The following is a 129,662-nucleotide window of genomic DNA, read 5'->3' as shown; positions in this document are numbered from 1 at the left end:
TTTATTTTTATTTATTATTATTTTTTTAATAAGTTGAAGCAATTGTATTTTAAGCAGTTTGAGTTATTTTTGTGGTACAATAAAAGAATAATAATTGAATTATTTTTATTATAAAATAATTTGGGGTGTTTAGCACAAGGTAAAGTACAACAATACTCCCTGAAGTTTGCCAAAAAGAACACACATATGAAACTTAACCTATTTTGGGACAAAGACACTCCCTCAAGTTTGATACAGTTACCAAAGACACCCAATGGTAATGAATTGACATTTTTGCCCTTTTACTTTTATATTGACCAATTTGAATATTGAAATGACCTTTCTAACCTCAGACTCAGACCCATACCCATATCTGTCCTTCTCTCCTCTCTGTTCTCTCTTCCTCCTCTTGCCGCCCCAACACCAACACACACACATAATATGAGCAATCCACACACACATATATACACACACATAAACTGCGGGTTCAAGTTCACATATTTGCATTTCATGATCCAACAAGTCCACCCCTAAATCCATATAGTGTGTTTTCTTTGCAACGATCCTGCAAGTAGTCTACCAGAAACCAAAAATATATTAAAATCACTAACAATCTAAATTAAAGGCACATAAATAGCTTCTTGATCTCATCTGCACTCCACATCATAATCAAGCCATTGCACATAATTTATTAATCCTAAACCTTCGTTTAGTTGTTGAGAGAGAAAACGAAGTAAAGAAAATATTTTTTCTTTTTTCTTTTTTTTTTTTAAAAAAAAATCTAGTACAGAAACGCAATGAAAGTGCTAAACCAGATTAAAAGTGGAATCAAGCTCAGATCAATAAAAATAATAAAAGTCCAACGACGTAAAAATTTCTATTCGTGATTCAGAGATCTGACAATGCGCTCATAAATCAATCTATATCCATACATATATTTATATATATATATATATGCGTGTGTGTGTTGACATGTATATATGTTGATCCTTCTACTATATATATATATATACATATATGTATATATATATATATACATATATGTATATACAGATACATATTGTTAATAAAAAGATTCTGTGTATCTTATTATAACCGTTGTATACTGATTCTTACCGTGATTCTTACTGTGATTATATCTTAATCACAATTGTATAGCTGTTGCACAATAGCCTATAAATAGGCTCCTTTGTACATGATCCAAACATAATTCAACATACATCAATTATGTATTTCTCTCATATTGCATCTTTGTCTCTCTGACTCTGTTAATCAACATGGTATCAGAACTAGAGAGACAAAGATGATAATGCTATGGAGTACAACGAAACAAATTTTCTAAAATTTCTTCGCCGACATGGCATGATCTCTCACTCTTCTTATCCTGGCACATCCCAACAAAATGGGTGGGCTGAACATAAACATAGGCATATCTTAGACACTGTTCGTTCCCTCTTAATATCCAATTCATGTCCTGAGCATTTTTTGGGGGAAGCAGCTCTCACTGCCATATACACCATCAACCGTGTTCCCATGCCTATTATTGAAAATCAATCTCCCTATGAACGCTTATATGGGATCTTTCCTGCTTATAATCTTTTCAAAGTTTTTGGATGTACTTGTTTTGTCTTACTTCAGCCTCATGAACGTATCAAATTAGAGCCTCGGGCTCGTTTATGTTGTTTTCTAGGTTATGGAATTAAACACAAAGGATACCGATGTTAGGATCCCATTTCTAGATGTCTTCATGTCTCTCGTCATGTCATTTTTTGGGAACACAAAATGTTCTATTCTCTCTCCAAATTCCATCTATCTCCATCTTTTACTCCCTTATTCTTTACTGATTCTTTAGTTGAACTCTTCCCAGACGACATAGATACAATATCTTCATCTAAGCTTCTAAACACTATCTCATCTACTCCAGAAACAACGTCTTCATCCTGCTTCATTTGATGGTCCTGCTATTGAATCTTCTTCATTAGATACCATTACTACTGCTCAACCTCCTCGCAAATCTGATCGGGTAAGAAAACCTCCTAGTCATTTACGTAATTTTCAGTGTCTCTACTATCATGTCTCATCATAAGCCTCAATCTTATCGTGAGGCTAGCTCTAACCTCTTTTGGCAGCAAGCTATGATAGAAGAACTTCAGGCTCTCACAGAAGCTCATACTTGGGATATGGTTGTTCTTCCCTCTAACAAAATTGTTGTTGGCTGTAAATGGGTTTACAAAATCAAAACTCATTTTGATGGTTCAGTAGAATGACATAAAGCTTGTCTAGTTGCAAAAGGCTTCACCCAATAATATGGCGTTGACTATAAGGAAACATTTGCCCCTGTTGCTCGACTTACTTCTATCTGTAACCTATTGGCTGTTGCAGCAGCTCGTAAATGGGAATTATTTCTATGCCTTTCTCAATGGTGATCTCACTGAAGAAGTATATATGAAACCTCCTCCAAGATATGACCATTCTCTACATCAAGTCTGTAAACTCCATCGAGCACTGTATGGTCTTAAACAAGCTCCAAGAGCTTGGTTTGCAAGATTTAATTCTACAATTGGAGATTTTGGATTTACCTTAAGCTCATATGATTCTAGCCTTTTTATCCGCAAGACTGACTCTGGTATTACTTTTATCTTATTTTATGTTTGTTGATGCGTAAATCCTCACGACTCAGAACGACGGCGTTTACCTGCAAAACAAAGGGACGTCACTTCGAATGGCACCGGTGGGGTGCCAGCCAAGGACCCTCTGACGATCAAGTTAGTTTTTGTAATCGTATCACATAATAACTATGTATCTTTTATTTAGGAGTTTTTTCTCATCCCTTTATTACCCGGTAGGATTTCCTTCTTATAATCGCTCTCCCTCGGTTTATTTGCAGGATCAGAGGAAATCTGTATATGCAAGATTGTAAGAGATCTATTTGTTGCCATATTTGTAGGGATATGGTTTAACCCTTTTGACTTCCTTGTGCTAGGATTATCCTTACCCTGTTGAACCACGTCGTCTTTTATTATCCTGGATAAGAAATATCATCATTCTTATCCAGTGAAATCATTATATTTGATAACGAAATATTATCGCTCAAAATTAAAAGGGGTCTGGTCAACATTTAGTTGCCTTTTATCGTTAGGTCAAGGTAGGTCTATTTTTCCCTATCAGTTGTCCCTCATTCCCAAGCTTGCTTGTCTAGCTTTGGGAATGTAATATATATATATATATATATATATATATATATATATATATATATATATATATATTTCTTTTTGCCCTGGAACAGTACCCCGCGAGTATTATTCCTGCGGGTACTGTTCATGTGAACAGTAGAAGATTATTTTATTTTATTTATTTATTTATTTTTGCCCTGGAACAGTACCGCGCGGGTACTGTTCATATAAACAGAAGAAGACTTTTTTTTTTTTTTTTTTCTTGCCCTGGAACAGTACCCTGCGGGTATTGTTCATATGAACAATAGAGTCTTTTTTTTTTTTCTTTTGCCCTAGGAACAATACCCTGCGGGTATTATTCCCACGGGTACTGTTCATGTGAACAGTAGAAGAATTTTTTATTTTTCCTGGGAACTCTTCCCTCGAGTACTATTTTTAGTACCTTTGAGCAATCTCCTCGCGAGTAATATTTTTAGTACTTTTGGGTACTCTGCCCCTGGGTACTATTTTTGATACCCTTAGGTACTTTGCCCCTGGGTTTTTTTTTTTGGTACCCGTGGGTACTCTTCCTTTGGTAAGGGAATAAATCGGTTAGGTCGTCACTCCTTTAATAAGGGAATTAAATTTTACGAGCTTTACTCAGCTCATCCCCTTTAGTAAGGAATTTTTATTTACTATCCCTTATAGTACGGGGATATTAATTACGGGATTCATTCAGCCCTGATCCTTGTAGTGCAGGACATTTATTTACTATCCCTTATAGTACGGGGATATTGATTGCGGGATTCATTCAACCCGAGTTCTTTTAGTACAGGACATTTCTTTACTATCCCTTATAGTACGGGGATATTGATTACGGGATTCATTCAGCCCGTCCCTTTAGCAAGAGAATAAATTTTATGAGTTTCACTCAGCTCGTCCCTTTAGTAAGGGAATTAGGTTTTACGAGCTTAACTCAGCTCGTCCCTTTAGTACGAGCTTAACTCAGCTCGTCCCTTTAGTAAGGGAATTAATTACCACATAGGTATAACACGTGAGAGGGAGGATCATTTTTTGACCTGACCTTTGTAGGTTAAGTCTTGATCTCTGATGACCATACTTTCGTCAGTTAGGCCCTGGTCTTGGTCTCTGATGACCAGACTTGGGGTGACCGGGCACTGATTTTGAATAACCGAGCCTTTGTAGACTTTGGGTAATCAATTCTTAATCTTGGTTGACTAGGCCTTGGTTTTGGATAACCAAGCCTTGATTTATGATAACCAAGGGTTGTACCTTTCTCGGTGTGTAGAGACTTACCTGGTAATGGTTTCGGAAGATCGAGCACCGGTCTTAGATGACTAGTGCCCCCGAGGGGTCGCTAAAGGAAAAAGACTGAAAACCCGACTAGCTCGATACACCAAGGTATGTTAATTTTCTAAACCTTGTCATCATATGTAGATCAACTATTGATATCGTGTGATCCACTATTCTATCCCCGATGCTGGGATCTTGGGTGATGACCCATTCTATGGACGTTTATACAACAGAGGGGGTGTCTGGTGCTGCAACAATTTACAGTTGTCTAAAAATATTAAATTGTGTTAGAAAGAATTATTGAAAATTAACCTGCAATGGATTGTCAATCCAAAATTCTGCATAATCTGAAGTCGACAGGCAATTCCTGCAAGGGAAGAGAGGTGACGACTGTCGTCTGGTAGGTGGAGGCTTAGTGTCCAGCAACTAGCTTGATGTTTGGTGGATAGGGGCGTGGTATCCAACGGCTGACAGATGACGATCTGGTGGCCAGTACCAGATGATGGTCTGGTGGCCAGTACCTCGTTGGGTCCAATGATCGCCCTTAACTTAGGAACCTCCTTGGGAATACAGACCTCATGGGATTTTGAGGGACATTGAACTTCTTGGACCTGAAGGCCTCGATACATTCTTGGGTGTAGAAGGCCACCCTGATTGCACGAACGGACGGAGTAATGAGACTCCGTTGCTAGAGACATCCTTAGTAGTAAAGGCTTTACTAGTAGGTAGAGACCCCCTTGTTGGTGATGATCTTCTTGATGGGTAGAGACCTACCCATTTATGTAGGTACAGAAGGACCAGGTCTTAGTCTTCAACGGTCAGGCCTTGGTAATTGGCTGCTGTCCGATACGAGATGGAGTCTGGTCTTACACGACCAAACCTCAGTAGTGAGGGGACCAAGCATCGCTAGATGGAAAACACCATATTAGACGGCCTGGGTCGACGTGCCAAATTTTGATTATTGTCATCATACACTGGGTGGCATCACGCAACCCACTGTTTTGCCCCCAGTATGATGGACGGGTAATCAGGATGTAGAGTCCCGTCCTTATTTAAGAACATGGAAACTCGTTGTCAACTGAAGACTTTGGGATAATTTCCATGATCGGAAACTTTCGTCTTGTCGTCCAAGCCAAGTCGCGTCAGGATAATTATTTCTTCAGAGAACTAATCGTTCCCACAGACTGCGCCAGCTGTTGATGCGTAAATCCTCACGACTCGGAACGACGGTGTTTACCTGTAAAACAGAGAGACGTCACTTCGAATGGCACCGGTGGGGTGCCAACCAAGGACCCTCCGATGATCAAGTTAGTACTTGTAATCGTATTACATAATAACTATGTATCTTTTGTTTATGAGGTTTTTCTCATCCTTTTATTGCCCGGTAGGATTTCCTTCTTATAGTCGCTCTCCCTCAGTTTATTTGCGGGATCAGAGGAAATTCGCCTGTGCAAAATCATAAAAGATCTGTTCGTTGCCATATTTGTAGGGATATGATTTAACCCTTTTGACTTCCTTGTGCTAGGATTATCCTTACCCTATTGAATCACGTCGTCTTTCATTATCCTGGATAAGAAATATCATCATTCTTATCCAGTGAAATCGTTATATTTGATAACGAAATATTATCGCTCAAAATTAGAAGAGGTCTGGTCAACATTTAGTTGCCTTTTATCGTTAGGTCAAGGTAGGTCTATTTTTCCATATCAATGTTGATGACATGATAATCACTGGCAATGATCTTGCAAGGTATCTCTGCACTCAAAAAATTTCTCAGTCATCAGTTTGAAATGAAAGATCTTGGGCACCTCCACTATTTCCTGGGCTTGGAGATTCTTTCTGATTCGGATGGCTATTATCTCTCCCAAGTGAAGTATTCTTCTGACATTCTTGCTTGTGCTGATATCACTAATTGCAAGACAGCTCTTACTCCACTTGAGACTAATGTTAAGCTCACTCCTCTAGATGGTACACTCCTCAGTGATGCCACATTGTATCGACAATTGGTTTGCAGTCTGGTATATCTCACTGTTACTCGACCTGACATCTCTTATGATGTGCATCTTGTCAGTTACTTCATTTCTGCTCCTCGATCTACTCATTATACTGCTGTACTACGCATTCTTCGATACATTAAAGGGACTATGTTTCATAGCCTTCACTTTTCTACTCATTCTTTACTTGAGCTGCGTGCCTACTCTGATGCTGATTGGGCAGGTGATCTAACTGACCGGCGTTCTATTACTGGCTTCTGCTTCTTTCTTGGTAACTCTCTTATTTCTTGGCGTAGTAAAAAGCAATCTGTCGTTTCCAGGTCTAGTACAGAAGCTGAATACCGTGCCCTTGCTGATTTCATACAAGAACTTATTTGGCTTCGATGGCTCCTAATAGATATGGGTGTTTCTCATTCTAGTGGCACTATTCTCTATTGTGATAATCAGAGTGCTATTTACATTACTCATAATGATGTCTTTTATGAACGTACTAAACACATTGAAATTGATTGTCATATTGTGCGTCAACAAGTTACTCGGGGAACCATACGCCTTCATTCTGTAACTTCCGCTGATCAAACTGCTGACATCTTTACCAAAGCTCATCTGCCAGGTAGATTTTGGGAATTAGTTTCTAAACTCAAATTGGTTTTTGTTTTACCACCTTGAGTTTGAGGGGGATGTTAATATAAAGATTCTGTTTATCTTATTATAACCGTTGTATACTGATTCTTGTCGTGATTCTTAACGTGATTATATCTTAATCACAATTGTATAGCTGTTGCACAATAGCCTATAAATAGGCTCTTTGTATATGCTCCAAACATAATTCAATATACATCAATTATGCATCTTTCTCATATTGCATCTTTGTCTCTCCAACTCTGTTAATCAACACATATAAATATACACACACAGGGCGGCGACGAGCGGCAGCAACGACAGCGAGTCGCCTCTCCTCCACCGTCGGCGTCATCGACTCCTCCCGTCCCGACGGAACCCTAATAGAATTGAGTGATACTGCGACGGCGGCGGGTACGTTCAAGGTTAATTTTTCTGCAAAGATTGCTACCAGTGAGGTGATGAATTTGGGTATGGAAGATATCGGGTTTTCTGGATTTGTTTTGATCTGGGTTTTGCAAAGGAGGGTAATTTTTGGTAGCTGTAGGTGATAGATGGCTTGTAGTGAGAATTTTTTTTTTTTTTTTTTTGGTCTCTGCAAGGAAGGCTTCGGTGGCGACTGTTATTCTTGAGTTAGATGGGGTGCTCAGATCAGGAGGGTAATTTGGTTATTAATTATTTTGATATTTTATAATTAAAATTAATAAAATAGTGAAGGTAATGTTGACTTTTTACATATTTTAAGACCCTACTGTTAGTGTACTTTACCCTAGTTATACATGGGTATCTCCGTGGGATCTATAATTTAGGAACCTATAATCTAATTCACAAATTTATTACAATAATTAACACTCAAAAACCGACATAATTACAAATGCATACCACTAATAGTTGCACTCAACTTCCCAACATGCAGACCAGGTTGCTTCATCACCTCACCTTTACAACGGCGGTGGAGCACCGGAGAAAAACCATTTCCGAGAATTGTGGTCGCTGGCGTCCGTTTGTACGAGCCGAACCATTTGGCCATCATGTAGCCGTTTCTCCTCCATGGTGGCACGTGCATGTCTCTCTGCGTCAAGGACTCTCTCATGGCTGCACACATCAGCCTCACCACACGTTTAAGCTCCTCTTCTTTGCAAACAAGAACTCGAGGGATGGCCTCCAGTAGTGATTCGTAGTGATTGGTTGGCCGAGCAATTGTGAATTCGGAAATGGTTGATAACTCGACAATGTAGCGATCTCCTGTAGCACTTCCATTGATGATGTCTATGTATTCATATTCGCCGGCGGGGTGCAGAGAGGTTTTCTCCCACCTAGACTTGCAGAGACCTGAAATTAGGGTTTTGGGATATGTTAACGTTTGTGTTCCATTAAGTCAATTATATATATATATATATATATATATGTTTTAAGATAATTTGGGAACAATTTATTTTTTATTTTTTGAATTATTGACAACTGTTTCAAAGTTCAAACCAAACAGATTCTTAATTAGTAAGAATTTTTAAGAATTATTTTCTCAAAACTCTTAAAAAATAGTTCTGTTATTAAAGAAATGTCTTTTACAATTTTTTTAAAATAATTTTTTAATTTTTGAGTTATAAATAACTGTTTTGGAGTGTCAAACTATGCGAAGTCTAAGCTACCCACCGAGTTTCTTTTCGTTTCACAATTAGTTGGCCTTCAGCAATGAGTCCTTCGTTGTTGTAAAAAAAAAAAAAACATTTGACTTTTTATTTAAGGGTGAATATAAAATCATAAAAAAAAAAAAAAAAAAAAAAAAATTTGATAGGTACCATGTACTAAGTTACTAACTACTACTTAATTTGATGAGTCTAATTTCAATCCACCGTCGTCTTTGTGATAAGATCATGAGTTTAAATGACATCATTAAATTCTTTTGACAATGCATTCATATCATTACTAGTCTACATGCATACACATAGATATATATATAATCTTATTTTAGATTTATGAAATATAATTTTTCATAGAATATTTATCTACATGGAGTACATAATTTATACCTGCATCCAGACCTCTTTGGCGCAACAAGCTCATAACTCGACGCTTAAATCCCTCCGACGAACCACTCCCCACGCTCCGCCACGCAATCTCCGTCTCCGTCCGAATCCTCTGCTGGACACAGCCATCTCCGTCCCCTGCGCCGCCACCGCTGATCAAACCCATCAATATTTCCTTGGTCTCCGAATTGCTCTTCCACTCGGAACCACCTCTCTCTTCCTCTAATGTCTTCTTCTCCATCCTCTCCACCTCTTCAACCCTCTCGTCTCTCTCTCTCTCCAAGAACGAGTCCACTAGCTCGGAGAGGTCCGCCGACAAGCTCTCCGCCGCCGAGTGCTCGCTTCCGCTGTTCTCGCACAGCCGAACGCGAGCCACGCCGTCGAAAACGCCCCATATTCCCTTTAATCTCACCGGAAACACCTTGGCCATCCTTGATAGGAAAATTCAAACTAGCAGAGTTTCTCTCTATGTATGTTCTCTCTCTATATATATAAAAATTTATATTACGGAGTATAATTTATAGAATTATAGGTGTAATTTTATCTGATGGTTTTGGCTCAATCAGTGTGCTGAACAAATTGATGGTTGTCTAATATGCAGACAAGCGTGAGTAAAGGATTGGCCACGCGTCATTTCCTCCTTTTATTTATTATAAAAATATAAAATACAAAACAAAACAGAGAAGACGACAAACTGAGGCCGATATGATGCTGTCACGACTTGAGTCCGGGACCCGAGTGGGCCCACCGCTTGATTCCATCGGAACTGTAGAAATGCATTTGTCGTGTCACTGATTAGATAAAATCATAAAAGGATAAGGATAGAATTGTTAAAATGCGTCCCTTCAATTAGGTTTTTTTTTTTTTTTTTAATCAGAAAATTTTAATTTAATACTACCTCCGTCCCACATTGAAGTCCATATTTAGAAATTGAAGTTTTTAAGGCGACATGTAATTAATGTATTGTCCGCTTTTAAAATTACTAAATTATCCTTTTTAATTTAAATATATATAGTTACAAAGTTTGAAATTTTTTTAACAAGATAAAAGATAATAATGGAAATATAATGAAAAGATATTTTGACTTTTCAAAAAGGACAACTAATTTGGGATATATAAAAAGAGAAAAATAGACTACTAATTAGGGACGAAAGGAGTAGTAATTTTTAAATTTGGTACACAAAGCTGTAAGACAAATTTTGAATACATAAAATAAATTACTCTCATAAATTATACATATATATAATTTAAGCGCACATTTTTTGAGTCCATAATTCATTCTTAGATATGTTTTATTAACTAGAGTTTTAGCTAAATTGCTGTGCGAACGAAACAATGCAAGTTTAAATTCGATTTCTAGACTAGTTTAGTAAACGAGTAGATTCTGAAGAGTGTTGAGCTAGACTCATGTAAGTTTGTACAGACTTGTACATGTTCGTGAATGTAAGCTCATATAGACTCGTATATGTTCGTGAATGTAAGCTTATATAGACTCGAGCAGATTCATGAACATATTCATAAATATAAAATTGTATATAATTCATGAATGCAAGTTTATAAACATGTTAATGAATGTAGGCTTTCTTAAGCTCGTATACAATTATGAGCTAGCCAATTAAAACGATCGTGAATAGGTTCACGGGGGCAATTGCCCCCCACTGAATATATAGAAGGTCTGTCCCTGATCGTGAACACAAGTTTAAATTGACTTTGAATAAATTTTATTATTAAATGAGCCAAGTCAAAGTTGAGCTCGTTCGTTAAGTAACCTTGAACTTGATTTATAGGCTAAACAAGCCGATCATAAACACCATTGAGCTTAACTCGTGTGAGATCATGAACATATGTTTGTGTAGACTTATATATGTTCATGAACGTAAACTCATATAAGGAATATATAAGTTCATGAATATGTTGATAAACACAAACTTTTAAGTTCATGAATGTATAAACATGTTAATGTTCACATGCTCATGTAATTGTATACATTTATGAACAATCCAAAATTGACACGTTGTGATTTTTGCTTTTAAACTAGTTAAACCCTAGTCAAGCCACGACTTGACTTCTTAAACTCTTTTCGATCTTGAGTTAAGTTTACAAATGAACTAGTGGAACCCGAATAAATTCAAGCTTGACTCATTTTATTTTAAGTCCTATAATAAATTGAGTTTGAATAAGTCATATGCATAAAATAAATATTTAAGTCGATAATATTTTATGATTTATTTTTCTATTTTTTAAAATTTTCAAATGCTTGCTTTACAATGACGTGGATGGAAACGGAGAGAAGACCCATGCAGTGCACTTGCTGGCACGTGACGGTCAAGCTCCCCTTTGTCTTTTGTCTAGTAGAGCCGGAATCTTCCGATGGTCAACACTGACATTTTTTTTTTTTTTTTTTTTTTTTTTTCTCTCTCTCTCTCGAAATTTTAAGCAACTGACATTAATCAGAAAATAATTACAAAGATGGATTATTTAGCCAAATACAACCCCAAAAGAAAAACAAGTCTAAAAGCGCCCAAACATGAGGAAAAAACTAATAATCATAATTAATGGCTAATTAGTTAGTCCATTTCTTTCTCCTTTTTTTTCTTTTTTTAATCCAACAATTTTTATTTTTATTTTTCTTCAACACGAGACACCATGCATACGACATAATGTTTGTCATTTGCAAATTAATCGAGTTATGATTTTTAGTAATGAAATACTCCGTAAGAAAAAGTAAAGTAGAGAAACTCAAATAAATTTCAAAAGTTGTATTTGATTTTCTGACCAAACAATAAGATAAATTAAAATAACTAAATATTCTTTGTTGTACAATTGATACATAATCAAAGCTACAAATCCGCAATACTCTTTATTGAAAGGGACCACCAACTCCAAGGTCATTCTGTAATTTTTATTACTTCTCTAGTTGAGTTCATTAAATTATTGTCCTCGGGATGGTCATAAAAAAGAACTCTAAAAAATTATTACATGTCAACAAAAAGCTTAATAAAACTTGCATCACTTGGACAACTCGAATTTGAGTTTCATTACTCTTGGATTAGTATCTTGTGTTGTATACTAAATTTTGGAATATGTGGTGATATAATTATCGGATTTGAATCCCATTATTGAGAGATATAACTATCTTGGCGTGTATGCTAAATTTTGGTTTTTGAGATTTTGAGATGCATTTATAGGAGTTCTTGGTCTATACAGAACCAATCTGGCATATAAAAACCCATATTATCAAATTATTTAAAATTAAGAACAATGATACTCCTGATAAGAGAGGACAGATCATTGTTTGAGAAGGTTGAGAGTTTTTTCTTGTTAAGATAGAAATAAATAAATTAATAAAATAACTAGTGTCCAAACTCCAAATCAGAGTCTCCATTCCCTTTGGGGAGTGTTAAATTCAATGATAACCACATCAATTAGTAAGAAAAATTGTGTATTCATCTATTCGATTGGAAAAAAAGTAAATAATAAAAAAAATCTAGAAACATCTTTTCCTTGTGTGGTCCCCTGTGCTTAAAAATCTTAATTAGCTAGTATTATATGAGATGATTTTTAGTGCAACTAATCCTATGAACCAACAAGAGTTTCAAAAGCAACAAATTCCTGAGCAAAGTCCACCACCAACAAATTAGGATCGAGTCTACAGAGGTTAAAGCTAAATAGATCGCTCTCCTCTCCTGAGAAGAGTTATTAGAAGAGAGATAATTCAAGTTGAGGAAAAGGGAAGTTGATAGAATTAGATCTTAAACTGAGTGACCATCAAAAGTTGTTGCCAACTACAATGATGATTCATCGAAAACCGAAGTTTCCCCTTTCGATGCAAAGGGTTTAGAAAGCTCCATCTCCTTGCGGAGTAATAGAATCTTGAGGTGAGGGTGAATTAGGGTTTTTTCTCATTACAAGTACAAATTACATTTTAAAGGAGGAGAAAGGAAGTACGACATATGAGTACATTCACGCACCATGTCACATATAAGGCAAATAAATTGTGGATCTAAATCTAGATGACAGTAATTGACATACCAAGAACCCCCCCAAATATATATATATATCTTTAGCAAAACAAAGGGGACACAATGTTTTCCCAAGCTACAAGAGACTACTATAACATTGCAAATTAAGTGGTCTTCTAAAGGTGATGCCTTTGCACTTGCCAAATTGGCTGGCAAATCTGCTACCTTGCTGTTCCTTATTCCCAGGATGCACCCTAGAGAGAGAGAGAGAGAAGAGAGAGAGGGTATAATGTTGGTGTAGCTAGGAGCCTAGGTCCAACATCTCCAATTATGGCCACGTGAAAATGGTGGCCAATCAACCAGGGCCTTTGATGAATAATGTAATGTAACATTTCAAAGAAAAAGCCTTGGATTAATTCAGACCAACAACTTTATACTAACCAACTGGTCCTGTAGTGTGCAGCACATGCCACCCTATTAAGTATTGTACTTAGACAACAACCCTTGCTAATCTCTATTTAGATGGATGATTATGACCATCCATCTAGTTACCATTTACTAAATTTCTACACTATCCAATCAATACTGTCCACAAGAATGACAAAATTGGATGATTTCAGGGTATTTAACATAGTTGAGTGATTGTTGGCATCATATGTCCAATTCCATCATTATGTGGGCATCAACCAACCAAATTCATCTATACATTCAAGTCATTGTCCATATAGGACCAGCTTATTGATCAAACTCACCCATTTGAAATTTGATGATGGTTGTGACTTGTGATCAGATGTAACCATCACTTGGTTTAGGGATTCCAGAATTGGTTGAGCAGCAAATTAAGGTGAGTGATAAGATTTCTGCTCATTCGCACTTTTGTACATTCACAATAATGGTCTGCTGCCCATGTCAACTAGGTTTGGATTAGGCACCACTATGTTCCCCAAATGGTCCCTTCAAAAAAATTGAAGTGAACCAAAGTGTAGCAGAGCCTGTTAGGGGAAGGACAAAAGCAGTAACTTCAAAGGAATAGACCATAGCCCCAATAGCAAGCAAACTTTATCAACACAGTCTGGTGCAAGCCATGTGCAAAAAGTGATAAAAACTATGTACATCTCTACACTCTAATCCTTCCTTTCTATCTACTCTTCACTTTACAGTTTTTATTTTTGATTTAAAGGGTCCATATCCAGCTCTAAAGCTCTGCAAATCCTCCAGATCTTATGCTTAATTCTATCTAACATGTGTTTCTTCTAATTAAAAACTACATTAATCTACTCTTTTAGCTTTATATAGTATAAAGCGAGTTGAGCTTATTTTACTGATCACTACAGTTGAGTGAAGTAAATCACTGTCAGTTCTGCACTTTTCTGCAAATCTCTTGTTTATAGAGGAAGCATCGCAACTTCTAAATGGTTTTCAATATAATCAGAGCCAACCCAATTGAAAATTCTGCTTTGATTTTGCTCGGTTGATCAGATGGGCATCACTGGTGAGCTGGTTAGGAATGTTTTCTCCAAAAGCAGGTCTATCGGAACTCATGAGAGCATTGTGAGTCGGTTTTATTGTACTCATCAAATTTTAATGTTTGCTTCTGTTCCTTGTTCTCACTTCACATGCTCAATTAATTCTTCCCATACTTTGATCTCCGTACATTTTTTTGTAACCTGTTTTAATCAGGTGAGAAGCAGTTCAGTGGAGAAAAGAAGATGGAGCTCGGTGAGGTTGTACTTGTGTGGGGATGAATTCAATTCAGTTCTTGCAGAGGAGGATTCAGCTTCTGTTAGGAGCTCAGAGCCAACCATCACACAACCGACGCCAGAGAGCTCCGAGACTAGTATTAGACAATCTATGACAACCGTTCAAGAACCTACTACACTAGAGAGCTCTGAATCCAGTGTCACACAACCTGTACTAGAGGACTTGACTGATAAAGGATATGTCCAAAACGAAGAGACAAAGGGAAAATTGCGAGGCGAAAAACACAACTCAACTGCTGAACTGTTTCGCGAAGAAGATGCAGCAACTGTCATCCAGTCAGCATTTAGAGACTTTCTGGTCAATTTCTATCTGCTAGAAATAAATCTTTTTTAATAATAAATTAAACATCTTTGAGGAAATACTAGTTTGTTTAAGTTTAAGCACATAATTTCATATGGGTGATATACATGTATCAAATCTATGTTTGGAATTTATCCAACACAAGTGTCAATGTGTGTTACAATTTATATGTAGAATTTACACCTTACAGCTATTTGAGTGCTTGAATTTCAGGCGAGACGTCGAAAAAAAGGCCATGGACTCAAATTGATGGATGCCGGGCAGGAGCTTGTTGTGGGAACATGGAGTCCAAGTTGGGAGTCAGTGGGTACATCCATTGAAGTTCAAACTGGAAATTCAGTGGAAGTCTTCTCAATTGCAGAGGAAAGCATGACCCTACACCATCGAGTGCAACAGAAAGCTAGAACTGAAGTTTTGAAGCTCAAGGTAAAAAAAATGGGAGAGAAGTTTTGGTGATTTAGTTGTTGGATGTTCATGATGATGCCCAACAAACTGAATCACATCATAAGATGAGTTTAAGCTCTTGCCCTGACAAAATTCAAGACCTCAAACCGTAACTCATAATTCAACAATGTAGGATGAGAGTAGACCACACATAGAAAATCTAATATCCTTACATAGCTATAAAGACTAAAATTTAGGAGTACAAGGACTCTCCCATAATTGAATTGAACCTATGGTTCTGCCGGATGCTAACAAATTGTGTTATTTTCATGTGGAGATGCAAGTGAGCGGATATATACCACATATAGTTAAATAGCTCGAACTTCAATAACGTCCATCCTTGATTTTTATGTGAAACCTTGGGTAATCATTTATTTAATCAATTTAACTTGGAGACCAAATGGACACAATTAACAATCAGTTAGCAGCACCTAAAATTTTGTACCAAAAAAGTAGAAATAGGAACATTTTGAACTATAGTTATTCAATTCATATTTATATGTCTGAACACATGATCATTGCAGGAAGATTGGGATGATAGCACAGTGAGCAGCAATATCTCAAAAATGAGGATTCAGAACAGACTGGAAGCAACAACCAGGCGTGAGAGAGCACTCGCTTATGCTTTCTCGCAACAGGTACAACAGATTGAAATTTTCTCATCTAAAATGAGATGAGGGAAGTAGAAACCGATACTAAAATTCTTGTGCTTTATTCGATTGGTTTATAGCTAAGGGTGTGTTCAAAGAAGAAACAAACCACATCCAGTGGCAGAGAACCTAACATGGGTTGGAGCTGGCTAGAACGGTGGATGGCTACCCGCTTCCCAGAGAGTTCCTCCATTGAAAACCATACTGGCAAGAAGCTTGAGCCAATCAATGGCAAGTTCAGCAACCAAAGATCAGTGGTGAGGAAGAGATTTCTTGATGAGGCAGGGGAAGAAAAGGAGAGCTGTGGATCTAATGAGGTATCTGTCCAATTTGACAGCATTTCGGTATCTACACCAAAACAGAAATATGACACTAAGCCTGCTAGGAATAGGCTTAAGACAACAAGAGCTGTGTCGAGACGGAAAACTGCACCAAGCTACCACTACCCAAAACAGCATTCCAAGGTATAACTTCTTCAATACTTCAAGCACTCTCTATTATTAACTAAAGCTTTTACAGAAGACGGTAATCAACATGGTATCAGAGTAGGGTAGAACACGTGTTGGACTAAAAACAAGTGGGTTACACCCTCTCTAACAGTTTGAATTTATAGAGTAGAAACACTTCAATCATGATGATTTAGGCTCTTGTTCACCCAATTTGACAACTTCATGTGTCATAATGTTGTGTAGTTGATTTGGTAAAAGCAAGAGACATGTTCTCTTTTACCTTATTGGTGTTCAACTTATATTTGAAAAAAAAAAAAAAAAAAAAATGTGTACTAAATTAAGCAACTAAGAACTTGGATGAACATTGAATCAACCAAACTAGGCAAATCTGGTTTTGGAATACTTCACCTAGTCACCAAATGCAGCACTGCTACTTCTTTTATATGTAATTCAGTCTATTTTGACCACATTTTCCATTTTGGTGTAGGCAAGCAAGAAAGATTGTCCAAGGGAGGATGAAAAAGACATAAAACAAAAACAAAATGAGTCAGGAGGTAAGAAAGAGATCCAAGTGTAGAGGCTCGACATCTCAAATCATCTCCTAGCATGGCACCGTGATCAGCAACAATTCTGGATTGGGTTTTTTAAAATTCTATTTATTTTCTAAGAGTGTAGTGTCTTCCAAATATGTCATTGAATTCTACTTGTACATGTTATGAGTTATGACTCAAAGTTGTTATCTCAGTTAATAAACTTCTACATCCTCAATTAGAATCATTAAACAAATATGCCAAATTGCTAGGTTACTTGTTCATTAGCTCAACTTTCATTGTGAAATACCAAAAATATCACGAAAATTCTTTGATAAAAAATATATTGACCTAAAGTAGAGTTGTGTTAGAGATATATTTTTAATGTTCTGCAAATTAAGAATGCAATAAAGAAACACGATTAAAAAATAGTAAACTATCTCTGCACAAAGAATACAAAAATTTACAGAAAGCCTACGGTGAAGTTCTTAGAAGATTTTGTTATTGGTATTTGCAAAATTGAAAATTATAAGTTTCAATTCCTTCCTATTAAAACTAGATGCATGACTGAGAGCAATGACTCTGTAATGTTCATGATATATATATATATATATATATATGTGTGTGTATTAATGGTAAAAGATATTTTTATAAAGGCCATGGGACCTACTAAATTCTTTTAACCTTATATAATGACCACAAGTCATCTCTTCCTCGCGCAATACACTAGGGCCTTCCCATTTTCTTATTTTCTTTTTCATTTCTCTACATTTTAAGCCTAGATCAACACCGTATCCTTGTGAATTTGATTTTGCCGCCTAAAGCAAAGTTGACGAGCGCGTCGAGGCCGACATTTTGATCAGAGTAAAGTGTCTTTTGGCCACCATTTGGGATTTCCAATTTTGGGCTATTTTGGGGCTTTTCATCTATTTTGAGGTCGGGGTGTTTTAATTCACGAATTTTTTGATTCTTTGTGAATTTTTCGTCTCTAAAGTTGGTTATAAACATGCTTATTAGTTTTAGTTAATTGAATGTGATAGTTGTGTTTATGATGATAAATGATGTGGTGTGTTAATTGAGCCTATGGACTTGATTAATTTAGTTGTGATGAAAAGCATGCTCAATATAAATATGTTGTATGTTAAATGTTTACCAATTGCTATATAAATTTGAGATGTATTAGTTGTGGAAATAATGTTTAGAATTTTTTTTAAAACATGGATATGATTTTGATTGAATATGTAAAATTTAATTGTTGGGTTAGTATGTGAAAGCATGAAGCATTCATGCATCCATTGGGAAGGAAAAGGGAAAAAGTGTTTTTTTTTTCTAAAAAAAAAAAAAAATGAAATCGTTTTTGGAAAAAAAAAAAATGAAATTGTTTTTGGAAAAAGTTTTTGAAAAGTGTTTGTGAAAACCCGGAAGCCTAGGAAGCGCCTAGTGGTCCGTGGTGTTAGTGTGGTCTAGAGAGGGGATTAGGGAGAGACCCTAGTGTGGTTGAGCTAACTAGGCTGGATGTAACGCCTTGGCGGTGCTTTATGGTCATAGATGGTTAGCCAATCTTCTTTTTTGTGACGCCTTGGAGGTGCCTTGGGTCAGATTACACTAATGGTTTGACAGTTGAAACGGTATGGTTTCAGAAACGGAGAGTGACATTGCATGGCATGGCATATCATTGGCATATGTGGTGCATTTGGTAGTTGGTTAAGATATGTATATTTGTCGATGATACAGTGATTTTACTTGACTCCTAAGATATGATCCCATTCTTTTGTTTTCTATTCTCTATGTGGATTCACCGGGTCATAAGAAGTGTGTCTTAAACATTTCCTACTGAGCGTTTAGTTCACCCCATTATTTTTAACATTTTTCAGGACACAGAAAACAAGTGGCGGATGACGATCCACCACAATTTTAGACGAGCTTGGAGATCTATTTTATTTTGCTATTTTTTTTTTGTATTAGAACTTTAATATTTTGTAAATGTAATCTTAACTATTTTGTGAAATTTTAGTTTAATTGGTACAATGTTGTAAGTTATGGACTTTTAAATTTTAGCTACATTTTATGGACTGTAACTTGATGTAACTAAAGTGTATTCCTTGTTTGGATGAGATGGAGGAAGGGGAATTTTTATATGTATGTAATCATTTTGGGAATGTGATATAATATTTATATTGTGCGTTGGGACGGGATAAATTAGTTTTAAGGTCCAGTGAGGCCATTATATTTTTGATATATTTCAACAGGTTGTAGGGGGACTTTTTCTGTGGAGGTCATGACGAAATTTTTATATATTTTATTATTATTAGTATTTTGGTATCTTTTGGGTCGTTATAGAGTCAATTTATTTATTTATTTTTTCCAAACTCTTACAAAAAAAACATATTTTTCAAGTCAAAACTTAATTGCAACGCGATCTAAACTGAAACAAAATTCAAACAACAATATTACATTTGAACAACATTTACTTTAAATTAACTTCAAATGGTTGGCCTAATTGAAAAAGACTTGAACCCCAGTGTCTCATGAAGTATCAGATCTTAAGATCGATTCCTTCTAGGCACAATCAACTCTTTAAAGGCTACGTTCGTGGATATAATTCGAGCCTTACCCAATTCGTGCGGAAGAAATGCCTTAAAAAAAAACTCTGGACGGCCCGATTACCCAAAAATAAAATAAAACATTTGCTTTCAATCATGACAGAAATTCAGCCAGTATGATGTGTGCGTGTCTATTAAAGTGATTGCTTTCTTAAAAGATTTGATTCTTTCACTGTTGCACCATTTTGAACCTCCAAAGAAACATGAATAACAGCATAGAGTAGCTTTGATGGCCTAACGCAAAACATTATTAAGCATATTAATGGAAAGGCATGCCAAAGAGAGATTCCTTTTAAGTAAAAATGTACTGTAATCATAGAGTCAAACAAATGTGAATTTAGATCCCTTATTGTGATACAATCATGGACGTGGATAGTTTGCAAGCTACCTGTGGTGCATTTATAGAGATAAAAGTGGACATAGATAATTCTTTTGATCCTTTCATGACCAATAGTAATTTGCTAACCCCACTTCCAAATTAATAAATACCACACTATCAACTTACTTTTTTTTTTTAAGGCACGTCCAGGGGACAGATCTAGGAATTTATATGAGGAGAAATTATATAAAGAGATTTTTTCATAATTTCAGTAGGGGTAATTTCAAAATTTTATAAGTATAAATACAAAAAAAATATAAATTTAAGAATATAAAATACAATAATAAAAAAATTCAGTGGGAGCGGATGCCCCCACTGAACCCTTAACAGATCCGTCCCTGCACACCCACATACCTCATTTCAATTTTCTTAAACTAAACTTTTAGTTATAATCATAGTTAATAAAAACGCAAATAACATTTGTATTTTTGGATTAAATCATACGATAAACGGTTTAATAATTTTTACTATATGTTCATAAATTATTATATATATATTTTTTAAAAAGTTTTCCTTACCTTTTTATCATCCTATTAGAATACATAATAAATTTTTAGTGTTGAAATTGTAGTTTCATAATATATCTCATGATTACAAGTACTACCACCATTTGAGATAATTTATTTAGGATATTTATTAAATGTTGTAATGAATTGAATTTGATTATGTTATTATGCATACTTTATTAAAACTGGATGTTAATATTTGAGATATAAAATAGAAGATCTATTTTTTCAGGAAATGAAAGATAGGATGCATAAACAAATAAATTTTACATTGTTGATTTGAAACTTTGAACAACATGAAACTTACTATAAAAGATAATGTATTATTTTATGTTCATAAAACATAATCAAAATTTCATTCCTTTAAACTTGAAATTAGTATAACGTGACAGCATGTGCAACTGAATCTGGTTGGAAAGTCAGGTTATTATGGAAAGTAATTTTCTTTTACAATTTTTCTTTTTTATTTAACCAAAATTTTTAATTATTTAGAAAATTTTTAATTCCTTTCTTTTCTTACTACTTTCATCTAAAGGAAGTACAAAAGATTATATATATACAATTTATACTAGTGTAGTGTATAAAAAGGAAACTTGAACAATTTGTCTCGTACTAATACCTGGTGAGGGTATTTGTAAACTTAATAGCAGGAAACTTGCAAGGTAACACTTCCTAATAGATAACAATAATATAGATATATAAAGCAAATACCACTTAAAACACATGTCATTACAAATTAAACTAGAAATATTAGTATTTTAGAATACAAAAAGATTCGAAAATTATCATTAAATCATATATATAAATATATGTAATGGTGATCAATTATTATTATTATTATTTTTGTTGGTAAATTAATTTTTTATTTTTAAATCTCATTCTCAAAAAGAGTCTAATTTCAAATATGGCCTTTCCAATTCCTATATTTATTGTCACAGCACCATATTATAATTGGAAAATAATGTGTCAGTTTGACATCGACTATGAAAAAGAAACATTGCCCAGTTCATTAACACACCTCCCATCTAGAGAATCTCTTGTAACGTTTCATGTTTTTAACACCTACGGGTATATCATATTTCTATGTCCGTATATGTATATATGCAACAAAAACAAACAAAAACTGGTTTTGTGGCCTATGATTCACCACTCTATTAAATATAATATTAAAAAACGTTTTGTTACCCCCAAACAAATCTCAATTTCTGAATTAAGCAATTTGATACAAACCCAATCTCATCAAGGTTTAGCCGCAACCCTTTAAAACAAAAATCTTTTCCATCTAAACAGTACCTGGCCATATACTCTCGCACCTATTACCCAGACAATCATCACCATCATCACATACTTTGTGTTCAAATCCTAGTACATCTAGGCTCTCTCTATAGCCCAAGTCTTTCTTGATTTGGATTTGCCATTGTTTTTATATATTGAAGCTTCGTCATCCATCTGGGTCTGAGAGCCAATCGGTATGAGGAAGAGAGAGAGAGAAAACCCTTGTGGAATTTGTGGGCACTACCACAAGTACGAAGAAGGAGAGGTTTGTGGTATCTGCGGACACCGGATGTCCGTCGTGTCTGAGAAATCCTCGATTCAGGTTAGCGCTTTCCCATCGGAGATCTTGCCGGAGTTTTTATATCTCGGAAGCTATGACAATGCGTCGCGGTCGGAACTTCTCAAAACCCAGGGGATTTCTCGTGTTCTCAATGTAAGTTTTTGTCTTTCTTGGTTTATGTTTATTCAATCAATCGATCAATAGCATACTAATTTTATTTATTCGTTTTACTATGTATTCCATCTATGATATCTGTAATTGTTATGATATCTTGATGACTGTGTTAGTTTACATGAAAATCTTATGAAATTATAGGGGTTACTTGATTGGCTTGAGGTTTTGGACTTCTGTCTTGGACATTGAGATTTATGATTTGCTATTTGGATCTTTTTAGTATCTGTTCCATAGTTTTAGTTGGTATGAATTATGTGGGTTTTGGTTTATTGAATTTGAGGCTTGGGATAGAAACCAATTTGTTCATCGTACAAATTTTATGGCCAATGAACAAAGAGTATGTTAATGTCTCTTAACCTTTATAGACATTTAACTGTAGATTGTGCCAGTATCTAGAATGTAAAATTTTGAGAATAGGACCAGGCTATGCGAGTGGTGATGAATGATGAGGTTTGTGAAATTTCTTGAAACAAAGTTTGTTGACCTATCCCAAAGCAATTCCTCTTATTTAAAAAACAGGGTTCGATTGTCCTGTTGTTCATCTTCTATCTCTTAACCTCTCTCTCCCTCACTCACTTTGTCTTTCATTCATGGCTCTCGTTCCTCTCTCTCTCTCTCTCTTCCAGCCGTTGCTCTCTCACCCCCTCTATTTCTTCATATACTTAAATCTCTAGCTCTCTTATCTCAATGCATAGATCTCACTTCGAATAAATACACAAATATATCCCTTCTTTAAAAAAAAAAAAAAAAAAAATGAAGTATAATTTGATACTAGAAAATATGCTCAATTATAATAAAATTAAATGGAATGAAGTTAACAAAGGGGGAATTCCATATATTTAGAAGTAGGGAACCCTTCTAACTATCAAAGTGAAACTTCTCTTATTCTTCCTTTATGCTGTGTAGAGAATTCGGGTGTCCAATTTGAGTATGTAACACGTGTGCATTGAGTGGAATAGGAGAGTCCATGTAACACAGTTTACATTAGAGAACTTCTTATCAAGACTAAACGACTGCAGATTTCTTTGGAGAGATCTAATGTAATGTGCCTTTGGATAGGTTAGATTTGTAAGTAAAGGACTGCAGGTTCTTCTGGATACAAGTAATGATTAATCTAATGTATCTATGGAGAATACAGATAGAATTTAGTGCGTGCAAAGCACTTCGGAGTGTAAATAATAGCTCAATAGGTGAAGAAATTTGAACTTATGACTAAAAAACATTGAGCACATGATTGGAGTGTTGAATCGGGTACAAATCAAAAGGCCTGTATTGAATAGAATGTACTGTGAGTTGTACGTAGCAGAATATTTAGAAAGTTTTGTATTTTGAGAAATAGATCTTGTGTCTTTCCAACTTTACTTATTTTAGCAATTAATTACATGCAGATAAAATAAAACAAAGTAAAAAGTTAGAGATGACACCAGGATTTTTAGCGAGGAAACCCCAGTTGATAAAATACGTCAACTGTTTGCGCGGGAAAAACCTCGTGGACTGTGCAGTCCAAAGTAAACCGATTCACTATGTTTGAAACAAAGTACACTGAAGTTTAACTCTGACTCACACCCTATCGTTCTACCAAACAGCAATAGCTAACAGTCCTCTGGCTTTGCGACGTCTCATCCAACAGCAACTTGACCTCAGACTTATGCTTGATCTTTGTAGAAGCGTAGCAGGTAGATCAAACAACACTCCTCGAATGCTTTGACCTTTTCAAAGTGTGATCGCTTTTACTTTTGTTCGTCAATATCTAAATTCGATGTAGAAATAGATATGCTTTTCTCTGATCAATGTAGATGCAACTGTATGATCACTGTCAGGATTTAGACAACACAACTCTAAACTCACTATGTGGTTATGTGTGTGTTCTAGAAAGATGACAAAGAAATCTCTTGGATTTTCTGCAAAAATAATCTTCCTAATGCTTTTATGAATAATGAAGTTGTAATGCTAAAGCCATTCATAAACCTAGATGTGTAGCGGGGTTTATATAGAGTTTTCAAAGTCCTATTCCTTCTAAAAATAAAGGAAATTTCGTGCATAGGACTTTTGGTAAACTTCTAAACCAAATAGGAAGTTCAAAACTGATTAGGACAAAGTTTTCTAAATTTGAAACAGCAGTGGTACCGGTAGAAGGTGGTTGAACTGGTTCCCATTGGGCAGTATTGAATTTTCGAATCTCAACTTCTTGAACCGGTTCGCAACTATGGTACCGGTTCGCAACTTTGGTACTGGTTCCCAGATGACAGAATCCAATTTGAACTTGGATTTTCTATATTTGGTTACTTTGGAAAATATACCTTGTAGGTATTTGTGTCCTAAGTGGGAAATGACTTCCTAAAAGTTGTTCTTTCCTTTTTCGATGATCAACAGTATTCTTCCTCTGAACAATTTTCCAAATTCCGCAGTCGTCATCGATTCGGATATGGTAATTGAAATTACAACTTGGACTTGTTTTGCTATCGAAATTTGCCAATTTACAAAAATATATCTCACATGTACTACTGGCCAAACTGTGGAACTATGGTTGGGTAGCTTAAACGTAAGCTAAGGAACTATTAAGCATTGGTAAAGAGGAAGGTTGTATATTTGGACTTCCTCTTTGTATGAAGCATTCACCTTTTGTGGTTTGAGTTTGGCTGTAATTTTGGCGGTTGTTGGATGAAGCACCCTTTATGTCCAGTCTCGATAACCTCTTTGGACATGCGACAAAATGGGCTGGCAGTTATCTCCATCTATTGGATCATATTTTTTGGTAAGTGGCATGATCCTAGCCACTTGCTCCACTTCGTGCCACTTCCATAAATTCAAGGCTGTTTATAACTGGTCAACAACCATCTTTGATCTGATTCCTATAAGATTGAATTTATGTATTGTCCATTAGAAATTCCAAACTTCTATCTTAGGCTCAAGTCTTAACCCCTTTTATCTTATCAGAAATTATCTAAGTGGGGAATCCTTGGTATTTACCATATGTAGTTCTCCTACAATCTCACATGGGAGTTCCCCAACCATTTTGGTCAGCTTTCTCTGTGCAAATTTCAAATAATTTGTGTGGGGATGAGAGAAGCCTTCAAATTTCAATCGTTAGGAATGTGATGTGGTTTTTCTTCAGATGGAGATTTTGATGGCGAAGTATATGCTTGTTGTCTATAAAAAATAGATCCCTTTTAGATAATGGTCATGCCATTTTGGAAAGATTTAGATGACATATGGAGATACAACAGCGAAGTAGGGGGTTTTCTGTTCAGCTGAATAGTATTGAATGAGTGAACTTAACTCATATGTTGTTTTGGAAGATGTCAATATATCATCACTTATCAAAAAACAAAAGATGTCAATATATCATGCAGGCTTAAGGAGTAATTGTGAGGTTTCTATTAGATGGTGTGGGGCCATTGTTTTCTCGCTTATGTATCCTTTGAATGTTTGGTTTAATCTTGAGATTGGGTGACTTGGGTGTAGATAGTATGATAGAGGCTATGGTCGTTTGGTGTCTATTTCTAGAACTTGTTAATTTAGGAATGGGAACCTCTTGGTGTCAACGGATGAGAACATAAAGTTTAGAATAGAAAATTGCAAAATTGGGTGTTGTTTTGGTGTGCTCATATAGTTACTCTCACCCAGTGGGGGGAGAAAGACCAATCTCTTTGGAAGATCAAGAATTTAATCATTTTAGATTAGGATTTAGAAGCTGATTATCACTAATGAATGTTTGGGCAAAGTCCTGTTGGGGTACATGGTTTGCTATACATCCCAGTCCATTGTTGGCTTTATTGATTTATCTTTGCTTTTTCTTTTTCACATTACATTGGATTATTGTTGTCCAGAATCTTGTACCTAAGTTGACCTCATTTAGCCTTGATATTATAGTATAACTAAAGGGTTTCCTTAGGCAGGTGATTGTTTATGATTTTAAAGAATTGTTATGAATTATTATTACCATTTCTTTCATACTATAAGTCACAGAGTACTGTCTGGTTATGCAAATTCAAGATTTGTGTAATTTGGTATAGTTGGTGTAGTTTATGATTGTTATTTTGCATGAGCAGTGATATTTATAAATGACCTTTTCATGGAAGCAAAAATTAGGAAAGAAACATCTCTAGAAAAGAAAGATAATATATGTTAATCATGATGATCTTAATCATGCCTTAATCCTATATGAATGGGTCTGCCACATGAATGAAGAGAGAAAAGAAAGGATTTGATTCTAAAGCGTTTCCAATTCCATCAATCCAAACGAAGCCTTAGTATTTATTTATTTATTTTTGTAACGCGTTTCTCCAAGTTTCTAATTTTATTATTAAATTTTCATTTAGAAGTGTCCAATAGCACTACGTCATCGGCAAAAAACATGCACAATGGAATGTCCTCCTTGCAAATCTTTTGTGTTCTCATTTAGAATTATTGTGATTAAATATGGACTAACTGCCGATCCTGTGTACAATCCTACTTTTATAGAAAAATCTCTAGTCTCACCGCATGTGGTGTGACTCCTAGTTTTGATAGTTAGATACATATCATGAATAATTATTTTTTCAGGAATTTGTTTTCTTTGTAAAGCCCACCAAATTATATCTCTCAGCACCCTATCGTATGCTTTTTCTAGATCTATAAAAATCATATGTCGATCATTTTGCTTACTTCTTCATTGCCCAATCTAGGAATGCCCGCTTGAATAGAAGTAAGCAAATAAATCCAAGATATATATTTTTTACCAATTGACAGATAAATTCAATATTATATTTTCTATGAACCTCTTTATCAATTTTTTAGTGCTTGTTACTTTAGTGGCTTCCATAAGGTTCTGCTAGATTTCTTTAGTAATTGATTGACTAACTTGTTATTGTTGTTATCGTGTTCATTGCTCCCTCTCTCTCTAGTTTCTGTTGAATATATACTGTCATCAACTTTATGTAGCTTGTAATTGGTCTTCAATCTTACTATATTACTTTTCTGTAATGTGAAACAATGACTTAATTGGTCCAGATTAGTGAAAATCTAACATATTCTTGGATTTGTCTATTTTGTATGTTTGCAGACAGTTCCTTCCTGTCAAAATCTCTACAAGAACTCTTTCACTTATCATTGCCTCCAAGATGACAAAACTTTACAGTTTGATGATGGTATCCAATTTATAGGTTTGTTTATTTGCTTTCTATTTATGAAGTTCATTTGTTAGCTTATGTGCTTCTTCTGAGCTAGTCCACTTGTTCATACTTTTACAATTATTCATATCATTTATACTAGTCAAGGTTATGGTTGTATACTGTTTTTGTGCTTATAGGATTATTATAATTTATAAAGCTGTTCTATAATTATTGTATGGTGATTTTTGATCCATATATGTTTTTAGTTTTAAAATGTACCCTGAGATGACTTTTGGAGCAAAATGCAATTCTATTGCTCATGTTTCCTGAAGGATACAATTCATTAGTGACAAAATCACATGGAAGGTCTCAAAATATTACTCTTGAAGTAAGTTTAGATCTTGCTTGAAAATTTGAAAATAAAATATAGAGGCGTTAGATTTCTTATCTTATTCCTTCTCAGTTAATATATAGTTATAATAGTAAGTAATTAGAATTGTTAAAGGAAGAAGATAATTGTTGTGGTTCATCTGGCTAATACAGTATGAATTTGTTTTTCAAAGTTTACCTCGTTATCTTTTCATATATGGGTTTTAGATTAGGGTTTTCCGAGAGTAATTAGGTCGGAAGTAAGATTGTGTGAGTGAACCTTGGCATCAAGAAAGATGAATTGAATACTAATATTATTTTATCAAGTTCTTAGAATTGTTAAAGGAACAAGAGAATAGTCATGGTTCCATTTGGCTGTGATTCATCATGAAATCTTTTTCAGGGTCTTACCTTTACTTTTTCTATATGGGTTTTCATTTTGGAGTTTATGAGAGTAATTAGGCTTTGAGGAAAGATTTAATTGCACCGTGGCATCAGCAAGAGTGACAAATTGAAGACTTGCTGTTGTTATATCAAAAAACTTCTTAATTGTTTGTCGAACTCCTGTGCTGACTGCTGAGAAGTTTTCTTTTCATCACTGATATATCACTTCTGAATGCTTTTATAATCACAATTTAAAAATATATATATGCAAAAGCTGGTGGCTTGAGTATATGCCTTTTTAAACACATCCTTAAAAGTTAGGACCATGGGTAAGATACTAATTTTGCTGCTTGAGAAATTAAGATTGGCCAATTAAGTAGGCTTCATTCAACTAACAATCTGTGATGTATAAAAATTATTGACATGCAGAAACATAGAGTTGGATTGTTCAACTAATAAAATGCAACAATATTTATTTGGAGAAATATATTAAAAATAATTGTTAATATCATAGAATGAAAATAGTATAATTTTTCTATAAAAAAACTAAGTAGGCAAGAGTCAGTTACAAGGCCATTGACAATCGAATCTGCAAACTTTGATATGTGCCTCTACCTTATAGATTAATTTTAAAATCTACATTGGCATGGATCTTATAAGTTGTAACAGAAAATTTATGCTTGTAAATAAGAATTTAAAATTGAAAAGTTTTATAAGTGGGAATGATTGCATTTCCATGATAAGAGGGTGAAGGCCGTTAACTAGTGTTAGTCTGTTAGTCTTGCCTACATGGGATGCTTGAGGAAGAGGGGTGGGGGGTGTGGAACTGGGGATATTTTGCACAAAATTTGAACCCATGTCCTCATCATGCTAGACTGAATTTTCATTGTTGCACCAAACAATGACCTCTAAAAGGATGGAAGGAACATTTTATGAATGAAAATGTATATTGTGAGGAGGCTTGATCAAACACAACTTCCATTGCTATTTTTTCTTCTTCTTTTTCTTTGTTCTGCTTTTCATTTACTTTTGCAATGGTACAAGCTCTGGTTATCACGTGTGAGGGCATCCAGCCATCCGCTTTGTGTTAATGATGTCAAAGGCAAGGTCAATACTTCGTTTATCCCTCCCTTTATTTGTAAAATAAATAAGTAAATACATGAGTATCAACAAATTACTTTAATTTTTGTCATCTGTAAAGACTCAGTTGGTCTAAAGAAATTAGACCAAGTATATGGGATTTTACCCCAGTGACCTATTGGTCTTGTACATTCTATGCTTAGTTTTGCCAAGGAGCCTTGGCCATTGTTGACATTAGTTTTGGTTTCATTTGTACATTCATTTGTCTTATGAAATGCATCTTTCAAGATTTAGGATAGAGTTTCAGTTAAGAACTTTCTCACCTCATTTATTTCTTCTTTTAGGAAGATCGTCTCCAGGTAACTTTCTAATTGAAACCAAAACTACTAAAGTTATATTATAGATCTTGTTTGTGCCTTGTTTTCAACTGCATAGTAACCTGAATGTCATGTTGCATTGGTTTACAAAATAAATCCCTGAATTTCTAAACATAGCTGCTTCTCTTGAAGGAAAGAGAAGCAATAGTAGAAAATTCAGGCTTGAAATCCTCTTCATCTTCCATATTCATCCCCATCTATTGAAAAAGTAAATGAATAGAAGAGAAGGAAAACACTGCAGAACAATGTCAACAAAATTTGAATTTTCTTTTTGTTAATTTGAAAATATCCCACGACAACCAACATTTAAATAATGTTAATCCCATCACATTTTGTAGCTATAAGTGGCCTATCTCATACATTGAGTACACTTCTTTTATTTATACGAATTCAACTCTATGTTAACTTGTCCGCTATATTGCCACATAACTTGCCATAAGATCCTTTGTTACTGGATGAAATTATACGGAAACTACTGGATCAGTCTATAGATGGACTATATCAATTGTATACGGAAACTTGTTTGCTCTATCAATTGACAATAGGTTAATGTAAGTTGATTTCAGTTTGCTCACAATAGGTTAATGTAAGTTGAGTTCAATTTCCTTACTGAGCACAGTTTAATGCAACACATGTTTGATTTGCAGAGCAATGTGAAAGGGACAAGGCCCGTGTTCTGGTGCATTGCATGTTAGGGAAAAACAAGTGAGTTCTGTTACACACTGAAATTACTGTTTTCTATACTTGGGTGAAAAGCAGAGGGATGTAGTACATGCATACATATGTGAATGCTTTCACACAACTCTATCAAGCCATCATAAGATACTCAAATATGGTATTATGGGATCACAAAATTATCTAATTAAAATAGTGAAATATTTTTGAAGAGCTTGATTTCACCATCTTTGCTTGCGGAGGCAAACAATTGGTTATAGAAAATGAATATTACTTCTAGATTTTTTTGTGAAGATTGCGAATTACTATGCAATCCCTTGTTTGTGAGAATTATTTTAATTACTTGAGGTCTTGTTCATGGGGATTATAGCTATGTTGTGTTGACAGATCGCCAGCTGTTGTGATAGCTTATCTGATGAAGAGCAAAGGTTGGAGACTTGCACAGAGTTACCAGTGGGTAAAAGAGAGGAGACCATCTGTTGAATTAACACAAGGTCTGTATATATGCTGTGTAATTCATTATTTTGATATTTTGATTGATGAAACCTCATTTGTTTGATAATATATAGATGACAAAGGTTTGAAAGTTACAGTGTTTGGGTTTCATTGGATAGAGAAAGAGGCCAGAGGAATGGAATGTTTTGGGGGGGGGGGGGGGGGGGGTGGTGGGGACTATAGTGGAGGTGAGGCAGTATTGTTGTTAAAAGTTGGTGGTTTTGGTGATTGTGGAGGTGGGTGGTAAAGGTGATCGGAATAAAGTTCTTTATTATCATTCTTAGATTGATAAAGTTCTTTCCATTGATGGCTTGTTGATTTCTAAAGTATATTATTAATTGAAAGTAATTTAAGCATTCAATTTCTCAGCTAGGTGTATATTTGACAAGAATCTGGATGATAAAAGATCCTGGACAATTTTATATCTATTCTTATTCTGGCACCCTTTTTTCTGGGGAAATAAGGAGAAATTGAATAACCCAATCAAATCGTCTTTATTTTGTAGAGATTGCATGTACTAATTGATTCTTGGTCTTGGTTCTCTTACTTCTGTATTTTGTGTGTAAGATGGAAAGTGGTTATACATCAAATCTGGCAATTGAATTAATAGCAAGCACAAACATCCTCCATCTCTGACATTCGGGCTTTTGTTTTATGAACTGTAGATGTCTACCAGCAGTTACAGGAGTATGAACAGAAGATCTTTGCCATGCCAGTCTTGCAGTCTACAGGTGTGCCATCTTTCAGCTTTGGCTTCCCAAAGCCTAACGATTCAGTTCCCATCCCTGCTTTTAACAGTATTGGTGCTACATCCATATTTGCCCGACCAACTTTGGACATGGGACATGAGTTTACTTTTGGAGCTGGGCAGAGTCAGAACAATAATACTTCTGAAGACCCTTTTGGGGCAAAACCATCAAATCCAAGTGGTAATGATATTTCCATGGATGGTTCTTGATTGCTTTACATCTTATTATTCCTTTGCGACATCATCAATCGTGGATCAGAAGTCAAATAGGTTCTAACATGGACAAGTTTTAATCTGAGTTTGGATGTAAAGTGAGAAGAAATGCTCAGACGTTTTTTTTTTGGTTTATGAGGTTTGATGTATCAATACACTATGGTGTTCGTGCCTTGAAACAGATGTTATTTAAGTGGAAGAATCTCATTGCTTAATACCATACAAGATTAATAAAGAAGTTTGTGGTTAATGTTTTCCTGAACTTTGGTACTTTTATAGGAATTGCAAGGATCTCATTGTTTGAAAACACTATTCAATTTATTTATTTATTTATTTATTCCCCCCCTGCATGTTTTTGTTTCGTTCCGTCATTCTTCAGTGTGCCGTGACAAAACATGGGAGGACTCAGCCAAATCTGAGTGAGGAGGGATCCTCCTATGGAGCGAGTAACATATTGAGTGAGACAGCATTAGAATTTTCTTTTTTTTTTTCTTTTTGTTTTTATAATCCAGAACTCCACCCTTCGGACCTTACCCTAAGGCACTAAACTGGGGATACTGCAGCTCAGCCCCATAGCCACAATACCGGATGAGTCGAAGTTCTAACAGGGGGCAATGAAGGCTCGAACCCGGACGAGTGAGTACCCAAGGCCAACACCTTACCATCACTGCTAGGCCCCGGGGGCAACTTGGGTTTTCTTTGATTTGTTCACACAGATCACAATTGTGTCAATTTCAGTGTTTTCTCTTCTGTTTATGTTGTTTCTGTGGAAGAATAATGAAACATCTTTTATTTTTCTCAAAGTATACACTTGGAATATTTAGTGGGAATGTTTTGTATATATATTGTGTGTGTGTGTATATATAGGCATTAATGATATCTGGTACACATGTGGTCCTGAAGAAAACCTAGACCGTGTTGATGGAAGGAAGGAAGGAGTTGCAGATGTATAGATGAGTACAAGATTCCTTGTAACAACTCTCCTCCTTTGGGGCTGCATGTCTGTGTCTTCAACTGGAAACCATTTATGTTTAGTCAATGACCAGTGGGTCCTACTTCTCCTCCAGAACCGGCTTGACCAACTGCAACTGTTTTCTTATGGTCTCTGTCTTCCTTGTTGAGGAATCATGTCGGAATTTTAATTGTTGTCATGTGGAGACGTCTTCCTCCTGCACTGCAAAACGTCCTGTTTTCTCGTTTACAATAAGTATTAACCAAAAGACAACAATACACAAACTTTATAATATACGATTGTATATGTATTAAAAAAATGTATAAGATCATAATGATTGGTTAGGGATAAACCAAAAGATCATTGGTTAAGTATTGTGATGACCACAAGTTAGGTCATTAATTGTTATCCCCATCTGACCACAATTTGCCAGGACAACCAAAAGATCATTGTTATGAATTTTCCACTTTATTATATATATATCTATATATATATATAGCACGAAAATAGATAACCATGTATGTGATAGGGTAAATCAAGATGAACAATTGAAAAATATTAATAGTCCCAAATTGTGGTGAGATGGGTTAGGTATTATGGTTCATGCAGGGTAAGGGGCACAAGGAGCGGTGGTGTTTCCAAATTCCAACCACATAAGGTGCATGCTTGACGTGTTTGGAGCACCTTGGCAATCAATTACTAACAACTACTACTTAATTAGAGCTTTGATGTGAATATCATCATTGTCAATTATATATATATATATATATATATATATATGGCAGGCAATGGTATTGTTATACTTAATCTCCTATAAAAATTTATCTTTTCGTAAAGTCAACTCCCGATCTAATGCTTTTGTAAGTAAAAAAATTAAATTAATTTACTGAATAACAATAGAAAACTTTCAATTAAAAATAGCGTTTATTCTAAAAATAAATCTAATAATATGTGGAGAGATATTTAAGTCTAATGGATTGAAAGGTACATTTCAGACAAAATAATTAATTAATAAGGAGTAAGTTGCAGCATATGAGTAGGACATGATTAATACATATCGATCTTAATTTCTTCACCTAGTTTTGTATCTAATTAAGATCATCCTTTTGTTTTAATCATGTGATGTGTCCTTCTCTTCTCTCTTTTTTGTTTTGACATATATTGTTGTGTTGTGTTCAACCTCCACCCAATTTAGAGGTGACATTCATCCATCCCATATACACATTAATGCTGCCTAAGTGCCTATATATCCACAGCTATGACTCGGACCTCAAACCTCTTAATTCATTCCAAAGCATCACAATTTATAAATTAGCTATATATACTTATATATAAAAACATTACATGATCTATTATTATTATTATTATTATATATTTTTTTTTTCACTTTGCTCTATTTTGTAATGTTCCTTGATCAATACGTTTAATTGAACTAATATCTACATTTTTGCTCTGTTTGTTTCGACGTAAAATATTTTCTTTGAAAAATATATATATATTTTTAGGTAAATTATTATTATTATTATTTTATTATTTTTTGGTATTTGGCAAATATTTAGGTCGAGGTTGAGGTCGAGGTTGATGTTGAGGTTGAGATCGAGTCTATCAAGTGGGGCATGTAAAATAATTTGTCGAAAATTGATGAATAAGATATTTTTGTTAGGTTTTAATATTTTTTTTCTTCGTAAATATTTTACAATAATCAAACAGTAGAAAACACAAAAAAAAAATTCAAAAAAAATTTTAACCTCAAACAAACGAAGCCTTGATCTTAGCCAAAAAAAAATAATAATTAATTTCCTGATTAAAAAAAAAAAAAAAAACAGTTTAATTAATCCAATACTTCTTAGTCTCTAGCACAACTTAGCTTAAATTTTTATTTTTATTTGTATTTCTTATCTATTTCTATGTCCTGAAGAAATTGAAGTTAAAACCATTTATTTCTCAATTGTGGTTGCTGTACCATCCTTCCATGTGCCAAAAAGTATGGCTTTGATTGTACTTAATTTCTAGTTTTTACTCACTTTAACGAATGCGTAAAGACAAATTTTGTGATGTAGATATATAATTTTATTTTATAAGGGAAGTAGAACATTTATTTTCTAGCTTTTATTAAAAGGTATATCTGTTGCAATATGTATATGTAATATTAAATATCGCATCCGTATTCAGTCATATAAATCAATTAAAAAAAAAAAAACAAAAGAAAAAAAAAAGAAGAAGCATATAGCGGATGACCAAACAAGGATTGACATATATGCACTCCAATCCCTAATATTATATAAGTAGATAATTTCCTATATTCTCTGGTAATGTCGGAAGGGGAGATTGGATCAAGACCGTTGATGTGGTTGACATCTGTCAACCGCGCAATTATATTTCCGTAAGTCTACGGCATAGACAGTATCTTCACGTATCTACATCCGATCAATAAGGTCCAAATTAATTGCTGACCATGATATATATATATATATATATATATCATGAATGGTCACTTTGAGTACGTATTAAATTATTAGTTTTATTATAGGCTTGAATAAACAAATAGTGTTCACCAAATCAAGGATATATGTATATATGAGTATATGCATAGCTTTGTTAAAATGATGTACTGTTGCGGGGGAAGACAAAGAGAAGAGGCACAAGGTGTGAAACAGTTTAGGGGTATTAATGGCCCACTTTTAGAAAAATTAAAAGCCCCTTTGAAAACAACATTAACGGGAAATGCTCGTCATCATCTTCTTGGGAACACCCTTCTTCTTCCCCTCTCTCTCTCTCTCTCTCTCTCTCTAGAACGTACCTTTTTAATATTTCTTCTAGCTCCTTAATTACAACCATCTCGTTTTTATTCATCTCTTTCTTCTTCTTCTTCTTCTTCTTTCATTATTGGTTAGAAAAACAATGAAGAAGAAAAAGAAATATGAGCTGGTTTGCATGATATTATATATACTACTTGTTGTTAGAACCTGTTTTGGCTCACGAAGTTTTGTTGATTGAAATCATGATATGATGAGATCATTCATATTCCATTCTGGGAATTAATATTATTCCTTCGACGAGTTGGTGTGGAAGCTGTTAATCGATGGTGAAGAATTCATCGGACAGACAAAAGGGTTTTAGTGGCGTACATGGTAAAGCCAGGCATTGTTCGATCTCTCTCTCTCTCTATCTTATTTTAATTTCTTGTTTAATTAATTATCATGTCATTTTAAATCTCTCTCTCTCTCTGGACTTGGTTCTGTATATGGGGTTTGCAAACAGTGAGTGATAAATAGTTGCAAGCAATATTTGTAAAACTGATCTTTAAGAACTATGAAGCAGATTCGTTGAAATGAAATAAGATCTGGCTGTTTTTTAATTCCTCTGCTCTCTTCTTATTCCATCTTCTCTCTTCTTCAATTAATTTTGTCTGCCTATATGCATGTGTATATATATATATATTCACAAATTTGAGCATTATTCATATTAATATTAATTACAATCTTAAACTGCTTACTAGTTTCTCAACAAATTGTACATGTTAAAACGAAAAAGGTGCTAGAAAACAACAATATATATATATATATATATATATATATATATATGTATATATATAATTAATTAACTAGGGATATAAAAGCTAGAGGAGAAAAGAAAAAAATAAAAGGATTCTTATTGAACGTACAATATGGATAATTGATTTTTTTTTTTTAATTACTAAATGTGTTATTAAGAAATTAGAAATTATTTGCAAGCTTGATGTGGTTGTCCCAAAAAAAAAAAATGGTTGGTGTAATGGCTTTTCAGCTGCAGATTTAAAACATATTTGGTCCATGTCTTAAGCGGAGTCACTTTCATGGGTTTAATACCCTTACCCACTATTATTTCATTAATTAAACGTTTCTATATGGGTGTGTAATGTGGATGGAATCAAACAGTTTGTGTATTATTAACAAATTAATTAAACATTCCTGGTTTAATTACATGATTTGTATTAATTATTTTGGTGCTACCCTTAAGAGGAAGGTAAAGGGTGCCTGCATCTGCATCTAACCCATATATGATATTGACCTCTAAATTGTGATGCCCTAACTGCAACAATGCCTCTCTTCTGACACATTCTATAATCAATAATTCTTTATTCTTTACAGTAGGATGGACAATATATCCATATAAGATGTGACTGATTTAACTATCTCATATGTTACGAAGAGGATAACAGATATATATAATAGACTCTAAATGAAATAAGGAAATGGTAGAAAGCTGAATCATTAGCATTACTATTACAATGTTGCTCATCAACTAAAAAAATTTTAAAATAAGGATATTCTACTAAAAATTTGTAGAATTTTTTTGCTAAGAATTAGTAGATATCACTAGTTTGCTCCGATTATATAATTTTGGTAGTACGGATTGAAATTTATGGTAAAAGACATTCTTATACTAATTTATTCAATTTTTTACACTTAATTATTTTGAAACAATACTTAGGCCTAGGGAAGATTTACAACATACTCAGTGATGTGAACTAATAATAAATAAACACGTTTTATTTCAATTATAAAATCATAAATGAGTATGTAATACCATTTTTGATTTGGTAATTAAAGATCGCATATCAATTTATTATTGATCCACATTAACAGTGAGTATGTTATAGATACTCACTAGTGATGACTTTTATTTTATGCGCGTTTATTTTTTGTGCATTATATATGAATACACATATATCTGTTTTTTGTGCATTATATATGAATACACATATATCTGTACGTACAACGTATATTACTTGTAGTTGGTGATGATTTATATATGTTATATTGGGCAATTGTTTTCAGCTTTTATTTGTGGTAATAATGGACTTAAATTATATTATTGTGATGGGAATGGAAAGCAGGTGATCGAAAAATGAGATTTGTTAATGAGGAGGTTTAATTAGGCAAATAGTATATGAAATCAGGCGCTCGTAACAAAGCACGTGTAATGAATACATATAATAGAGAAGAAATAATAAAATAATGAGGTGAAGCCTAAGACATCATGCACTTATATAAATACGTAGAATATAAAAACCAAATAGTCATACCATGCCAAACTGGCAAACTGGTATCTATTTCTCCCCTTTGACTTTGGATGTTTCGCAGAGACCAGACCCGACCCGGTGTTGGGGGAGACAGAAGGGTTTAGTGGAGATGGATCAGTAGTTATTCAGGTTGTCATTGGTAGATGTTAAACATGGGGGACGTTTCAAAATTATACGGCTTGCATTTCGCCCGAGGTTTTGAGTTGTTGACTTTCACACAGTCTTTCTCACACACTTTGATCTGGATCGTCTCCTCTACAAGGAGAGGTCCAATATTTTTTTTATGCATACACAATATTTTATATAAATACAATACAACTACATAAATAATGCAATATATTGAAAATGCCACACCAATATTACATCCAAAAAATTGTATGTTTATTGAAAGAAAAATAGTATTGTAAAGTGTATATAGTACTGCTTCTTGAGTGTAATATATTAAAACAACACTGTTTTGATGTATTTGAAAGTATTTGAATTCTCCTCATACATGATAGTATGTATTTGAAAGTACTTGAATTCTCTTCGTACATGAGAGTATTCGGATCGCTTTAACTACGTCTTAACCTTTCAATAACGAATTTTAATTTAATTAGTCATTGTAAATTAATTTATAATCTAAGTGTGTGGTTCAAGGAATTGGAATGTACGTTTAAAAGTCCAATTGGTATGTACATGAAAGTATTATCCTTTCATTTATAAAGGAAAGGTGAGGGTTCTTTGGGGGGACGGGGGTGTGTGTGTTTTCTTGAATATTTACAAGACTAAGTTGAAATTTGATTACTGAATCACATTAATTGTCGTATGATAACAATTTTAATAAATAAATTGGACAACAAGAAAAGGAATCCAACTAAACTAAGGAACAAATATGAGATTGTAAGAGCTGAAACGTTTCAGTTTGCCTCAAGAAATCACATAACAATTAATTGTTGGAGGGATGTACATAGAAGCACATAACTACGTATATATTCACGCAAACTTACATGTAATGCAGGTCAAGTGTACATCATGCATGTAACTCGCATATGGTAGAATGTGAAGGAGAAGGAAAAAAGAAAAAAGTAAGGGCTACTTTTTTCCCTTTTTTTTCTTTATATAAGCCCTTATATATATATATATATATATATATATATATATATATATATAGATCCAGCGGATGCAGATAACATATGGAATTACAGGCCAGACTCGTAATTGATAAATAAATGTTTTCTGCTTTGATTAGATTAATATGGTCTCATTATTCTGTTTCATTTTACACCTATTCCCATTGAATATTCCATTAAAGCTTGGGGTTCATTTGGTTGATGAAATTAAAAAGTAATAGAAAAAAGCTATTTCATATTTATAAGAATAAATTTTTGATAAATAATATTCAATTAATAAATAAAGGATAATGTTTAGCTACTCACCTACTCACTCATTGTGTGTTCCAATAATAATTTACCACATTAACTTTAATAAAAAAATAACCCACGTCCTCTTGTATTTTCTCGGATCAACCATTGAATAAACGTAGATTATTTTTTTATTAAAACGGATGTAGTAAATTGTTTTTAAAACACACAAGGGATGAGTAAGATAAAACTACCCACCAGTGAGTAGCTAAACATTACCCTTAAATAAATATCAAAGGGAAAGCATGCTATCCGAGACCGAGTTGCTCTCGTGGTGCAAAGCACAAATATCTAAAAGATTAAGGTACAGCTGGGAAAAGAGCCCAAGGCCCAAATAACCGAACTGAACAAACCCAAAGGGAAACAGCCCTACAAGCCCAAACATCCACATAAAACAACTACGGATGAATCCACAGATCCAACAATCACAAACAAATAAAACTGAAAGTTTCATTAGCATAGCTAGCTCCAACTGAAAGAACTCTTCCTAAATTTTAAGTTACAACAAACTAAATATAACCAAAACAAATTATATATATATAGATGAAGGTTTAAGTAATGAACTACCAACTATTTCAAACAGAATTAGTAATTTTGCATCTTAAAAGCAAGACTTATTGATTATTATTCTTTTTAAATCAATAATATATATTAATTTTCGGTAATAAGTTTCAACAATATCCTGAACTCATATTGAACCGCTCCGGAAGAAATTAGATTATATATATATATATAATTAAGCTTGTGGGCGGTTGAACAAGTCTGATTGGTCAAGTGAGGGAAGTTTCAAACGTGCTTGCGTGACTAACTAATACTATTGTAATATGTGATCACATGTGCCTATTCTTATATAGTCAAACAAAATCACAAGGTTGTTGGGGTCGTGGACACATGATTCCAAGGAAAAAAGATCAATTTGCGTGTATTATACATTTATATATATATATATATGGGAGTTTGGTCATATAGATATTAGTCCCATGCTACCCCACTAGAATATATATATATATATTTTTATACATAAATTTTTAAAAATTGACATAATGAACCCTAAAATTAATAAAATGGCTCCTCTACCCCCTGAATCCACTAAAATTTATTTTATTTTATGCATATAATTTCTAAATATTTATAAAGTACCTTCATAAAATTTATAAATTATTTCCATAAAATTATCTATTTCTAAAAATATCTATAATTCTTTATTCATTTTCCTTCTCATTTTTTAAATTTCTTTTTATCATCTTCAAAACTTTTGCATTCTCTTTCATTTTTTTCCTTTTATTTCATTTTCTTCTTAAAAAATTCCTTTTTCTTCTTAAAAATTTCTTTTTCTTGCACTAATGCATAATTTATGTGCAATAACCTTCTTTTTTCTTTTTTTTCTTCTTATTCATTTTTTATTCACTTACTCTAATACACTTTTATTACATTATTATATTTTTGGCCTGCTTGAAAAAAAAAATATTTTATTAACACCCCCCCCCCCCCCCCCCCCAACCCAAAAAAATCTGAAGCCCCTGTTTATGCATATACATACAGTCATGTATGAAGAGAAGACAGTTTATCTGTCAACATATATGCGCGCATTTTCCTTTTGAAGGTATTTGTATTAGCCTATTAGGAATTTAGGATAGTAATTGTGGTTACCACCCATAATTTATCCAACTCAAAAAAATTCACTAAATTACGTGCATGATGACAAAGAAAGGGCATTATGATAGTTTATACGAAAAGGAATGTATATTAATTGTCCACTATAATCATATTCATACATATATATATATATATATGTATTGAAAAAATAATACAACATGCAGTAATCATCTAATCTTAATTGTGAAGTTTGTTTGTCCTTCAATTAATCACTGTGATAAAAGCAAATGGGTAGCTTTGCCATCACATATTATGCATGACCGTATAGACAATCACCTCTAAGGCTCTGATCTAAATATATAGCAAGTGTGTGTGTGTATATAACATTGTACAATTAAGTGCAGCTAGTGTCATTGCTTTACATCTACGGTTTTGTACAACGTTGGAACATGGTTAGGTTGGACCATTCGTTGATTTTACAAGTTGGTGGACCACGTGAATTCCATCAATGCGTCGAACATGGGCCTCTCTTCTCTAGCAAGCCGCCCTGATTCCACATATATATATAATTCATTAACCAATTCATATAACTATATTACTAATTCGTGCATAACTGCGTATAATGATTTAAATGGTATTCTTATCGTCCCAAAATAAATATTTACATTTTTATTTTTATTCGTTTTAAAATAAGTGTTGATAGGAAAAAATATAAACCTACTCTATCATCGATAAGATTGATTAGATTTCATTATCAAGAATAATAAAATCAAATTTGACGTGATTCAACAAGTAAGAATAATCCTACTATAACTGGAGGGGTCAAAAGGATTAAATCATACCCCGACAAATCTGGTAATAAATCTCCTATGATTTCGCACAAGCGGAAGATAAGGTCAACCATTGACATCAGCGAAACAATTTTGATTCCAATCAACAGCCATAAATAGGGCATCAAGCCATTAAAGAAGATATGACGTAAAAACTATTATGAATCCATGCCTTCTTTTTAGACCTCCGTGACTAATTTGATAGTCAGAGAGCTCTTGGCAGACACCACACCGGTGCCGTCAAGGTTCATCGATCTTCTCCTCTCTTCCTTGCAGGAAAACGGTATCGTATCGGACTGCGCGAATTTCAGCCTCAACAGTTGGCGCCGTCTGTGGGAAACACGATTCCCTTGAATCAATTAATTACTCGTTGGGTATATACATTTGCAGTCCGGTATGGTTACCGAAGGAACACCGTCGCGGGGATCTGGTCAAAGGGTAGAATCGGGTGAAAACCTGGACGTCCCAAACGACCAGGCACGGTTTACAGCGTTGGAACTACAGGTTCAAACTCTGAGTCAGGGTATGAACCAGTTAATCCAGCAAAATGCAACGCTCTTGCAACACCTTGTTCCACCGGCTCAATAAAAATTTCCAGGACAAGATCTCTCAAGTCCAAACGGAAGTAATGAAAATCTTGAAGAAAGGGATAATCATTCCCCCTAAAATGAGACTGAAGTGGAACAAAGCCAGGTGGGAACCCGACATAGAGAGGTGGTTCACCCATCTCTCCTACGAAGTTCCCGACCTCCTAAAAGCATAGCCTTCTGTCTTAAGGAAAAGACAAAGAAAGTTACCCATCTCGACTTGCAGATCAAGGATCTCAAGGGGAAAATGGAAGATGTAATGCAAGCTATGAAAGGGAAAGGTCCTGCCGCCGTAGATGACCTGGTACAAAGGACCAACTTGCCTTTCAGCCCCGCCGTTATGAAATGTCCACTACCTAGCAAGTTCAGGATGCCCTCGTTCGAAAGCTTCGATGGGACCAAAGATCCCCTCGATCACCTGGAAACTTTTCAAGCTCTTATGCATTTACACGCTGTGCCAGATGAAATCATGTGCCGAGCTTTTCCTACTACATTTAAGGGATCAGCGAGAGTTTGGTTCAACAAGTTGAAGCCAGGAACCATCAACACCTTCGAAGAATTGAGTAAGCAGCTTGTGAGCCACTTCATTGCAGGTCAGAGGCATAGGAGGCCGGCTACCTACCTGTTTACCGTGGAGCAACAAAAGGAAGAGTCGATTCGGGAATACATCACCCGATTCAACGCAGAGATGTTGCAGGTAGAAGAGGCGGACGACAAGGTAGCTTTGACCGCTTTCATAGGAGGACTCCAAACCTCCAGATTCTTGTTCTCCTTATCAAAAGAACCTCCCACCAGCATGATAGAGTTGCTGGTCAGAGCGCAAAAACACATCAACGCTGAAGACACCATGAGTGCACGGAAGGAAGGAGAGGACAAGAAGAGGCCAGCCTCTCTCGCCAGGGATGAAAGTAATACCAAATATAAAAAATCGTTCTTCAGCCAGAGTGACAGCACATATCATGAGAATGACTCAGATGAGTATACCGACTAGAAATTGTCTCGCGGCTGGAATTAGCCTTATCAAGTCATTCATAATAAAGACTGGGGGCATCTTAGTTAATCATTTTAAATGGAGGGTAGCTCCATCACGTGTTATTTAGTTTTTAATAATGATGGTCTTTAATAAAATTCCTTTTAGTTTATACGTGCAGTATCCCCGTACTATAAGGGATAGTAAATGAGTGTCCTGTATTACAAGGACCCCGGCTGAATGAATCCCGTAATCCGTATCCCCGTACTATAAGGGAATAGTAAATGAGCGTCCTGTATTACAAGGACCCGGGCTGAATGAATCCCGTCATCCATATCCCTGGACTATAGGGGATAAGTATCTTGTATTATCAGGACTCGGGTTAAATGAATCCCGGAATCCATATCCCTGTAATATAAGGGATAATAAATGAATGTCCTGTACTACAAGGACCTGGGTTGGATGAATCCCATAATTAATATCCCCTTACAATAAGGGATAGTAAATAAAAATCCTTTATTAAAGAGGTGAGCTAAGTAAAACTCGTAAAGTTCAATTCCCTTACTAAAGGGACGAGCTGAGTAAAACTCATAAAATTCAATTCCCTTATTAAAGAGTAAAACTCGTATAATTTATTCCCTTATAAAAGGAAGAGTACTGTTTTCTCGGGTGCAACCAAAAAAAAAAAAATTATTATTATTACTATTCATGCACAGTACCCGCGGGTACTGTTCCCTCGGGTGAAAAAAAAAAAAAAAAAAAAAAAAATCAGGAATAGTACCCTCGGGTGAGGAAAAAAGAAAACCCTGAGTTACTATTCACATGAATAGTGCCCGTGGGAATAGTACCTGCGGGTACTGTTCACAAGGGTATTTAAAAAAAAATCCCTGAGTTACTATTTACGTGAATAGTACCCGTGGGAATAGTACCCGCGGTACTGTTCACCGGGGTTGGAAAAAAAAAAGAAGGTATTATTATTATTTATTACATTCCTAAAGTTAGACGTGCAAGCTTGGGAATGGGGAGTAATTGATAAGGAAAAATATAAACCTACTCTACCCTCGATAAGATTGATTAGATTTCATTATCAAGAATAATGAAATCAAATTTGACGTGGTTCAACAAGTGAGAATAATCTTACTATAACTGGAGGGGTCAAAAGGATTAAATCATATCCCGACAAATCTGGTAATAAATCTCCTATGATTTCGCACAAGCGGAAGATAAGGTCAACCATCGACATCAGCGGAATGATTTTGATTTCAATCGACAGCTATAAATAGGGCATCAAGCCATTAAAGAAGGTACGACGTAAAAACTATTATGAATCCCTGCCTTCTTTTTAGACCTCCGTGACTAATTTGATTGTCGGAGAGCTCTTGGCAGGCACCACACCGGTGCCGTCAAGGTTCATCGATCCTCTCCTTTCTTCCTTGCAGGAAAACGGTATCGTATCGGACTGCGCGAATTTCAGCCTCAACAAGTGTTATATTTAAAAGTCAATATATTATTTTTTGTAATATCAATTTAACGAGTTTTATTGAACGAACCAATAAAAAGTTAGATCATTACATCACCGTGCACCCACTAAGAATAAATTAATAATTCATTCACTATTAATAATATAATAAAAAAAAATAATAGTAAAAATTAATCTTTTAAAAAGTTAAATGTTTTAAAAAAGGATTACACTTATTTTGGTCAGAATAATATATAGTTATGAAAATTAATAAATTCTTTCAATTTCTTTACTAGCCGGATGAGTCTCACCCCATGAAATCACCTTTTTATATCAAGTGACTTCCCTATATCATCAAATTAACAAAAGGGAGTTGATATTCGCCCTCCTCGTTTGTCCTCATGCGCTCCACTTTTAAGTTTTAGTAATTAAAGTTACAAATTTACCCTTCATCTCCAAAATGAATTTTCTTTTTACTCTTTGGCGAACTCACCAATTTCCCATCGTCCTCCCCACACCACCTGAATGCAAAATCTAACCCACGATTCACAGCAACCATTATAGCCTATGTGTTACTGTAGATATATTTGATTGTATGTGTTGATATTGAGATGAAACCATGTATTAAACTCATTTGGTCGTTTAGACTCTGGGTATATAAAATATCTTATTATTAAAATTGTATCAGTTGGAAGGAGGGGTCATAACCCTTTCCTTTCTAGTACTATCTCCCTCACTCAAATTTCATTCTTATTCTTTCTCAATCAAAATTATAAAACTATCAAATCCACACTGGTTTTATGTGGCACCTCACCAAACACGAACACAAATCAATGGCCCGAGAAAAAGACAGATGAGAAAGAAACAGACCACTGCAACATCGATAACTAATAACACACCTGAGACCATAAAACCGGTGGCCGAAATATTTTTGTCGACAAGGAAAAGACGTAGGTAAATTCATCACCTTAATTGTCGGCAAACCATGCTTTGTGAGTCTAGAATAAATCAGATGCATTTTAATGATGGGTTTCTTCCCATATTTTATTTTGGAAGACATACAAAACGAGAGGGCAAAACAGTCCTTTCAGTAGTTAAATTAAAAATGTGGAGTGTCTAAGATTAAATGTGGAGGGGTAATTCCAGCTCTCTTCAAAAAATGTACTCCGTGTAATGAATATGTGTATATATATGTATAGAATAATATGTATTATAGAAATGAAAAGTAATGTTCACTGAGATAGAGAAAGAATGAGTATAACAGATAGAGAGAGAGACTTTTTTCTAATCTATCTCATTTCACCATACATGAAGCCTATTTATAAGCATATACTGAGGCTTCTCATGTAAGCCAACAAAAACAATCTTACTCCATATGCCAACAGGAAAGTCTGATGCCTTTAGAAATTCGTGGACCCCACTTATTAATATACATAACACTCCCCCTTGGGGTCCACAAAACTACACTGAGAATATGTCTCGTTAAAACCTTACTAAGGAAAACCCAGTAGGACAAAATCCTAGTGAAGGAAAAATAGTACAGTATTTTTGTGTATGGTATTACATAGATTAAAACTGCCTCATTAAAACCTTGCCAAGAAAACCCAGTGGGACAAAACCTGGACGAAGGAAAAAGAGTACAGCACGCTAATATCTCTTTGATCAATTGTTCCCCCTCATTAGATCAACCCTGAAGATCCTTTAGTTGACGCATTCCAATGTTGTGCACCAGCTTCTTGAATGTTGCAGTTGGAAGCGTTTTAGTGAATAGATCTGCTAGATTTTCACATGAACGTATCTTCTGAATATCAATATCACCATTTTTCTGGAGTTCATGTGCATAAAAGAATTTTAGTGAGATGTGTTTGGTCCTGTCACTTTTAATATACCCTTCTTTCATCTGTGCAATGCATGCCGCATTATCTTCATATAATACTGTTGGGCTTTCTTTTATTGATGAGAGACCACATATTGTTCGAATATGTTGGATCGTTGATCTCAACCAAATGCATTCCCTGCTTGCCTCATGAATTGCGAGTATTTCAGAATGATTTGAAGAAATTGTAATCATTGTCTGTTTCATTGATCGCCATGATATAGCAGTATCGCCACAGGTAAACACATATCATGTTTGTGAATAAGCTTTATGTGGATCAGAAAGATAGCCGGCATTTACATATCCAACTAATGGAGAATTTGGTGCCTTTGAATAAAACAAGCCCATATCAGTTGTGCCACGAAGAAATCGCAGTATGTGTTTGATTCCATTCCAATGTCTGCGAGTTGGTGCAGAACTGTACCGTGCTAATAAATTGATTGGAAAAATTATATCAGGTCTTGTGCAATTTGCAAAATACAAAAAAGCGTCAATCGCACTGAGAATGGGCACTTCGGGACCAAAGAGTTCTTCATCATCTTCTTGGGGACGAAAAAGATCTTTTTTGAAGTCAAGTGATCGGACAATCATGGGAGAGTTTAATGGACAAGCTTTATCCATATGAAAACGTCTCAGAATCTTTTCTGTATATGTTGATTGATGGATGAGAATACTAGTCAAAAAATGTTCAACCTGCAGCCCAAGGCAGAATTTTGTCTTTCCGATATCTTTCATTTCGAATTATTTCTTTAAATAAGTGGCCGTCTTTTCGATCTCATCCAATGTTCCCACAAGGTTCAGATCATCAACATATACCGCAACAATAACAAAACCATATTTTGATTTGCTAATAAAAATGCATGGACAAATATGATTGTTTACATACTGTAAGTGCAAAATTTTGCTCAACCAATAATGATTGAGAAAAATAAAACAACTCACTCAACAAATAATAAAAATAAACAAGAACAGTGTATAGAGAGGCGTAGAATTGCTTGATCCCTTTATTGGAGGTCTAGGCCTCTATTTATATACAAAAGTTTGAAGAATTATGGTAGGACTCGCGTTGCTTGTCCTCTAATTCTTTCCATATATCAATTTCTTTACAAAATAGAATTATTTCCTCTTTATAATTCTTCCCTTACTAGATTTTCCTTGCACAAAACTTGCTTCATTTGGTGAATCCTTTTCCTTGCAGGACCGGCTCCTTCTTTAAACGAATTTGGGCCGCATTTAACTTGGTCCACATGACTGCTGGCGTTTTGATTCGGGCTTTAGTAAAACTGGTAGTTAGATAACAGTAGTTTTGGGCTAATAACCAACTCAACTTGAGCTTCTAACGAGATGGGCTTTGAACTTTATCGAAGATAAAGTTATATTTATAATGACGTGGACTGCTCTTATTGGAGGGAAATTTTTCCCTCCACACTTTGACCCCAATTCCCTCTTTAATTGGATTGCGGCTCCTATTAAAAAGGGAATTGAAGTTGCACGGTTGTCTATTTTACAAAAAGACGGTTCGAAGATTGCCCATTGCCATTCTGCCTTAAGAAATTCCATAAGGGTTACTTTTGCTCTCACTACGTTTCTTGCATCCTTCACTCCGTCGTCTTATCAAGTTAGTTCTTCATCTTTTTCTCTTCGATCTTGCATTATGAGTACTTCGACTACTTCTGAACGTATAGAGATCGTAGATTCTGAGTCCACTCCCTCGTCTTCCCCTAATCTCATTAGGTTCCCCCACCTAGGGTTTCAAACTTTCCTAAACCTGTAAGTGACTCGGCTAATCAGCCAGGTGCTTCCCCGATCCAGGCTGAAACATCCACCTCTGGGTCGGACAATATCCTTACTAAGGAAGAAAGAAATGCAATTTTATTTATTCGTCGCATCCCGTTCTCCATTGAATCCGTAATGGAAGAATTCGAGATTCCCGAGGGGGTAGAAATTGCAGAGTACCCCAAAGGCGCTGATTTTTGCGCCGGCGAGGGCGTCGAAGAAGACGAGTTATTCCTCTCTGTTGGGCACCTCAACGTTCTTAAGTTCCCCCTTCATCCCTTCTATCACTTAGTCTTCAACAAATTGGGGATTGCACCCCTGCAAGTAAACCTTAACTTCCTTCGAGTAATCTCAGCACTCCTCATTCGCCGGTGGCAGGAGAGTCTTGACCTGACTCTGGCTGACTTGCTGATTACTTATTCTATTTCTAAGCATGGAACCAAACCTTGTCGTTTATTTTTCATTTCCACTTTGCACCAAAGGATATGTACAGACCTCCCTACTTCTGAGAAGAAGTGGAAAGAGAGGATGATAGTTGTTTAAGGGAGATGGGCCGTGCCCCAATCGAGCAAACTCCCAATCCCTCGCAAGTTCGGGAAGTTAGGTATAGAACATTCATCCTTTCTTCATAAAGAGTACTCTGGCTGTTTCCCATGTCGAGTCTTATTCTTTCAATATATTTATGAGTTTCTTGGTATTTTTTCAGCAACATTTCCTTCTTCGGCTGCCAAGAAGAGGCTTTCCTTCCTGGAAAGTCAGGTCTGGAGCGACCCTCCCTCGGTCGAAAGCTTACTCACTTCTGCGAGTCTTAAAGCAGTTACTTCCAGAGCTGTAGCCGCTGATCTCATGGACCTCTCACTTCCATCATTTGACAGCTTCCCCATGACTGAAGAAGAAAAACAGAGGGCTGAAGCCTTGAAGAGGAAAGCTGCAGAGAATGCTCCGTTAACTATATTGCGTACAAATGAGCAAGAAAAGGAGATTAACGAAGTCCCTTTGAACAAAAAGGCAAGGCTGAACCCCTCTTCAACCGCGAAATCCAAGGGTGCTTCCAACCCAAAAAGCAAAGGGAAGAAAACCGAGGAGATTAACCCTGAGGATGAGGTCAGCGTTTATGTCCTTGCCGAGGCTGGGGCACCTTGGACTCCTTCCTTCTCGAGGGCTAACAAGTCCATCCTCTATGTTGGTGATTCTATGATCACTGACCCATCTGCAGCACTGGCCGTTGCTCGAGGAATGTGGCTCCCCAAGGATGAAGAAATTATCAGCAGAATGGGGTTGGAACAGCTACTCCCATCTGCCCCTGTTCTAGCCATAGAGGTTTGTTCCTTCCTTCATTTCCATTGTCATAATTGCCTTACAAACTTTCTTACATTGTTATTATCTCATGCTGCAGGGCTTGTATCATACTATGGCCTCTGTGCTACTGTTGAGGCTCAGTCTCTTTCCCTTAAGAAGCTGGAGAAAGACCTCAGTAATTCTGAGAAGAAGGCATCCCATGCCATTACCAATACACAAATTGCATACGAGGCTCGGGATGTTTACAAGAAGCGTCTCGCTACTTCTGATGCCAAAGTTGAGTCGCTGGAGGCTGAAGTCCAATGCTTAAATGACTCCCTTAGCACCTGCATCGTTGCCGGGAGGCAAATGCAAGGTCGTTACTCCAGTCTGGTGCGTTTGTCAAGTGCAAAAGCTTACCGGTCCGGCTTCAATCAAGGCTCAAGCCCTAAATCGATGTATCCTGATGCCTTTGATGTGAACATGGGGGTGTCCTTCCCTTATACAGAGGGTCCGAAGGCTCAGGAGGCTGAGGTGTTTTTTGCTGAAATGGTGATGGCTCACCCGGAAGATCCTCCGAGCTCATCAACTCCTGTAACTCCTGGTCCTTCAATTCTTCCACCTGCAAGTCCAGCTGTAGTAGATGCTTTTGAATCTGCCCCGTTTGATCCGAAGAGGAAGTAAGATCAAACAAACATATATATATATATATATATATATATATATATATATATATATATATATATATATTGTAATGAAACAATTTTGAGAATGAATGATATATCATTTTCTTTTATTCTGCTTCGATTACGTATGCTTGTATGTTTCTGATATTGCACTCTGTTGAGAGATTTTTTTTTTTTTTTTTTTTGTTAGAAGGAAGGTACTCTGCTTGAAGGTTCCTTATTTGTTTTAGTTCGAAGCAAAATAAATAAAAGGTTTTCCAAGCTGGACACTTAATGTCCGAGGCAAGGTTTTTTGCCGAGCCGGACACTCAGTGTCTGAGGCGAGATTTTTGCCGAGCCGGACACTTAAGGTCTGAGGCGAATGAATTACTCCCCGGCGCTGAGCCGGAAGGAGGTTTTGCCGAGCCGGACACTCAGGGTCCGAGGCGAGATTTTTGCCGAGCCGGACACTTAAGGTCCGAGGCGAGATTTTTGCTGAGCCGGACACTTAGGGTCCGAGGCGAATGAATTACTCCCCGGCGCTGAGCCGGAAGAAGGTTTTGCCGATCCGGACGCTTAGGGTCCGAGACGAGATTTTTGCCGATCCAGACACTTAGGGTCTGAGGCAAGATTTTTGCCGAGCCGGACACTTAGGGTCCAAGGCGAATGAATTACTCCCCGGCGCTGAGCCGGAAGAAGGTTTTCATACATATATTCTTCTCTTCATCATTTTTTTTTTTTTATAAAAAAAGCAACTTGCCGAGGACTCAAAAATGATAGGAGGCCAAGAAAGCGAGTAACAATGGCTGCAAAGTTTCCTATTTGTTTACTTTGGAGACTTTCCTCCATTGATACTCCCTTCTTGGCAACTATATGTCATGGACTACGCATATATTAACCACATTTCCTTTCTATTTTTATCCGATATGGGACAAAGAGTTTTAACCATAAGTCAAAATACATGGTTTTTAATAACTTGCTTCCAACATTGCTTTACATAAAAGCATAAAATTGCATAATCATAGGCATAAAATTTGAAATTTTCAAATTTCTTTCTTTGCATAAAAATTTTCAAAATTTTTTCTTTGTATAAATACTATGCATACTGTGACACAAAATTGAATAATCATAGAATGATGGTATAGCCCCCATTTTTATGGAAAGAAACAAATAGAAGCAAAATAAAGTAAAGCATGGCTAACTGTGGGCTTACGCAGCTTTATTTGTAAAGAATTCTTGATAAAATTGACAAACTTAACTAATGGAAATACCGTTTAAGGTGTATTGCATTCCAAGGACGCGCAATGGGACGTCCGTCAGCTTCGGCCAAACGATATGCTCCCTTCCCCACTACTTCGGTAATCCTGTAGGGTCCGGTCCAATTAGGTTCCAGTTTCTTTACATAAGCTGTCTCTTGCTTCAGAACCCAATCGCCTACTGCAAAGCTCCGGAATCTGACACGTTTGTTATAACTGTTGCGCAGCTGCTGCTGATATAAAGCAAGCCTAATTGCTGCAACATCCCTTTTTTCATTGAGGATGTCGAGACTATGTTCGAGCTACTGACTATTATTTCCTTCAAGCAACAAGGATGTCTGAAGGGTTGGAATCGCCGCTTCGGTTGGAATCACTGCTTCGGAGCCATAAGCCATGGCAAAGGGACTCTCCTTCGTGGGTCGCCGTGGTGTGGTTCGGTACGCTCAAAGCACCTGAGGGAGATTCTCGTACCATTTCGTTTTGAGTTTCTCCAATTTCTTCTTTAAACAACTGAAAATGATCCGATTAGTTATTTCAGCCTGTCCATTCCCTTGTGGATGACTAACTGCAGCTAACTTTTGTATAATTCCATGCTCAGCAAAGAATTTTCTTGTACTTCTATTGTCGAGGTTCTTACTATTGTCTATCATAATGACTTTTGGGACCCAAAATCGGTAAATGATGTTGTTCCAAAGGAAACTTTTTACCTGCTCATGGATCACACTTGAGTAGGTCTCGGCTTCTACCCATTTAGTGAAATAATCTGTAGCCAGTAGCACGTACTCCTTTTGTTCCACAGTCTTGTGTAACGGGCCCACCATATCAATCCCCCATTGTGCGAATGGCCATAGATTTGCCATTGTGTGCAAATCTTCCGCAGGTTGATGCTTCATGGGACCGTGACGTTGACATTTGTCACACCTCCGAGTATACTCTTCTGCATTCCGGGCCAAGTACGGCCAGAAGTAACCTTGAGTTAGGACTTTATGCGCGAGGGATCTACCCCCAGAATGGTTGCCACAATCTCCGTCATGGATTTGTTTCAACACCACAAGGCCTTAGTAGGGCTTAAACATTTCAGGTAAGGACCTGAAAATGACTTTCGATATAACTGATTGTTAATGATGGCATATTTAGCTGCGGTGAGATAGAGCTTCCGTGTTTCGGACTTCTGGTCTGGAAGAACTCCATGCTTGAAGTAGGCTTCCAATGGATCAATCCAGCATGGTTCTCGAGGAATAACTAGAATCACCATTACTTCCTGCGGAGGATTAATGCTGGGCTCGTCCAGAACGTCAATCGGCACAATCCGAGCCAGATCTTCATTTGAGGATGACGCTGATATGGCCAATTAATCTGCTTCGGCATTCTCAACACGAGGTACCTGATAAAATTCGATCTGATCGAATCCCCGTGCAACGTTCTCTACAGCTTCTTTATATGCTTTCATTATTTCCTCTTTGGGATGGTACTGACCTGTCACTTGATTTATAACAAGCTGTGAGTCACTAAAAACCTTTAAGTAACGTACCTGGAGACTGCTAGCAAATCGAAGACTAGCAAGTAATGCCTCGTACTCGGCCTCATTGTTCGTAGCCGGGAACTTCAAACAGATAAATTGCTGCAGCTTGGTGCCTTCGGGTGTTGACATTACAACGCCTACCCCTGCACTTGCTTGATTCGAGGAGTCATCGACTCAAAGTTCCCACTGTGGTTCAGGGTGTGCCGGCTCTTCGGGAGTATCTTCATACTCGAGAAGAAAGTCTGCTACGGCTTGTCCTTTGTGCGACACCCCTGGCTCATAAGTTATGTCAAAGGAACTAAGCTCGATAGCCCACTTGGTAATTCTCCCAGATAAATCGGGTTTAGAGAGTATACCTCGTATAGGATAGTTGGTGAGTACCACAATGCTATGAGATTCAAAATAATGCCGAAGCTTCCTCTTGGCATAAATCAAGGCTAAGATGACTTTTTCTGCTTTACTATATCGCGTCTCCGCATCTGTCATGGTCTTACTTGTATAGAAGACTGGATATTGCCTCTTTCCTTCCTTTCTGATCAATGCTGCACTTGTCACTATATTAGAAATTGCCAAATACATAATAAGAACCTCCCCCGGTTTTGGAGCGGATAGAATTGGTGGTTCGGCCATGCAACCTTTCAATCTACTGAAGGCCTCCTGCTGCTGAGGTCCCCATATATCTTTATTCTTAGATCGTATAGTATCGAAGAATGGTTTGCACTTATCTGACAATCGGGATATAAACCGGCTGAGGGCTGCGATCCGACCAGTAAGAACCTGCACCTCCCTGCGATTTTTTAGTTCCTGATTCTGGATGAAGGCTTTAGCCTGAGCCGGACTTACCTCTATCCCTCTTTTATTCACTATGTGGCCGAGGAATTGACCTGATGATACCGCGAAGGAGCACTTGGATGGATTCAGCTTCATGTTGTACTTCTTCAAGGTATTGAAAACTTCCTGTAGATGCTTCGGATGATCTTCTTTCTTTACACTTTTAACCACCATGTCATCTACATATGCTTCAACTGTCTTTCCCAGCAGATTATCGAATATCTTGTTAACAAGGCGTTGATAAGTAGCTCCAGCATTCTTCAGTCCGAAGGGCATGACCCTGTAACAATAAGTCCCCTTTTCTGTAATAAAAGCCGTTTTTTCTTCATCTTCGGGGTTCATAGGAATTTGATTGTATCCCGAGTATGCATCTAGGAATGTCAGTCTCTCGTAACCGGTGGTAGCATCAACCATCTGGTCTATTTTGGGCTGAGGGTAGCTATCTTTAAGGCAGGCTTTGTTGAGGTTGGTATAATCTACACAAACCCTCCATTTTCCATTCTTCTTTTGTACGACTACCACATTCGACAACCACTGCGGATATTGCACTTCTCGAATGAAACCTGCTTGCAACAATTTACTCACTTCTTCAACTATAATGTGATTGCGTTCAGGGGCAAACCTTCGGTGTTTCTGCTTAACCGGTTTGAATTCCGGATCCACCTTCAGACTATGGCAGGAAACTAAGGGATCGATCCCTATCATGTCCGAGTGATCCCACGCAAAGGCATCTGCATTGCTCCGGATAACATCAATTAATGCCTCATTTTCTTCGGACTTGGAAGAAGAGCCTAGATAAGTAACCTTCTGAGGGTCGCCGAGGATAACTTCCACGGCTTCGAAGGTCTCCTCGGTGGGCTTCGCAATTTCCTCTTCTTCCTTTACCTTAAGATACTTGGGCAGAGGGCTCTGTAATTGCTATTTGGGTCCAGTTTTGGAAACCACACCTGGTTGCTGTTGAGTCGACACCCTCTTCGCCTCAACTTGTGTCAACATATAACATTTCTTCGCTGCGACTTGATCGCCCCACAGATTAATTACTTCTTTCCCGTCCGGAGATAAGCACCGCATCACCTGGTGAAGGGTGGATGGAACTCCTCTCATCCGATGTATCCAGCCTCTTCCCATGATGAGATTGCAAGAAGGATGGATCTCTGTTAAAACAAAGTTCTCCTTCAGAGTCCTCTTCGCCCCGGTTACGGACAAGTCTATTACTCCAAGGGGATCTACTCTTGTGCCATTGAATCCCATCAACGGGCTAGAGGTAGGTCGAATAGATGATGACGAGATTTCTAACTGATCAAAGACCGTCTTTGTGATTATGTTGGCGCTACTTCTTGGATCTACCAAAACCCTCCTGATCATACAATTAGCCACTAAAAGACTGATGACTAATGGATCCTCGTGGGGGAGTTGCACTCTGGATAGGTCGCCATCTCCGAATCCAATACTGATGCTACCCGAATTGATAGCATTGACCGAGGATATCTTCCTGAGCTTGTGGGTCGCCCTCAGTCTGGATCTGTACACCTCTTCGGACTCTTGATCATCTTTAAACCTGCCATGTATTGCATGGATGACTTTTACTTGCGTACCTTCTACCTTGCGGGGATGGACCTCGTGGGGCTTTGCATACTCCTTTGTCATGAGGTAATCCGTCAACTCACCTCTGGCGATCATATTCTCCACCTGTCGCCTGAGGGATCTGCAATCGTTGGTTGAATGCCCATAATCTCGATGATAAGCACAATGCTTGCTTTTATCCCTTTGCTCCAGGGGTTGCTTTATTGGCTGCGGAGTTGTGAACTTCGTCTTATTCTCTTGGAAGAGCCAAGCCAAGGTAGTTCGGAGAGGTGTAAATCCTTCTTCTACCCTTTGCCTTTTTTCAGGTGCCTGGGTGACTGGCGTTGAGGAACGTTGGCTTTTTTGAATCTTTAGAGTTGGAATTCTTTCTCGAGGCTTGTTTTTCACTGTCACGAGGGTAGCGTGCTGCGCTCGGTGGGCTATATTTTCCTCAAGCCGAATGTAGATCTGGGCCATGGCATTTAGAGTCTGCATATTGGGAGGAGAATACTTGACTAAGGAAATGTGGAACTTCGTCCCCTGAATCATCGCGAATTTAAATGTCTCTATAGCAGTTGCAGGATGACAATCCGTTATTTCTGATGCCTCCATGTTGAATCTTGACAAGTAATCCTGCAATGTTTCCCCCCTTTTCTACCTTACGGTGAAGAGGCTAGCAATGCTCTTCTTTTGCTTCTTATTTCCGCAATACTGTGCCAGGAACATGGTGCATAGAGTTACGTAATCCGGGATGGACTTATGCGGTCTATTTCTGAACCACTCTAGTACTGCTCCTGTCAAACTGGTAGGAAAAACTCTGTATATCCAAGGGTCATTACGATCATCCAAAGCCATCTTTTGAGCGTAATGATCTAGGTGCCAAGAAGGATCCCCTGTTCCATCAAACTAGGTGAACGAAGGCATGGTGAATTTCTTGGGCCTCTCAACCAGATACACATCGTCAGTGAAAGGAGTTTTGACCAAGGAATTTTTGTGTTCTCTAGACATCTCGGCAGGTGTCTGAATCTTTAGGAGTCTCTTCTCGTCAAAGGCATACTGAACACCTGCACCATCTGGGATTCCATTGGACCACACCGTAAGCTTATGGCTGGATTCGACTTGCTCATTGTGATACCCCCAGATTTTCGGATGCGGGTTAGCCAGGCCCACACCCAACTACCCGAGGATATAAAACAAATTAGCAAAAATCGAACACAGAATATAATTAAGATAAACATGAGTAAATAAAATCCACTGGAAAAAAACTAAATGAAAATCCTTTATTGAAAACTTCAGAATAAATCTTATAAATAAGAACTAGTCTGTTACAACCAACTTTTTCAATTATAATACAACTCGAGAATCCATCTGGTGGACCCCTAATCAAAAGCCAATACTAGAAAGCGAACAACTAAAAAGAAGTCCACTGCTAAACCATGAAGAACCTCTTACATCGTCAGTAGAATGAGTAGACGTCTCTGCTCAGCACAAACAAGCTCTAAGACCTGGAACCGTCCGTTACCTGAAAAATAATAGTGGGTCAGGCCCACGAACAAGTTCCATCCTAACTACAATCCAAACAGAGACCCGATACGCAGATACATCATAGACATCTCAATCATATCTATATAGTCCGTAATAGATAAATATATATTCACACTACAGGACCCTCACTAATTATGCTGAGGGTCTCAACCTGAATAGAAGATAACATGCCATACGCACCTGAGTGGGCATGACTACCTAAGCCTAACAGGGTATACTTCAACCAACATAGCTAGCTACGCATCCTACTGCATATACGCACCCTAACCGTCGACTATGAGACTCAAGCTCAAATCGCGGTACTATAATTTATATATATAAATTCCCATCCAAACCAATGTAGTGCCGCTCAACTGATTCATTGCCATGACACGACATAAAATTAGGATTTAAATGTTTTAGTTAAAACCCTATTCATCCTAACGCAGAAATATAAACAACCATCCAGTATGTCGTTCAACTGTTTTAGTTGACAGGACATGAAACCATGTAGGATTTAACTGTTTTTAGTTAATCCATTCTGTATGTATGAATGGGTAGGAATTAGCGTTGTGACCTAATCCATCCCTCCGTATGCCACCGTCCCATACCGGTGCATATATGCAAATGATCCATAAATGATGCAACATTATAAGCAGTACATCAAATAAAGTTCACATTATTCATATAGTTGATAAACACAGAATTTAAACAAGTTATCAACTACAAATCCAGAATCCATCCATGTAATCAAACGAGACAAAGTTTACTAATTCGTCAAGTTAAATTCCAGCATTCATCCATGAAATTGACAGAAAATATATATTTAATTCTTCAATTAATTCCAGGCCAACATCCAATTAGATTGACAGAACCTAAGTACTAGTTCAGCAATTTAAGTCCAAACCCTAATCCAAGTAATTGCAGTGAAATGCTTAATATTACCGCAATTAAGATTACAAGCTTAAGTCCATGCATTCCAGAAAAGTATTTAGTATTTCAACAATTAGCATCCAGGATATGCCTAGATCAAACTTGTTAATTAAATGATCATAGCATGCCACCCCAACAAGATTTATAAATATATACATATTCCGTTAAATTGCTAAAACTAATTTAGGCAATTAAACCCCCTTCATCCGTTAGCAGCCTACACCATTGTATACTTCTCTACGGTTAAATCCATGAGCACAAGGACACTAATTATGCATATTAGGCTCTAAAACAACCCATTATAATTTTTGGAGTCTACACTACAATCCGTTAAATTTTTAAAACAAGATTTAGCAAATTAGTCCTTCCTATTCGTTTGCAGCGTGCAAAGTTGCTTATTTTTACACTGTTTATTCTAATTACTCTATAAATCAAATTTCCCAATTAGAGAGTTTAAAACCCCTTGAAATTACTCTTAAAAAATTTTATTTCAGTCCTTGCGACAATTTAAAGTTCCAAACAATGCCCAAACCATCAGATTTCACGCATAAAAGGGGAGCCTGCTCTTAAACTAGTTGAACAGGCTCCAAAAAATGATGGAGCAGGCTCCAATATTTATTGGAGCCGACTCTAGAAGGGTGGAGCCTGCTCCACTTTCCCTAGAGGCGGCTCCACTCTTGGGGGGAGCCGGCTCCCTCTTCCATGGAGCCGGCTCTCTCCCTCTCTGAGAACCGTCTGCGTTTCTGCCACTTCTACGGCCTTCTACACCGTCTCCGGCCGCTTCCACCTCATCTGTTCTTTATTAAAACTGAACCTAAGGGTCTAAATTTCATCTTACATCATTCCAGTTATTTATTTAAAACAGTTTGCATTCAAAAGAAACATATAAACTATTACCGATTCAAACATGCTTACAAATCAACCACTGACCCAAACTTTCCAGAACAATTTCAGTTTAATTTCAACACATATAACTACTTAATTTAACCTATATAAAGCATGTAAGATCCATTTAATATCCAATTAAAATCCTAGAGATATCTAGGATGCACAGAACACAGGCCAACGGGAGAGAAAAATGAGAGAACTTGCCTTTACAGTTTTGGATTCAAAACTCTGTTGCCGTCGTTCTAAGTTTTTCCGGCGATCCCATTCACTGTTAAATCTCCTATTGCTCCATCTTCCCTTCTCCTACGTCCATCCTGTAAGTCACGGCCAAACCCTCACCAAAGTAGCTCTGTTTGTTTCTCACGACCTCTCTCTGTTCCTCTCTGTTGTTCTCTCAATACTCTGAACGTAAATAAGGTCTGTGATTGCTAAAACCCTAAGGTGACATACTGCTCTCTATATATATAGACTTAATTGAAACCCTATTCCCTGTAGGATTAAAAACAGAGCCCTAATCTAAATACTAGTCGGCCCATAAACAGAGCCTACGTTTAAAATCTATGTCGGCTACACTTAGGTGACGTCTAAAAACTCACTTAACTTAATTACAATAATTTAAACCCAATAATGAAATTAACGCAACCAATACCAATAATCACCAATAAATCCATTCAATCAAATAATAATATCATTAACGCAAATAATTCAAATAATTACAAATAGGTCCAACAATTCAAATAATAAAATAAAAATTCAATTAATTTAAATATCACAATTACCAATTAAACCAAGGAAAAATAAAACAACTAACAAATCAATTTAATGTATAACCATTTAAATTCACCCAACACTTAATTTAATTCAGAAAAGCCTAACCACATAAATACCAAAAACAAATAAAATAAATAATGAAAACAATAAAAGGAATATTAAAATTCCAATTATAAACCTTTTAAAACTAGGGGTCTTACATTCTTCCCCCCTAACAAAAGGAATTCCGTCCTCGGAATTCACGAAACTCTTAATTATTTTTATTAAAATTCATTTCCATTCTCGTGTAAACTTCGCTCTATCAGTACGAATATATTGAGTCATAACTTTGTAACTAACCCATGCCTTCCTAAGTATAGTTATTTATACTTTGGCAAATAAACCATGCCCCCTTGTTGTAATGACCAACTCAACTTGAGCTTCTAACGAGATGGGCTTTGAACTTTATAGAAGATAAAGTTATATTTATGATGACGTGGACTGCTCTTATTGGAGGGAGATTTTTCCCTCCACACATACCCTTCTTTGAGTAAGTAATCGCTAAGGCGATTGTACCACATTCGTCCAGATTGCTTCAATCCATATAAGGATCGTTGTAATTTTATCGAGTGCATATTACATGGTTTTGTTTCAGGCATTTTAAATCCTTCTGGGATTTTCATATAAATATCACTATCTAGTGATCCATATAAATATGCTGTAACCACGTCCATTAGATGCATATGCAATCTTTCTGTGACTGCCAAATGTATTATGAATATAAAAGTAGGTGCATCAATCACAGGGGAGTATGTTTCCACATAATAAATACCAGGTCTCTGTGAGAAACCTTGAGCTACTAGTCGAGCTTTGTATCTCATGATTTCATTTTTCTCATTACGCTTTCGTACAAACACCCATTTGTACCCAACAGGATTGACACCCTTAGGTGTCTACACTACGGGTCCAAATACTTCACGTTTAGCTAATGAATTTAGCTCTGCTTGTATTGCTTCTTTTCATTTTGGCCAATAATTTCTTCGTCGACATTCTTCGATGTTTTGAGGTTCCGGATCCTCATTATCAATATCAAGAGCAACGAGATATAAGAATATGTTGTCGACAACAATTTCGTTTCTATTCCATCTCGCTTCATAATTTAATGAGATCTCATCATTTTCAGGTACCTTTGCCTCATCAAGGGCATGTGCCTCATCAAGGGCCATATCATCATTTGTTGCTTTTGCCTCATCAATATTTATTATTTCATCATTTTTAGGTACCTGAGACTCATCAAGAGCCTCTGCCTTATCAAAGGCTATTATCTCAGATTGATTAATAATATCTGTTGCTCCTTTTGTGGCCTCTTCAGGAGTGCAAGTTTTTCTTTGTGATTTTCTCTTACGAAAAGCAGTATCTTTTGTACCAACTGGTCTACCACGCTTCAGGCGTGTTTTAGATGCATTTGCTGCATTACTAACAGATGTGATTTTATCACTTTCTTTGTATCAGTAAATGCATCACGTAATTGATTTGCAACATTTTGCAAGTGAATGATCCTCTGAACTTCTTGTTCACATTAGTTTGTACAAGGATCAAAATGAGACAATTCCAGGGCATTCCAAGTAAGATCACGTTGCTGTTGTGCCTTTTCTCCCGCTAATGGTGGGAAAACAATCTTATCAAAATGACAGTCAGCAAATCGTGCTTTAAAGACATCACCTGTCAGGGGTTCAAGATATCTAATAATAGATGGAGAATCAAAACCAACATAAATTCTAAGTCTACGTTGAGGACCCATTTTAGTGCGTTGAGGTGGTGCAATTAAAACATATACAGCACAACCAAAAACTCGTATGTGGGAGATATTTAGTTGTTGACCAAAAATAAATTGCAATGGTGAGTACTTATGATAAGCAGTTGGTCGTATACGAACTAATAATGCAGCATGCAATATAGCATAACCCCAGGCAGAAACAAGTAATTTTGTTTGCATAAGCAAATGACGACCATTTAACTGAAGTCTTTTAATGAAAGATTCAGCCATACCATTTTAAGTATCAGTGTGTGCAACAGGGTATTCAACATTAATTCCATCTGACATGCAATAATCATCAAAAGCTTGAGAAGAAAATTCAGCGGCATTATCAAGACGGATTATCTTAATTGGGTAATCAGGAAAGTGTGCCTGTAATTTGATGATTTGAGCAAGGAGTCTAGAAAATACAATATTACTGGTAGAAAGCAGACAAACATGTGACCATCTTATTTAGGCATCAATTAGGACCATAAAATAGCGAAAATGGTCCACAAGGTGGATGAATTGGCCCACATATATCCCCGTGAATTCGTTGTAAAAATGGTGGAGACTCAACAATGACTTTTGAAGGGGATGGTCTGATAATCAACTTACCTTGTGAGCAGGCGGTGCATAGATGATTATTTGGTAAAATGATTTTCTGATCCTTTAGTGGGTGTCCATGTGAATTTTCAATAATTTGACGCATCATTGTACTCCCTGATTGACAAAGTCGATCATGCCAAAGCATAAAAAGTTTTGGGTCACAAGATTTTTTATGGATCACAGCATTTGACTCAATTGTTCTAATGGTTGTATAGTATAACCCAGAAGAGAAAATAGGAAGTTTTTATAATATCAGTTTCTTGCCTGAGGTAATGGAAGTAATGTAGAGATATTCCACATTTCTTTCATTTGTAGTCTCAATATGATACCCATTATGACGCAAGTCTTTAAAACTTAACAGATTTCTTAGAGATCTTGTAGAATATAAGGCATCATTGATTTGTAATCTTGTCTCATGTGGTAAAATGACGTTGGCTCGTCCGGAACCTTCAATCAAGTCGGTGGGACCTGATATTGTACTGACACTAGCGTCTGTCAGAGTTAAATGGGAAAAAAAAATTCGATATCGAAGGATTGTATGTGTTGTTCCACTATCTGCAAGATATATGTCTTTACCATTTATTTTGGAACTAGTCAGATCCATTCCTATTCATGCAAATTTCTTTATCAGAAAAGAAACTTTTATAACAAAAAAAACTTTAATACAAACTATAAAATAAAAACTTTAATACAAGGAAAATAAAAATATAGTAGACAGAATATGAAAAGAAAATAAGATTAATTGGTGTGGATATTTCCATTACCAATCAAGAAGTCTATTTTTTCATCACGATCCTCAAAGAAATCAGATACATCCAAATTTGTGATATTAACTGGCTCATTATGATCAATGAAATTCATTTCTAGATTTGTGACGTCAACTGGCTCATCATGATCAAGGAAATTCATTTCTTTTTGTTTTTCCTTTTCTTTCATTGAGGCTTGGTAAAGTTCAGCCAGATGTTTAGGTGTACGACAAATACTTTGCCAATGCCCTGTCATGCCACACCGATAACAAGTATTATCGTGTGCCTTGGAAGGTTGAGCCACATCCTTCCCTTTTCCTTGTTTCATTTCATGATGATCTCTCCTTTGAGGATATGGTGTGGATCTCTAATTGCGAAAATGTGAGGATTGAAATCCTTCACGATAATAAGAATGATTTCCACCACGACCATATTCATTATTGTGGTAGTTATTTTTACCACGACCATATTCATTTCTACTACCACGACCACGTCCACGTCCGCGTCCACGACTACGGGATGAGGCAACATATGTTTCAGGGATCAGTATCGATCCAGTTGGATGGTACTGGTGGTTTCTTAACAAAAGCTCATTATTTTGCTCTGCCACAAGCAAACATGATATCAGCTCTGAATATTTTTTAAATCTACGCTCTCGATATTGTTGTTGTAAGAGTACATTCGAGGCGTGAAATGTGGTGAATGTTTTTTCTAACAAAAGTTCATCAGTAACAGTATCACCACATAATTTCAATGTAGAGCTGATTTTGAACAGAGTAGAGTTATATTCAGCTATAGTTTTAAAATCTTGCAACCTCAGTTGCAGCCAATCAGCCTTAGCCTTTGGGAGGATAACTGTTTTTTGATGATCATATCTTTCTTTCAAATTATTCCACAAACAAAGTGGATCTCTTTCAGTGAGGTATTCAATTTTCAATTCCTCACTAATATGGCGCCGGAGAAAAATCATGACCTTTGCTTTATCTTGCAATGATGCATCATTTTTTTCTTTGATTGTGTCTCCAAGGCTCATGGCATCCAAATGGATCTGAGCATCAAGAACCAAGATAAATAATTTTTGCCAGAAATATCCAGGGCCACGAATTCCAGCTTTGTCAAATTTGACATTTTCAGAATAACTAGATGTGGCAACAATATAAAAATATAATTTAGCATAGTATATAAATACATAAAATGGCATTAAATGAAATAATAACATAATATAAATTATTTAAATAACAAAGATGGTAAATCCAACCATAGTAAATAAATTATTAAATAATAAAGGTAGTAAACCAGCCATAAAACATTAAATAATAAAGGTGGTAAGACCGATCATAATTAGTGGATCAGTAAATAATAAAAATGGTAGAACCGGCCATAATGTAAGCACATATATCATTTAAGTAAACGAATTTATGTTATTAACAATAATTCATAATTAAAATTTTCTTACCCTTTGGAGTCAGAAATACTATTTTCTCCGATAAAGCAAACCAACTCAACAATCTATCAAAACTAATGTCACAAAAATAGATATATAGTTGGGATAGAAAATGGGAAAGAGAGCTTCTTCTTTCAAATTTCAGATAGATCGAGCTCGTGCTGATAACGTGTAATGAATATGTGTATATATATCTATAGAATAATATGTATTATAGAAATGAAAAGTAATGTTCACTGAGATAGAGAGAGAATGAGTATAACAGATAGAGAGAGAGACTTTTTTCTAATCTATCTCATTTCACCACACATGAAGCTGAGGCTTCTCATGTAAGCCAACAAAAACAATCTTACTCCATACGCCAACAGGAAAGTCTGATGCCTTTAGGAATTCGTAGACCCCACTTATTGATATACATAACACTCCGTATATTTGCTTTATTTTTATACTACCAAACCCTTCTATATCTTGTTCTCCGATATGATACCATTGACTTTTATCTTCAGTCAAATCAAATCATTTCAACTTTAATATTAAGGCAAAAGTGTTAAAAAATAATAATAATAAAACAAAAAAATCAGTACCATGACAAAAGGAAAAAAAAAAAATCTTTGGGGGTACATGGGGGTTGTAAAGCAACCCCTCATCCATGCAAAACGTCACAGAAATGATTTTTTTGATCATTGGATCATATTTTTTAGCGTCTGATGATTCACACGCGCGATGCATTTTTAAGTAATTCTTAAATTACCTTTTTGAATGACTATTATAATTTATATCCTTGACAAAAGTGTAAAAAATTTCCTAAATTATTAAGAAAGTAAAAAATAATTCCTGAATTATCTATAATAATAAGGATTAAGGGCAAAAAAAAACCCTTCTACCATTGATATAGTGCAAAATAATCCTGTGTAGTGTAAAACACACATATATTATTGATAATACCCTCATTTTAGTAGAATAAATTAATAAGTATAAATACAGGTAGTGTAAAATGACCATTTTGCTTAATTTGTGTAGGATTTTGTTTGTTTGGGATAAGAATAAAATAAAACCTCGTTTTGTCCAATAATGGGATAAGCTAAACCAAACAATTCCAAAACCGGATATTATAAAACCAAAACCAAAAGTGGACATTCTTTAGGGGCAAAATCGAATTTCCATATTTACTTTTTGTAAAAAAAAATGGTCCGAAGAACTTATTTGCATTTTTTATTTTATTTTATATTATAGACTGAAATTCACCTTTTCAAAAAAGAAGAACTCATTGTGCATATAACCTATATTATAAGAGTTTTCTGCACTAAACCTAATAATAATATGGAGTAATGATACTTGCACCGATTACTTAGGCAGAATTGTTAGGCCAACTATATTTGATTGGTTACTACATGTCAAATATAAAAAATGAGACTCTCCACTTCCTTATCTAATGCATCAATGACCAATCATATATGGTAGACCTAACAAAAAATAATATGTGTAATGATATTTACATCAATCACCTAGACAGAATTGTTAGGCCTACTATATATGATTGGTCATTAATGCATTAGATAAGAAAGTGGAGAGTCCCATTTTTTATATTTGACATGTAATGACCAATCAAATATAGTAGGCCTAACAATTCTGCATAAATGATCGGTACAAATATCATTACTCTATTAATATTATTGATCTCAATTATCAAAAGTATATTCTTCACTACTAATACTCTAGTCTCTAATTTATTTTATACCCAATCCTTTTATTTATTTTTTTTCCCCGGTATCCTCAGTTGACCTTATGTTTATATACATATCTCATTATCAGTCCCGGCCGATGATTCACATATTTCACGCCCATAACTCACCAGAAGTACTTACCCTAAAAAAAAAAAATCTCACCAGAAATCTACAGATGTCTACAAATTGAGCTGCAGATGCAGCACAAATTGTGTTGTTGTTAATGCAGACGGCCAAAATTGTGTTGTTGTTAATGCAATAACCAGGAAGTCGCACGTGTCAACTCTTAGAGGCCTAAAGTGCCATCGTCATCTTCTAGTAGTAATTTTAATTAATTGGACACGGACAGACATGCTATTTGAATGGTTTCAAGTGCGATCGGCCTCTTGTTTTTTAAGTCGGTTGGATCAGCCCAATATGTGGTGGACCCAGAACCAGAAGTGCCAGCTTCTTACTGTTTGAGATAATCATTTTGTGGCCCACGTAAAACCATCCAAATAATACTAAATTTAAATCACCTCCACTGATCCTGGTAGTAGCTGTAGCAATTAAACCGCGTCCATATCTCTTTGAATTACACAATTACCCCCTTTAGAGAGGGTACTTATCAAATTGAAATATCCAATCTTACCCCCTCAAAGTCAATGAACCATCATCAACAAAAATGGATATTTTCAAGTCCTTTTTCCTATAAATAGCAAAAATATGTTTATATTTATTTTAATATTTTATTAATCTCTCTCTAATTAGTAAAACCAAAAATCTAAGATTGGAAGTCTGTTAATTTTCATGAAACCTTTTAAATTCAAATTTGAGTCAGTCGTGGTGTGCACTAGGAAATAACCCTAGTTGATTAATTACTTAGCTCTTAACTTCTGATTTTCAAATTTGACACCAAATTATTAAAATCCTTTCTCACAGTCATTTTACAATCTAACACAAACTTATGATAGAGTTAATTTTTAGTGTAATTATAAGTATTTATTTATTTATTTTTTTAAACTAATCACAAGACATAAAATTTTCTAAGTAATATTATCAAGAAAGTCATCTCATGACAAAAGACACAAGCACTCCTTATTTAATTATTGGATTGAGATATTTTTTAAAATAATAGAAAAGTCAAATGAGTCCGATAATACATATTTTGATTTATTGGTTGAATAACAAGGTATTATCTTAAGAAAACTATCATGATAGTTTTATTTTATTTTATTTATTTTTTCTTTCTTCTTTCTATACTACTTTGAAATTTTCACCAATTATTTATAAGTTAAGATCCAAAACAACTAAGATAAAGAAGACCAATGAGACAAATATATGTTCTCACACATTTCACCCAATTCTTCTTAATGCTTCTAATCAATGCTTAGGACTAATTATGGCTTTTGATGCCCTTTTTAATTATTGACAAAACTTTACTACCTAATTTGTGTTTGAATTTTTCTCAATATCATACAGTAAGATTATTTGAAATTTGCTTATTCCTCTTGTCCTGTCCTATGTCTCCAAGTCATCCCAATAAGCTCCAGTCATCATATTATTAAATTCTCTAATAGTTTCTGGATGCTTTGACTTTTTCTTTTTCTTTTTCTTTTTTTTATTTTTGGTATAGTTTATCCGATCAGTACCAAAAAAAGAAAAACCAATTACTTGACTAAACTGTCTTAACCTTTAACTTTACCTTTTTATCTTATTACAACATCTTCACCAAATAACCATTTACTTCATTTCAAACACTTTTATTTTTATTTATGGCATTTTGAATCTTTATGAATTCCATTTTTTCATTCAACTCTATCTAAAATTAGGACTCCAATCTAACTTCCACTATTTATAAGTATATGAACTACATCATTTTTCTTTTACTAGTGTACTAATTTGCCCTCAATTCATATGGTCCAACCATCATAGTTGAATTTTTATTACTTGCTCTATGTTTAATTGAAAAAGAAATGAAGGAAATATATATACACTCATATGAGCCGCCTCTCCGTTTTAGTTTGTCTTTTTTTGTAGACAACACACTTAAATTAAGTAAAGACAAACTTCAATTATGAAAAATTATGATGAATTGAAAATAGCCTATTTAAGTATTAAAACCAATATGGTAAGTATATTTGTCTTCGCAGACCCAAATAGGTAAATGAATGTGTGAGTTTGTCAATAATAATAAAAATAAAGAAAATTTGTAAAAGATGAAAGTGAAAAAGGGTAATTTGGAAACTAAAACAATGGTTCCAATTTAGAACCATGATAATTAGCAAAAACTTTTGTCCTTCCAAAGAAAGGTTACAACATTGAAGGCCAATTTTGGAAAATTGAAAACAAGCACACCTGCAAGCACACAGGGTCAATTTGGTAATTACAGATTTCCAACGTTAAACACTGGTTTTGTAATGCTAAAACCTTCCCATCTCTCTCTCTCTCTCTCTCTCTCTCTCTCCCTCAGAACATCATCCATCGCCTTCCACAATTATCAACGTTCCTCTTAGAATCTCTTCTACTACTACTACTACTACTGGGTCTTCTCTGTAACATCCAAAATATATATATGTGTATAATTAGAAAAAAAAGCTTTAGAAAATGACTCTACAAACCTGTCTGATTTTCGACCTTTCTGTCCTCAGACCTGAGACCACCGTTCTTGCTCTAAATTAGGGGATTTTCTTTCCACTTTCTAACCCTGTTTTCCATCATCCATTTTTCCTTCAAAACAATCCCAAAATACGTTTCGTTCTTGATACCAAATCCATCCCAAAATAGTCTCAGTCTCTTTTATTTCTTATCTCTTCTGTTCACACAAGTGGTGGTAGTAGAAAGATCTCTGTTGTTCCTTTTCTTTTCTTGTCTTTTGTGTCGTGCTTTTGTTTTCTGTGTTTTCAGCTTCTTCTTTCCCTTTTCTGTGGTGGTGTTGTCTGTGTTTGTAAATTCAACTTTTTTTCAAAAACCCATTTTGGACAAGATTCAAAATTTTCATTTAATTTATAAGGTTTCAAAGAATTTAATGCCCCAAAAAGGGAACTTCAATGGCGAATAGAAATGGGGGTATTTTGCTGAAATTTCTTTTCCAATAAAATTCTTAGGTAACTATTTCCAAAAGAACCAATTTTCTATTTTTGATCGTTCAATTTCAAGCTGTTAGCCTTCAAAATTGACCGTTTCATGGTTTTTATTCTGTTCCAAATTTGACACCCTCTCTTTCTCTTTCTCTCGCTCTCTCCCTCCCTCTCTCTGAAGTTCTTGATCCTTCGTTTTAACCTCATAAAATGTACGGAACCCAAAGCAGAAGAGACTTGGCCTTAGAATTCCAAGCCCAAATACCCATTCTGAGGCCAAGCATTCATGCTAGGAGGGCAAACCTCACTGTAAAGTTTCAAGATCTTTATGGGTTCACAGTAGAAGGCAATGTTGATGATGTTAATATATTGAATGAGGTTAGAGAGAAGGTGAGGCAACAGGGTAGGGTCTGGTGGGCATTGGAAGCCAACAAAGGCGCAAATTGGTATTTGCAGACTCATATTTCATCAACCCTAAAATCTTCCCTTAAATTTTCAGCTTTAGTGAATGCAATCACGCTGAAGAGGCTAATTAGGAAGGGAATTCCACCGGTTTTACGGCCTAAGGTGTGGTTTTCGTTGTCCGGGGCGGCCAAGAAGAAATCAACGGTGCCGGAGAGCTATTACGATGATTTGATCAAGGCAGTCGAGGATAAAGCCACGCCGGCAACGCGCCAAATTGATCATGTGAGTTATTGGGTTTCTGCACTATATTGTTGATTGTTACATATGAAGGATTGGTTAATTGTTTCAGATTTGATGATAATTGAATTCCTCTTATTGCACTGTGAATTATTCTGGATTACTGGTTTGTGAGGGGTGGTTTGCAGTGACAATTAGTAAGCATAGATACATCACAATTATCTTCTTGGTTTTGATGTTATCTTTGAAATTTCTTGGTGTCCAATGGGTTAAATTTAGTTTTCTGTTAATTCTGCTGAAATAGAATCTGCTAACCTTCCAACAAATCAACTGGCAATGTTGAATGATACACTTTAACCAAGGAGGCTCTTTTGTCAGATATTCAGTGTGGAATATGGTATGGTTAATAAAAAATGGCATCTGAGTGTCTAAAATAAACATCGGATCTGAATTTTTTTTTTTTTATTGCATCAAGTGGCTGAACTTATTCTATTTGCCGAGAATTGTGATGGTCTAGTTGTGAAAGGTTATTGATCCAGTTTAAAAGAACAAATGCCAAAATGATTAGAATTTTAGTTCATGATGAAAGCCAGTTGCTAAGATAACAATGGGTATAGATCTGAGACTATTCTATTAAGATATTTCTAAAGCTTGTTTGGCAGTACCTCATTGTAATAGGTAAGGAGGATTATGACGGTTCAGTATCGTGCATTGTTTAATCTTTTCAAGTTTTCATTTGGTTAGCTCTGAAGACACTTCTGTTCAAAGTGTGCGTATGTCCTCAAGTTCAGGCATGTGGATTAAGATTGGAGCATAAATTAGATTGACAGTTATGTGGTTCTCAAGCAATCTAATCTGTATTGTCTTTATAGATTTCCAGAAATTGCCATGATTTGGTATACGTTCTGATTGTTCATTTGGAACTATGAGCTCACCTTGATGACATAAAATTGTTATCTGAAATTGCCTTCCATTTGTTCCGTCATTGTTTTAGTTTGAACTCTGGTATGGGTGTATGTATTAGCATTTTAATCTTATTTATCCCTTTATTATTATTATTATGGGGAAGAAGTCACCGATGGCATTCTGTTTTAGGAACTCGATTCGTCAAGTATGTGTATATAGCTTAGCCTACCAAAAGATCTGTGTGTTTGAACACGACTTGCATATTGGAGACCTTTTTATATTTCACTTTTTTCTGTTTATCTATCTCTAGTAAAGGCTGGGGGTCATGCTGCTCTCAGATGTGTAAGAAATATTATGTCAAGGCCATGTCTAGTATTCACTTTTAACTCTTTTATATGTATAAATGTGCAGGATCTACCGCGAACCTTTCCTGGTCACCCATGGTTGGACACCCCAGAGGGTCATGCTGCTCTCAGACGTGTCCTTGTGGGATATTCTTTCCGTGATTCTGATGTTGGTTACTGTCAGGTGGGTTAACTTTTTTTATTTTATAATAAGTAATAACAGTAACACTAAAGGTTCATTTCACTTGTTATAATAACTAAAATAAAGGCCAGTAACTAATGTTAGTCCTGCATTTTCATGCTTGTTATGATGACAATAATTATGATAACTATAATAACATTACTTTCTTCTGAAAAACAACTATGTTGCAACCTTAAGACTTTATTAAGCACTCGGCAAAGCCTTATCCCAACCATTTTAGGCTCAGATAATCTTGTGTGGCCAGTCTATCGAGAACTATCATTTTTGCGTAGCCACTCTATCGGGAACTATCGTTTTTGTTTAAACAATGCACCAGTAAATTTTTCATTACTCAAATGATACTTTGTAAGTGGCTATCATGAAGTTCTCTCTCTATTGTGTTTTGCTAGTTCAAGCATCAAAAAGTTTATTTATAATCTAAATCTGCTATGCGTCAACTATTTGTGTCTGCTGCAAGCATTTTGTTCCAAAATTTAGTCTATTTGAATATGTCTTTGCCTAAGTCACATAAAGTGGGAGCTGGAGCAAAAGCAAGAGCAAGTGTGTGAGAGCGTCAAATTTTAAAAATTTTGAGACCGGGAGTGTCTGTAACTCTGTATATGTACTTATCCCTTTCAATAAAGTATCATATTAATTCATTAAATAATATTTTTTTGTTGAGTTTTTTTATTTATTATAGGACTATTTAAATATAATTAGATATTTGTCTAAATTGATTTTATTAATTAGATATCAGGAGTATTATATAAAAATATTGTGCAAATCAAAAGGGGTATGCTTGACTGGTTAGTTTCTGAAGTTCATCTCACCAGTTTGAGTTCGATTCTTACCCATGCACTTAAGTGGCTTGCTTTTATCGTTATATTTTTTAGCAATTAAATATATAACTATACATATCTGTATATTTCTTTTAACATGTAACATTTTTATTACAGCCCTTTCACTGTCCGTTTTGGTTGTCCTCTCCTTGTATTGCTTTAACATCTCTTGATTACCATTGTTATTGGTTTCTTCATACATATCTGAACCATTTTCATCAGCCATCCCTTATGTTATGTAGAGCCTACTCTGAATCCTCTGGTTTCAATCATCCATCACCAAATTTATTTTTTGACTCCATTGTTAAGCATGACCGTTCTTGTTGTCATATTTGAACCTCCGGTGTATCTCCTTTCCAGCCACTCACTGTTGTCTTCTTCTTTTTCTTTTTCTTTTTTAAGTACATTTTACATGAATAATTGATTTCTTTGAGACAACAGGATGGTTTCTCAGAGATTTCTATGTAATGACACAAAGGAAAAACCTGCTTTAGTTAATGATGTTGAGATTCTTACCAAATTCTAAATTCATTACCATGAGCTGAATTATGCTTGTTGCAGGGTTTAAATTATGTTGCAGCTTTGTTGTTGCTTGTGATGAAAACAGAAGAAGATGCTTTTTGGATGCTCTCCGTCCTTCTGGAAAATGTTTTAGTTAATGATTGTTACACGACTAACTTATCAGGATGCCATGTTGAACAAAGGGTATTTAAAGATCTGCTGGTTAAAAAATGTCCAAGGTACTCTCCCTTTCTTACTTTTGATAACATAGTGATCGGTCACGTATTTTCCTTTTTGTCTGTATTTTTTGTTCTTAATTGAAAAAAGAACAATGCAGGATAGCTGCTCATTTGGAAGCTTTGGAGTTTGATGTCTCCCTTGTTGCCACTGAGTGGTTCCTATGCCTCTTTTCTAAAAGCTTGCCTTCAGAGGTTAAAACTTCTTTTATTGCTTCCTTCTCTCTTTCCCTCCCTTCCTCCCTGTGTCTCTCTCTCTACACACACACACACACACACACACACAATATATATATATATATATATATATATATATATATATGTATGTATGTATGTATGTATCGTAGTTTTATTTGCTCTTACATAGATCGTACACACTAGTTCACTTAATTCTTATTCCGGCTGATAATCTTTTACCTGCAAATTTATTTTCAGACAACTTTGCGGGTGTGGGATGTTCTTTTCTATGAGGGGGCAAAGGTTCTCTTTCATGTGGCTTTGGCTATTTTTATGGTAACAGTGCTATGAGATATTTAGTCTAGTTTCATGCATTTCCCCAATATTACTTTTTATCAAATGGAACTAAATTCAAAAGGTTGTAATCACTGAAATTACTGATTGCAGATGAAAGAAGAAGAATTGCTTATGGCACATCAGGTTGGTGATGTTATTAACATATTACAGAGGACCACTCACCAACTATTTGATCCTGACGAGTTATTGACGGTAACTCAACTCTTCCATATTGACCTACTTCAAAAATAAATTATAAATAATGTAATTAAATGAATAAAAAAAGATTCTTGATGTTGATATTACATTGATACGTAACTGCTTTTCTTTAGCTTTCGAAGGCACAAGTCTATTTTTTAGTTTAATTTTTATTTTGGAGTTGGTGCTGAAAAAGGAAGCAAAGAAGAGCCTAATTATTCCTTTGTTGATGGTAGATTGAAGAGTGTGATGGTTAGTGGTAACATTCATTGACGTAGAGTCATTTCAAATACTAGGGAGATATCTGAAATAAATAGAAATGATTACATTCCTCTCCCGTTTCCCTTAAAAAAATAAAAAAAATAAATCCTACTTTTGCATCCTATTGACCATCTCCGTCTATATGATGGTTAGTGGTTACAGTAACTCAATTTCTAAAGTTGACTGAATCAAGGGTGCAGGAAGCTTTCAAATTGAAGCATCCCTTTTCCAATCCTTGCAGGTCGCTTTTGATAAGATCGGCTCCATGACAACCACCACTATATCAAAGCAAAGGAAAAAGCAGGAACCAGCAGTCATGGCAGAGCTTGACCAGAGATTGAGACGGCTTAATTCTTTGAATGGGGATGACAAATAAAGTGATCACTTGGCAAAATGTCGAACTGTGACACATAACACTACTATATCCGACATCCTAGTTGGTGTATGCTGCCCTGTAAAAGATACCGAAAGCATGCTTTCAATCCCTTGGAAGAAAGAACTGAGTGAAGAGAGCACCCTGTTGTTATCCATGTTTTTAGGTGAATGTAAATTGTTTATTGTTTCAATTTATACAGTTGTTTATCCATACTGCAATTCAGGGCATTGCTGAATCTGCCCTGTAATTTTGATGTTGTTGTTGAAGCCCTTTCTATATTTGTTCATGGGGACTATGGATTTATATTGTGTGCAGCAATACCATCATGCAAGTCTCAGCTGTGCAAGCATAAATTGGATGGCACGTCAAAGTTTGGACTACTTCATCAAGTTTAACATCAACCCCATGCTTGTCTTAATCTGAAATTGTCTTAATAGTAGAATCTGTTAAAATGCATGCTAAATTTTCTGTCCCACAAGTCAAATTGCAATGCCCCTAAAAGATCTCATTCAACACCTATAAAAATCCCCCCATCATCACATTTACAACCCATCAATTCTAAATAAACTCTCTATCTTTTCATCAATTATCCACCTACTATAATATTATCTCATCAATTTTGTTTTCCAAAAGAGTCATTTCTCTCAACATCTCCTATTTTTAGTTTTCATTTACATATTTTTCTACTTCACATAGCCTGTGTCAGTCAACAATAACCCCCTCATTCCACGGCAAATGGTTACACATATTAAGAGTGAGTAAAAGAAACTAAAATATTAAGAAGAGAGCCCTCCTAACAGTGTTTACTCATCATTTTTGTTTTGGGAATTTGCAGAAAGTAAATGCATTAGAGCTAAATGCCTGTTTGTTTATCACAACTCATTCTACACCATTATTGATAATAAAAGGAATTTGCTTCTGATAACTTATTTATTCTACACGGTTTAAATAATAATAATAATTAAAAAAAAAAGGGTTCATAAATTCCAATATCTGCTCACAAACAACAACCAAGGCATAGACAATCAGCTTCCATCCCGCGAAAACGAACTGATCCGATCCAATATCTGTACGAGTCAATAGAATAAGGTGCCATCTCACGTGGGTTTCAAACATCAGATAATTATAACCCAAACCAAATATATTAAAGTCTCTTGATGAATACTTCTATAAAAAACCCAAACCAAATATATTAAAGTCTCTTGATGAATACTTCTATAAAAAAAATTAATCAATAAATTTCCCCAATTACATTATCCATAAAAAACAATGTAATGGAAGTTAGAAAGAACATACCTAAGATCAGCAATTTCTAGCTACACAAAACAAAAAAATAAAAATAAAAAAATATATATAAAAAATTACAGTAAACCTTTTTTATCTGTGGTTTATCAGAGCACACAAAATGACCATGACCTCTATAATAAAAGATTGATACAAATGACTTTAACTAAGTGAAACCAAATTTTAACAAGAGAAGTGAAAAAATAAAAAAAAATAAACTATAACAAAAAAATGATATTTGATTCTTCATCATTCTCCACCAGTAATGCCATCCTTTTCAACATGTGGCGAGGGTTCCTTGTTTTCAACCTCAGGAGAGGGGCCCCCGTCTCCGACTCATAGTGAGAGCGCAGCACCTGATGCAGCATCATTGCCTGCCGGAATAGCTTTATTGTCACCATCAACAGAATCTTCTGGGAAGGCATCCGGTGCTTTCTCGTCTTCTGTGGGAGTTGACTCCCCAGCTTTTTGTTGCAGGCTCCAGTACATGATGCTGGCTGTTAGCGTCAGGATCATCTTTTGGTTCACCTGTAATAACAATCCAAAAGGTAGTGAAACTTGAAATTGAATTTATGAATCAATCTAACGTGGTAAATATACCAATTTCTTAAATTTTGTTATCAAAGACAGGAAACTGCAATGTAAATAATTCCTTTTTAGCTGGTGCTGGTCATGCAACCATGAATTCCGGATGACAGATTGACAGTTTTATCAACTCTACATGTATTACACTGGGTCAATCCATAACACCAGTTCCCTATCAAATGGTCGACAGTGTATGGATTGAATAAAAACCCGTGACGGGTGGCAACCAATGAAAGAGGATGGGTTAAAAATAGCATTTTTGTACCACTAATTCCAGTAAGGATGATATTGTCTAGTAGCATGCTTTTGGCAAAGACAACTATGAGCATAACCTCAACCAAGTGGAGTGACTTCAAAGATTTGTATGAATATTAGATACTTGTATGTGATTTAAGATATTAACAACCAAGTTTGAAATGATTATTTTACCTCCATTATGTCCTCGGGCAACAAGAAAATGGAGCACCCTAACTTCCGAGCAACACTGATTATATATGTTGCATTCAATTTCTTATCCTCATCTGCAATTACAGCAACAGAAGTTAAGATTACGATCATTTTCGTAGACTGGAAATATTTCAATACTGTACAAAATTCCCAAATTTATTTTTTGGTAAGAAAATTCCCAAATATATGCCTGCTAAGAAGACCAAACTTGGGCAGAATTGGGAAATTCAGGGTTCTCTTATGCATGTGCAAGTCAATCTTAAGAATCAATAGCGGATTACCAACAAATTTGAAATGGGGTGATCAAGAAGAAGAGGAAAAAACTCTCCAGCATACACAATCTGAAAAAATCAATATCACCTACTAAATAACATACCAGTTTCGCCCTTGGTAACAAGGCTCCAATTAACAACCCTTGGCTCCACGGCACTAAGAAGTTCGAGCAAGAATTTTCCATTTGAAAGGTTTTTATCCTTTAAAAAAAAAAAAAAATAGAGGAGTTGCGTAGAAGTATTAAGCTATCATCATGCCTGAGAATCTTATAACTGTACAATATCAAGGTTTTCTTGGTTACCTTGAAGCTCTCCATTTGAGACGCTCTGCCACAGCTCTTCACTTTGTTGTTTGCCCAATTTAGAATGTCAGCATCTGTTATCTCCTTTCCTTGGGAGTGCGACCGCAAGTTTTTAAGGAGTTGGAGCATACTAAACCTCATCAACTGCCACAAAAATGCTGATGAAGGAAAGATGAACAATTAGGGTTTTTTTTTTTTTTTTTTTTTTCTTTTATTTTCCTTCTTATGACTAAACAAAGAAGGAAATATAAACCAGAGAAACTTCTCAAGAATAAAACAGACGTAATATTTAGAAGAAGAAAACAATGAGCATGGAAACTGGTCAAAAATTCCTTTGAAAAAAAAAAAAAGGCAGTTAAAAAAGTGTGTCAATAAGCAACAACAACCTACCCAATAATTTTCAATGAACAATGGTTAATGACAAGCTTTGATGGACAAATACATAAGAATTTACATGGTTATATTAAGGGAAACTCTTGCCCATATAGTTGCTTAATTTAGATTCTCGAACCATACAAAATGACTACATTTCACAGTTCAGCATATATCAACTAGTGAAACTTAAGTAGTCACATAATATGGGCACTCTTTCAGTTCAATTACATCAAAACTACTGGAGCAAGATATTTCCGGTACCAAAGTATATATAAAGCAGTTTGCCGGGGAGATACAACCAAAGGGAAGCTCTAACACATGAAGTTTACACACTATCAACCTTGTATATATTCATCTTGTTGTTAGCAGTGTATGTCATCCTAAGATAATGTTAAAATAGAACTTTTTGCTTCAGTATGGATAATCAGTATTCAACCTCAAATTCACACATGCTTCATTACCCATTTTTTGAGTCAGTCCAATTGCCCAACCCCTACTGGGGAAAAAGGGGAAAAGAAAATATATATCTTACTCCACCCACTTCAATTGAATTTTTGCATTCATAATCCCCTTACCATATCAGAGTTAGAAATTCAAAATAATAAAAAATACTACCCCATCACTTTTTCTCTAATATCAGCCATTCAATTTATCAGGGATTGATTGAATATTATATATGAAACCTCTCTTTGTTTTACCATACAAAAATTACTACACCAGTAAGACCATGTAGTCAATATCCCATATAGTAGAAACCACATTTTCCACCGAGAGAGGAACAAATTAATGTGCTGGTTATTTAGGGAAAAAAAAAAAAAAAATTAATGTACTGGTTAGAAGTAACCGTAAGTAGCACCTTAGATGGTTAAAGTAAAAGGGTCCAAACAACATGCCATATAGTATCCTATGAAGCATGGATAGGGACATGTCACACGCATACACACACACACGGTGCTACATGTTAACTTTTTGGAAAATACGACATCTAGGCGTCGAGGTCAAGGCAATACATAAATATCCTTTTATGCATTACGCACTTTATATGGAACAAATCTATAATTTTTAATTCATTGTTTCACACTTTTACATTTAACAATTGCATGAGTCAAACAATGAATCTCAATAAATTTCATGCACATAAATTTTCAATATATACTATTTAGTAAGTAACTAGTGTATACAATTACAACGAACTCTCATCCTTTCTTACAACCTATGTTACACGGACTCTTCAAAAGTAGGTGAAGTACCTATGTAGAACACACGATACTCGGACATGTGTAGCATATGTGCCCAACACTTTTGGTTGGACATGCACCTAGAATACATATTCAATAATTCAATTTTATTATAGTATTGCTTTAAAACAAGTGAAATGCCCATATTGAACACTATGCTACATGAAGACATTATTTTACTCTAGAAAATAAAATATAAATATAAATAATATATATATTGTACTATCCATGTGTCCTGTTTGGTGATTTGATGCGTCTGACGTGTGGATATATGCTCATACTTGATACACGTACCTGAGTCCATAAAAAATAACTCAACTATATTCTCTTCATGCTTGGCTTCTTTTAGCCATGTGTTCAGCATTAAAAATGTTTCATAAAGATAAACCATGTTTGCCATGTCTATAAGAGTGCATGTATTCTGGGGTTTGAGGGATTAAAAGATGAAGCACACTAACACAGTATGAGCTTCTTGTTTCCTTGTACAATATCGTTTCCAGCTATGTTCACAAGGGAGAAGTTTAATTCCTTTCCAATCCTTATAATTTGGTTGCAATTCTCAACTTTTCTGAAAGGCATCTTAATTGGGGGTTTTGTTGCCTGCTTCCAATTGACTGATCCTGGAGAAACTTTGTCAAGAACTTCCAAGAGAACCCATCTGATTGCAAGAGTTGTAAACGTTAACCAAAAATAATATAAAATTGGAAGTTAATAATTGCAAGAGATGTGAACCTCACCCAGTTCTGACATCTTCAAACACATTATCGACATATGTAGCAGTTCCAAGACTGTTAATCCAAAGTCGGAAGCACCTTTCTTCCCTGGACGTTTCAGCATCATCTGTCATCATCTCAGCGAACGATATTTTGGTGTTGTCCAATGATAGACCATTCCTGCGAAAAGAAATCCACAGACTAATGATACAGATATCCATTGGCAATAACAAAAAGAAAAAAAAGAAAAGAAAAGACAATTTGCACAATAAAAAATATATAAAATTCATCTTGTTAACCCAGGCACCCAGCATCTCTAAATGTCTTAGCAGGTTGTACAATTGCACAGAACCTGGAAACAATTGTCAGGATAGATCTCATTACAGTATCATCTCTCTTCTTACTGCCCATTGTCTGAACAAATTAAAATTCGAATCATACATGTGCAACACCATTTATGTGAAGATTGAACAAACTTTTGTTCCACAAAAGACCAAGTGAAAGGATCACATTTATTCTGACCTTTGATGAAATATTTGTGCAACAAATGCAAGATTTAGATTAGGTGATCCCTCCACAATGTCCTTAGGAGTAACATATCTTTTGCAATCCATTTTCTCTGCATGCTCAAGAATCAAATTCGCTCTTTCAGTAGGATCCTTAGCATCCAATGTGGTGCTGCTACCATGTTCTGGTGCAAGAGCATTAAGCAAGTGAGCATAGGCCTCTCCATCCTGCAAGTGCATAAGCCTATAATATCGTCCACAGAAAGAAATAAGAAAAAAGGAAAAAAGAAAACCACTAGCACTACAGAAACACAAATTTAACAGTCTATATCATTGTTTAAGTAACTTTTTTTTTTCCCGTCAAGTGATCAAGAGTTTTGCAACACTTTTGTCCATGCCCAACTAGAGTTTAGGTCATGTTGAAAATTTTCAACTCAAGACTAACCCAAATAATAAAAACAGTTGCAAAAACTTGCTGAAAGACCTATTTATGATCAGGCTGAACCCAGTTGAGTTGCAACTCTAATGAATAAACTTCGTAAAGGATAAATCTCGACAGGTCTAAGGTTCGAATCCTCTTGGGTGCAAACAATTCCTTGAGAAGGGGGGGGGGGGGGGGGGGGGGGGGGGGGGGTGTATCAACTAGGAAAAAAAAAGAAAGAATAAATCTCGAGAACAACTGGATTGTATAGAAATTTCATAATGCAAGGTGTACTGAAGAACAATTGAAAAAGAAGGAATCATTATCTCCCTCCTCCACCCCCCTCCTCCTATCAATGGACAGTGGTGGAGGGGCCATCTCCCTGGCTTTGCCCAGCCTACAGTTTGATTACAATGTTACAAGAAAAATGAATTTCATCAAGACATATGCACAAATCTACTTAACAAATAAATAAGTATTCTCATCACTACACCATGCCAACTTAAATTGACATTGCCACATTTAACAAAGAAAGCTTATTAATTAAAAAGGTAATGAACTTTCTCTTACCTTGAGATCAGATGAAAAATTTGTAACCTGTTTCTCATAGCCTGCTTTCTTCAGATGAAAATTCATCCATTTCAGTAAAACCTTTTCTGGGGGTAAACCCATAAGCTCCTCCACATCCTGCAAATTCGATGTTGAGTAATTTGTTTCAGACATATATATATTTTTTCCTAGTTGTCACTCACACCCCCCTCAAGGAATTGTTTGCATCCAAGAGGATTCGAACATTAGACCTGATGCTTCATGAGGCACTAGGGCCAAGTTCTTATCCACTTGAGCTAACCCCTTGGGATTTTCAGACATATATTAAAGTGTAGATAAAACTCCTTTTTTTTTGTGCGTGTTACAGAAACATAAAAAGAAGCAAAACTAATCAATATCCTTTGACCTTGCTGTCATTCACCAATTCCACAAGCTGAGGAGTTTTTTTCAGATTAAGATCAGCCAAGAGTTGAATCTGATGTTGGCACCATATGGAAATACAACGAGATTAAGACTTCAGAAAAACAAATCCACATGAGTTATATATGGTACATATCTAGCAGGGAATTAGTGGAGATACCTTAATTATTTGTGAAATCAACCCAACTACCAGATGGGGCTACAGAGTGAACAAAATGAAGACACTTCAGCAACTTCACATCACTTATTAACATACAACAAGATTCCAATAGATAGCATTAGCAAAACCTACTCTTGCTTCAACTAGATCCTGTGTGCCAATGTTAACCACTGTGCAGCCAATAGCCTTTGCAGAATTGAGGCAGAGGGTGTGGTTTTCATTCCTTTCCCATGGATTTAGAACCTGTTTGGTGTTAATAGCTCGCTCGTCTATCGTACCAGGCACCGCCACATTAATGAGCTTACTGCATGAACCCTTAAATGGATCAAAAACACAAACATTTCATTGGGAAGTATAAAAGTGTAAAGTGGGTGCTTTATATATACCAGAGAAGAACTCCATCCTTAGCAAGATCGAATAAAGCATTGGTAGATGGATCTATAGGAAGATATTTTTTCAAAAATGGATCATCTCGAAGAAAGCTGTTAATGTGGGCAACATATGAAGCCTTCTCAGATACGCTAATGGTGTGGCGAAGTGTGGTTGTGGAAGCCTTGAGAAATGAAGAAGAATTTTTCGATTCACCTAATTTTGCAGTCGCCCGCGCTTGTAAATTTAGAAATGCCTGCCAATCACAAAACCTCACTAAGGTTTTTTTTTCTTTCCACTACGTAAGTATAATTCATCAACAAAACATGAAGAACATCAATACTATACACAAGAAAATGACAAATATGCCAACAAATTGATTGAGGCTTGCCCATTGACACAATACCCCTAATTGCATTTTTTTAAAATATCCATTTCTTCATGATAATATTTCATCCACCAAAAATATCAACAGTACTTATTACAAAAGGGGGTGGCACTCCCTAGCTTTGTGCACTCAACAAAGAGAGAGAGAGAGAATTGTGAATAACTGCCAAATTTGTGTATCATGCGACATAGGTTTGAAGACGGATTATATCTGTTATACACAGTAAAGAATATTTTGATCATATAATGTAAGAGCCAAGTTGGAGATCAAAATATTTTCCAGCTTAAATAATGGCATAGATAAAATAAAATTAAAAAAAAAAAAGAAAGAAAAATTGCAGAACCATCAAACCTGCCACTAGTTAAATAGCAAAACCGTTCAACCTTAATATATCCATCTTATACTCAGTTCCTAAAAGCAATAATTCATACACCAAGCATGAAGAACATTAGGAGCAAATGGATGAAAAAGCAGCGACGCAATTAATGTGCACGGAAACTCACCCGAAGGAAGGATTCAAAATCAATTTGTTCACCCATGTTAGAAGTTGACTCCCTCAAGATAGCCTTGAACTCCTCCTCAGAAAACATTTCACTGAAAGCCTTTAATTTTAATAGCACAGGTGGCAAATCTCCCACTGTGACATGTCCGGTTTGATCCTTTGCCGAAAGAAACTATAACAAGAACAATACAAGCCATTCATATGTCACCCAAAAATTGCCACTTGGTTGGAAATGCATACAAATAATTTTACTTATAAATAGAAAGCATAAACTTCTTTGTTTAACATACTTGGGATTTGAGGCCACGAAGCTCGACTTGAGTGAATTGGCTCTGAAGCCATGGATCAGAGACAAGAACACCAACAAAATTAGACATGTTTGCTTCTGTTTGTAAGAGTACTCGATGTGAAGAAGAAAACTAACAGCCTACAAAAATAAACACCAGGTGTAAAAAAAAAAAAAAAAAAAAACCAATCTAAGCATGAAAAAATTTGATAATCAATACAAAATCGGTCCAAGAATGAACTCAGATCCATATTAATGTAAACATATGAAGACCCAATTGGGAATTATTGCTGGTTAGGTGGTTTACGCGCATTCATGTTCAATCTAGCCTCATATGACTGCTCAACATTAGAATCGCATAAATGGTTGCTGAGAAAATGTAAGGAAAAACAAAAACAAAATATTACATTATTAATCACTTGAAATATTAAATAAAACTCAGGTTCAAAACTGAATTTTCCTATAAAGCTCCTTTGTTTTTCTCAGTAACCAACAGAGGGTGGAGAGAATCTATTTGTTCTACGAATGAGAATGAAAATAGAGGGAAACAATCAAAACCCGGAAATTGATGTCCAGATAGAGAAAGGAGTAAAAGAAAAGAACCTTCTTAACTCAGAAACTCGTGATGAGAATTAAGACCTTAATCATATCTGGATGGTCTGCTTTTTTCAGGTAGCCTCCGAAAATGGAATAGAGATAACCAATGTGTGCTTGTTTAGAGAGAGAAAGCTCGTCCGATTGAGGGGGGAAAGAGAGTTTAGAGAGAGAGAGAGAGGAAACCGTTTCGCCATTTGGACCCGCGAATACTCGGGGAGGCGAAACAAATAAAAAGGGACCCAAAATAAAACCATGTGAGTGCTACAACGTGTGATAATAAAAACAATTTTTCAATTTTTATCACAAAATCAAAACAAAAAATGAAAGTGTCTGTCACACCTTTTGTACACTTCCAGTAGTAATTATTATTGTGTTTGGATAATGTCCTTCGGGAAAAAAAAATTATATGGTGTGTGATTGCATTAATTATAATTTAACATGTAAAATAAATAGATTAATTTAAAAAAAAAAAAATTATTTACGTGCTATCATATTTCGAATCATATAATAATTTTTCATATATATAAATAATCACTAAAAAACTGTTGAATTGAGAGTTTGGGAGTGCATTGACAGTGGTGGTGCCATGTATTGACGACGGCCCTGTTTTTCTTATATATTTTCCACTATTTGGGTGATGGTTGTGAGGTGGACAGGAATGGTGGTACAGTTGCTAAAATAACCTTGAAAATGATAGTATTTAAATTTGCATTTTAGGCTACACAACTTTTTTTCAGGTTACACATGTTGAAGCATTTAATATAATACCATCCAAGTTTTGCATTTTGTTATGTCAATGTATACTTTGATGGTAGGGCATGAAATGAAATCTTAAGACCATTTTTATTTTCTCTCATGGACTGGATTTGGATATGAGTAATTTTGAAGTAGATCACGCTTTACTCGAGATTTAACCCATCAAAGAAAGTTTACTCAATTAGGATCCTATTTAAATTTCATACTATATCAAATATAGAACATGTCCATAGAATCTAACTTAACATTAAAATCCATCAATAAGCCCTCTAGAAATGAAACCGTTATAAAGTATTAAAAAATTAAATGAATATTTTAAATATTTTAGGGTCTTTACTAGTGATCTTCATGAGTTTAATTGTTACTAGTTGGGGATAAGCCAATCCGATCCGTATGGTTAGATTCGATTTTAAGATCTCAAAGTTTGGTGATGGTTTACAAAAATAACAATCAGCTATTCATGGTTCAGTTGATGGATTGGACCTGAAAAAACCGATCCGATCCGTTAACCTAAACGATCTGTTACCTTAATTATATATCAATATTATATATATATATATAACTATATATATACACAATATACTTACTCTTTCTTTTTTTTTTTTATTCATTATTTAAGACTTTTCACTTTTGGATGATTTGCAACTCGATTTTGTTATTATGTAATTTAAGTTTGTGGTGATATATGTTAAAAAGTTAGTTACAGGTTTTTAATTACTAATTTAAGATTTTAATGGGAGATAAAGTGTAATCATATTGGGCTGTTTGAAAAGCCCAATCCGTAGAAATCGAACCGATTCGATCCGTTATTTCACGGATCAGTTCGTTTTCAAATTTCACCAATCTGTGGGGTCTGGATTGGATTGAACTTTACCCCCAACAGAACCAATCCGATCCGATTCGATCTATGATCAGCCCTAGCTAGTAGTCCATTCGGGGTGTGAATAACTTCACATTTTTTTTTTTTTTTTAAATGTAAAATGCAAATAGCATTTAGGTTTTATAAATGTAAAATGCCAAAAAGGCCTAAAGCCACTAAAACATAATACATATATATATCATGACATAAGAAATTAAAGGGTTAATTTCACTCAGACCCCTTGAAATTAGGTCATATTTCACCTAGATGAAGATTTGGTTTTTAACTTTCACTTGCATCCCAATTTACTTTCTAGCCTCAAACACATGCGAATTGACCCTTTACCCTCAATTTTTTAATACAAAATATATTAAATCTTAAATGACATAAATGCCCCTCTACAATTTTGACTTTCATCTCTTTCCGGAGCCATGGCTTGCCCCTGCCGCTCCAATGGAGAAGGCTCACCGCACCGGAATTGAGATTCCGAGAGCTCCCAATCCGTGTTGGTTACAACAGTGCTCAATCGGCACCACGTGTCCCTCGAATACTAGAAGAAAAGGTGGTAGAGACCCGAGCTCGTAGATCCGTCCACGCTTCTGAATCTCCATCCATTCCTCAATCCGTTTCGTATAACCGTACGTATAACCAAACCATTCTGGACCAGACTATTTAACCATGGTGTTAAAGTTCAATAATCAATACGTTGTTTTCTCCAAATGTGCAAAAAATTAAAGCTTTTGGAGGATATTTGAGGTAAAACTATTTAGAAGAAGCTTCCCTTTTTATCAATCCCAATCATATCTTTACTGTCACTACCTGATTAATTTCTTCCCGAGGCATTAATTGCTGTCTTTATCTCCAATCTCTTCACCAGGTAATCCAATTGGATTATAATAAATTCATCAACATCTATCCTTAGACTACATTCAATTGAAACTCAAATCAGCCTTGTAAGCAAAAGATTACAACAACTAACCACATCCCCCAATTCCGGCTCTCCGCAAAAGAGAAAAAAAACCATAGCAGGAGCGGTACATGTGGCATTACAGGTAGTAGCAGCGGCTAAGGTGGAGGTGTGTTTGTATGTGTGTGTGTGTGTATATATATATATATAAATATATGGTTGTGTTTGTATGTATGTATATGTATATGTATATATGGCTGTGTTTGTATGTGTGTGTGTATATCTATATATATATATATATATATATGGCTGTGTTTGTATGTGTGTGTGTGTATACGTCTGTGTTTGTATGTGTGTGGCGGGATGAATGATGGGCGGAGGAGGAGGAGGAGGAGAAAGAAGAGGAAAGGCGTGTTGCGGGTAGTTTAGTCATAAAAATAGTCAATATGAGATCAAAGGGTAACATAGTTATTTAACACCTTAAAAGTACTATGACCCTACCAAAAATTGACATTTAAAGTGTAAGTGAAATATTAAATCACTAATTTCAATTATGAGTGCAAATTAAAAACTAGATCTTCGTCTAGATGAGATATAACCCAACATCAGGTACGAGTAAAATTAACCCCAATTACTAAGAACTAGTTAGTAATTGACACACCAACTGGAAAAGACAATTGTCAAAACATATAAGGGACTGGCAGCTTTGCTACCATCGCCTATGGCTGACGAGGAGGCATAAGCAGGTACCGTCCAAGATACTTAAAAACTGCATTGAGCTTGAGACAACCCCACCCAACTCTATAATCAATGCATTTACAAGTATGTCCTTTAATGGAATATTTAATGCCTAATGATCCTTAAGCGCAACATTTTATGGCCTTCAATTAAAATAAATAAACAAACAAACACACACACACACACAAGTTATATATGTACAAAAAAAAAAAAAAAAAAAAAAAAAAAATAGAGAAAAGAAGAAGAAGAAGAAAGAACAATATGCTCATGTTCTTTTTTTCTTTTCCTTTTCCTGGGGGTTCAAATACTGTCTTTTGAAACAAGTTGCAGCAGAGGCATAGTGATGAGCATGTAATTGGCCATTTGGACATTTTTTTCTATAAAATCTTGCATCATGTCAAACTAGGTTTTCGATCTACAATACAAGAGTTACTTGAAGATATGTGATAACAAATTTTTTTTTTAATTTGCTTTTAAGCCAAGTTACATGTAAAATATTCAGTGTTGCATCATTTGCTCTTACTGCCTGCAGTTTGAACAATAAAGAGAAGGAAATCGGAAGCCACCATTTTTTTTGGTTTTTCGAAAAAAATTCATAAAATGAAACAACTCATTTTCAGATGTAAACAAAAACAAATTGATTCAATTCATAAATACCCTTTTTATTGAATTCAAATCGTATTTAAACACAGTAAATTGCTAAATTCAATAATGCAAGCATTGCCCAAGGAATCAGAATTGTTCAAATGTTATGCACTTATGTTTAATCCAGACTTGAGCAAATGTTTTAACACATATAATAATCTCATTTCATTAGGTATTAAATATTTTAATTTCACTATACTGAAAATTCAAGTCAAGTCATATTTGTAAGGTGAAAAGCTACAACATTCTAATTGGAAAGAGTTCTTAATCGAATCGGTATATCAATACAGATTCGATCACCTTCCGAGAAAAAAAATAAATAAATACGGATTCGATCATATATCGATTAGATCCGAGCTCTCTTAGGTCCTTATTAAAATTTTAGAAAAGAAAAAAAAAAAAAAAAAAAATGGCCCATGCAGGTCTCGAACCTGCGACCTTCGCGTTATTAGCACGACGCTCTAACCAACTGAGCTAATGGGCCAACCTGAAAGCTTTTGGAATTCAAATTAAATATAGAAGGTGTATGAAGTTAATACTGCCCAGTGGTATGAATTAATTGGTCCAGTGGTATTCGAGCCCGTTGTTGGAGTCTGAATTTGTATAATTTACCAGAAAAAAAAAAATCAAAATTGATTAATTTTTGTTTGATACCTTTACCCTTTTACTTGATTGTTCATTTGAATAATGCAATCATGCTTTTAAAACGGAGGAAGCCAACGCTTTGATGGTATATGCTTTGAACATATAAACTGTCTATTTGATGCATGCATGTTCCAAATTTATTTTTTTATTTTTATTTTTTTTCACGGGTAAGAAATTTTCGTATTAATATTATTATAAAAATGTGCTACATAATCTTCCTGATGCCATATCATTTGAATGATTAACTTCTCTGATCAAGTTCTTTAAAAAAAAAAAAAAAAAAAAAACAAAAACAAAGAAATCACCATGTTTATCCTTTGCTAATACTCTGCAATAAAGTGGACGAATCAATATTCCCCAACACCAAAATGGGCACCTCATTCTACATTAGATAAAGCAGAAAAAGCATTTTAAGAAAACAAAAATCACATGGTTTCTTCTGATGAAATGAAGAACAGAACGAATGAAAGAGAAACAAAAGCATACTATTAAGGTTCCTGCTATTGCTACTTTTGGGTTCACAATCAAAGCGATCTGCCCATGAATGTGAAATTCAGAAACAAGTAGACTTCTTAGACACACACCAAACTTTTTACAGATTCAGAAACAAGAATTTGTCATTCTTTGCTGGTAACTGATTGCCAAACCTGTGACTATATTTAATACATGCATTCTTGGCAGTTTAATTATTGCCACTAGTCTTTATGACCTCAGGATGGGTCGGTTGTATAATCATAAAGGATATCATATGCTTATAACTTCAATTCTGAAAAACATGTTAATGTCAGCACTAAAATAGGCATGGTTCATAAGAACTTGAAGCTGACATTTCCACAATGCAACTCCTTCCTGAAGGCTGATTAGGTAGGCATTTTGATTTTATCAATAAAAATCTACGCAACTCGGGTACGGATACATGTCATGTATGTGCCCAGATACTGGATTTATCCCATCCCAGGCAGAAGCTTGGGAAAGCTCGGTAACCGCATACCAAAAGTAAGCAGAAAATGGGAGTGCCCATTTGGTGTACAGGTTGCTACTCCTCTACATTGTGCAAATATATAGATGCAAGTTCTGCAATTTAGAAAAAGTACTAATAAACATGAAACCTCCACAGTGTACATGCCTAAGTGGACAAGCAAGCCACATTAGAGAAGTTTACAGAACAAACATCATACACTTCCACGTTGTGCAAACCTATGCTTGCAAGGCAGCCTGTGGTGGTCATAAACTTTGCCTAGAGATCGTATTACTTGTTCAACATCAATAACGACGTAAACCTCTATTTGGTTCTCGGGTGCACATGACTTTAATAAAATGCTTCAAAAATTAAAAACCTAGTTGCTGTTTATGTGGTGAGTTTAAATGACTTCCTCCTATATGTTGTTAGGACTGTCAATGACAGCCCCAATCTGGATTGGACCATACAGGACAACTTGCTTCAGATTGTGGCGCTCTTAACAATCTTTTAGAGTGCATTACAAGCATGAGGTCCGAAATTAGAGTCATAAGTATATAATACAGACAGCCAGGTTCAGCATGTTAACACTTAATTGATGGTTGTGGGCTGTTATAGATCCTTCAAAGATAGTTGGGAGAATAGGAGAGTTAATATCTATAGACTCATTTGACAAAATGTGCAAGCGAGACCAAAAGCAACTGAATTGGACCTTGGTTAAATAATAGGATAAAGGCTAGTTATAAACTTATAATAGGTTCCACACACGATGTCTAGGTTGAGAGAACAAAAGAGCATACCATTATCAATTCACAACCATCAAAATAGCAACTAGCAAGCAAAAAGCCATCTAAACAGAGACTGTAATTACAAAACATGATAACTCACATCCTCATACTTTGTATCAAATATCAATGACATATATGAACAAAAAATGGCTTGAAACATAAGCTAAAGAATGGATGTAAAAATCCTTAACATAAATTAAGTACTTCAATAATCCTTTCTCATAAGAACAATACCAGCCCACCTGAAATTGCCAAAACTAAGTGACTCCAAACACCCCAGTTGGTGATCCTATTAGAAGATGATGGAGAAGAAGTTGAAGATGACCCACTTCCACTTTTTTCGGTTGGAGAATCTGCAGCCGGAGCTATGTCAGGAGAAGGAGCCGGAGCCGGAGCCGGAGCCGGAGTTGGAGGTATGTCTGTACCAAAGATTGCTTCTGGAAGAAGGACCTTGTCAACCTGATAAACTGCAACTGGATCAGTCGAATGTACACTACTACTCACTTTTGTGTTTGTCCATCCTGAACCTATATGCACTGTCCCGGAAACATCCGTAAAATTTAAAGTGTATTGTCCACCAGCAAGCGTCATAACAGGGCTTAATTGGCTGAGGTTCTTAAAGTCTGCCAGAGTGTAGTAATGTGACAAGGCATGGAAGAGGCAGAGTGACTTGAGCTGGTCTTGGGTGAGATTGGAGAGAGAGGGCTTTTTAAGAGATGAGAAGGCATCATCTTTTGGTACAAAGATGGTAATCCCTTCTTCGGTGTTGTTGGCTTGGTTTTGGAAGGTTTCAATGACTTTGGTGGACTCAAGGTAACCTAGGAACGTCTTGAAGGGGCCAGCTACACTGAGCAAAGCAGTTATGTTTACAAAATCCGGTGCTGGTGCAGGTGCTGGGGTTGGGCTTAGTGATGGAGATCCAACAATCTGAGCATATGCTGATGTAGAACACAAAATCACTAGTATACTACTAACCACAAAAGTCATTGTGTATTCCATTTTCCTTTCACAAATTCTTTTTGTTAATTTAGTGAACAGACTCCCCAAATTCCTGCAAGAATCAAAGGCCACCAATGATTAGATATCAGCATAACAATATTAACGAAGGAGAGAAAGTCTAATACTCCCTTAGTTAATATTGGAACTTAATGCCAATAGAAAATTCAATTTTTAACCAAGCTTAAACACAATTCCTGAATCCAGATTAAGAAACAACCCATCAACAGTCAGATCACAGTCTTTCAAAACAAACCCATTAGTGACAATCCGATTAAACCATAATGTGAGTAGAAAAAACTTTAAAATAGCCCCGACATCAAAACCCCATATTGGAAACAATGAAAAATTATAAATTTTACCTCCTATCAGTACAAAAAGTAATTCTTAAGAAATACCAATTGAAAAAATCTCTGCCGATGCCGAGAACACATTGAGCTAATAATTAGACCAGATCTTTATCATCCCATTTAAAAATATACTTAACAATTAAAAAGAGAAGAAAACTGTGAAATGCTTAAAAGAGGATCTGAGTCCATTAGACCGTGCAGAGAAGCAGAGTCTGTAATGTGGAGACTATGAAACATTAATGCTATCTGAAATTCGCTTGAAATTTGATCCATTTTCTTGTTTGGGAACTTCATCAAGAAACCCACCTAGCTTAATTTTCTAAAGAAAAACCAAATCAAAATTCCCATCTTGACGAGTACCACATCAAAAAAAATCCGTGACTATAAACACTGGAAGAACATAGAGAGTCTAAAAAAACGCAATGTAATACATCAATTGTAATAAAGAAGCAGATCTAGTTCAACTCATCCCAAAAAAAAAAAAAAAACATTATGAAACAATAAAACACGAAAAACCCTTTAACATAAATGACCAAAATAAACTATAAATCCCCAAAATTTAAATGCAGAATCGAAGGAATACATTAATGAGAGAGGAAGTGCAATGAAAGGAGGCTAGAAACACTGACCCGACCAAGAGGAATTCAGAGAGAAAAGGCCGGCTGGGTTATAGTACAACAGAGACTGTAATGAATGGGAATATATATACGAGAATAAAGGAAGGGTTTATGAAGGAGAAAGGAAAAACAACTGGGTTGGAGGTGGCAACTAATGGTGGGATAAATAGTGGAGGTAAGAAATAATGAGAGATAGAAAGTCGCAACTAATTACTCCGGGTTATGTCCTTCTTGTTGTCTCTTGGATTACTACGTGGTCTTTTAATGGAGAGACTTTAAGGGAAAGTTGTGATGTGGGGTGGGCTTTCTAAATCACTCTCAACTAATTAGTTTTCTATTTGTTCTGTCCTTTAGTCTCTCCATCCTTGCACTCTACCCTACCAAATCATTTTCATTATTATCAATTTATCATCCATTAATTTCTTTAGATATTCATATCTCATGATAATTTGCGAGTTTCCACTAAATGGGATCTTGCTAAAATGCGCTGGTCCAAATATAGCAAAATGCTTTTGACTCTCCAAGAGGCAAAAATCAGAAAGGAAATAAAAGCAAAAAATCCTCCTCCACTGTCAAAAATTAGTATTTTACCTACTTAAATTATAAAATAGATCAAGTCAGTACCAAAAGTATCAAAATCGTGTATATTACCCCCTTATCAGTCACTTCTTACATCTTTTCGGCCAACAATTACGTGACTTATCCTATTTGTATAAAATATGACTATTGTAGCCCTTTGCCTAAGAGAAGCATTTTCCATTCATTTTAGCAAACCCATTTCTTCTTCCATGTGTTTTGTGCAACATGATCTCTCTCTTCAATAGTACCAAGTCTCCAACAAAATTTCACAACAAAAATTTAAGGTCAATACATTAAATAAATTATTTGTAGGCGTATAGAGCCATATGAAGTAATATGTGTAGGTGCAATTAGGTGTTTAATAATTATGTGTGTTAATTTATTTTAACTTCTATAATTAAAAATTTAAAGATCATAAAAATAAGGATTAGTTACATTCACACCCTCTAAAATTTGTTCTATTGACAAACATATAGAAATTAACTCATTTTTTTAACAATGACATCCCTAAAAGTTTTAAAAAGTTAACAAAGACACCCTCAATGATCACTACACGTGATGAATTGACAATTTTACCCTTTGACCAGTTATTTGACATTTTTAAAATATGGAATTACTTTTTTAACCTTTGAAAGTCATGTTATTAACCAAACTAACCTCCATCCCTACAAATCCAACCCACCCAATTTCTCTTTACACATACAAATATATATATATATATATATATATATATATAGTGCAGACCCTAATTCTGCCTTATGCTAAATCATTGAACCCTACCTATGGAAGATCAGTTGCCTAAAGATTACTGTGAGAGTCTATATCTAATTGGTTGGTTGGGGTAGTGGGGGTGGTGGTGATCGTGGAAGAGGTTAGGTAGGAGGGAGTGATGGAGAAGAGACATAAAGTGGTGCCATATATATATATATATATATATATATATATATATAATCACAATCAATTGATGTAAGAGCTTCCATACATCAATTTGCCAAAACCAAATGAATTGGGTTTCAAATATGTAGATGGAAATTAATATTTCTTTAATCAGTTTTCACATATCCGTCTCTCTTTAGTTTTCTTTAAAAAAAATAATAATAAAAATAAAAAATAAAAAGACCCACATCTTTCTAAACCAAAAAAAAAAAAAAAAAACAAGCACAAGGGGCTCTTCTTTGGAGCAGTTTCAAAATCTTGAAAGAACGAACCAGAGGAGGCCATGGTGGTAGAGAGAGATGATGGAGGCACCGCCGGCCATGAGCGGGCGGCAAGACCCTCAATTCCTTGCTGTCGTCGTACCACCACGGAACATCACGATTCTTTCTATACATATATGATTAAGGGTATATAGAGACCGCCGCTTTGATCAAGATGAAGTTAACTAACCGATATATACGCATATAAAATAATATACTTGTATATATATATATCTCAAATTGAGAGAGGAGGTTCCTGAAAGAGAGAGAATTGAGAGATAGAGTACTAAGGGCAAAAGCGTCATCCAAGAGTTCTGATATTTGACAATTTAAATTAATAAAATATTAAAGGGTAATCTTGACTTTTTACATCTTTTAAGGGGCTGTTTGGATTCAATTTCCTGATAGGAGTGTCATTGTTAAAAAAATGTCTAACTTGTAGATAATTATCATTATAGCGAACCTCAGGGGATGTCATGAAATTAACCCTAAAAATAAATAAAGGAAAAGTGAAGAAAAACTCGTATGATAAATAATTACAAGTATTTTCTTATAACTAAATTAAAGTTTGTAACTCTCCATTTATTTTCAATGAATTTTCAGGAACAAAATTTACTTTATATATATATATGTGTAGTTGTATATTGTATGATGAATTCCTGGTTTGTCAAAGAAAAAATAGCTACCCTGAGCATGACACAAAAAATGATCTTACAAATGCTTATTGATTATACCTTTAATTAAGTAAGAATAAATAAATTAGCATTTCATTTCAAGTTCCTTAAAGGTAGTTCTGTGACAGTATTTCCCAACTTAAGACGCCAAATATACACAGAGAAAACAAATATATATATATATATATATATATATATATATAATTGCATACACAGAGAAAACATATATATATATGAAATTAATGAAGAAATTATCCAATTAAACTCAAAGCGGATCATAAAAGTGATGGATGCTTAAAACTATTATTCGAAGCCGATCCTAGCACTCAAATGACTCTCAACTAAAACACTTGACAATTTTAGGAATACAAAAGTTATATTACATGAGTGGTGTTGAGGGTAATTTTTTATTTTTTTATTTTTTAGCAGAGGCAATATGCACGTTTTTTTTTAAATTGTGATACTAATTTGCTCGATTTTATAATTTAATAAATAAAATATTTATTTTTAATAGTTAAAGGGGGATTTTATGCCTTTTTGCCTATCAAAAATTATTACATGATTTTCGCCAAAATCACAGGGTGTTGAGTTGTAATTGACCTAATCATGTAATAAAAGAAAGTGTAATTTCTAGGAATAAAAAAGAAATGGAATAAAGAAATCACAGGGTGTTAAGGTTAATGAATGAATTATTATCTATTTCTATCAAAAGGAAGGAAACAAATATATTTTATTTTTTATACATGAGGTGACAAGTTTTTTTTTTTTTTTTTTCGACATGAAGTGACAAGGTTAAAGTTGCCCCTTTGACTGAGTAAGCTTGTATTTTAGTAATCATCAATAGAAACTAGAAAGTTTCTAATCAGTCTTTTAAAAGCAACAGAGGGAAAAAAATTAAAAAGGCACGAGAAGAAAGGAAAATATCGAGAGGATTAATTAGTGTAATAATCAAAATATATAACCGTTGTACTTTTTAGTTAATCAAGTAGTAATGTGATTTTTATGTGCTGGCCCTGCTGGGTGTCTAGAATCTAGATTGGTCCACCTTGATAGTTGGTCCAACCAGGATTGGTTGTCGGGTTGCTCTCATTACTCATAGAAGCCAACTCTAACAAAGCTCCATAATTTGCCTAACATGCGCACCCCTCCCCTGCCGACACCCCTTCTATTTTTACAGTATTTTTTTTTTTTTTTTTTTAGTGTGCGCCCCTACAGTTCATTTTAGCATAACGCTTCTACTTTTCTTTACATGAAAATCCACAATACTCCCGGGTTTCGTACTCAAAATTCTCATCTGTTAAATATGATATGATGGTGGAATACAACCAAAAGTTCTAAATGAGTTTGAGAGAATGAACACATAAAAGTAAAAGCGTAAATTATTACATCGACACCTTCCTAAACTTTCGATCAATGTCACTCAGTACCCTCTATAATTTTAAATGTCATATTTATCCCTAATTATTTAATTTAATTAATTTATAAAATATCATCCTTATTAATTGACGAAACTATCATCATTAAGTCTCTTTCTCTACCCAATCTCTAAGGCTATGTTTGGTGTGAGTGAATGGAATCAAATGAAGGTAGAATGGAATGTATCTGTTTCCATTCTCTTATTTGGTGTGTCATATTAAAAGCGGAATGGTATGCTCATTCTATCAAAAAGGTGGAATGCCCATTCCACTTCTTGAGAGTGGAATGACCATTCCATTCCCACTAAGAATTAATAAAGTAATAAAATAATTTAAAGAAATAATTCACGCATACACACACTATATAAAATATTATATATATATATATATATATATATATATATATAATATGTATCTATATGCTGTTTGTTCCCCCTCTCTCTATCTCGTTTATTTTTCTCTCTTTATTATCTCTTTCCCTTTTATTTTTGCAAATTAATTTTTTTAATAAATTTTTTTTACTAATAATAAAATGTAATTTAAAGAAACAATATAAATTCATTATATTCTAACTTTCTTACCAAATATAAGAATGAGAATTAGATTTCATTTTTACACATTCCATGTTTACAACCAAACGACCTCCATTCTCATTCCATTCCCACCTCCATTCTCATTCCATTTCAATTTATTCCACCACACCAAACATACCCTAAGTCTTTTTTCTTTTCTTTTTTTTTTTTGTTCATTTTAGTACCTAATCGTCGACACACACTCTCTCTCTCTTCTCGATCTCTCTCATTTCCTTCTTTCTTACTATGTTATAAGTGTGGGGTGGCCATGGCTATTTTCAATTTTATTTTTTTATTTTTATTTTTATTTTATTTTATTTTTTACTGTGGTGTTTAGGTGTGGTGGTGGTGGTTAATAGTAGTGTACAATTATCTGACTTTTTTAAAAATAATAATAATATTAATTTTTATTTTTATGTTGTGATGGTGATCATGGTGGTTATGGTGGTATAAGTACTGTTATATATAAACTATATCTATATGTATAAGGAGAGATGAAAAAGTTAGTTTGGTCCATTAAATTTAGTTAGGAGGTTAAATTTGTAATTTTAGGAGTTAAATAGAGTTGTTAACAAGTCAAAGGGTTAAAAGATAATTTCATATGATTTCAGAGGTCTGGAGGGATGTCAATGCACATTTTTGAAACCTCAAGGGTGTCAATGTAAAAAAAGCCATTGATCGTCCGCTGAGTGGCGTTGACCAAAACCTCAGGCGGTGTAAGTGCAATTTACCCAAAGTAAAATGGTTAATTGATGGAACTGGGGATGACAAATTATAACACGACCTGCAAACACGACACCAAATAAAAGGGTTTGAGTTGACCTTAAACGGGTTGACACGATTAATCCGCTTACTTAATCATGTCGGATTAAGATTTAGGGATTTAACCCGTATAACCCGTTTATGACTCGTTTAACTCTATATGTTATAATCGTTAATATGACTTATGTAATATGTTACTTGTTTAAATTCAATTACTGTGGGCAATTAAATCATTGTAACATAAATTTTGACTACGCCTTATAATTATTCTTCTTGTTTTGAATATTTGAATTAATTGTGACAAAAAAATTTTAGTATTTATTATTTGATTAAATATTAAATATCTCATTTAGATAAATAACCTAAATATATTATTAAATTGATTAATACGTTAACCGGTTTAATAAATAGAATATTCTTACGTTAACACCACAATACAATTATGACTTACAAACGCGAAAGAGGCTGAACACATTAAAGAGCCCTGATTGGTGGGACCAGCGCTGGCTCTTTGGTTTCTAAATGACTTGTCAAAGCAAAATCATGTGAAATTCATTGGAATGCGTAGTCAAATTATGTTTAATTAAAATTCATTAATTAAATGCTACTAGTAATTATGTTTGACTTTGGTAGATGGGCTTTGTCTTCATATTAGGCTTTGTCTTCTAATATGAAAGAGGGATCGCAATTTCCTATCCAATCATGTTAGGTTTTTGGCACATGGAAGTTTCTTTAATATTCATATTTTTTAATCCTTCCTTTCAATTGTCCTGCATTTGGGAGGGGGAAAAAAAAATACTGTGGAACCACAAAAGCTGAAATGTACTCTGTTGGCAAAATTGGTTTGGAGATTCGAAAAAGGGCATTCTCTGTTATATAAATATTTTAAGCATAAATATTCTGCTGATTGCAGTTTTCTTGATTCGTCTTGTCCAAAGAAGTCTTCATGGGCACGGAGGAGTGTTTATCATGCAAAAACTGTTATTAGATAGGGTTGTGCAGTATAGGAAATGGTTACAAGCCTTCAACAAATAAAACAAATTTAACCAAAGTTGTTTATGAATAACTCAATTTATTTCATTAAAATTAAAATACTTCCTGACTAAAAAAACTACATAATATTGATTTGTATTTTACAAAGCAATTGGATATAAATTTAATATTAGAATTAACTTATGCTGAATCACATAGAAATCAAGCCAAACTCTACAGTACCTGTACTTTACTTTGAATCTTTTGAATGAAAATTTAAGTACGTAGGTTATGGTCGAATTGCATTAATCTATATATATATGGCTAAGGTTATTTTTATAAATTAAGCTATATCATTAAAAACATATTTACCAAAGAAATAGAGAAAAGGCTATTGAAACTGTTGAATCATCATTTCCTTTATATACAAATTCTAATTATTTAGCACCCGAGGCGTGGTTAAATTGGTAAGGTTCATTATTACCATTGACTTATCCTGCTGTTTACATTATGGGAACGAGGTGAGTAGTCGCGCGGGGGGTCCCTGGTAGCCTACAAGTCCAAAAATGGACAGTATAATTGTAAAGTTTTCCACGTCATTAAAAAAAAAAAAAAAATCTAATTATTCAGTATCTCTCGGCGTTAACGGATCAAGCTGATTTACATACATATATAGTTAAACACCAACAAAATCTGGTAGGCCCCTTTTATATAAGGAAATTAAGCATTTTGCAGTCTGAGGCACGTGAAAAATTATGGATTTGTAATCACATTTTTCAAGCAAAATCCATCTTTTGATAGAGCATCTTACCAAATGCTGATATTGTCCAAATTAAATCTTGATCAAAAGACTGTCAACAGCTGGATTTTATATTTCCAGCCGCATTTCAAGAATTACTTATATTAGTATTTATTAATGGGTTCTAACCAGGACTTAGATAATTAAATATTTTTTAAGTTATTCAAAGTTGAATTTTCTTCTTAATTTTATAACAAATAATATTCATTTTTGGTGTGTAACAACTTACGGGCAGAGTTTATGTTAATGAGGTAGAATTACAATTCTTATTAGCTGTCATTAATATTTTCCATCCATAATTTCGATTTGAATTTAATTATATGTGAATTGACTAAGAGAGTTTCTAATGTGAGTGCAATGAAACTAAGAGGTGCATATAGGGTGGCAATTTGTGTTTGTGTTATGTCGATATAAGGGTATTATACTAAATAGGTAAACCTAAATCCAACCCATTTAATAATCGTGTCAACAATACTCAACACTAACGAGTAATCGTGTCAACAATACTCAACACTAACGAGTTAATAACCTATTTATCAAACCGAAACATTTAATATTAATCAAATACTAAATAATAGAAAAAATTTGTCATACTTAACCCAAATATTCAAAATAAAAAGAAAAATCATAAAACATAAATAAAGTTTATGTTAAAATAACTTAACTATCCATAATAATTGGATTTAAACAAGTAACATATTACATATGTCTTATCCATAATTATACATGTTGAGTTAAACAGGTCATAAATGGGTTACACGGGTTGAACCCTTCAACCCTAACCTGACACGGTTAAGTAAACGGGTTAATCGTGTCAACCCTTTATGACCCAAACCTGAACCCTTTTAACTCGTGTCGTGTTGTCGTGTTAATAAGAATTATAGTAAAAAACCAATCATCAAAGAACAAAAGAAGAACAGACAAACAAGAGAAAGTAATAATATATTTCAACAAACTTTAGGAGCAGCAGTAGCCAAAAATAAAAATTTTAAAGAAGAAAAAAATACAGTTATTAAAAAAAAAGAAAAAGAAAAAAAAGAGAGATCCATTGCCTGCTCAACTAATCTAACACGACAGTCCTAATGGTTAACAGCCTCCACCAAATGGTTTAGCCAAAAAGAATTCAAAAACAACTTAGACAAGAGAGAGATGTTATATATATGAAGCTCATAGCAGATGGGGGACTTGGTACATGAAAAAGAACAAATTTAAAAGGGAAGTCAAGCTCTCTTTCTTATTGAGTGATACCCCAAATGGCAAATCTTTTTGTTGTTATGAAATTTGGTCTCATGATGGTGGAATTTGTTAAGTATATCTTGGGGGGAAAATCATAATCTATGAAAGGGGGATCATCTTAAGTTGATGCTAGTACAAGAACACAAACGACTGAGGGAGACGCGCCGTCTCTGGTGCAGGAGTTCTCTATTTAAGGTTTGACCCAATCCTTCTTAATGTCAAACGTGTAGTTGATCTCCAAGTAGCATTTGTCATCATCGTCTACAAACTGAAAACGAACAAAAATGAAAATCAGTAAAGCAAAGGTGAGTGAGTGACAAATAAAAACTTGGAAAGACATAATTAAGACTCATTAATCTTAGGTTTGCTGTATTTATCCAATATTTATCCAAAGTTCTTTGGATATTTAATAATATCATATTATTAAAGATGAGGGAAGCTAACTATAAGAGCAACATCAGCCCAACTCTTCAGAGATAAAACTTCAGAAATTTCTCAATACTGTCACCTGTGTGCATCGGAACTCAGTAACTTTTTCTTTTGGGCAAAATGCCCACAAGGACTCGAACCATTTTCGAAATAGCTTTTTTCACAAATATTGCAACCTCAGATCATAACTCCTAAAACTAAAATATTTCATTTGCCCTCGAGACACCCACATGCTTGGCCAACCAGTTAAATAATGCGAGTTGATGTAAAGTTGCTTCTATTATAGAACCCTAACAAGCTCCGCTCACCAGTCTTTTAACACTTTTTTTTTTTAATCATGCAAAGATCATCTTTACTGTTTAGACCGTAGTGAGATATCTAAACGAAGCAGGCACAAAAGCTTCGTTGGAAGGGCCATTTACAGGTTGAAAGAGGTGTGTTATGTAGCTGATTTTATTTACAAGTATTATCTGGCTGTTATTTCCCTAAGCATTATACCCTCACCTTCTACCATTTCTCACAATTAGAAAGATACCTGGAAGGGATCATTCCAAAGTGATTACGCAAAATATGTACCACCAAGGTGAGATGCTGATGAAAGGTACTATTTCATCTTAGTATAATTTTAAGTGGTTCTTCCTTGAAGCTCTGAAACACCACCTCATATAACACAACCACTGGCATCAGGGCAGGTGACTGAGACACTTGATTGCCATTTATTTGATCTAAATTTTTTAATCTTTCATGCCAGAATATCTAAGCAAGGTATACTGGTATATAAGAAAGCTTAGCCATGCTCACCTTTGATTTTGCAGAATATGAACCTCTGGCAAAAAAGCCAGAAGGGGTGGTCTCTTCGGGCATCTCATGTGTGAAAACCTCTTGCTGAGGACTAAAGGTTCCAAGCATCTCTTTTGTGCTGTCCACTAATTAAAGACTGAAAATGAGGTGAAACATTCAACGTTCAAAAATTTGGAAAATTTGGAACAAGTTAGTGCACAGCTAGCTTACCCTTGACACCAGTTTTCCAAACAGTGTTTGTGTACTTAAGGCCGGACACAATGTTATTGCTGACTTGAAAAGAGAACCTCAAGCTGTAACGACTACCTTCTTTCAAAGTAAACCATACACCTTTGGGCTTTCCATCTTCAGGAATGGAAAGAACAATATCAGGTCTATCGGGAGAGAGGATTGAAACACTGAGGATCTTCACATCTGGTTCCAGTGTTTCTGCACTAAATGAAACAAATAAACAAAGTGACTGTGCAATGCTGAGTTGGGGGTTGGGCAGGATAGGAATTCAAGGGGCTTATCTTCATTTAACATAGAATTTAATCAAAATGGTAGATACATATTCTGAATGAGCTCGACTTCAAACAACCAGGAAAAATATAAACAAAAGAGATCACTTCTGGTTTTTTGACTTTGTAGGAATATGCAGGGTAATAACAGCATTTTTGTTTCACAAGCTTCTTGTTCATTTTTGTAGAAAATTGGTAGAAACAACTTCTATCCAATCAGGGACAGAAGTTCCATATACATTTGACGGAAAATCAAACAAACTATGATGAGTAAACAAATGCATTACGCATCACAGTTATGGTGAAAGCTAAACGCTTCGCAATTGATACATTAGGCAGAAAATGATATTGATCCAAATTGCAGAGATTGATTGCGTAGGAAAATTATATTCTGGAAACTGCATTAGAAACCCCACCTAATTTGCAGCAGTACAAAAAATCAAATATTCGATATATGAAATATTTTATTTATTAAAATGCTGGAGAGTTGGTTCCTATTTCCAATTCTTGGATGACATTATTCAGAAGAAATTCTGAAATATCATTCATCTTCTATGATGCATGTTCTTCAATATTAAACAATCACAACAAAATTAAATGCCTGATGTTGTTCCACATTGAAGTAAACCAAGCAAAATGAGCCTAAAATACATATCAACGGGGGAACAAATGAAGCAACCCATTTTTAATCCAAACAATTAGCAACAATTTGTTAATATAGTATTCAGGGTGTTGCAATCCAAGGCAATGAATTGTATCCTATGATACTTTCACTTTGTCATCATCATCATCCTTGCCATTGTCCCATATGGATGGGTTGGCCATAAGAATTCTCTCTTTCCACTCCTTCCTATTGTAGACCACGTCTTCTCTCAGATTTAATTTTTGTAAGTCGTTTTTAATTAATTCCACTTCATCACTATCATTAAGCAAATTAAGGACAAAACTAAAGCAATTAGGAGGAGATTAGAGGATAACCCTCAAAATCCAGTTTTATCTATAATCATACATTGTAGTTAGGGGGAGCCAATAATACCTCCAACATTATTAATATCCACACTCCCAAGAAGCTGTTCCTTCCACCTCCTGAGGCTTTCATCATCCTAAGCTCTCAAAATTCAACAAAAATAGAAACAATAAGGCTTACATATATATAAGTTTCCATACAAAATGAAGGAACAATAATATGCATATTTTGAGCAGAAACAAACCTTATCCTTCTCAAGCTGTTCTTTAAGGGTGTGCTGAGGACCCAGCTGAATTTTATTACCTTCCTCATCTTCTTCATCTTCAGTAGCATACATAGAAGCCTCACTCACCGTTGTCTTCACATCATCTTCAATCTCACTCTCATCACCAGATTCTTGAACTTCACTCTTCTCTTTCTTTTTATCAATTTCCATATTCTTGGAACTAGAAACAGCTTCAACGGCCAAAGACATCAAATCATCAAACAGTAATTGACCCCAGAAAACTAACAAATCTGAACACCCACTACCAAAAGTACAATAAACGATTGAAACCCACAATTTCTGGAAAAAGTTTTTTTTTTTTTTCAGTTAAAAAATTTCTGGAAAAAGTTAAAGCATTATCAAGCTGTTTCTTGGAAACAGATATTGTGAAAAGACTTGGAAGTGCAGGGGAAAGGTAATGGCTGTCTGTTTCCAAGAAATTGCAACAAAAATGAACCCAAAGCCGAGAAGACTCGAGAAAGAAAGAAGACCCCACCAAAAAGAGAGGCAAAAAGGCAGGATTGGGTTCGTAATCTAAAAGCTTTTTCTTTAGTGGGTTGGTGTTGAATGAATATCTGTGTCAAGTGGATGAGAGAGAGAGAGAGAGAGAGAGAGAGAGGTGGTAAATTGGGAAGGGCAAGAGAGAGAGGGAATATGTCATGTGGTGATCCGAATTATATGAATGAGAGGAAGAGAGAGAGAGGAGATGAGTAAATGACACATTGACACTATGAACAACACAGATTTCTGGGAATTTCGGAGTTTGAGAAAAGGGACTTACGATTCGGAAGACGTTATGAAATGAATGGGTAATGATGGCGTTGAAGCATCCAGCGACCTATTAGTCCCTTCTGTTTTAGGAGAACGATTTAGCCCTCCTTATTGTAGGAGAAGGTATTAGGTATGGCCTCACTCAAATTGTGCGTGTTGTGTTTGTGCGTATGTTGGGTATGTAGGTCTCAAATGAATTAGTACACCATGCACCCGAGTGCACCTAATATTTATGTCTGTTTTAAGAGGAGATATTTAGTACATCTGGATATGAGAAGAAGGTAAGAGAATATTTAATACATTTTATAAATAAAGTAAGGGATATGTTTAATGATAAAAATAATCTAAAAATTTATCTTTATGTAATAATTTAATTTGATGAAAGATAAAATTTTAAGTTATTTTTATCATTAAACATATCATTTATTTTAGTTATGGAATTTATTAAATATTTATAAGGGTGATGTAGTAATTTAAAACTTGTATCTCTCCTATCTTACTCTATTTATAAAATTTATTAAATATTTATTAAAGGTGATGTAGGAATTTAAAACTTCTATAATAGGTTCACTTGCATATTTAGGCGAATGAAAATTCTCTTACTTTATTTATAAGATTTATTAAATATTTATGAAGGGTGATGTAGTAATTTAAAACTTCTATAATAGGTTCACTTGTTTCTCTCCTATCGTCCGCCCCGATGAAAATTCCTTTACTTTATTTATGGAATTTATTAAATATTTATGAAAGGTTTTATAGTAATTTAAAACTTCTATAACAGTCTCACTTGTTTTTCTCCTATTTTGAAGAATGACTCATCCTTTCTATTATCATTTTTTTCTTTATATCATCTCTATTGAACAAAGGAAATTTGTTCCTTCCTTCCTATTTTCCTTCCACTGTTTTTTTTTCTTCCTACTAAACATAGCATATAGTATGAAATTGGTCTCACTTATTTTTTAAAATTACTCCCAACTAACTATTGTATTGATTTTTTTTTGCGCAAGCATACCATGACCTGGTAAGCCCGGCACACCCAAAATTTACTCCCGGTTTTAAAAGGCCATGTTTGGATTTGATTTTTTTTTTTGAAAAAATGAAAAAAGAATAGTGTGCTTGGGTGATTTTAAATGGAGAGAAAATAAAAAATTGAAAGAGATTTGGAATGATCGTTATTCCTCTAAATGTATGCTATCCTTCCAACAGTGAAAAAATTTGAAGAGAAAGATAATAGTTAAAAAAAAAAAAAATAAAAAAAAAAAAAATTGTTATTATACTCGAGTCCCTTTTTTAAAAGGGTATGATAGTAATTATTCTTAACAATTAAAAGAAAAAAATTATTATGACATTAGGGCTAGTTTGGTAGAAGGGAATGGAATGAAATAAAGTGGAATGAAATGCTTTTAATTTCATTCTTTTCATTGGAAAGTAATTTTAAAGATGGAATGTCCATTTTCCATCTTTCTCTAATAATGATCATTCTATCAAAATCATTGTACTTTCCAACAAGAGGAATGGGCATTCCATTCCACACTTAAAAAAATACTGAGTAAAAATAATTTTAAAAATTGCTTTAAACAATGTGATTGCTAACATACTTTTCTCAAATAACGAGATTCAATAAAAGTCAATTTTTTCTTGATATTCTTTCTTCAATTTCCAAATATATATCGAAAATATTTATTTACGCATATGTATATATATTTATTTATTTGGTTTACATATATATAAATTAATTTTTCTTTTTAAGCCCTGCATAACCAAATAAGAGAATTGGAATATTCATTCCATTCTCAATCCATTCCCTGTTCATTTCATTCCTACTTTATTTCATCTGTACCAAACTAGCCCTTAGAGTCCCATTTTCTAGAAGGGTATGATAGTAACTAGTCTCAACAATTAAAAGAAAAAAAGTTGTTATGACAATTGAGTCCCATCTTATTTTAGTATGATAATAATTTGATTATTATCTTCTTCTTTTTAATTAATTTCACTGATACCTTCAAGTTTGACTAAATATCACATTGAAACACATTTTAAAAATTATTATCATTTATGTCCAATTTTACTTTTCTAACTTTAAAGAAATGATTATTTTAACCATAATTTTTTAATGTCTTTTTATTTCAAAATATTAACAATTAAAAAGTACAAAATTGTAAAATTACTTACTTTTATCTACTCATTCTTCTCTTTCATAACCTATCCTCTTTTTCAGCTTCCATCACAAACGCCACCACCACTATCTCCAAGTCAAAAAAAAAAAAAACCACAAAAAAAAAAAAAAAAAAAAAAACCAAAACCTTAGGCTTGCACAGTAAAAGTATTCTCCATAGCTATGGTCAGTAAAGCTAGTTGTGGAAACCTCGTACAGGGCTATAGGTAAGGTATAGAGCTCCATGACGCCACGCCAAGACCAACGCAGCTGCTGCAATGCAGTGATCTCGCCGCCGTTGCCACCATGGTGAGACTAATCTCGCCGCCTATGTAGGAATACCACCAAGGCACCGCCGGCTATGAGGTTTTGGTGGCCGTGGTGGTTGTGGGGTGGAGATGGAGACGGTGGTTTGCGGTGAGAACGGTGGTGGTGGCGTCACAGGTTGTGGTGGTTCATTCGCTTGAATATCCTGTAGGTTGTACTTGTGGGGTCGGGATTGCAGTGGTGTTGTTGGCGGTTCGTTCACCTGAATACATTGGTGATGGTGGTTTGTGGGTGGAGACGGTGGTGGTTCATTTGCCGGAATACACAGTAGTGGTGGTCGTTGTGAGGGTGGGGATGGACCGGATGGTGGTGATGGTTGTAGTGGTGGGAATAGTGATGGTGGCGAACTACATGTCTCGCCGGAATCCATGGACCCAAATGCTTGTTTCATTCATTTTCATGATGAAACCCAGCTTGAAAAACCCATTACCCATAAGTGATTAATTGTTTCGATTTTCAATTTTCTATTTTATGGTCTTGGCTATATAATTGCAAGTAGGGATTCAAAATATAATCAAAAGCCTGAAAACAAAACTAGAAAACCCATATAGAAAATTCAATTTTTTCTTGGTTTGGTCGAGGAGTCCATTAGCCAATATTGGACCAGAGATTGAAATGTACACACGCATATATACATATACTATATAAGAAGGAATAAATATATATTTATATATATATAAATAATATAATTATAAATTTACAAAGTATTTAGGAATATTGTAGTCTTTTATTTAATTCTTTAGGTTTAGAGAATTTTTTTTAACAAAGTCAAAGGTATTTAAATCATTTATAACATGAGTAATTGCAATTTTTGAAAGGTGTTTAAATGTGAGATTTGTCCAAACTTAACTCTATTTTTTTTTCTTTTACATCATCTCATTTTTTAAATAAGAATACTATTATTTTTCTTTTTTCCATAATTTATCCAAATATAAATAAAAATTATTACTGGTATTATTATTTTTTTTCCTTCTCATAACTAATGTTACCGTGTCTTTTCTTTTCTCTTTTATCTTAAAATATTTTCAAAATATAACGGTATTGTTGAAAAGATACCATGAAGTCATGGACTGTTTGATATTGGTTCTATAATGAAAAATAATATTTTTTAATATTATGTTTGCTATTTTATAATTCAAGTAGAAATGGTAATTTTCTTTGCTATTCACAAGAAATATACTCTCGTCTTTCACTCACATGCAAATTTTTTGTCGCACCCAAACTCCCTTTCCTCTTCTTTGATAATGAGAGATTATATCATTAAGTTATATGCCTTTTTGGTGTAGAGAGTTTGTGTTCACCTCAAGAACCCCTAACTATGGGAGATAATGTATTCAACAGAATTTTTTTTATATTTTTGGATCCCATAAAAAAAAAGGCGAAAATATCATAGATGGGAGACAAAGGGGATATTGAAAGGGTAGTTGTATAATTTTTTTTTTTTTTTTTAAATTTTTTTTTTTTTTTTAATAGATAGTAGGCATACGCAGAAAAGGGGATTCCGTTTCCCTTAAAGTATTTTTCAATTTATTTAGTAACAATGTTGTTTGAATCACTTTATACCAATAATGAAGTATTCTTTTATTTAGCAATAATAGGACTTTATAAGATGGGTAAAATTATCTTTGCAAAAAAGTAAAAAAAAAATTAAAATTGTCAAAGGAAAAACAGTTATCTAAGATACAAAATCCATTAATAATATAATTTTAAAAGTTAAAATAATTTTAGTTTCATTTAAAAACTTCAGTTACCTAAATCTCTACTGTTGAGAAGTTACATTTTAAAATAAAAGCACTTTTAAGTGATCAACACAATCCCAAAGGGACTTTATATTTTTTACTTTCACTTTGGAAGAACATGAATTTTTGGACAGCCAACATATATATATATATATATAGATGAAGGAGTACCCTATAAATTCTCTCTTTCTCTACACTAATCAAACCATTGGAGGTGGGGAAAAGACCTACAAAAATAGACAGGGTCCAGTTAACAAAAACCAAAATGGACATCAATGAGCTAGTGTAGTAAGCTTCAACTCTTGTACCCCACCAACAATAACTTCCAAGACTCACTTCCTTTCAAGGACCAAAGCCCTGCAATTACCTTTAGAGACAGGCCCACATCAATTGTACAATTGCAGTTTTGTGTGTGCATTTCAATTATATCTTTGAATTTGCTCTCTTAGGCGTGAATGTTCAATTTTAATTCACCAGATACATTTCATTTTAATTGGTTGGGATTTTTATTTTTATTTTTATTCATTCTTAAGTCTTCCATATTGAATTTTCATAGATTATCAAAACAATCCAATTCCAATACAAAGTATAAATATAAACACGGGAACGTGAGTACAGCACACAGTGATTAAAAATAAAAAATAAAATCAAGTACAAACTTGAACTAGTCTTGAAAATAACTCAAAACTCCATTCATTGACTGAATAAATCAATCAAACAAACAAGTCCAAACTTGAACAAACCAGACTATCAACGCACAACATCAAAATAATTCACAAGAGATTTCAGGTTCAATGTATTTTCATAAAAGTGAATCCACGTCATTCAAATCATCGGAGCTTTTCACGTCAAATGATGACATGGAGACTGCAACAGCATACGTGGTCGGTGCGGGACTGCCACGTGGCATCCTGTCATTACTCACCACCATCGGCTGCGAGATGTGTAGTCCTAGTGGGGTACACTTTGTGTGGGCCTACGCACCGCCCAATTTTATCTGTCCACCCTGTTTCCACTTTTACACAGTTTAGAAAGAAGCTTTCGGGCTCAGCTCCCATGACTAGAGGATTAAATTAAATGGGACGGCACGTTAGGACATCAATCATGGAATTGGCAATTTTCGATACATCATGTGGTGGTGAGTGAGCACCAGCGTACGAAATTTGCAGTTGATAATAAACCATTGGGATCTACAATAACAATACAATAGTCAGGGGTTAGTATTGTGTGGAATATCTGGAAAAAAATACTTATAAAAAATTTGTGTCTCAACTTTTATTTTTTTATTGTGTGTGTGTGTATATATATTTTGTTATGCACTTTCTGAATAACTTTACCTTTATAGGGTTTCTTTTTAATTATGCATTTTTTCTCCCCCTACAGTTCAACCGTAAAAGGATCATATCAATTAAAAATACAATTATAAGAATTTTTAAGTGAATTATGTGTGGCACTGCTAATAACGGCGAGGGGGAAAGAACCCACATGCCGCAGTTCAAGTTAAGATCTAAATTTATTTCATTATTCACATATGCATGTAGATGGAAATTAGGTTCTTATTTACTAAAACGATACTACTCCAAAAGTGTAGGTCAAAGAAATTATGAAAAAAAAAACTTATAAAGTTTTAACAAAGATAATATTTAAAATGAAGATATTAGCAGAAATGGAATTTTATGTTATTCAATTATGTTGGAGTTTGCATTATATAATGATAATTAGTTTTGCTAGTTTTTCCCAATATCCTATCATATCAATATCTCAAGAACACAATGCACAAGTTGCCACACAATCGGTCATGTAATTTGAGTTAATTTATCTCATGAAAATAATTCGTGATGATTAGTATTTTTTGTGGTAGTTCTTTACTTTTTTAAAATAGAAGGTCAAATGTTTAAATCTTTATGAGGTCAAAAGTGAGTAGGAATTTTTTTGCCAAGATTAAAAATAAAATAAAAAATCTTGACCTATAATTTAAAGAGTTTCTTAACTTACTAAACCTAGCTCAATTGATGAAGAAGTTCAACAAAAAATTGAACAATATTCTCATGACTCTATTCAATTGTAAACAATTTAAATGTCATATATCTTAAAAGTAATTTTATTTTTGGAGTCAATTTTGTCTAGGATTACTTTCTTCTACTTGAACTTTATAATATAGGAAATTTAGAGTAATGACATATGTATCAGTTTTAATTTTATAAAATTTTATGAGTCAAATTTTGTCATAATTTAAGTGAATTATTACATGGTTCAATTCTATTGATAGACTAATTCAATTGAGACTCTTCCATTAAGAAAATGACTTGACAAAAATATATTAATACATTATAAAAAAATTTAAACAATAATCTGAATTCAACGTATTCATCACTTATTGATCATCTAATATATATATATATATATATATTTGACTCTGATGCCAATCGCAGGACAACTATAGGGCACATGATGATCACAAATATGACTGTAATCAGACGGGGCCAAATGAAAAGTGGGTCCTGAGTCATGGAGGGTCCCATCTTAGCATGTAAGTGCATATTATTGTGGGCTCCAGCAGGTTTAATCAGAAATGCTAGAATAGACTGGTTCCACTATTTTTTTTTTTTCTCGTACGCTTTTTTATTTTTTATTTTTGGTTTAATATTTTTTTTTCTCGTACGCTTTTTCGAACTTAATTATAGTTGCCTGTTAGGCAATGTGGGACCCAACCACGCCGCCCTACCCTTTTTTCACTTTGGGACCTCTTGTTACACCACATGACGATCTGAGTGAAAAAAAAAAAAAAAAAATCTGAAAAAGAGAAGGAAAAAAACTCTCTATGTGGCCCTACCCGAACAGAGTTTTATACCACACCATGATGCGTTAATTTTCAAAAAATTAATGGCGTTGATCATGAACACATAGTTGGGGCATAACTTTGCTTTTTATTAAACAATTATGAGAAAAGTTTTTTTTTGGGAATATTATTTGAGTGAAATTGAGTTATACTAATTAATTAGAATTGAACATGGTTGGATGATTACGGATGTACCAAAAATGTTGATGTGGTCACTTGCAAGCCCGACCGCACAAATCACACAGCCAGCCAAAAGAAGGTGTTTGAGTACCCATATGAAAATGGCCTCCATTGTTTAGTCTTTTCGACGAAAAAGATTGCAATCACTAATCACCATATTGAAATTACTAAACCCATCTGTTAATTATTTTTAGTGTTATGCTTCCTCTAAGCATTCACTGACTTCTATGGGTACCTCTCTATTATATTATGCTCAGCATTATTACCGAACATGCCAATTCTCTCGTATTCAGTGAGATGAGATGTCAAATTCCCAAGATTCTTCAAGTGCATGTCCCCACCTCTCTCTCTCTCTCTGTCACACACACACACACACACACAAAACTTGAGGCCTTTACCCCGCTATATAAACCTCTCATTGATCATCTCTCTGCACCTCACACTCCAGCAGTCTTCTCTACTTCCTCCATCTTTACTCTTAATTTATTCTTCCTTAATACTCAGCTTCCACTTCTCTTTGGTTTCGATGGCCACTGTTGAGGTAACTCAACTTCTAGCTACTAAATTTTTATATATGCAACATCCAACTCTGTTTTGCTCCAATTTGTTAACCTATCTAATATATCATCATCATCATCTTAATTAGAATTTTACTATAGGGTGCCAATCAGAAAACCTCTTTGTTCGTAATATTTTTTCACCAAAAATCATTAATTCTACATGATTATGATTGATCCCTAGAAAATCTTATAGTTGTTGTTAATTACTACTCCCTCCGTCTCAAAATACTTGGACACTTTGGGATTTTGGGACAGAGGTAGTGTGTGTGTGTCTATATATATATATATAAAATTGCTTAATTAGGAGGTTTCAAAGTTCAATATACATGTGTATCCACTGTCCGTACGTAACTAATTTTGTATGACAGTCCTCAAAATGATGTGTCTGTTTAACATTCTGGTTGTGTTTTCAATGTTTTCCTTGATTAATTAGTGTTCTAGTAAGTATTTTCTTTGAATAATATTGGGTGCCACAGGTAGTATCATCAACAACGGCCCTGCCTGCAGAGGAGAAAACAGAGGAATCATTCAAAGCTGAAGAAACCGCCACCACAGAAGAGGTGGTGGCACCACCACCCTCACAGCCCGAACCAGAAGAGCCAAAGGAAACTGAGGTCCCAGCTGAATCCGAGGAACCCGTGGCTCCAGAACCAGTACCCGTGGAAGCCAAAGTGGAGACTAAGGAGGTGGTAGAAGAGGATAAGGTTGTGACTGAAGAGCCTGCAGAAACAGAGAAGACAGAAGAGAAGAGTACTCCAAAGGTGGCACCAGAACCAGCTGTGGAGGAGACTAAAGAAACTACTGAAGCCGTTGAGGCACCGGCGTCGCCGGAGCCCGAGGTTGAAGCTCCAAAAGATGAAGTCGTCACTGCTGAAGAAGAGAAACAAGTTGAAGCTGTAGAGAAAGTTGGCACAGAAGCACCACCTGAGAAGACAGAGGAGTAGACCTACAGAGTGTGGCTTTAGTGAATGTCTGTGTCGTGTCATGTCATGTGGGGGTGAGCTTAGTAGGTTTCTTGTCATTATGTGGAGTTTAATGAGGGTGTACTTTGTCTAATAAGGATTGTTAGGTAGGTGTTATGTCAGATATGCAAATTAATGGATCCACTTGGATCTCACCAATGCCGGATTGCCACGTGGCGGGCATGCATAGGGAGACAGACATAGACATAGACATGCTCCATGCTTGATTGGAGAATGTTTATTTTGAATTAATTATTATGCCATGTAGCATATGGTTTTTGGTTCCGTGTGGGTTTGATTACTTCGGGTGCTTGTATGATGATGCAAGATATGTTAGCTTGAATAATAATAAATGATGTTTAATAATTTGATTCCACATTTGTCATCTTTATTGTTGCTTCTTAATTTCCTATCTGATATGATTCTGCATAGATTTTAACATTTTTAATCACCGTCACCTAATTAATATGCATTTTAAAAATAAAAAACAAAAATTTATTAAACTTAATAGTCTAGACTAAATAATTGAAATAATGAAAATGAAATTTGCTGGAACGAATGAGCTGCATCCCCCCAATATAAGCCCATTCTTGGTGATCCTCAATCCAACTTCATAGGCCCATTAAAACCTAGGAGAGCCATATCTTGACAGCTGGCAGTCTACTTCAGCGAGTAACATGATTTAATCAATACTGGTGAGTATGAATATTAAAAACTTCCTTCCCACCACTTGTAGTAACTGACCGCCACATCATAATAGCAGCTAAGCTATCTGATAGATTGATATCCATCGTCTTCAATGGCGTCTGTATTAGCAAAATCAATAGTGACAAATAGAAGCAGCAGAAGAGATGAAGTATATGTAGCAGCAGTGCCCTTAAGAGCCACAAAAGGGCCTGCGCAGTTGCTTATGTCCACTGCTTACTCTTTTAATCTATGGGATTTGCAGCATTTCATGGTCATCATCAAACCCTCCTCACCTCCTCACTCTCAGGTTCTCTCTCCCCTCCAAATTCTCACTATGTGTTAATTTGAGTTATTTATTGAACAAAAATGTTAATCTTTTAATTCCAGATTGGAATCCTAAAATGATAACATTGGTTTCGATTTTCTGCAATTTTAATTCCAGATTCGAATCCTAAAATGATTTGAATGAGGTTTCAAACTAGAGAATTTATATTTTCATGGGATTTTCATCAATTTTAGCTGGGCTTTTATTCCATGCATCTTCAATCTTTGAATTCTCTATGTGCTGAATCTAGATATTGTAAATGATGTAATTAGTAAACTGCAGGATTGTACGATTATGATTTATTGAAGACAACTTCTAGAGTTCTTGAGTCAATTGTGGGTTTTTCACAAATTTGTATCATCTGCTTACTTATCTCCGCTTCTATCAAATTTATGGGGTGGATTTATATATATATATATATTCCGGTTCTATATGACCATTTCTTTTTGTGAGTACTAAAAGTTGATTCTATATATACTATGCGTTCCAGTTGATTCTATAAAAGGTTTTTTTTTGGGGTTTCGGAAAGTCGAAGTTCTAGTTGTTTTGAATTCATCTGATCTCTTCATTTTTGACAGGCTTTGGTTTTTGATTTTCAACCTCAAGATCCTGAAAATATATACGTAGCAGTTGCAGCTATATCTGGCAGGAAAGTACCAGGTAAGGCTCTCAAGTGTTCATAGATTTTCTGTATCACTTAAGTCTTTCCTGTTTTTTCGCTTAAAATTTATGAATATCACTGTTGTTTTATAGGTCTTTTAGTTGAATTGTACCATAGTTTTTTTTTCCCCCTCCTTTCATTACTAATCTATTCACTGCATTTTAAACAATTGGAGGAGACTATTAAGAGTTTAAGATGTGCACCTTCATGTTTGAGTCTTGGCGTTGTTTGAATTCAATAAGAAATTTGAGTAGGGAAAGACCAATAACATTTGTTGTTATGAGGTTCCCCAACAACAAAACAACCACAAAAAATAATAAAAATAAAATAAAAAATAAATAAAAATAAAATAAATTTCAATGAATGTTATGGTTCAAAATTGAAAGTGGTACAAGAAGATTTTGCTTTCTTAACAGATGCTTATATGTTGTGCATCTTTGACAGGAGGTGTACTTGTTAGGAGGTTGAACAAGGTGCCAAAAAGAAAATGCTGGTTCATTGGATTGTCCAAAGTGGATGCTTTAGATGCAACATATAAATTCAATCAAAATTGGGAAACTGATTTGAGGATTGGCCATCACGACTGTCGAGATTATACCAATGGTAATTTTCCTTTTAACTTCAGAATTCATTTTCAGTACGTACAAGTGAACTTTTATTCTGTATGACTATGATCATTATATAGCATCATCCATGGCGAGCTTTAAATTTCCCAGAGGACATAGTAGATGTTCTTCTTACCTTCTTGAACTCTCTTACCGGCCTCTTTCTTGGCTTCGATCTTAACTTGTTTTTGCATCATTTGCAAGGACTGGTTGAGTATCTGATTGGTGAGAAATATGTGTTGGAGCGCCTGAGAAGAAACAGCAATAATTAATCCATATATAGTTAACTTGGCTGTTCATCCAGAAACAATGTTATGTTCTGTAACAAATGATCTGTGAGTATGCCTTGCTTATCAATGTATTAATTCTTTTTCTTTTTTTTTTTTTAAACTTTATACTATATTGACATAAAAATTGATTTATGATCGTGTTCCTGGGTAAGATTTCTCTCTGCAAACTTACAACCGATGTCTCATGGTGTAACATATGGATGAGAATGGTCCCCATGGCTACACAGTGGAACAATATTTGTTAACTTAAAGCATCCAAACACTTTATTCTCAACAGTTACATGGACAGCAAAATATACTTCCGGCAGGAAACTAACGCTGTGTTTGGAACCATGGAATTTGATGGGATTTCAATTTGGGAACGGCATTTGTGTTGTTTGCAATCAGCAGATTGAATATGGGAGATTTCAAATTCGTTTTTTTAGTGTTTCATAACCAGTAAAAAAAAGTCAGGACCCTATAAAATATGTACCAACCTAGCTCTCTCAATCTACAATGTCTTCCTTCCTGCTCTCTCCTTGAAAAATTATTTAGAATGTTTTTTTGTTCAATAATAAAAGATTTTTTTTTTTTGTTTGGTATTCTTCAATATCTCAATATATATATATATATATATTTTTGGTGCAGATTCATCAACCATCACTTGTGTTTTTGTAGCAGGAAAATGAATAGGGCAGAATTTTATAGCCAAAGTGATGAAATTCAATCGTGCACAATCACACCATGCAACAAAAACTTATATTTGCACAGTATAGATAATAGATAGAATGTCTACAGTTGTATCTTTGATATAAATATGTTGCATAATTTTTTTAAAGTTATTGTCTAAGTGTGTTGCATTTTGTGATATGGTTGTGTTGCATTGTAGAGATGCATTGACAGAGCCGAGAGGCATCTAGTTTACTAGTACTTGAGCAATGGATCATCTGCATATATAGCAAGAACAATGTCCAAAACAGTAGCAGCATCTTGAATTCTTGGAAAATGAGGATCGAAATAGCGTTAGATCGCAGCCATCAACATTAATTATGCAGTGCCACCACCCATAATTCACAGGCACTTTAAGTCCTCAAACATACCTGTGGACAGCAAAATTGTCTGATTTCGGATTATCTTTAAACAATTACCTATTTAATTTTAATTGATAATTTATTTTATTATTTGGTAAATTATTTTATTAAATAATAGACAATACTTGTTTACTCACCACTAAGTCAGAAGTACATGCTTAGCCTTAATGTGGCGCAAAAGTAATATGACAAGTGTCTAAAAAATAATAAAAATTAAAAAATTTGAATGCTTACCGTGTCAATTCAAATGGATGCAAATCAAATTCTAATTTAACTCTGCCTCTTTTTCTCTCTCTTAAACTATTCTGCTGAAATCTTAATCTGCTATTTATTTGATCCGTGAATCCTTAAATCCAATACAATTTGTACAGATCGAACTGATTTTTTAGCCAATCAAATCAGTGAGGATTCTTTAGTTGAAAACGAACCATCAATAATTATTTAAATTGGAATAAATCATAAAAGTTCTACAATTTGAAAGTGTTCTAAACCATTGGAAATGAACCATCAATAATTCTTTAAATTGAAATAAGCAATAAAGAGTTCTTTAATTTTCCATTCATTTGCTGCTCTAAATGCCAGTTTGGCATTACTGTTGTAACGGTGAAAACGCTTTTATGAATACCGCACATGTTAGGCGTCACATGATATATTTTATAAAAAAAATTTCATACTTAAAGCACTTTTAATTTTACTTGGTGACAATGTTGTTTAAAACAGATTTATTACTAATAATTTTACTTTATTAACCAGACACTAATAAACATGTACATTATTCAAATATTAATAATTGTAATTTCATTGATCAAATTGCTTTAAATTTCATCTTTTATATAACAATTTTTGTTTATTGTATATTATTTATATTTAGTACTAAAATACAATTTATTTAAAAATATATAGGGATCATTAATTTTTATTTGGTATAGGATTCTTAAGTAATAGTAGAATACACAGGTTATTTGATAACACATTTATTTATATGACCCGTGTAAGGAATAAACTTAAATTTCTTAAAAATAAAGAGGGATTAGATTATTTAAAAAAAAAAAAAAATTCTACTTCTATTTAAAAGACAATTTAAAAGCTCTAATTTTTAACTTCATTAAAAAGCCTTTTTTTTAATATATATATATATATATATATATATATATATATATATATATATTTTAACATTACTAAAAGTAAATTTTCAAATTAAAAACCGGATGAAAAGTAAATCCCATATGAGTTCTGTCATTTACAAAGAACCACCTAAAAAAGAAATGGAAAAAGCTTGCCTCAGCAAGTAGGAATTTCCTACTTTTGCTGACATGGATCACTAACAGGATGACACATGTTAAAAAAAAATTCGCCTAAAACATTCGGATCTTTTTATGGTCACTGTGCACTCTCTTTCTGTCTCCAAGCAGGGCAGGTCCTGGCCCAAGGCAACCAAGGCGGTCGCTAAGGGCCTCAGATTTTAAGGGACCTCGAAATTTTGAGGCCCATGCACGATGGGCTATCAAAAAAAAAAAAAAAATGTAATCCGATGCAACAAATCTTTTAAAGAGCCTCAAAATTTATAGGCAGATGAATAATGGGCCACAAAAAAATAAAAAATAAATAAATAAATTGTAACCCAAAAAATCATTTAAGGGGTCTCAGGAAAAAAAAAAAAAAAAAAAAAAAAAAAAAAAAAATGCCAGCAAATCATTTGAACCACTCGTAACTCTCATTCTCGAGAATCTCAACAGACTCTCAACTCTCAAGCTTACCCGGTTACCCCTCTCTCTCTGCTCTGCAAGACTACAACTGCAACAATCAAAAGTTTTTATTCCTCGAAAATCGAAAGTTCAAAACCCAGAAAATTGAAAACATCATATTATTATCGTCTTCACTCTTCTGTTCCTCTATCTCTGTAGTCTGGTTCAGAATTCTAGACTTCCAGTTTGCAAATCATAGTTCGGGTTTGTAACTTGCATCGCATGATTCACATCTGCATCAATGATCAATCCATCATCATCACCATGATCGCCTAAGCACATTCTTCAAAGCAACCACTTCCAAAGGCCTCAGCTACCGAGTCTTCATCACCTCTCTTGCCTTTTGCCTTCTTTTTCCACAGGTCTCTCTCTCTTTCACCCATCCCATTACTTTTTCTAACACACACACACACACACACACACATACACACACACACACACACAAACTGACACACTACATATGTATTATTAATTATTTGAATCTTTATAAATTGCAGGAAAACTTCGTTTCCTCCATTCAATTTCTCTCTCCCTTGCCTCCTTGCCATTCTTGGGTACTGATTTTTTAACCATTTTATGCAACCATTTTGCTTCATTTTGATCAAAAACTTACAATTATATATATATATATATATATACACACAGGGCGGCTCAATACAATATTTAATTTTAATGTGTGTGTATATATGCTGATGTAAGGAAGATGAAAGAGAGAGAAAAAATAAAATAAAAAGATAATACTAAGATAGAAATATTTTGTGCACACCATTAAATTTTGTATTTGTTGAGGTTTAAAGATATAAGAAAATAAAATATTTTGGTAACTTATAATGAATAAAGAAAAAAATTTTAGGGGCCCTAAAAAAAAAAATAAAGAATAAAAATCTTTTAGGTCAATTGTTAAATTTTTTTATACGTTGAAGTTTAGTAATTAAAAAAAATACTATAATCGTTTTAGGAAAGTTATAATATATAGAGAAATAAAAAATTATGTGAACTCAATGAACTTGCGGTAAATTTTTTTTTGGCGCCTGTGAAACTTATGTACAGAGGGCCTCACATTTAAAGTTCGCCTAGGGCCTCTCAAAAAATTTTCAATCTTAGGGCCAGCCCTGTCTCCAAGTCAGGGAAAATTCCGACTAACCTCCACCACCGCCAGTCCCTCTGTTCTATGTTTCTCCATCTAGGCATCTCGTCATCACCAAGCTCCTTTCAGTCCGATGAAGCTCATAGCTACATATATAACCAACAAAGGGGACAGGACCACCTTGACCACACAACGGCGAGCCCAAGCACGAACAATTCCGATGACATTTAGTTAGGTAAAAAAAAAAAAAATCCAACAGCAAATCCAGTGCAAGAACTAGACTCAGAGAACCAAAGGTTCAGTTCCTCCATCACCATTGCTCGCCGATTCCGTGATCATCGGTAAGTTCAATGCACCGTCGAATCACTCCGTCTGCGTCGTTCAGTTTAGACCTGCGTGCTCGCCGATAAGAATAGTTCATAGCCACCATTGTTGCGCATCGCTGATCATTCTGTTCAGTTTAGTCCTATCAAGCACATCATTTCCGGCAAAACAACTCCTTTATTTCGGAGGCGAGATTATGGTCAGTGGTAGTGTCATCAACATCAGAGGAGGTGTGGCTCACAGAGTCGTCGTCGCCGTCATCATCTTGGAATAACACGACTTCAGTGATTGGAGGGGGAGAATGTCAGAGAAAAACAAAGATATAATAGGGCAATGCAACAAATACAATACCCAAGTCAAAGAGTAATGCTCAGTTCCTGCCTTATCAAGACAAGAATTGTCCTCCAAGCTGACTAGGCCCAATAAGAATTTGCCACATCTCTATTCCATTAAAAAATATAAAACATGGGTTATACCCATTTAACTGACCCATTTTAGTTTCTCTCTCATCCCATGTACGTACCTTTTTGTTTCTCCTCTTCCTTGTTTGCTCATGAATCAGAAAAGTAAAACAATAGAGATAATAAAAAGATTGTTTTCTTTGAAGCCTAATGAAATCCAAAAGGTGGTTTGGGATGCTTTTTTTTTGTTTTTGTTTTTTTTTTTTCTGGACCAGAGGGATTTCTCCTTGACTTTGTACATTATTGTTTCATTTTAATAAATTTATATTTTGTAAATAATTTTTACTCCAGATGATGTGTATTACACTTTCCATATTACATTTTCCATTTTGCCCAAGGCATCAAACTAACTTGGTCATATTCTACAAACTCTGCAAATTGTATCATTTCCAATTTACTTTTCTAATTCATGAGTGTGGAGGGAAAAAATCCCCTCCAATGAGAATAATCCACGTCATCATAAATATAAACATATCCTTGATAAGTTTATAAAGCCCACCTCGCTCAAACCCAAATTGAGTTTGATACTAGTCCAAGATCACTGTTCACAAGCCCAATACTATTGTTATTTGACCTTCAGCCCTGTTGAAGCCCGAATTAAGAGATTATCAGCCCAACATGTCAATATTAAACATCCGGCCCGTTATTCAAGCCCAGCGGGTTCAAGGTATATTCAGTCCAGTTTTCCAAGATTGAACAAGTCCTATCGTTAGAAGGATTTACCATAAAAGGAGAATTCTTTGATAGGAAGTTCTATACAAGGCAAGTTCTGCGTAGGAAATATTATACAATAGAAAAAACTCTATTCGTAAAAAAAGTCATGTATGGGAAGAATTGGAGGACAAGCAACGCGAGTCCTACCTTAATTCTACCAATTTTTGTATATAAATAGAGGCATAGACCTCCAATAAAGGGATCAAGCAATTCTACGCTTCGACATATATTGTTCTTGTTTATTTTTATTATTGATTGAGTGAGTTGTTTTATTTTTCTTAATCATTATTGGTTGAGCGAAATTTTGCACCTACACTTTGGCGCTGTTTGTGGGAAACGTATAGAAATAGATCCCCACCAAAGTTACAATACTTCAAATTAAAATCTCGAAGTCTAGCAACGTGACTTGGAATTAAAATTTCTAAGTCAGCAACATGACGAAGTCAAAGGAGAGTATGGATTTGAATCCAACCCTTTTCAGACATCCGAAGCCCGTGTTCCACACACGACCAGATCTTTGTCTGCGCAACAAGCGCAGGCGTCCAAAAGGATTTTTTGTCAACCTAGCGCGCCATGTTCCTCGCACAGCTAAAGGATCTACCGAATGATGTAGATCCGGCCAACGCGGTTCAACTACAACTCAACACCCACGTGGTGATGAGTCTCTGATCAGATAAGTTTCCTATGCCAGGTCCCAACTTGATTTTTACAATTAAATCTTTATTAAAAATTAAATACATATTATATATATATATATAGCATTATATATACATATATATATATATATATATATATATATATATATATATATATTTTTTCACATGATACAACCTAACTTCATTATGTAGTAAATAAAGTCTAATTTGGCATGAGCCCTTGCCAACTCTTAACTTCCCTAATCTTATTCTTTTTTAAAGAGGATGTTGGTATAAAAATAAATTGATTTTTATCATAGCTAGGAAACTATTCATATATGAAATATTAGTTGGTGTTGGACAACTATTTATTATTCGAATTTTAATTTGATTGAGTGTCATAATTCAATCAGTTCTTCATTCTTTCTTTCCCAATATAGAATGCCATAAAAAATAAAAAATAAAAAATTTGATCTACCATCGGTCAGTAGCATCCATCAATCAACCATGGGTCACACGAAGGTTGGTTCTGAATCAGATATCTCTATCCACTCCACCTTTGCTTCTCGTTACGTTCGATCATCGCTTCCAAGGTTTGAGATGGGGGAGAATTCGATACCAAAGGAGGCAGCGTAACAGATAATAAACGACAAGCTGATGCTAGATGGTAGCCTGAGGCTGAATCTGGCATCGTTTGTGTCAACCTGGATGGAGCTGGAGTGCAATAACCTGATGATGGATGCCATTAACAAGAAATATGTGGACATGGATGAGTACCCTGTTACCACCGAGTTTCAAAATTGATGCATCAACATCATTGCTCATCTCTTCAATGCTCCACTCGGAGATTCTGAGACTGCCATCGGAGTAGGAACAGTGGGTTCCTCAGAGGCCATAATGCTCGTAGGCATTGCTTTTAAGAGAAATTGGCAGAATAAACGCAAAGCCCGGGGTGAACTTTACGACAAACCCAACATAGTCGCAGGGGCCAATGCTCAGGAGGACAAACATTCTACATCGCAAAGTATTAGTGTGTAACCAGTAGAGATGAGCAGATGACTGTCATAACTAGCCAAACCACCCGTATGCACTCTGCACCGTTACCTCCATCATCGCCGGCTGCAAGTCCTCACCAAGCTTGTAGATTTGTCTCGCCGGCAGTTTTCATCTTACCAGCCGTCCCTCTCTGCCGCGAGCTCACCGGCCAATCAAACAAGATTGTGTACCACACAGCTGGTCGCTCTAAGGTGCTAGCCATCATAAGATCTTTCATCACAGATCCAAAAATAGTACTTGCTAAGAAGAAGTGGATATGGCCTGGCCAAATGTGGGTTAAAATTGACTTAACTCCGGTGAACTACACGTTCCAAGTCCAAGCCATGAGCGTCGAGAAGCTCCCCTTCATCCTCCTGGCAGTTTTCACCATCGGCCCCAAAGTGGATTGTAATGTGAGCATGTTAAGGTATGCCAAGCTCATCTCAACCCATGACAAGCTCTCCATTAATGTCACAGAGCTCGTCCAGGGTGTCATCGAGGGTAAGACTCTTGTCCTCGTTGCCTCAATAACCATGGAAGAGATCTTCCACGACACCAAATCATTCAAGCAAGAGCTCGATCAGTTTGGCCTTCGCATCCATAATGCCAATGTCAAACAACTCGTCGACGTCCCAGGCCACGAGTATTTCTCCTACCTAGGCCATACAATATTTTTGGGGCTCGGATATGGTGATTTTCCTCCATCTCTTTCCTTATTTCAATATTTTTTCCTCTTACAAATATTACTCATGCACACTTTATTACCTGTGTTGTTTTGCGGATCTTGATTTCTTCATCTCTTGCATCTAACAACACTACTATCACTCTTGCATTCACCCAAATCATAATCATTTTATACATATATGTATGTATGTATATTTTGCTGGCCCAGCTCTTGGGGAGCCAAGCCCGGAATAGCACTATCATTGCCAAACAAGGAAAGCTGTACATACAAGGATTCCATTCCTTTAAGAATAAAAGTAGATTGTTAGGAAAAACATGAAGAAAGTTATTCGTTCTGTGCCTTTGCCTATCAACCATCCATATATTGCTCTTATCTCCATGAACACGATAAGTATCTAGTGTTCAATATTCTTTTTACTGTTACGTAAGACAAAAATATTAGCCCGAGGCCTATCGTCTCTCTTTTTGCCAGTACAATACATTAGGCAATAAAGATAAAATAATTTTGCCCATTTACATATATATATATATATATATATTCAGCTGTTATATATTGTATATTCAGTTGCTACATATTATACAAATGGACAGACAAAAACAAATATAGAATTTGCATTTTCGAATCCTATGCAATCATACGTGACTTAAATATGTATGTCTGAAGTTTAATTCATAAAATTTCACTTTCTGACCTATCAAATCGTAGTGTAAGAATCTTGATTTTGATGATTGCATATCAAATTACTTTATCCAGCATATGTAGACATGTGATTGTACATATATATATATATATATATATATATACACATCTATACTGATTGATTACCTTATCCTATATGCATTACTCTTGACTCTCCACTAAGATGTGGTATAGGATCTATTATTTAAAGTTCTGAACATATAGCATGCCACAAATAATTTTTAGAAGTGAACATATATGTAGTAAATATATAAATGCTCACTGATTAGTTGAAACTCCCAATTTCAGTCAAGAAATATATGAAATACTTTATGTTTGCTCCATGTTCGTATGTTAATTAATGTTTGGGTTTGATTTATGCGCATTGCAATAAAGATCGATCCCCAAATGAAGTGGCAAATAGTCCAACAATACAATTATACTATATGTGGCGTCAGAGCGCCAGAAAGTGGAGGCAAGCTTCACCACAAAAGTCTTGGACCTTAAGAGTCTGTAGATACCAGATACCAAAAAAAAAAAAAAAAAAAAAATTCCTCTAAGGCACAACGAGTTGCCGAGGAAGAAAATTCATCTTCGGACCTCAAGAGTCCGAGGACTTCAAATTTCCTCTAAGGCACAATGTTTTCGGACCTCAAGAGTCCGAGGACTTCAAATTTCCTCTAAGGCACAATAAAATTCATCTCTTCGGACCGCAATAGTCCGAAGACTTCAAAATTCCTTTAACGCATAATGAGCTGCAACAGGAATAAATTTCATGAAAATTACCTCAAATACATCAAAGGTTAAATTTTCATGAAAAAATTCTCTAAGGTACAAAACAGTGCCGATGAATAAATTTACATGAAAATCACCTCGAACTCAAATACGTCGAAGGTTCAATTTTCATGTAAACTCCTCCAAAGCACAAAGAGTGCCGATGCGTATAATTACATGAAAATTATCTACATCGCCGCCATCAAACGAGACATATTTTTCTTTCCTTCGTGGGGGCAATACCTTCCATAACGGGGGCAGTATAAGCAGCCTAAAGAGATATTAAGAAAAGAAAACATATTCTCTCTTTTTTAAGCCCAGACTATCTGGCCTAAATACAGTTCCTCAGGCTCATAACATAGGAACTTACTACCTCGGACCTCAAGAGTCCGATACATTATAGTTCCTCTCAGGCTCATCGCTGAGGAACTACATACCTCGGACCTCAAGAGTCCGATACCTTACAGTTCTTCTCAGGCTCATGGCCGAGGAACTTACTACCTTGGACCTCAAGAGTCTGGTACATTATAATTCCTCTCAAGCTCATAGCCGAAGAACTTACTACCTCGGACCTCAAGAGTCCGATACCTTACAGTTCCTCTCAGGCTCATGGCCGAGGAACTTACTAACTCGGACCTCAAGAGTCTGGTACATTATAGTTCCTCTCAAGCTCATGGCCGAGGAACTTACTACCTCGGACCTCAAGAGTCTGGTACATTATAGTTCCTCTCAAGCTCATAGCCGAATAACTTACTACCTCGGACCTCAAGAGTCCGATACCTTACAGTTCCTCTCAGGCTCATAGCCGAGGAACTACATACCTCAGACTTCAAGAGTCTGGTACATTACAGTTCCTCTCAGGCTCATCGCCGAGGAACTACATACCTCAGACTTCAAGAGTCCGGTACATTATAGTTCCTCTCAGGCTCATTGCCAAGGAATTAGATACCTCGGACCTCCAGAGTCCGGTACAATACAGTTTCCCTCAAGCTCATCGCCGAGGAACTACATGCCTCGGCTCTCCAGAGTCCGTTACATTACAGTTCTTCTAAGGCTCAGCGCCGAGGAATAATTCGCTTCGGATCGTAAGTGTCCGGTTCAACACGTTTCCTTTAAGGCTCAGCACCGAAGAATACTTCGCTTCAGACCCTAAGGGTCCAGTTCAGCACGTTTCCTCTAAGGCTCAACGCCGAGGACCGATTCGCTTCTGATCCTAAGTGTCCGATTCAGCAGATTTCCTCTAAAGCTCAGCGCCGAGGAATACTTTGCTTAGGACTCTAAGTGTCCGGTTCAGTACATTTCCTCTCAGGCTCAGCACCGAGGAACTATACACTTCGGACCACAAAAAATATGAGGTCCTCAAACAAGTGTATTTTCTTGAGAAACAGGAGGACATTACTGTGCAACAAAGCGTATGCAATGTAAGGGCAGTCACAAATTCCCATAACAGAGCAGAGTCAAAAGCGTCCACCACAGTTGGACTTGGAGTTGGAGGAATCGAAGGGTTGGGAGTTGCAGGAACTGATGAAGTTGGAGCTAGATGATCATCCTGATGAGACTTCACCATTTCAGCATAAAACATTTCAGCTTCTTGGGCTTGTGGACCCTCAGCCCTGGACAAGCGCACCAAGGTAGAGTAACGACCTTGCATCTATTTCCCAGCAGTACCACGGGTGCCAATTGCATTTTTCAAACGTTGGACCTCAGCTTCCAGTGTCTCCACCTTAGCTTCAGACACGGCCAAACAGTTCTTATCTTATAAACATCCCTCGTTTCAGATGCAATCTTTTCATTCATGGCTGCATACGAGACCTTCTTTTTAGAATTGCCAAGATCTTTCTCCAACTTCTTAATGGAGAGAAGACAAAAAAAAGGGAGAATGACGAACCTCAATGGCTCGAACAGGGGCAGATGGAGGCAGTTATTCCAACTCCATATTACATTCCCCGAACAACTGTTAGTGCTACAGAGGGGTCGGTAATCATAGAATCACCAGAGTGAAGAACTGATTTATCAGCTCTAGATATAAATGGCTTCCAAGGTACTCTAGTCTCTGCCATGACAAATGCTCTAACCTAGTGATGTGACAAAGTGAAGAACGTAAGGAATGAAATGAACGCAGTAAAAACGGAAGTAACTCTTATGGAAACCCTTTGGTCAGAATATCAGTAATCACGCCTCAAATCCACTTCTTACGAAATTGGTAATCATACAGCTTCAATTCCCTTCTTATTAGGAGTAGTACTCTAATTAAAAAAGGAATTGGGGGCTAAGTGTGGAGGGAAAAAATCCCCTCCAATGACAATAATCCACGTCATCATAAATATAAACATATCCTTGATAAGTTTATAAAGCCCACCTCGCTCAAACCCAAATTGAGTTTGATACTAGTCCAAGATCACTGTTCACAAGCCCAATACTATTGTTATTTGACCTTCAGCCCTGTTGAAGCCCGAATTAAGAGATTATCAGCCCAATATGTAACACCCCCACATTTTCCACGCATAAGTTGATCAGGCTTATACACGAAAAACGAGGGATATCAAAAACAATTGGCAATATACAAGCATGGAATACAAAATGATGGAAATAAAAGAATTTAGACAGGAAAGAAACATTAAATAATACAACATCCATCCATCCTTTATTTAATACAGTATTTCAGTACAACTTGGAAATCCTACGTCAGGGATCCCTAAATATAACCCTGAGAGTTCAACGTCAAAAGTAAATAAAAACTGAAACTGAAGTATTACATAAAACTTCTACCCTGCACTGGATCGTAAGAGTAGATGAGTTCGGATGATGGTCCCACACTGCTAACCTCAGCCTTGAAACGGATACTGACCGTATCCTGAAATAACAACAATGGTGGGTCAACCCCACGAGCAAGTCCTCTCTACTATGACCCAAATCAGAGAATCAAATAAATTAATTATTATGAATCGGATGAGTACTATATCTGTATACATCCTACGAGAACTATCCGATGTATAACATGACCTCAACCAGAATAGACGGTGATCACTTAGACTCACACTAGGTGGTTAAGTGTCGCCTTTCCCTACCCGGGAAATCAGCTATTATACATGGGGCACGGTACTGACAACACAGACTATAACGAACTACACGGTGATAACACCTCGCAAAGTACTGATGAATATACTGAGCATATAAATTAGGCAACACATGCCAACAATATTAAGAAATATACCGAGTATGTCAATTAGGCAACACATGCCAATAATATTAAACCACATACCCCGACAGCCACACATCTGTCTATCGCAACGAATGCATAAGGTATAAATGAGTCTAAACTTATTAGCCAGCTCATATGGTTCTATATGGCAACACATCCATATAATATAAATGCGACATAATTAAATAGTCCATTTATTTCCTGAAATGCACACAGCATAATAATCATGGTTTATATATCAATTAACAGTATAAACATCCTATAAGATATCATGGATAATTTATCTGACTAAAACCATGGCCTTATTTAATTTAACAGTAATGTTTGATACCATTAAATACGATAATAACACTATTTATATTTAACAATGTCGTTAAATAAATCACATTAGTATCCGTACTGCGAACGAGCCAATAAATGCTTAGAAAAGATTAATCGGCCATAAGAATAAGTAACGGGTGTTAAAATAATAATTTCGTGGCCTGTTAAACCCGTAATTACCAACACAGTACCTAAAAATCCAAGTTTAAGGTTCTGGAATTTACAAAACAGGCCCTAAGGGTATTCTGGTAATTTCCAGCAGCTGTAGGGACCCCACACGCGCCCTCACGCGCCTCCCAGAGCCTCCCCACGCGCAGCCCAACCTTCCCCACTCTCCCACGCGCCTCCACGCGCGTCTGGCATCAGCCACGCGCTGCCACGCGCTGCCACGCGCGCACTAAGGGTGCCTTGCTGACGTGTCACTTCCTGGTTGGTTGGCTGCATCCGGATTCCGTACTCGCGTCACACCGGATCATCTCACCCTATCTTCCCTCCATCCAACGCCCACAGATCCGGGTGTACCGCGGTATCATGGACCGCGATGCACCGGATCAATCAGACTCCACTAATGGCCAGGATGCGCGCGTACACCCTCCTATGGTGTGCCGCGTCGCACCGGATCACTCCGGTCGTCTCCCCCACTGCCGGCGACCGGAAAACTCGCCGGAAGGTCGTCGGAAATTGCAGAAAATGCCCGAAAAAATCTAGAAAATTCTAGAAAAATCCCTAAAGTCTTATTTAATTATTTTTAGCCATTATTAATTTCATAGGACATTAAATAAATATATACCATCCTATATAATTAAAATTCCATTAATTTAATAAAATAAAATTAATAATTTATTAACCTCCAAACCTTGGCTCTATGCATAAAAATAAGCTAAACAATTAATTTATTAATTCAAAGGGGAAAAGTAGATAATAACTTGCCTTTTTGGATTTAAAATAAATCCGCCGGTCTGCGCGTAGTCGGGTAAAATTGCCTACACCGGTCCAAGCTTCTTTCTCTTTCTCTTTTCCTTTCACTCTTATAAAATAGCTCTCTAGAATTTATACTTTGCTTCTAACTCCCTTTATTTTTTTCTAAGGCAAGCTAGTTAATTTATATACAAAATATATAATATAAATATTACAAATATCTTATTTTTTCATCAACTAACCATCCTCCCAACCATATGGCTTCAATTCCAACCATAACCATTGATGCAATCCTATCCTAATCTCTAATTTCATCATGACAATGGTTTAATACTATTATTATTATAACTATTATTATTATTTATTACTAATATTATTATTAATAAACTTTTATAATTATTATTATTATATTATTATTATTATTATTATTATTAAACTAATATAATTATTATTATTGTTTTTACAAAATAATATATTATATCATCATAATACTTTATAACACAAATATAATATTCTAATTAACTAATATTGCTTAATTAAACATAATTAACAAATAAACAATTAAATGAATAAATTTACTATTTCAACATACACATTTAATTTACATGCACCATTAAATGAACTTAATATAACAATGAAGCATGCACAATAATAGGTACAGGAATCCACACATAATTGAATTTAAATACACTGAACTATTTAATTAATTACGGGGTATTACATTCTCCCCCCCTAATAAAGGAATTTCGTCCCCGAAATTCACTACATACCTGTCTTAAAAAAGTTCTGGATACTTGGCACGGATTATATCTTCCCGTTCCCAAGTAGACTCTGTAGCACTATGATGACTCCACTGTACACGTACTAATGGAATAGTCTTCGTGCGCAGTATCTGATTCCTACGATCGAGAATACAGTAAGGTTGTTCCAAATAGGTTGCATCGGGTTGCAACTCAATCTCACCCACATCAATGTGTTGGTATCGATCTTCATCCCGTAGAAATTTTCGCAGCATAGATACATGAAAAACATTATGTACTCTATGAAGATTATCTGGTAGAGCCAGACGATAAGCTACTGCCCCAATCCGATCTGTAATCATAAAAGGACCCACAAAACGAGGCGATAACTTACCCTTTG

At 35.2% G+C, this 129,662-nt stretch overlaps 9 protein-coding genes and 1 non-coding gene across 17 annotated transcripts; 5 read left to right on the top strand and 5 right to left on the bottom strand.

Annotated features, from left to right (window-relative positions):
* Positions 1 to 7,121: 7,121 nt before the first annotated feature.
* Positions 7,122 to 9,628, bottom strand: LOC132310494 (uncharacterized). Its single transcript, XM_059808665.1, has 2 exons — positions 9,091 to 9,628; positions 7,122 to 8,392 (listed from the first exon to the last, which is right to left on the bottom strand). Exons 1-2 carry the CDS (start codon positions 9,515 to 9,517, stop codon positions 7,929 to 7,931), a joined length of 891 nt encoding a protein of 296 aa, XP_059664648.1. The 5' UTR covers positions 9,518 to 9,628; the 3' UTR covers positions 7,122 to 7,928.
* Positions 9,629 to 13,839: 4,211 nt separating this feature from the next.
* Positions 13,840 to 19,325, top strand: LOC132308741 (protein IQ-DOMAIN 33). 4 transcript variants are annotated; one of them, XM_059806943.1, is made up of 9 exons: positions 13,840 to 13,893; positions 13,967 to 14,158; positions 14,529 to 14,600; positions 14,730 to 15,107; positions 15,324 to 15,536; positions 16,079 to 16,192; positions 16,285 to 16,668; positions 17,141 to 17,207; positions 19,058 to 19,325. In XM_059806943.1, the coding sequence occupies exons 3-9, from the start codon at positions 14,529 to 14,531 to the stop codon at positions 19,099 to 19,101; spliced, it is 1,272 nt and encodes a 423-aa protein (XP_059662926.1). In that variant the 5' UTR covers positions 13,840 to 13,893; positions 13,967 to 14,158; the 3' UTR covers positions 19,102 to 19,325. The 4 variants fall into 4 exon arrangements, with proteins under 4 accessions (XP_059662926.1, XP_059662927.1, XP_059662925.1 ...); XM_059806944.1 differs by lacking the exon at positions 13,967 to 14,158 and having other exon boundaries at positions 13,873 to 13,893; XM_059806942.1 differs by lacking the exon at positions 13,840 to 13,893 and having other exon boundaries at positions 13,912 to 14,158; positions 14,482 to 14,600.
* Positions 19,326 to 21,770: 2,445 nt separating this feature from the next.
* LOC132308739 (protein-tyrosine-phosphatase IBR5) lies at positions 21,771 to 32,096 on the top strand. Its single transcript, XM_059806940.1, has 5 exons — positions 21,771 to 22,379; positions 27,445 to 27,544; positions 30,351 to 30,408; positions 30,766 to 30,872; positions 31,539 to 32,096. The coding sequence occupies exons 1-5, from the start codon at positions 22,143 to 22,145 to the stop codon at positions 31,829 to 31,831; spliced, it is 795 nt and encodes a 264-aa protein (XP_059662923.1). The 5' UTR covers positions 21,771 to 22,142; the 3' UTR covers positions 31,832 to 32,096.
* Positions 32,097 to 68,297: 36,201 nt separating this feature from the next.
* Positions 68,298 to 74,201, top strand: LOC132308738 (uncharacterized). Its single transcript, XM_059806939.1, has 7 exons — positions 68,298 to 69,622; positions 70,895 to 71,011; positions 72,409 to 72,587; positions 72,686 to 72,779; positions 73,020 to 73,097; positions 73,209 to 73,310; positions 73,798 to 74,201. The coding sequence occupies exons 1-7, from the start codon at positions 69,146 to 69,148 to the stop codon at positions 73,930 to 73,932; spliced, it is 1,182 nt and encodes a 393-aa protein (XP_059662922.1). The 5' UTR covers positions 68,298 to 69,145; the 3' UTR covers positions 73,933 to 74,201.
* Positions 74,202 to 75,255: 1,054 nt separating this feature from the next.
* On the bottom strand, positions 75,256 to 83,577 carry LOC132308737 (fimbrin-5-like). The gene is made up of 15 exons (XM_059806938.1): positions 83,353 to 83,577; positions 82,754 to 82,890; positions 82,465 to 82,635; positions 81,591 to 81,829; positions 81,337 to 81,508; positions 81,205 to 81,243; positions 81,031 to 81,099; positions 80,646 to 80,762; positions 79,671 to 79,882; positions 79,173 to 79,328; positions 78,894 to 79,093; positions 76,823 to 76,980; positions 76,625 to 76,721; positions 76,231 to 76,322; positions 75,256 to 75,744 (listed from the first exon to the last, which is right to left on the bottom strand). Exons 2-15 carry the CDS (start codon positions 82,838 to 82,840, stop codon positions 75,553 to 75,555), a joined length of 2,001 nt encoding a protein of 666 aa, XP_059662921.1. The 5' UTR covers positions 82,841 to 82,890; positions 83,353 to 83,577; the 3' UTR covers positions 75,256 to 75,552.
* Positions 83,578 to 87,661: 4,084 nt separating this feature from the next.
* Positions 87,662 to 87,735, bottom strand: TRNAI-AAU (transfer RNA isoleucine (anticodon AAU)). The gene has a single exon. It is a non-coding gene; the product is annotated as a tRNA-Ile (tRNA).
* A 1,951-nt stretch (positions 87,736 to 89,686) lies between these two features.
* On the bottom strand, positions 89,687 to 93,574 carry LOC132308736 (fasciclin-like arabinogalactan protein 7). 2 transcript variants are annotated; one of them, XM_059806936.1, is made up of 2 exons: positions 93,393 to 93,574; positions 89,687 to 90,693 (listed from the first exon to the last, which is right to left on the bottom strand). In XM_059806936.1, exons 1-2 carry the CDS (start codon positions 93,440 to 93,442, stop codon positions 89,862 to 89,864), a joined length of 882 nt encoding a protein of 293 aa, XP_059662919.1. In that variant the 5' UTR covers positions 93,443 to 93,574; the 3' UTR covers positions 89,687 to 89,861. The 2 variants fall into 2 exon arrangements, with proteins under 2 accessions (XP_059662919.1, XP_059662920.1); XM_059806937.1 differs by lacking the exon at positions 93,393 to 93,574 and adding an exon at positions 91,618 to 91,831.
* A 5,922-nt stretch (positions 93,575 to 99,496) lies between these two features.
* Positions 99,497 to 103,735, bottom strand: LOC132308732 (rho GDP-dissociation inhibitor 1-like). Of its 2 annotated transcripts, XM_059806932.1 has the most exons (6): positions 103,554 to 103,735; positions 102,752 to 102,963; positions 102,577 to 102,643; positions 101,251 to 101,469; positions 101,041 to 101,165; positions 99,497 to 100,078 (listed from the first exon to the last, which is right to left on the bottom strand). In XM_059806932.1, the coding sequence occupies exons 2-6, from the start codon at positions 102,941 to 102,943 to the stop codon at positions 100,001 to 100,003; spliced, it is 681 nt and encodes a 226-aa protein (XP_059662915.1). In that variant the 5' UTR covers positions 102,944 to 102,963; positions 103,554 to 103,735; the 3' UTR covers positions 99,497 to 100,000. The 2 variants fall into 2 exon arrangements, with proteins under 2 accessions (XP_059662915.1, XP_059662914.1); XM_059806931.1 differs by having other exon boundaries at positions 102,752 to 103,735.
* A 7,455-nt stretch (positions 103,736 to 111,190) lies between these two features.
* LOC132308734 (major latex allergen Hev b 5-like) lies at positions 111,191 to 112,681 on the top strand. Its single transcript, XM_059806935.1, has 2 exons — positions 111,191 to 111,324; positions 111,820 to 112,681. Exons 1-2 carry the CDS (start codon positions 111,310 to 111,312, stop codon positions 112,285 to 112,287), a joined length of 483 nt encoding a protein of 160 aa, XP_059662918.1. The 5' UTR covers positions 111,191 to 111,309; the 3' UTR covers positions 112,288 to 112,681.
* Positions 112,682 to 113,013: 332 nt separating this feature from the next.
* Positions 113,014 to 115,456, top strand: LOC132308733 (uncharacterized). 3 transcript variants are annotated; one of them, XR_009482463.1, is made up of 5 exons: positions 113,014 to 113,299; positions 113,896 to 113,977; positions 114,423 to 114,581; positions 114,788 to 114,918; positions 115,151 to 115,456. XR_009482463.1 is itself a non-coding variant. In XM_059806933.1 (4 exons), the coding sequence occupies exons 1-4, from the start codon at positions 113,105 to 113,107 to the stop codon at positions 114,853 to 114,855; spliced, it is 504 nt and encodes a 167-aa protein (XP_059662916.1). In that variant the 5' UTR covers positions 113,014 to 113,104; the 3' UTR covers positions 114,856 to 115,456. The 3 variants fall into 3 exon arrangements, 1 of the variants encoding a protein (XP_059662916.1); XR_009482462.1 differs by having other exon boundaries at positions 115,026 to 115,456; XM_059806933.1 differs by having other exon boundaries at positions 114,788 to 115,456.
* Positions 115,457 to 129,662: the final 14,206 nt, after the last annotated feature.

Source organism: Cornus florida, unplaced genomic scaffold, assembly GCF_030987335.1.
Source record: "Cornus florida cultivar Cherokee Brave unplaced genomic scaffold, ASM3098733v1 CherokeeBrave_3.0.0_Hap2_Chr05, whole genome shotgun sequence".
Lineage (NCBI taxonomy): Eukaryota > Viridiplantae > Streptophyta > Magnoliopsida > Cornales > Cornaceae > Cornus > Cornus florida.
This window is presented reverse-complemented; position numbering and strand designations above follow the sequence as displayed.

Bases quoted from the DNA above. Each gene is read 5' to 3' on its own strand.
- LOC132310494 (XM_059808665.1), bottom strand. From the start codon at position 9,517: ATGGCCAAGGTGTTTCCGGTGAGATTAAAGGGAATATGGGGCGTTTTC. The intron at 8,393-9,090 runs GTATAAATTATG...CCCTAATTTCAG, and splicing joins CCAAAGAGGTCTGGATGCAG to GTCTCTGCAAGTCTAGGTGG.
- LOC132308741 (XM_059806943.1), top strand. From the start codon at position 14,529: ATGGGCATCACTGGTGAGCTGGTTAGGAATGTTTTCTCCAAAAGCAGG. The intron at 15,108-15,323 runs GTCAATTTCTAT...CTTGAATTTCAG, and splicing joins CAGCATTTAGAGACTTTCTG to GCGAGACGTCGAAAAAAAGG. The intron at 17,208-19,057 runs GTAAGAAAGAGA...AACATTTTTCAG, and splicing joins AAAACAAAATGAGTCAGGAG to GACACAGAAAACAAGTGGCG.
- LOC132308739 (XM_059806940.1), top strand. From the start codon at position 22,143: ATGAGGAAGAGAGAGAGAGAAAACCCTTGTGGAATTTGTGGGCACTAC. The intron at 30,409-30,765 runs GTGAGTTCTGTT...TTGTGTTGACAG, and splicing joins TGCATGTTAGGGAAAAACAA to ATCGCCAGCTGTTGTGATAG. The intron at 30,873-31,538 runs GTCTGTATATAT...TATGAACTGTAG, and splicing joins ATCTGTTGAATTAACACAAG to ATGTCTACCAGCAGTTACAG.
- LOC132308738 (XM_059806939.1), top strand. From the start codon at position 69,146: ATGTACGGAACCCAAAGCAGAAGAGACTTGGCCTTAGAATTCCAAGCC. The intron at 71,012-72,408 runs GTGGGTTAACTT...TGCTTGTTGCAG, and splicing joins CTGATGTTGGTTACTGTCAG to GGTTTAAATTATGTTGCAGC. The intron at 72,588-72,685 runs GTACTCTCCCTT...AGAACAATGCAG, and splicing joins CTGGTTAAAAAATGTCCAAG to GATAGCTGCTCATTTGGAAG.
- LOC132308737 (XM_059806938.1), bottom strand. From the start codon at position 82,840: ATGTCTAATTTTGTTGGTGTTCTTGTCTCTGATCCATGGCTTCAGAGC. The intron at 80,763-81,030 runs GTCAAAGGATAT...TCGAATTTGCAG, and splicing joins AATTGGTGAATGACAGCAAG to GATGTGGAGGAGCTTATGGG. The intron at 79,883-80,645 runs GTAAGAGAAAGT...ATGCACTTGCAG, and splicing joins ATTTTTCATCTGATCTCAAG to GATGGAGAGGCCTATGCTCA.
- LOC132308736 (XM_059806936.1), bottom strand. From the start codon at position 93,442: ATGGCCGGCGGTGCCTCCATCATCTCTCTCTACCACCATGGCCTCCTC. The intron at 90,694-93,392 runs GTTCGTTCTTTC...TGATTCTTGCAG, and splicing joins TACCACCATGGCCTCCTCTG to GAATTTGGGGAGTCTGTTCA.
- LOC132308732 (XM_059806931.1), bottom strand. From the start codon at position 102,982: ATGTCTTTGGCCGTTGAAGCTGTTTCTAGTTCCAAGAATATGGAAATT. The intron at 102,644-102,751 runs GTTTGTTTCTGC...TTGAGAGCTTAG, and splicing joins AACAGCTTGAGAAGGATAAG to GATGATGAAAGCCTCAGGAG. The intron at 101,166-101,250 runs GTAAGCTAGCTG...GTCTTTAATTAG, and splicing joins TTGGAAAACTGGTGTCAAGG to TGGACAGCACAAAAGAGATG.
- LOC132308733 (XM_059806933.1), top strand. From the start codon at position 113,105: ATGGCGTCTGTATTAGCAAAATCAATAGTGACAAATAGAAGCAGCAGA. The intron at 113,300-113,895 runs GTTCTCTCTCCC...CATTTTTGACAG, and splicing joins CCTCACCTCCTCACTCTCAG to GCTTTGGTTTTTGATTTTCA. The intron at 114,582-114,787 runs GTAATTTTCCTT...ATCATTTGCAAG, and splicing joins CTGTCGAGATTATACCAATG to GACTGGTTGAGTATCTGATT.